The sequence below is a fragment of the Malaclemys terrapin genome, chromosome 17, assembly GCF_027887155.1.
Source record: "Malaclemys terrapin pileata isolate rMalTer1 chromosome 17, rMalTer1.hap1, whole genome shotgun sequence".
Classification (NCBI taxonomy): Eukaryota; Metazoa; Chordata; order Testudines; family Emydidae; genus Malaclemys; species Malaclemys terrapin.
Window position 1 is genome coordinate 2,895,010 of NC_071521.1, and position 103,720 is coordinate 2,998,729.

At 48.3% G+C, this 103,720-nt stretch overlaps 1 protein-coding gene across 1 annotated transcript; it reads right to left on the bottom strand.

Moving 5' to 3' along the window:
- Window positions 1–5,947: 5,947 nt before the first annotated feature.
- ADGRD2 (adhesion G protein-coupled receptor D2) lies at window positions 5,948–103,059 on the bottom strand. Its single transcript, XM_054007095.1, has 50 exons — window positions 101,996–103,059; window positions 100,598–100,852; window positions 100,004–100,091; window positions 99,177–99,275; window positions 97,842–97,894; window positions 95,034–95,064; window positions 90,939–91,046; window positions 90,548–90,664; window positions 89,166–89,284; window positions 88,260–88,432; window positions 87,475–87,622; window positions 86,819–86,882; window positions 85,926–86,110; window positions 84,697–84,799; window positions 83,030–83,190; window positions 81,357–81,492; window positions 79,564–79,702; window positions 79,368–79,461; window positions 78,471–78,606; window positions 77,018–77,103; window positions 73,065–73,114; window positions 71,664–71,864; window positions 71,361–71,533; window positions 70,117–70,251; window positions 69,004–69,129; window positions 59,243–59,317; window positions 58,326–58,389; window positions 57,198–57,437; window positions 55,550–56,203; window positions 54,264–54,362; window positions 53,554–53,639; window positions 52,683–52,961; window positions 50,761–50,872; window positions 48,568–48,702; window positions 47,180–47,294; window positions 45,728–45,833; window positions 45,322–45,377; window positions 43,144–43,270; window positions 42,926–43,029; window positions 42,053–42,155; window positions 40,983–41,136; window positions 40,077–40,210; window positions 39,198–39,313; window positions 36,124–36,244; window positions 23,577–23,618; window positions 23,301–23,354; window positions 22,296–22,440; window positions 19,758–19,816; window positions 15,367–15,397; window positions 5,948–7,424 (listed from the first exon to the last, which is right to left on the bottom strand). The coding sequence occupies exons 1-50, from the start codon at window positions 103,057–103,059 to the stop codon at window positions 7,417–7,419; spliced, it is 7,263 nt and encodes a 2,420-aa protein (XP_053863070.1). The 3' UTR covers window positions 5,948–7,416.
- Window positions 103,060–103,720: the final 661 nt, after the last annotated feature.

The window sequence follows — 103,720 nt, forward strand, 5'->3', positions numbered from 1 at the left end:
CCATAGTACCCAAGTGCTGAGTCATTCAGTCATTCATCCCTGCGTCTCCTAGCCTGTGCCCTGCAGCCCCTCTGGCCTGGAAGCTGCTGGCGGGCTGGCCAGGTGAGTGTGCCCCTAGGACGGGGTTGTCTGGGCTGATGGACTCCTGCAGTTACATGAATCGGGAGGCTGTTACAGGAAGTGGACAGTAGAAAGCCATCCCTTTCCCCACGAGCTGCCCCCATCTGGGGACCCCACGCCCCGTGGAGTAAAGAGCAGGTGCAGACTCTGGCTGAGGGATGCAGGTGCAGTGGAACGTACCATTACAAGCAGGGTGGAGAGCAGGGTTGCTGGGACAAATTCCTCGCTGGTGTAACCGCACTGGGCTGTCACTGAGCTGAACATGGCCGGTTGTGTGTGCAGGGGTGGGTGGCAAAGGCTCTTTTCGGAATAAGCAGCTTCCTGACTGGCTAAAGTGCTGTTTGTTCAAGTTTTGTGGCTGTGTAACAGGGAGGGCCAGCACTCACCCCGCCCCCACCCCCAGTCCAGCACAGCAGCGATTACAAGCTCTGCCTCATCCTGCTAACGAGTGTCCGGGGGCTGCCTGCAGCGGGTGGGGAGCAGGGCACCAGGGAGGGGATTTCATCCTGGAGTTTCAAACTGTGCTTTATGTCTTCAGTGCCCAGCCCTTAGCCTCAGGTAGGCCCCTGCACGCTGCCCTGCTACGCCCAGGCATGCCAGTGACCATGCAGAGCAGCTCCATTCCAACCGCTTCAGTGACCCCCGGGTCACACCACGGAGGGGGGAGCAGAGTCTGGCCTGACACTGACGTTTCAGCAGGGAAGCTTGTGACTCCATCGAGCTCTGGCCCCATCTCTTGGCTCAGCCTCTGTCTCCAGGACGGTTTTCTCCCGCCTCCAGACCTGTCTCACTCTCTTTGGAAGGTTTCCAGCTCCAGCTTCCCTTGCTTTTCTGCATCACGACATTCCCCATTCAGCAGTCAGGTGCTTTCTCATCCTGGGGCCAGGCCCTCCTGTTTCTTTAGCCAGCAGGACTGCAGTTAATGACTTGCTGAAAGATTCTGTATCTTACGTGAAGGCGGGTGAACCCTGGCCGTTGAAGTTGGACAGGATGGCCTCATCTCATAGCAGCTTGTTCTGCTAGCCCCCCGAAATGTCCCCTTTCAGCCGTTCCTTGCTGGCAGTGCTACAACTGGCCCAGCGGCCGAGAGTTTTTGAAATCTAGGGAACAAAGCAATTGGGGATGCAGTCCCCCATTCGGAGAGTCAATCAAGAAGCACAGTCTCCTGAACCCACGTACTGGATTTCTCCATATAATGCCTGGGATGTGTGGCAATGGCAGAATTAGCAGGAATGAGCAGGGCTGAGATGTGCCCCAGGAAATGGCGTAGGGGGCAAGATCTAACCATCAAAGGACTTTTTTTCTCACCATCTCTAACTGCGACATCTCACCAGCTGCTCTGTGTGTGCTCTCGGGAATGCTTCCCATGGGATGGAGCTGGGGGAACCTTTGGCAGTAGCCTAGCACCAAATACAGCCACTCATCTGAACACTTTCTTAGCGGAATCAGTCCCTTTTGACCATTTTCTCGGTTTATTCTATTCTATTCAGGTTCTTTTACACTGTGCCCATCTGCACCATATTGTAGCCTTTCCACTGCGCCTCTCCTGGCTCACTTATGTTTTTATTTAGTGTCCCCTCCATTTTTGGACACTGAAGTCAAAGCTAAGCACGTGACCCTGATGGATGACTATAGGACCAGGTGGTCCAAAGACCCGGTCCAGGGGTTCTGCAGCTGGGTAATGAAATGGCGACAGCACTTCTGCACATCATGCTGTTCAAGCCATTGCAGAATGTCTAGCCTCCAGAGAGACTGAGAAGAAAGGGATTTCCTTCTGCTCTCTGGTTCTTCTGTGTGTGCATCTGAATTAGAGGCCATAGTGCAAATGTTCCACAGGTACCTCGCATGCCGGCCATGGGCATAAAGGCTGCCCTGGGGTTCCTGAGCTGGTGAGTAGGGTTTCTACTCCACTCCCCATTTCCCTGCTTCCTCTGGCTGGGAGTAATTAAACCTGCGCCATAACCTACAACCCAACGGTGAGACGTCCCAGCTCCACTGCTTGGTGAGATTCACCCTGGCCACCCAGCAGTGTGTTGCTTCAAGCCCCGGTGTTAGCTTCTGTCAGATGGCAGCATGTTCATGTGTCAGTTAATAGAGCTTTCCCACCCAGGGAAGTGAGACCTGCTGACGCTACAAGACAGCGAGTCCCTTTGACCTTGGGTGCATCTCCCTCCCCACTTAGTTAGCAGTGGAAGGTAAAACCAGACGGTGCTTTATTCTTGCTGCCACGTTGGCTTACTTCAGCTCTACTGTCCTTTTCTATTCCCCGAGCACTGGACCTTCCCCAGGCTCCAGTAGAGGCCAGGCTGAAATGACACTGCTGTGTGCTCCCTGTTCTGTAGCTCCCTGTCAACACAGGTCATATTATTGGCGAATAACGGCCCTTTGTAACAAGTGGGTTCCGATATATTTTCCATTCCAGGTGCTTGTTTCTTGTTTAGAGTGGACTTTTGTACCCAGAGAAATGTGGCTTCTGAAGTTTGGCGCTTTACAGGCCTTGTGCGCTGCTGCGTACCGTCTTGGCAGACTTTTGTGACTATAAGCAGGTCATTTTCTGGAAGCTTATTAGATGCAGATGAGCATGTTTGTTTCTGCATTTCGACATGTTAATGCGTTTTCCTCTCCATGTCTGTGGTTCAGTTTCACTTTGTATTTTGTGGATTTAAAGAGCTGGGGAATATGGTTTGGGCGTTAAAAGATGTTTTATTTTCAGAAAATGAGAAGTGTCCTTAAGTGTCTCTCTCCCCTGCTTCACCCTCTCCATTCCATCTATGGCAGGAGATTGTTAGCAATGTTCTTGTCAGGATCAAACCACTGTAATAAATTTTGCAATTCACTTAAAAATTCTGGATTCTGCGGGTTTTTTTTAATGTATTTCTAACTCTGGGTTGCTGTTGCTGTCACATCTCGTTCCATTGCTGCTTTCTGCAGCGGAGCAAAGAACTTTCCTGGGTTTCAACCCCATGCAAACGGAAGGGCGGATGACGACGTTAAACAGTGCTCAGCCCTGATGATACTGGCCTGGGGCTCCTCTGCAGGGTAACTGAGCTGGCATCCTTAGGAAGAATAAATTCGAGACGAGGGTTGAATTGGTTCCAAGGAGCCACGCAGGTCCCGGCTCTCAGTTTGCCTGAACCTTGGGGCTATTGTGTGGGAGCTGCACATTAAAGCCAGTTGCTCTGCTGCAGCTCATGCCCGACCGTGGTGGCGATAGGCATTGCAGACTGTAGCCCTCTTCATTAGCAGGCAGGCAGGACTGTGACACTTGTACTCACGTGGGGAATATGGCTCCTGATTTGATTAGACTTTGCTGACTTCATGTCTATTCATAGGTGCGTCTGTGGCGCTTCTCCCCAGAGGATCAGAATGGCTTTGCCAAGTGACCCTAACAAGTGAGCTTGAGAGCAGCAGGGTTTAGGGGAGGGTTAACTTAGGTACTACCACTTGACATGGCCCTTAGTTATAATGATCAGGCTGTGCTAGGCACAGCAAGCAAGCAAAAATCCCTTCTCATACAACTGTAAGAGCTTTTAATATCACACATCCCTAGGGAGCAAACTCACAGCTAGGAGACAGCAAAGCCCAAATAACTGACTCAGTGTGCGCCTGTATTTGTACACACAAACCCTGCAGCCGTGCCTGTGGGTCAGCACCATGCGAGCACAACCAGCTGGCTGGGCAATTGCTGACATTGTCCTAGAACGGTAACTATGCCTAACACATTGCCACAGGGTCTTCAGTCACCTGGTTTGAAAATTTGGGCTCCACGGTCATGCAGTGGAGTGTAATTAACCAGGAGGCTTTCAAGGCCCTGAGCCAAAACCCAACTGAAATCAGTCGCCACACGCCCATTAGCTCCAATGGGAGCTGGATCAGCCTGCAAGAGGGGAGCCAGCAGGAACAGAACAGCCTCCCTGCCTCACTAAACCATCACTCGCCTCAAAGCTGACAGAAGTCGCACAGGCAAGGTGCAGTGTTGCTGAGCTCTTACAAGCAGCTGCCAAGTTCTAGCCCCAGAAGACTAGCAGACGACGTGATGCCTGATGCGATTTGTAAAGTGCTGCGGGACGAACGCTGTGGCAGGAGTATACTCAGCTCCTGATGGGCCAGCCGCCAGCAGAACCAGGTAGATGCTTTAGCGCTACCCTGGGGACTACAGTGGCACTGGGATTATCCGGGTACCAGCTGAATGAATTAGGTAATACTGCCTCTATGGGCCTGATTCCGGAACACAACTAAGCATATGCTTAAAGCCCTGCTTTGCTGAGTGGGGGTGGGGCAAAGCCCATGCTTAACGTGCCTTGCTGAATCAGGGCCTATAAAGGACAGTGTAGTTGCCCCTCTGTACCCTAGTCTGCTGGGAAGGAGGTGGCCATTAGCCGGAAAGGCCTGCGTCCTACACAAAGCGCTCGTTAATGCTCAGTGTGACCCCTGCGTGGGGCAAGTTTTTGGTTACTTTGAAAGGGTTCTGAAAAGCGGGGCCCACGGCTCGGCCGGCCTTTGGGGCGGGATGTTCGTCCCGCTCCAGCGCTGATGCGACAGCTCCATTCCGTGCTGGGCAATGTGCTCAACGATGTTACTGAGCAGAGATAAATCGCTTCAGCGAACAACTGTTCAGCTGCCGGCTCGCGTAGCACATGAACCAGCCTGTAACAGCCACTACGGGGGCTGGATGGGCCCGAAGTGTCACGGCTACTTGGCCGTTGGCCATGCAAAATGAGCCAGGTCCACAGGAGTCAGCCACAGCATGAAGGCAGCTTGTCCTTGGCGATAAAGCTAGAGGGGGCCGAATGCCTGCCTAGCCACTCATTAACCCATGACACATGAACATGCAGTAATGATTCTTAGCCTTCAGGAGGCTAAACAATGACAAACCACAGAGCCCGGTGTCTTTAAAGTCAGCATTTACTCAGCCATAATACTCAGCAAACCTGCTACCGAGCGCACGTGTGCTCTACACCTAGGCACATCGGAGCAGAAACCCTCTGCTGCAAAACCCAGCCAGGGCAGGATAACACCCTCTGCCTCTGAGCAGTGCTACACCAGACAGCTGCTAAGCCCCTTTAGGGCTGGCGTGAGAATAGTTCATCAAGCTAGCATAATCAGCTGGTTTAAAAATGAAAAAAAAAAACAAAAAAACCCAAACCCTAAAATACAACCCAGCTACCGTCTGGCTCAGCGTGCCTGTTTCCCAGGCACACCGCGTCTAACCTGTGCAGGAAGGGGGATGGAAACATTACAGGTGCCTGGCAGTGCACCAGCCTCCTTTGCTGGGGGCAGTGGCGGGCAGCCAAACGGTCCTTTACAATGCAGCACTTCGGCTGGTCTGGCTGTGCACACCCCTTGCACATCCCGGTCTGCAGTTCATGGTATTGTTGGCCACTCATGGATGCCAGCCATGCAAGGAGATTAAAGCATGTGCAGGTTTGGTTTGTTGTTTTTCCTCTACAAGGCCCTGGCTTTTAGCCTGGAAGAGCAGGAAAGGACCCTGCTAGTCTCCAACAGCCTACAAACCTCTGACGCGAGGCACGAGGATGTCTTGCCAAACACATTCACCGGCTCTCCACTAACCTTCTCTCACTAATACAGGTCGGGGGAGGGCACTTAGGCCTTTGCTCCCACACACCTGGCGGTCAGCCTCTCGGGCTGGTAGCTGATAGCAGGAGAGGTTTATCCGCTGAGGGGCTAAGCACACTGTCATGTAGCAATGTTAGGAAGGGGATATAAGAGGCAGGTGGGGGGGACATAAAGCCCCCTGTGATTAGTGCAAAATAGGAGCTGCCTGAGGGAGACACCCCCCCGGCTTCAATGCTGCTGTTTGTTTGGTCCATGCATTGGTGAGCGAAGTGGCAGCCTTCTAGAGATGGGCTGGTCTAGCAAACCAACCTGGGGAACATACAGCAAGCCAGGAACGCACTATTACAGCCCCTCGACTGCAGCACATCCTTTACTGCGTTCCTGAACCATGATCTGGAGAAACAGTGCTGAGCTGAGGGGGGTGACGCTGCCCTGAGAGGTGTGGTCAATACAGTCCCTTCATAGCCGTTAAGGCCAGGGGGGCCCATGGTGAACATTTTGTTTGACCTTCTGCAAGGCACGGGCCAGAGAATCTCACAAAGCGATTCCTGCATCAAGCCCAGAACATCTGGTTGAGCAGCAGCGTCACTAATAGAAAGCCGGCTAATGCGAGACTAATGTACAAGCATTGCAGTTAAGGGGAGGGAACGTTTTATTGTGTGTACAGAACACGAGGGGGCTAGTGCATTGCGAGGGCTACTTTGTGTGCTGCCTTTTAACAGGCCGTGCTCAGGCAGGAGATGAGTGAGTGGGAAGGGGGACACATTACCTTTTCCTTCACTTTGCCTCCAGCCCAGCTAGCGCACGAAGGACAGAACTAACATGAAAGGACTGGGTCTTGCCTTGGCTAGTGAGCCAGAAACAACACTATTCTAGCTAGACACACCTAGTTCTGCCCTGATGTTACACCCCCCATTTCACGATGGTGCCACGTCCCACTGACAGTGTCTCATGTTGAGCCTTCAGCCTCTCCAGAGCCCTGCATGGTCTTTTCATGGAATGAGTCATTTAAGCTTTTGCGCCTGTATGGAAAGCCCCTGAGCTTTAGCTGCTCTATCAGGCAAGAGTTGGGGGGCAGGGAAAGCTGGCAGAGCCCTCAGCTGGCTGGGAAGTGGGGCAGCTAGGTTGACGTAGTCTTGTTTCAGTGCAGGGGGCTGGACTTGGTGACTTCTCAAGGCCCTTTCAGCCTTACATGTCTCTGATTACTCAGCGGGCCTGCACCAAGTGAGGACATGGGGCTGCAATCCCCACCTCTCCTTGGGGGACAGGAACCGGCCGGGGGCTGGAGAGTAGCTTTGCTTACTAGCCTCACCAGTTTTCTGGGGGGTGTTTTAGCTGAACCTTTCAAAGTTTGTCCCTCCCACTTTAATGGCAGACTAGCAAAGCAGCGTGGGGCTACCTAACCAAGGCCCAGGGAGGAGCGGCTGCTGCCCGTTACAGTAGGGCTAACGCCAGCGGCAAGGGAAGCAGGTCACGTGTGAATGGTCAGCGAGGAGCAGGTCAGGGAAGTCCTCCTGCCTGCCCGGATGCCCCAGGCGTGCCTTGGTTTTAGCTGCATGTGCCGGAAGTAAAAAACACAAGTTCAATGGCGTGGGACGTTGTGGGTCTCCAGGAGGAAATCAAGATGGCCGCTGTGCCCGGCTTCCACGGACCTGCCTTCTGTTTGGAGAGCCCGGGGGAGAAGGGGGCAGGGCTGGGCATCACCTGGAAAAGCGCCTCTCAGAACCCTAAATCCAAGGAGAGAGTGCATTAATCAGTGTGCAGAGAGCCTCCGCATCCCACCCAAGACATGCCTGGCTTGACCCTCTGCTAGAGACGGGGCTTGGGCTACTCACATACCGCGGTTGGGGGGAGGGGGCATCAGCTGCTGCAACAGCAGGGGCATTTAGCCTTTATTTGGTGCACAAATGTAGCCCTGAAAACCCAAAGCTTCCAGATTATGGATCCAGGAGCCTAGACTCTCACTGCATAGCCAGTTCCCCTGGCTTGGTCAGTTGCTAATGCTCCTGTCTCTCCCCAACACCCTCCCTCCCCGGCCACTGCCACTGCCCCTCCCCATCACCTCCACCCCAGGTAGACTCTATGGCTAAGGAGGGTTTCATAACAGACTAGAGGTCACTAAAATAACAGTTTAGAGAAAACCAGTTGGGAGCTATTGTTATTTACTTTTTTGCATAACAATGAAGTTAAAAGGCAACAATTTTTAACTGATAGAAAGGACTATTAAAAAAACCCACCACAGCAAATACCTCTTGGCAGTGAGTTCCACAGGTTATCACAGAGGCCAAGTGTTCAGCAGGATTTGCAGAAAGAGCCTTACACAGTTATAGGAATGAGAACTGCCACAATTACAGTGGCGATGATGTTGCTTTGTGACGGCTATAAACCCGCCTGCCTTGGGCCATAAAGCAACCTCTGAATGACAGTGGGTGGGAAGAACTTTCTCCCACAGGCTTGTCCTTAGCTGGCCAGCACGGGCCTTCTTACACCCCAATCTAAAGCATCTGGTGCCAGGCTGGCTGAACCCTGCGGCAGTTCTGAGGGCCGTATTAGTCAGTATTTATTCCCACTGGGTGTTTTCCTGACCAGCTAGGAATCAGTCAGATGTCCAGTCAGCTTTTGAGACCTCCGATTAATAGATTATGATTTTTTAAAGGCTATTTAATGAGATATTGTGATTTGTTAGCGCTGCTTAATATTGATCACAGAAGGAGTGGGTCATGGAGACAAGCAGACACTTGTTGCTATGTGTGGCTTAGCAACATACACAATGTATTCAAAGGGAATAATGAAATTATCACAGGGAAACAATGAAGCCATCACTTGACAAGATGGAGGATGTGGAGCTCTTGTTTGCCAAGACAAGACAGACACTACTTATTGTTTGCACAAATCTGTGAACTGCCTGGCCCACCCCTCCCTACGTAATGGGGTGTAATGAATCGCTGTAGACTATTCAGTTTAATGTGTAGCTTTGTACAGCTGGGCAGGAGCTCATTACTGGGGAAAACGTGTGGTCTCTCAGCATGAACTGTGTCCTTAGCAGGGGAATAGCCTGTTGTGAGGCGTCTTAGTATCAGGTGGAGGTGTGGGGGAGGGAGTGGGGCAGGACGAGAGAATGTCGAGCGGGACTGGAGAGTTGTAGCTGACAGCTGGGTCCCACTCTAAAGGAAGAGAATTTTAGCTCCTCACATGTTGCAATAATCTTGCTTTAAATATTTTTGTAAAAGTTGGCCATAATATTTCCATTTTAATTGTCTGACTCTTACCTGGTGCTGTAGCTTTGCTTAGAAACTGTATCTGCCACTAATAATTTTAAAGAGCTAATTTAATTGATTTCCCTAGGCAGTTTGAGCAAAATAGGTGGCTACTAAAAGATCATGGTTATGAGTGGCTTTGATTATGCCGCCATATATAACCACAGAGAAGCCAGAAATAGGATGGAGGCTTGAGGGGAAGGCTGTTTTTGTGGCTAAAGTCCCTGGCTCTGGTATTGATTTCCGGCGTGAGTTTAGGCAAGGCAATAATTGGTTTGGGCCTCAGATCCCGCTCTGCAAAATAAGCTAATGGCAGTGCTTTTCTCGGCCCGCTTGTCCCGTGAGCGTGTGAGCGTTACGGGCAGACCCTGGCTCTCACTGTGTGGTTCAGGGTGGGCCTGAAGGTGCTACCATCAGATGGCTAATAATCATTACAGCTTGTTGAAATTTTCAAACAAGCAAACTAACAGCCCCTTTTCGTCATGAATATATTCTGCACAGAAGCTGTTTGGCAAGGTTTGGGTTGAAACTTTATCATTTATCATTTTAAAAGTAAGAAAATGCCAAAAAAAAAAAATCTAAATAAATGGGGGAGCGAGACTAAACTGACCAAAAACTTAATTTTAAAATCTCTCTTATTTCAGCCATGGAAGACAAACACAAACATTCAAATACAAATTTCAAAAAATGAAACAAATTATTTCAAATTTTTGTGTGTGATGTTTTGCATTGTGTTGTTTTGACCATTGCTAATAGATTTCTAAGTCATTAGCCTCCTGGCTTGTCGTCGGTAGAATTTATGATGAGCTTTAGGTCTGGCTGGCACAGAAGTTGGAGCTGGGGTGACTCTGTTGTCGCGCCCCCTAGGGGCCAGGGCAGGATTGTTGCTCCTTGGACACTCACCAGCACCAGGCCAAGTCTAGGCTGAAATGTAAGGGCTGCTGGCGCTGGAGCTGGCTTTACGCAACGCCTAATGAGTCGGACTCAGGATAGCTTCTTGCCTCACTTGGCCTCAATTTGCTTCCGCTGACATCAGCCAGCCCCCAGAAGTTACGTACAGCTGAACATTACCCTTCGCTGACTAGGCCATGTACCAGGAGCTGCGCTGTGTCAGAGCGGCCCTGGGGTCGGCCAGGCAGTATAGAGCTAGGGCATTATTGTATGTCTTGTGTGGCGGAAAGCACTTGACTTTGTGGCAGTGCTTCACAGCACTGCTGCCGCACTACCAGGCCAGCTGCAGTGGGCTGCCTGTTGGGCCGGAGGTAGTTGCGGGGGCGTGGAAGAGGGCTTGTCAGGCTGGAAGGGGGCTTCCTCATTCACGCTCAGCCTGGGAGAATTGCAAAGCTGAGTTGTGCAGGCACCTGAAGGATGCTACAGGAACTGCTCTTGGCACTTGCAATCTTAGCAATGCACAGAAGGTGCTGGGCTGTGGATTTCAGGTGACCGCTTGGGACAGGCGTGCGTCTGTGCATGCGCGCGCATTTCTACTAGCTTTAAAGGACTCCAGGGTTCTAATCCCAGCGTTGCTGCAGGCTTTCTAGATAAGTCACTTAACCTGCCTATAAAATACAACTAATTCCTCCCTTTCCGGTGGGTGTGATCCCTACCCAGCCTCTGAAACACCTGCAGCACCTTGAGGAGCTTGTACCAGGGTCCTTCTCCCTCGCTCAAGCCTGGATAATGCACCCAGCATTGCAGACTCTGGTGCCAGGCAGTTGCATTGACCCAGATCATCCCTTACAGGTGTAACACTTAAAGGGAAGAAATGAGAGCAGAGGCCCAGCTCCCCGACCAGCTCCCAGCATTGCAAGTTCCCTAGACTTGTCTCTGGGGCCCTTTCCTCAAGGGCTCCATGGAAGAGATAACAGAAAGCCTCTGAAGCAGGTCAAGGGTCAGTGCATAGATGAGGGGACCAGAGAGGCTTTGTGGGTTCCCCCAGCGGCAGAGTCAGGACTCGAACTCAGACGCCCAGGCTGCCGCCCGCAGCCCAAGCTGCTTCCCAACCCACCTAGCTGAGCAGCAGAAGGGGGCACCAGGACGAGCAGCCATTCTGCTCTTGCTCCACCAGGTCCTGGTCTCTAATCCCCCCTGGGAAAACAGCAGTGATATAGCCAGAGCGTGCTGGACCCTGGTTCTGGGCATTGCACAAGCCCTCAGCAGGGCAGACCATTCTCAGCGTGACTGGGTAGCAAAGCCTGAGCCATTTATCGCTACTGATGCTACCATGAGAAAGGCCCCATCCAGCCTGGGGCCTGCGGCTGTCTGGCAGGGACAGTGAACCCTCCTCTCGTGACAGCAGCAGGAGCTGAGGCTACGCAGAGCCATGCCAGACTGTGCTGTTCAAGCAGAGCGTGGAAATCAGTGGTGTCTCAGGAGGATGCCGTGCTGAATGGTGCTCAGATACTGGGGGCTGGGGGCCAGACCCGTACCTAGATCAACTGGGCAAAGCTATCAAGCCACACGAGGAGGAGCGCAGGCAGCCTGCTGTTTTCTGCGCTACCAGCCAAATGGAGGCATCAGGTAGTGGGAGCATCGCTGTGCACAGGCTGTAAAGGGCTAACTTCCTAAAAGAGACAGGCTCTCCCCCCCTCCCCACACTGGGCACCGAGACATGGAGCAGCTCCCCAGTCTGCAGAGAACTCACTGCCTGGGCTCAAGCGCTGTAAGAAGACTCAGGAGGAGGGGGTGGGAGGGGAGGGAAAACCCGAAAAGGTGGCTAAGTGGCTTTTGTAGCAGAGAGGCACAATTCTCAGAGCGCTCGGTGCCTTGTGCATGTCAGGCTGGTGCAGGTGGATGTGCAAAGCTTCCCAGCTGAAGAGGTGTTGCTAAGCAATTCAAGGGGCAATGCACATTTTAAGGAGCTGTTCGGTTTCACGCACTCGCTCCTCACTGGGGTCAAGCAACGCCTCTTACAGGTACAGCCTGCAGGCCTGACAAAAGCGTGAGTTCTTGTTTGCACCATGGCAGCGGAGGCTGCATCAGAGGTTCCCCGCAGAAAAAATACTGCACCTGCCTAGGGGTCAGTTTGACTGTTAATATGCAGGTTAGTCTGAAAGGGGGTGAGTGTGACAGAGGGACAATACATGCACATTTATACATCTGCTGCACGGGCTTCTGTGACCCGAACTCCTATATTTCCTTCCTCAAGGGGATTGAGGGAGCGGATCCATAGAGTGCAAGATTCCCCTGACTCGACCCTCCCTGCATACACTGCACCGGGAAGCACTGCCCCTGGAAGTGCAGCAGGTGGTGACCTCTGCCCAGCGGTGCTGCACGGTACCAGAGAATCACTCCTCCTGGGCTCAGGCACTTACCCAGAACTGCACAGGGGCACCCAAGAAGGTTAAGGCAAATTAACAAATGTGAAGCCCATGCACATAAATGAAAGCACATTAAACCCCATCTGGATGTGCTAAGACGGGAGTAAAATTGCCTTAGTTCACTGGTACATTAGAAAGTTTTTCTGGTATAGCTATGTCAGGTAGGAGAGTGGAAAAAAAAAAAATCACCCCCCTCCACTCAGCACAGCTCTGCTGGAAAAAGCCCCCGTGGAGTCTTTGGCTGGCAGGGCTTAGTCTAGTTGGGCCCTAGCAATCCCAGCAAAGCTCGCTTTTGCCACTTAAGCTGCATTTCCCTAAGGAGGATCCCCTATATAGCTCAACTGATCTAGCTATACCAGAAAAACACTTTTCAGGGTAAACACGGCTTACGGTCACTTTACTTGGGGTTTAACCAGATTTAACTTATGCACATGGACGTCACCTCTTTAGCTGATTGCCTTAGTTTTCCTGAGTGTCGCCAAGCCGATATGGCCCTAGGTTCATTAGAGCAGGGAGGAGAAGCATCAGGATTAGATGGGGAGGGAGTCAGAGCTGGCCCAAAGGAAAGCATTTGAGCAGCAGATGCCCTGTGCCTCGCTATCCTGCTATATTCTGATACACGTTAAGGTTTATGTTTTACTACCTAATATGCTTCTTCAGGTTAACTATTTCATGTGCACAGTGGTTTATTATTTCTGCCTTGCCAATCTGTCCAGAGATGTGGGAAAACTGTGATATTTCTAGATGACACCTTTTTTAAAATAAAAGATTCAATGTACCCTGCACAACTTCCTCCCCATGGAGAGAAACCATCCGCCAGAGACCAACAGCTGCTAGAGTCCTGCTAATGCAAGGTATGCCCCAGATCAACTTTTACAGCCATCACAGTGAATCTTACATAACCTCATCCCAGAAAAGCTTCATCAAATTTAACAATGCAAAAATAACATCCATCTATCCATCCGTCCCAGGCATTTCTACAGTCCCAATCCCAGTAGTATCTGCGGTAGGTGCTAATATCCTGAATCTAGTCTAAGGAGTTCTCAGAAGAACCAAAGACACCATAAAAAATTAAAACTGAGCTACTCCATGGCACTGGACCATTTTAAATAGTGGGGGTGCTAAAAGCCAGTCCCCTGACCCCTGTCCGTCCACTCCCCGAGAGCTAGGACCAGCTGCGGGGGGTGGGGGTGGACCTGGACAAGGGTAAAGGGGCTAAGGCTGGGGCCAAGTGCGGGGTTGGCAGCTGGGACCCCTTGGCTGCGTATGGGGCCAGAGTGGAGGTGCGGGGCCGGTGGCCGGGACCCCTAGGTGTAGGGCCTGAAGCGGAGGCACAGGGCCGGGACCCAGCATGCAGGGCTGGAAGTGGAGCCCCACCTAAAATTTAGGGTGTTGGGGGTGCTGCAGCACCCCTACGTTCCCACGCCTCTGGAGTTAATGTATGCAGATGGGCCTTGGTGAAGGCACGGTGCCTTTCATTAACACAGTCTCTGCCGGTTTCCCCTTTTAATCTTCTTTAAGAGGAATAAAAACAGCACTGCACAAAACAATCCCCACTAGACAATATCTTCCTGGAGGAACTGTCATCAGGGCATTTGAGAACTGAATGTTTGACTGTGAGATAGAAAGGGACACAAATTATCTTAGGATACAAAGTACATTGTGCAGAGGCTTTTGTGTTCACTGAATATTTAAACCAGAAAGGAAATTTTATTTTACTCTGATACATTTTGTCTCCCTCAATGACAGAGGCAGACAAAAGGAGGGCTTTGTGCTAACTGCTGGCTTCAGAAGTCCTCAAACGCATCCGAACAGTCTGAGGTGTGCATTAGTGGGGCTTGCTAATGCACCGGGGGTAAGAAGTCTCTCACATGCTGAGCTGAACAGGATGCCTTGGCCACACTGCAAGCCCAGCAAGACAAGGCTCAGTCTCACCCAAGGCTCAGGTAAGCAAGATTCACAGGTTGGACAGCTCCATTGATCACCATTGAAGTTAGGAGCCTAAACATGTGCAAGACTCTGGGCTTCTGCCATCAGCGGTGAAGAAACGTCAGCGCTCCCTGGGTGCAGCTATGTTGTCGCATTCGGGGAGCACTGCTTACTGGCCTGGCAACAGCCCAGCTCTGGCACTAACGGATTGCGTTACCTCGGGCAAGTCATTTACCTAGTGAGGGTAATTACCCACGGGAACAATTTACCAAGGGGTGTGGTAGATTCTCCATCCTGGACCACTATTAAATCAAAATGAGAAGTTTGTCTAAACGATGTGCCCTAGGAAGGATTTTGGGGTGGTTCTGGCCCGTGTCATACAGCAGGTCAGACCAGATGATCACAGTGGCCCCTTCCGGCCTTGGAATCTATGAAAAGTCTCGGTCCATTTGCCCAGGTGTAAAATAGAGGGAACAGTCCTGACTTACCTCCCTGGGGTGCCGTGAGCCTTAACTCCTGCAGGGGTGTAAAGTGCTTTGTAATTTCCAGTTGACCATTCCTCTAGTTCTTTTTTGAACCCTGTTACAGTCTTGGCCTTCACACCATCCTCTGGCAAGGAGTTCCACAGGCTGACTGTGCGTTGTGTGAAGAAATACTTCCGTTTGTTTTAAATTTGCTGCCTATTAATTTCATTTGATGACCCCTAGTTCTTGTGTTATGAAAATGAGTAAATAACACTTCCTTATTTACTGTCTCCACATCAGTTATGATTTTACAGACCTCTGTCATATCCCCCCTTAGTCATCTCTTTTCCAAGCTGAAAAGTCCCAGTCTTATTAATCTCTACTCATACGGAAGCCATTCCATGCCCCTAATCATTTTTTTTGCCCTTTTTGGAACCTTTTCCAGTTCCAATAGGCCTCCCCGGTATTTCAAGAAACACCTGAGCTGAGATTGTTTGAATGTTGCAATCTCGACAAAACACCGTCTTTTGAAATTAAAAACAGAATAAGGAGAACATTTCTGCCTGTGTGCATGGATCTCCCTTTCTGCGACCAGCCCTCCTCAGCACAGAAGCAGGGGTGCAATCTGATTTTTAATACACTCATCAAGACATTATCCCAAGCACAAAGAGAAGCAGAAATGATGGAGGGAGAAGTTACCTGAGGATTTGAACGCTGTCAGCTCTACAGCCTGAAAGAGGGGAGAACACTCGTTAATTGAGATTTGCTCAGGGAGGGAGTTTCCAAGCCCCAAGGAGCCCAGATCTGTTCACAGCCACATTCCCCAGGTCACAGCAGGGCTTTTTTCCTGCCACCAATGCAGCCAAGAAGTGCTTTGCTGCGTGCACTCTCCTTTCCCATCACTCCCTGCAGCTCTGCTGCTTCACAAGTAGGGGAACTGCCCTGCCTCTCGTGTTCACGGAGCTTTGGTGAACTCACCCACGGGTGCCAGCTGGGCATTCTCCCCAGCGCCCAGCACGCATTCTTAGGGAGAGTGCCCCAAAAGCGGGTTTGTGGCGTAAGAGACCTGTCCCGGCAGCACGCTCTGCTGAAAGTGGGGCTCCCGTCCTTGCTTGGGGCAATGCAGCAGACGGGGCACAGTGCTAGGACATACAGAACAATCCAACACAAGAGGGGACCAGACCAGCTAACCTAAGTCAGCTTTTCCATCTCTCACTGCACTGGATGGAACATAGGGCCCCCCAAAGCCAGCCGTGGGACCTAGCCAGGCCCTAGTAAAGACCACCTGCACCATAAGGCACCCTGGGGCCACCTCCTCCACCCTCTCTTCCACAAAAGATTTACTAATCCTGGCAATGGCTTCCCAGCATCACCAGCCCCAAGCATTCACAGATCAGGCAGGCTCCGAACAACCACAGGATTGGCTTAAAAATCACAAGGTTTGTTTAAATGATAAACTTTAGACAGGAATAGCAGAGTTGTTTCTGTCCCCTAAGCGCTGTTGACAGGGTGGAAAGGATTCACATTCAGATATTTTGATACAAAACAGGAGGCCAACCTGATCTCTTTTGAAGAAAAACAGTATCAGCCTCAACTTCTAGGTCAGTGGTTCTCAAACTGGGGTTCGTGAAATGTTACAGGGGGTTCTTGGGAAAAAATTCTCTAATGGCGGACAGAACTGTCCCTAGGGACCCCGGCATGGGGCCAGCAGCCCGGAGCCCCTGGACTTCCAAGAGCTGAGCAGATCAAAGCAAGCGTATCTATCACACTGAGGAGATTTCAACTTCAAGACTCCTTATAAGCAATGGAAAGGGAGGTGGATATTTTTTGCTGTTTTTAAAATTAAATAGGCAGCTAGTATTGTTTTTAAAGTTAGTATGAAGAACAAGTTTAAGCTTTGTTGTAACATGCGTTGTTTGCCTGGACTCCTCAAGACCTGATTGCTTGTGGAGGAGGAACTCTGAGTTGGTTTCTTAAATACTTTCATGCTGTTTCACATCTGATACTCCTTGATGAAACCTAGGAATCTTGTCTTATAACAGGCTTATTCAAAGTGATACAAGCTACGAAAGTGAGATCTTGGAGGAGTGTTTAGTTTTCATAATGTAATAAAAATACTGTAATGATAAATAATAATTAATAATGAATAGTATGTAATAAGCATGTCATAAAAACAAATTTTATATTTCCCAAGATCACTGCTTTTATAATTTATACTCAGGTAAAAGGAGAAAATCCCTGGAAATATTCATTTTTAGGAGGGGGTTCGCGAGACTTGACATTTTAGTGAAAGGGGTTCACCGGCTGTTAAAGTTTGGGAACCACTGCTCTAGGTTCTACTGTTCTTCATTGTAACATCATCAATTTTACTTCCAATGGGGACTGTCCTGGCTGCCCTGCTCAGTGAACGGCGAGGATTGCTGTTCAGCTGCAGCGTTTGCACAGTCCACACAACAAGGGGCACAATGAGCCAGCACCATGAGGCTAGGGGGGGTTAACGCATTGGGAGGTGCCAAATCCCCAAAACCTTTCACCAAAAAATGTGTCAAGTAAAACGTGGATGAAATGCAGTGAAAAATCACTCTGATGTTTGCACCTAACGGAGCACAGCATTTCGTCATTTTAAGTGTTTTCAGACTTATTGTAAAAAATGGCTTCTTAATCAGAACAAGGCTACATTCAACGGTACCATTCTGAATTCACAGCTCACGCCGTCACTTACATAAGGGATTCAGTCAGGGAGCTGAAACAATACCAGTGACTTATGTAACTAACCTGCACCGCAGGCTCTAGGTAGTCAATTGCAAGCTGCGTTGACACACACAGCACAAGCTGCAACAACGCACAAATCTTACATTCAAAACATGCTTACAGCAAATATATCAGCTTCAACATTCACGTTTCCTGAGCATTCGCTTGTGGAGCTCAAACGTTCATGATGAGAGAACATGAAAGACTTGCAAAAAAGAGTCACTTGTGAAGACAAACGAATATTTAAACAAAAACTGGCTCAGCCGTGCTTCCTCCCACACTGGCTCCTGGGGTACCAGGGAATTTTGTATTTTGATTGTTGTTGAATTTGTATTGTTTAGAAAAGGAAAATAAAACATTTTAAATAAAAATATTTAAGTAACAAACAAAAAGAGAAGCTCTGAGTGACCCCAGCATGGACTCAAGCTAATTCTCTCTTTGCCCCAGTCTACCAGCTAGGAAGTGCTGTGGCCTTGGCATTTAGGAAATCGACAGGCTCCTCTATTAATGCCCTGTGCATTAGAAAACTCAAGCCTCCTGGTTAATCTCTTTAGCCCATGTCTCATATTTTGTGCCAAGTAGCTTAGCAATGGTTCTAATTTACAGAGCCAGCACCTGCCTGGGTCAGAAAAGCACCTATTGGAAAACCTGCCAGGTATTTATCACCCGGAAGAATAGCAACATTAAACAAAAATAAACCATGAGAGACAACAAATACTGGTTTTACTAAGTTGCCTTGAAATAGAACAGAATGTTATCTGTAAGATAAGGAAGATAGCACTTCAAAAGCAATAAAGGGGACGACAGAGAGAAAGAGAAATGTTGGTGTATATCTAGACCCGTTGGTAAATTCCTCACATGAAAGTAGCATTATGTTTTTTTCTGAGGAAACTACAGTTAACTTCTATGTCAAGTGCACAGAACACTGCACGATCATTTCAGTGGTGGGAATGGAAGTGGTGTCAGAGTAGTCACATTTAAATTGTTCTCCACTTTATGGCATGCCTTGTTGAACTTGGCAGAAGATTAGTTGCTGCCTGGGGAATGAAATGGGCCAACTGAACAGACTGTAACTTGGGTGTTGAAACACACAACAAGCCCTTTTCTAACTTGCTTCATTTTGGGGAGACTTATAGCCATGACCTCATTTCTGTCTTGGCATTCTGATTGCTCAGTTCCATTCGTGCTTTTATGGATGCCCCTTTTTATAAGTAGGCCTGGGAGTTGATTCCCATCTGATCCAGAATGGAGAAAAGAGACCACAAATGTTACCAACAAAACCAGGAATCAACATGCAGCAGAGAGACTCCCCCACCGTTCATGTGTCAAACCAACCCCCATCTCTCCCTCCCCTCTGTAGTCCAGGAGTTAGCACATATGGGTCTAACAGCACAGAGGCCCTTTATATCCAGGAGCTGGACAGCTGGGCATCCTCCAAATGCACAGAGAGTTGATTCTCTTTCTACTATTTATCTTCCAAGGGCAGAGATAGACAGATGTCTCCTTACTCTTTCGCACGGGCGGCAGGTGCACTGATTGCTTTCGAGTAAGCCCAGTACGATGGCGGTCGAGCTAGCCCGTCACCATGAAGGATGGCGATGTCTGTAAAGGGGCTACATGGGCCCGTTTACGCCAGGGAGTGAGATTCCCCCCCAGTCTGAGTCCACAGCTCACCCTTGCCTGAGGAGCCCTCCTGGGGCGGTCTGAGAATCCTAGACGTGAAGACATTAGGCTGTTTGGTGCCACTCCTAGTGCAGGACTGTTCCATTCTGTATGTTGGTAGGGTCTTTTGTCCAGCCTAGTTCGGGGTGCCCTGAGCCACAGGGCTTCCACCCGTCCCTTGGCCAACTTCCTGTCAATAAACTGTTCAGTCTAATAGACTGGATTTTCTTATCATAATTTCACCCCATTATTGGTTTGTCACACCTGCTGCACCACCCTCCATTGGCCAGTGATTTGCAGCCTTCAGATACTTCATTACAGGGTCCTTTGACTGGGGGAAATTCCTTCAGCTTCCCAACCCAATCAATGCTTAGGAGGAGGCACATACATGCAGCGCTCCTAACACGGCTCACAAAGTCCACTACCACCACTGATGAACCTTCCCAACTGCCCCAGGAGGGAGGTGACAGAGATGAACCCCATCTTACCAGAGGGGCACCTGAGCCACAGACAAGTAAAGTGATTCACCCACGATAAGACAAGACACCTGGGACAGAGCTGGGAATAGCACCCAGGAGTCCTGAGTCCTCGCCCCTTGCTATAACCCCTAGACAACACTCCCATCTACATAGCATTCTGCATGTGAAAGGTGGAAAATAACTCAAGACATTACGTACCGGTCTCTCTGGTGACATCACTGAGGAAATCCCCATAGGAATTTTAGCACCAAAGTTTCCTAAAGTGTGAAGAGAGACAATGAATGTGGATACGCCTGAAGAATGGAAATGTGCATTTCTTTCCAAGGGCTTTATCGTTTATTCCCCCAAAGTATCTCCCAAGGAAGTAAAGGGCCCAGCCAGGCTGTCTGAAGAATTGCAAGCTAGTTTTCAGAGCTGCCAATTGGTTTGAGTGTGTGAACTTTTCTTTCTCTAGTTTAACACTGACTTCCTGCCCCCTCCCCCATGTAAATCGATGTTAAAGTACCAACATGCTTCTCTGCCTAGAGGGAAGGCCATGCTGTTCAGGGCCAGCTGCAGGTGATCATGGCAGAAGCCCTGGGCACCAACTTCCAGGAGCTCCATGCTGCTGTGCCCCTCAACTCCCCCCCCTCCCCTCCCAGGCACTGGGGTGGAGACACCGAAAACATTTTCCGCCCTAGCTGGCAAAACGGCTCAGGTCACTCCTGGATTGAAGATTCCCTACATCCACTCATCTCGAATGCACGGATGACCCATATACACTACAGGGACTGATCCCACTGAAATCAATTGGCCTTCTACCACTGTCTTCTTTGGGAGCCAGTCAGCCCCTCAGGGCTGTATTTGTACTTTCATCAGAGCTTCTCTCGCACTCCAAGGAACACAAACCTAATAACATTCATGTCCACTATGGCGCGGGCAGGCCAGGTGCCAGCTCACGCTAAGGTGCCCACGTCTGAAATGGACACTGAAGGGGGCAGTTAATAGTGACAGACGAGGTATTAGAATGATAAGAAAGTGGTTAGAGACTGTTGAATGCTTGTGAACTGCTCCCTGCATTAATCTCACTTCTAATATCTGTGCTCCGTATTGTAAGGTTCTGTGACTATGAATGGCCATGCAGGAGAGGGACATTAATCAGTGCAAAGAGCAGGAACTGGTATGCCCCTGCCCCCCAAAGAGGTGACACGTTGAGAGCAGACGGGCTCTGGGTGGATTTTACAAGTGGAAACGCCCTACATCAGGATCGAGAAAACTTCAACAAAAGGGCTAAAGACTCTTAGGCCTAGTCTACAGTGGGAAAGCAGGTTGGTATGATGTGAAAATCCACACCCTTGAGCAATGCAGTTACATTAACCTAACCCCCAGTGTAGACAGCACTATGTTGATTGGAGAATTCTCCTGTCAACCTAGCTACCGCTTCTCAAGGAGATGGATTATCTACACTAATGGGAGAACCCCTCCCATCTTCATTGAAGCCCTACAGTGGCACCAGGGGCGGCTCCAGACACCAGCGCAGCAAATGCGTGCCTGGGGCGGCAAGCTGCAGGGGCAGCCTGCCGGTCGCTGTGAGGGCGGCAGTCAGGCAGCCTTTGGCAGCATGCCTGCAGGAGGTCCGCCGGTCCCACGGATTCGGCGGCATTTCTGCGGGAGGTCTGCCAGTCCCGTGGTTTCGGTGGTAATTCGGCGGCAGGTATGCCGAAGTCGCAGGATCGGCAGATCACCCGCAGAAACTCCGCCGAATCCGTGGGACCGGCGGACCTCCCGCAGGCGTGCAATAGACTGCCGTGCTTGGGGCGGCAAAAAACAGAGCCGCCCCCGAGTGGCGCAGTGGTGCCACTGTAACTGTTTATATGTAGACACACCCTTGTTATTTAACTGTGAAGATGAGTCATGCAAGTGAACTCCTGAGTTTGCAGCTCAGAGCACATGGCAGGAGTGTGATTAAAAACCTCAAACAAAAGGAGTTAAGGATCTCTCTGCTGCTTGGACTCCAGGGGGAGCAAGATGTTTCTAGACATATGCAAGAGATCCCCAGTTGCTTAGCCTGGGTTAGCCCTAAAGGTCAAATAGAGCTTGCTGATTATAGAAGCCTATATTACCTTTTGAAACCTAAGGCTGTAACTCTTTTATGGTCTATATTCACTTGCTTTAACCTTATAAATAACTCTCGGTTTTCCTTTTCCTATTTAATAAATCTTCATATAGTTTGCTATAGGATCACCGACAAGTGTGGTCTTTGGTGTGAGCCCTAAAGCACAATTGACCTTGGGTAAGTGACTGGACCTTTGGGATTGGGAGTAACCTGAATATTGCTGTTATCCTTGGTGTATGGGGCCAATAATCAGAGAGGGACACTCCCATCACCTGGATGGCAAGACAGACCAGAGTACCCTAGGGGACAGTCTGTGACTCCATGCTAAGACTGTTCAAGTGCCGGGGGGGGGGGGGGGGGGGGGGTTGCACATGGTGCAGTTGGTTGGTGAAATCTAAGTCTAGACCTCCTGGCCCATTAGGGTATGCGCCCTGGTTTGGACGTTGGCACTCATGCGGAACTTCAGAACCGAGTCAAACTTTCCAACCCTGTGGTGTTTAAGAGGGTTCAAAACTATGCAAGGGATGACACTGCATGAAAATTGGACCCTCTGGAAAGGTCAGCCCCGTGCTCTGAATCTGTGCCAGCAGCACAGAATACAACCGGAATACAAAGCTGAGGCCCCAGAAGGGGCTCTTTACCTTTGTTGGTAATGTTCTTCAGTGGAGGATCTTTCTGCACAGGGCTGGACATGGCGCTCTCGGGCGCAGAAGGACTCAGCTTCCCAGTCTCCCAGGAGGTTGTATTTCTTGGACTCGACAGATAATTGATCGGATGAGAACAGTTCTGCAATAACAGAGAAGCAGGACAGAGCCCTCAGGAATCCACGACACATCAGCCTTTAAAGGATTTTGATACCGTGCATCATTTTAAAAATCTGCTGCAGCTGTTTTCTTAATGATCACCTCCTTGCCGATAAGGCCAGTCTGCAGCAACCGCCCAAACTGCAGAACCAGTGGCACGTCTTCCTCCACCCTCCCCAGCGCTGTTCAGGAGGAAAATGACCTCCCCCGACTCCATGTTCCTGAATATGCCAGGTCCATTCAAAAGACATTCCCAGGGCCAAGTTTTGTCCTACAGTGCATGCCCAGGACATCAGGGAGAGCCCCAATGTATCGTGGCGGGCAGACTTTGGCTGCAAACCTGGATTTAAAGGGGCACTGTGGAATCTGATAACCCCGGGTTTTAAAGATCAAGGTCTCACATCAACCGGAGCAAGGAGAGAGGCCTTTTGCCTGGCCTTGGAGTCAGTCACATCCTACAAACTGCTCTGTTTTGTGGATCAAAAATGGGTCCACACCCACCTCACTCACACAACACACAGCAATCCACAGCTGAGGCATGATGGGAAATTTCAATGTTTGGGCCTTTCTTTAGAGGTTAGTCTGAGGGTGTTTAGACTGAAATCCCTGGAGAGACTGTGGAGGGCTGAGAAGCAGAAATCAGCATGCCCTATAGGATACACGGCTATCAGACGGGGTTGATAATCCCGGTTGGTAGTGAGGGATGGCCAGTAGATGCTACGCTGTAGATTTGTGGGAGGGGACACAAACTGGGTTTCCCAGAAATCCACCATTCTAAAAAACATCCTCTGAAACCAGCTTGTGTTTAATGAAACCGGAGTAGCATCTCTGCCTCACACTTACTGTGAACGAGAGAGCTTTCTTCTTCTCCTTCATCCTCTGTATGGCGTTCCTCACCTGAAAGTTGAGCAGGGTCGTGAGACAGGGCCAGTGCTGTTCTGATAAAACAACCACCTCCTCCAAACACGTCAAGGGGGCAAAAGCAACAGCTGTCATGGGAGTGAAGGGCCAGGACAGAATATCAACCTTTGCATTTGCTAAGATTCTGGTTACCGGTTTCATTTCTAATATAGGACTGTTCCGAATATGGATCAAAACCCAGACAGAGCTTTCTCTTACCTCACTGTTATAGATTGCATAGACCAGGAAGATGTACAAGCCCTGAAAAGGAGAGAAAATACAAAATATTACGGGCTTGCAATAGACTGACAAAATATGGGACCATTTTGAAACAGGGGAAGTAAGTGGGTCCCGGCCTTTGATGGATGCTAGGGCTCTGCCCACACTGGGTCAGAGTCTGCTGCTTTGGGCCACAAAACATTTGCAGAGCACCCCCACTAGGTCTCCAGCAGCTGCCTGGCTTTGCCAACCTCCATCTGTGACTCAGGGCATCGGTAACTCTTACCATCACTGAGCGGCACAAAGCCCCCGTGATTAGCCTTTGCAGTCCGACTGCAGTTTCAGAGGAGGAGCCGTGCCCTTTGTCCCTGGAGTCTCCTTCTTCTAACACATCATCATCTTCAAGAAGTGGAAGAGAACTACTGAGACGGACTCACAATACGGAACGATGCCCTATAGACACTGCTATTGTGCCTAGCACAGACGTAGCTCCTGTTACTGTTCCTCGTGATGTCACCGGAACACACATGCTTCCGAAATCTCAGCACTCAGACCTGCTAGGGTTCATCACCAAGCCAGTATTGTACTCTGCTCACAGCCGGCTGGATCTCCAAACTGATTCCACCCCAAACCTCAATCTCTGCTGCTCAACACTTGCGCCGCGCACTGCTCGGATTCTGACACAGACGACCCCCGTCAGGTTTGTCCCTGGGATCTCATTCTTCTAACACGCCCCCTTCAAGAAGTGGAAGAGAACGATGGGAAAGGACTCACGATACGGAATGATGCCCTATAGACACTGGCGGCTACTGTGTGTATGGACAGTCCCTAGCACAAGGGGGCCCTGTGCTTGGTGGGTCCCCTAGCACTACGTTAATAAACGTGATCCACGGCAAGAGACAGAGCTCAGATGACTTCATTCAAGAGAGTTTAAAAGGAGAAAGATTCTTTTCATTCCTCCCCACCCCTTCCTTCCGCTACTATCGCAACATCCACACACACTCGGTTTTGCAGGGATAATGGCACAACCTCTGGCAGGCCGGCAAATGTGCACCGAGCACCTTCCACGCCCCGTGGCTGCTCTGTTGCTCTGGGATGGAGCTGGAGAGCAATGGCAGCCATCACCCCACTGACTCCATCAGGCCTCCCTGCCATTCCCAAGCCCAGGATTCCCCACGTCAGTCAGTGGGGAGCGGGAAAATCCCTCCGGAAGTTACTGGGTGGAGCTCCACCCCCCTCAAAAATTAAACGCGGGGAGATGACCCCGGCGTGGGAATGGCTGAAATTCAGGAACTAGACAACCCTTCCTGACAACTGAAGTAGCCATGGGCAGAGCCCGGATGGATGCAGCCTGTGTGTGGGCGGAGCAGAGCAAGGCGACAGGGCCTTTTCCTTTTCAGTGTGATCGTCTATTTGTGACAGACCACGGCAGCTGACTGATTCCAGTTCCCCATAAGCCAGGCCTGCTCGGGGGGGCCTCTGTCCTCCTCTAGAGGTGGCTAGGCCAACAAGAGAGTGAGGAGCACACAGCCGTGGCTAACCCAGAGGCCTCTTAGCTCACGCAATAGTGGCTCATGCGCTAAGAGTAAGAGGTGCTGGGTTCGAGCCCCACTGAGCCATGTCAGTATTACAGCCCATGCTAGGGAGATTCAAGGGAAAACGGGAGGCAGATCCAAACCCTCTTACCAAGGAGGAATTGTGAAACCCAAACCCACCACGCTTGTCCTCCCTCCCCACTCAGAGAGGGCTAGAGAGCGGAGGGCAAACCTCAGGCTGTCAACTCCACACAAGCTCAGCCACCACCAGCGACTCCAAAATACAGAGCACCAGTCCGAAACCTCGTCCCCGGCCTGCTGCACAGCATATAAACAGCTGTAACTGGACACAGGCCTAGAAAGAGCACCACGTAGGGGTCGAAACCGGGCAAAGCACCAGGGACTAATTACAGCTTTACACAAAAGAGTTTGCCCTTAAAGGCAGTCCTATCTGGCCCACCAGATTTATGTTATATCTGCAGGGTGTTTGTTATCGCAGCTAGATAAATCAGCGGCAGTAAGAAAAGTAATTCATCTTGTCTTCAATGAGTCTTGCTCTTCATCTGAAAACTCTTGGCAAGCGCAGTGGTAGCAATACCCTGGCATGGTGCCATGACCTGTCCTTCAAACAGCGAAGTTGGTCACTCCTACAGACCAGATTTCTGGTGCGGCTGCCAAGACAGGTCTTCCTTGAAATAATCCTTTTGTATAGAACTGGGAGGAGAGGTGGTGATGTCGGCTGGGAGGGGAGCCCAGGAGAAAGAAGGCCCAGCTGCAGAGAGACTGAATGTGGCTAAAATATGGGAGAGAGTTAAACTGGCACAAAACAAATCACAAATCCAGCCCCAGAGGCCACTTTGCAGATTCTCAAAGCACTTTGCAAACATAGCTAGGTGTGTACAGCGCCTAACACACTGGGGCCCTGACTCCTGACAGGTACAACCACAACAGAACTACTCAATAGTGAGACAACAATCACTAAAGCCTCAAACTTCAATGGTGAGTGGGTCACAATGGTCCAGGGCACTCATGTTTCCTACTCCCTTAAACATTCTCATGGCTCTTCTTGGAACCCTCTCCAATTTATCACCATCCTTTTCCATCTAGTAATGGACTCATAGAATCCCATGCACTGCTACAGACTAGGGACCGAGTGGCTAGGCAGCAGTACTGCAGAAAATGACGAAGGGGTTACAGTGGATGAGAAGCTGGATATGAGTCAACAGTGTGCCCTTGTTGCCAAGAAGGCTAACAGCATTTTGGGCTGTATAAGTAGGGGCATTGCCAGCAGAACGAGGGACGTGATCACTCCCCTCTATTTGACATTAGTGAGGCCTCATCTGGAGTACTGTGTCCAGTTTGGGGCCCCACACTACAAGAAGGATGTGGAAAAATTGAAAGAGGCCAGTGGAGGACAACAAAAATGATTAGAGGTCTGGAGCATATGACTTCTGAGGAGAGGCTGAGGAAACTGGGATTGTTTAGTCTGCAAAAGAGAAGAATGAGGCGGGATTTGAGGCTGCTTTCAACTACCTGAAAGGGGAGGGGAGTTCCAAAGAGGATGGATCTAGACTGTTCTCAGTGGTACCAGATGACAGAACAAGGAGTAACGGTCTCAAGTTGCACTGGGGGAGGTTTAGGTTGGATATTAGGAAAAACTTTTTCCACTTGGAGGGTGGTGAAGCACTGGAATGGGTTACCTAGGGAGGTGGTGGAATCTCCTTCCTTAGAGGTTTTTAAGGTCAGGCTTGACAAAGCCCTGGCTGGCGTGATTTAGTTGGGGATTGGTCCTGCTTTGAGCAGGGGGTTGGACTTGATGACCTCCTGAGGTCTCTTCCAACCCTAATCTTCTATGATTGTTTGCTTCTGACCAGCTTAACAAGTGATCCAGACTGCTCTGTATCTGTGACCTGTCCTCTTCATTATTTTCCACTCCCCATTTTATGTCATCACCGGCTAACTTTATCGGTGATGATTTTATGTTTTTTCCAGGACCTTGATAAAAGTGTTAAATAGCATAGGGCCAAGAGCTGGGGGGACCTGACTAGAAACACACCCAATCAATGATGATTTACAATTACATTTTGAGAGATATCAGTTAGCCAGTTTTTAATCCATTTAATGTGTGCCATGTCCATTTTATATCATTCTAGTTTTTTAATCAAAATATCAGCATGATACCACGTCAAATGCCGTATAGAAGTCCAAAAATATTTCATCAACACACTCACCATTATCAACCAAACTTGTAATCTCATCAAAAAAAGATATCAAATTAATCTGACAGGATCTATTTAACAAAAGTCATTAATGATATACCCTCCTTTAATTCTTTATTAATTGAGTCTCATATCAGCCACTCCATTACCTTGCCTGGAATCAATGTCAGACTGACAGGCCTGTAAATACCAGGTCATCCTGTTTATCCTTTTTAAAAATTAGTACAACATTCGCTTTCTTCCAGTCTTGTGGAACTTCCCCAGTGTTCCAAGACTTATTGAAAATCAGCATTAACAGTCCAGTGAGCTCCTCAGCCAGCTCTTTTAAAACTCCTGGATCCAAGTAATCGAGACGTACTGATTTTAAAATGTCTATCTTCAGTCGCAGCTGTTTAACATCCTCCTCAGATACTAGTGGAATGGAAACAGTGTTATCATATGATGTGACTACATCATTTGTTTTTTCCCCAAATGCAGAATAGAAATATTTATTGAACACGTCTGCCTTTTTTGTATTATTACTGATAATTCTATCTTTTGCATCTAGTAATGGACTAATACCATTGTTAGAATTCTTTTTTTCCTAAGATACTTTAAAAATTCCTTATTGGCCTTAACTCTGCTGGCCATTTCTCCTGGTGTCCCTTTGCTTCCCTTATCAATTTACTATAATTCCTAGAGCTTCTGATTTATATTAAAAACGATCATCTGCCCTTTTCTTCCATTCATTATATATAATGTTTCTATTTTTTATAGCTGCTTTCACTTCCCCTCTAATTTTTAAAATCTTTACGGCCTTCTTCCTCAATTGTGGGGTATTGTGGCTTTTTGATGTTCTTAAACAATTCCCAATTATTATTCATATTTTTCTGATTAAATTCTTCCTTGGAGCTGATTTAGCTCATAATTGTTTTTAGCTTTGTGAAATTGGCCTTTTTAAAGCACCAAGTATATCTATCACCGGTCTGGACTTTATTCTGTTTGCACATTATAAATGTGATCAAGTCATGATCACTTGTACCTAAGTGACTTAATTTTTAGTTCTCTGATCAGTTCCTCTTCATCTGTCAAGATGAAGTCTAACATGGAACTCCCCTGTGTTGGATGTAACACTTTTTGAGTTAGGAAATTATCATCTCTACTATTTAGAAATTCCAAGGATGTTTTACTACTGGTAGCATGAGACAGTTGTTTGATATTTAGGGATGCCTCTGTGTGCGCGCACCACCACTACTAGTACATTTATAGACTGTCATAGTAATAATATAGTGCTCTCCAGTCAAGCATCTCAAAGCGTTCAACATCAGTGAATTTAGCCTCAATCCCCCCATCCCCACTGAAGTATTATTGTTAGTAATCCTATTTTACAGATGGGGAAACTGAGGTATAGAAAGGTGAAGAGACTATTCAGCATCACAAAGGAGTCTGGGATAGTAATGTCAATGGAAGCCACGTCACATGACTCCCAGGCCTGGACCAACCACAGGACTATCCTTCCTACCTCCTAGGTCAATAAAAACAGAGACTGCTACTTGGTGTTATATAAAAACACTCCCTCATAAGGCAGCCACCTTTACCCACCGTTCTGGCATTTACCGTCTTTGACCATTTTTGAAACCATGAGTGAGCATGGAAGCCATTGTCGACGGCCAGCCGGTCTTCTAAGTACCAAACTAAGGGGTAGCAATTAGCCGTTAACACAGCATGGAATACTGCTCTTCAGTGGGTCGTTTTCTTCCCCCACTGACTGGTTAGGAGAACGATTAGTCGGATTTGGCATTGACGTGCGGAGTAACCTTGAAGACAGATCTGAATTTCCGCAGACAACCAGAACACAAATCAACAACAACAAAAAGTTGTCTGCTACCACATTGCTACATGAATAAACAAATGCACTTTAAACACAAGTCAAAGGTGATCTGCTGAAGAAATCTTTTTGAATAGGCCGAGCTGCAGAGAGATTGAAAAGTGATGTTATTATCTCTGCTTTCCCTTTACTCTGAAGCCTTCCGGTCAGGATCCCAACTCCTCCTCCTGGGTAATCTTCTAATTAGAATGACCTTACTTGGCAAAGGGGAGAAGGCAAATGAAGACAATAGATTCATGAGCTAAACTCCCCTGGCCCCACTGTTTGACTATACTGCAAGCAAGGGCGCCTCTGCTGTGATTTATGACAAAGTGATTACAAAGATTGTTTTTTAAGACGACGACAAAGAAAGAAAAAACGAAAGGGGAAAAAAGTAGCAGCAGCTTGAATGGAGAGAAAAAAACAGCGCTGAACTAATATGAATCTTTCCCCTTCAAACACCATTCAGCGCAGCACGCAGCTTCTCCTCAGTGGTGGAGTTTAATGTGACTCACGATAGATGAACTCTCAAGAACTGTGTCATCCTGAGGATGGCATTTAAAAATGCAGGGATTATCCCCTTCATCCCTGAACTCTCTGCCGCCACCTGAAAATTGTGACCTAAATGTGGCTCACAACAATGGACTACAGCACAGTAGCTAGTGTGAAAAGAGGATGGGGGATGGCAGACCAGTTCCCAGTGTCCACAGCTAGGCAGCCTTGTTTCTGGTGTAACCAGAGAAGCCCAAGGCTGAATGGGCCATGGAAAGTAAAGTCCTCTGGCACCAGCGGAGGTGAGCCCTTCCAGCCAGGGGAGAGGTACATTAGCAGCGCAGAATAAGGAAGCGGGTGCTGCAAGTCCTGGGGACAAATAGAGGAGGGCGACCCCGAGGGCTGTCAGATCAGGCCACGTTCATGAGAGCTAAAATGAACACGAGAGCAGAACCTGCACCCCCTGTGCCCAGAGAGAGACAACGAGGAACCTGGAGGGGGAGCAGCGGAAATGCTATCCACAGAACAAGGCTGGGGGGAGGCAGGACAAAGGGAGATTCCCCACCAAGCCCAGGTTCTCCACACTGGGATCCAGGAATGAACAGAAAATTACCACAAGCTCTTCCATGGTGCAGACCAAGAACAGGGGGTTGGAAGAGGTTAAAATGCACATAACTGGGAAGGACAGCAGGACTCCAGGGCTCAGCATGGGACCAGAAGCGGGACTCCGTGTTTTAATCCGCTTCCCTCCATTTGCTTACACACAGACCTTGCTCTTTAATTCTGACCATTCTGAAGGGTTTTGTCCCAGTTGGTAAATAGGTTTGTTTTAATCTTAAATCTAATGCGGATTTAAAGAGTGCTGGTGCTGGTCTCTGTTCATCTCCAAGTTACACCTTTACAGCAGTGAGGTTGGAAAGAGGCAAGAAGCATTGACACTATATTTAATTACAGATGACAGGCCTCCTGTCAGCCTCTCGACATCCTTAATAGCAGAAACATGGAGAGGTGGCCTTTGGCCGGCCTTGGGCCTTCACCATCTGACAGCAAACGGATGTGCCCGTTAGCAGCACCTCACAGCTGGACAAGCTCCAGCAACAGGCAGAAAATTCATTCAAGCAACTATCCATCTTGTACACGTGGCAATAATGGCTTCATTTCAGCTACTGGAAACTTGGAGTCATTATTAAAGTGAAACCTGCCAAATATGCCACAGTTGGGGGCCACAGGCCTCTCCCATCCCACCTCACAAAGATGCCATCAGGACCATTTTCTATTTTAAAGCAGGAAAAAATTAAATAGACACCGAAAGTCTTTGAATCCCTGTCATCCAAATTTTGGATGCACGGTACATGAGTCAGCCAGGCTGCTCTCTTGGTTTCGAGTGCCTCTGATTTCGGAGTCATCACAGAGCGTTTGTGAAGGAGTTTGTCAAGTGCATATGTGAATGTGCAGTGCAGAAAGATGGGAACTGCCATCTGGGGCCATCTCATTGTTGTTATTGTAGAGCTGGGTGACATTTTTCATCAAAACTTGCTTGGGCAAAAAAATGCAGATTCTGTGAAACCAAAACATTTCACTAATTTATAAAAAGCGACAAAGAGTCGATGAAGTGGGTATTCACCCACGAAAGCTTATGCTCCAATACGTCTGTTAGTCTATAAGGTGCCACAGGAGACTCTGTTGCTTTTTACAGATCCAGACTAACACGACTACCCCTCTGATACTTGTCACTAATTTATGTTGATTTTGCCAAATTGTTTCAGTTAAAAAAAAAAAAAAAAAAAAACACAAAAACACAAACACAAACACACAAGAATTCTTTTAAACAAATCAAGACATTGTGTTTGGACATTTTCAGAATGAAATGTTTTGATTTTTCTATTCAAATTGACTTTTCATTTAGAAATTTCCTTTTATTATTATTATTTTTTTAAAATTTCAACATTAAAAACTACTCAGAATTGGAACAAAATGTTTAATTTCAGATCATTCAACCTGAAATGAGGGGATTTATTCTGATTTTTTGATTTGCCCAAAAATTTGTTTTCAGTTCAAACTTAAACTGTTTTAAATATTATTCCTTTCCCCTTCCCCCACACATCATTGAGCTGATCCAATGCCAATCCATTGAAGTCAATGGGAATCTTTTTACCAATTTCAGAGGGCTCAGTGTCCGCCCCTGCATCCAATTTAATTGGGCCCAGCTTCAGGTAAGTATCACTATTTGGCACAGCACTGTGTGTTTAAAGTTAGGCACATGCTCAAATATCTTCCTGAACTGGAGGTCTTAGCAGGGCTGCCCAGAGGATTCAGGGGGCCTGGGGCAAAGCAATTTCAGGGGCCCCTTCCATAAAAAAAAGTTGAAATACTATAGAATACTATATTCTGAAGGGGGCCACTGCGGGGCCCAGGGCCTGGGGAAAATTGCCCCACTTGCCTCCCCCCTCCCCCCGGGCAGCCCTGGGTCTTAGGACCTGAAGAAAGCCCATTAAAATCAGTGGGGATCTTTCCATTGACCTCAGTGAGGTTTGTATTAGGCCTCCGGTTTGCAAGCTCCCCAGGCTAGAGATCCTGTCTTGTCTCCATTCGGGAAGGGCCTCTCATCTCATCTAATAACAATTAACAAATGCAGTCTCTTAATAAAAAATTCCACCCTTTACCCATCCATAATTCTCTCTCCACCAGCGTCAGGACCAACTGTGCTTCTCTAGCTCCATCTACAGCTGCTTTCTCTCCAGGTTTAGCAAGCTTTTCACACGCCATGTGGCTGAGGCTTTGAGACACATTGTGGGCCTGCTGTGACACTTTACTCCGCTCATGATCTGGGGACCTGCTTTGATGCCAGGGTCGTGTGAATGGCTATTTCTCAGCTAGACTGCATCCAGGATTGCAGAGAGCCGCTGGCGGTTACATTTCTAACAGGACTTGGTACCATTTTCTTTCCCAAATGGGGGCTAGGAACGGCCTTAAATTCCCTTAAGGAAACCAACAAACTTGTGACCCCAAGAAACAAAATTAAATATTGTTTTCAAATAGAGTTCGTGGTATGGTTCCATTCTCTCTTGGGGGATTACTATTATTATTAGTTATTTGTACTGCGGTAGTGTTTGGGAGCCCTGGTCCAGGACCGGGAGCCCTGGTCCAGGACCAGGACCCCGTTGTCCACGGTGCTGTACAAGCACAGAGCAAAGAGTCAGTCCCTGTGGTCTGCAGACCAAGTCTGATCTGTGGCATCCCAGAGCCAATGCCCTAGACACTACGGTGCCAGCATACAATGCTCCACTCTGAGCACAGTGGGGGCTGCCATTTCCAGACTAGAGGCGATGGCAGCTGTGATCTATTTGTGCTACAGGGGAACCTCCGAGGTGCCAACAAAGATCTGGGCCCATTGCACACAGGCATTGTACAAACCCATCTTGAGACATGGGCACTGCCCTGCAGAGCCTACAGACACAGCACGAGAAGGGAAAGCAGCACCATAGGCAGGCGACACAACATACACAAGGTCACACAGCAAGTTAACGGTAGAGTTAGGAATAGAACCGAGGTCTCCTGACTCCCAGCCCAGTGCCGCAGCCACTAGACTGCAATGTCTCTCAGTTACTCCATGTTATGCAAATCAGGCCCAGCCCTTGTGTTCCTAATGCAGCCCTACTTGGACAAAGTGTGGGCATCTTTGGGATCAGTTGCAGGGCCCCTCAGATAAGGATTTTAAGGATGAAGTGTTTTAGTCCAGAAATGTACTTGATTCTTAATAACCTGGAACGCGAGACATTCAGGAATAATGTCTGTTTAGCCACAATTAGATACCAGGTAGAGAAGTGCTGGGCCAGACATCTCAGAGGGTTGTACGTGGACCATCCCTGATGAGCACTATTCAGCACTGACATCAAGGAGTTCATAGTGTGTGTAGGAGTTGGGCTTGTTTCACTGAGGCAAGCTGCAATTAGAATGTCTGCCTCGGAGCTTCATTAAAATGAAACGTTACACAGTAGTAAATTCTCCAGTAAATGACCAAAACAAAGCTCAGCTGAGATATTTTATGAGGATATAAATTTAGAAGTGTCATTCCAAAACCATGATTTAATATCAGGAAATCTAATTATGAGAGAGAAGATTTAAACGGCAAAACTGTGACACCAGTCAGCCAGTCCAGAGATTCAGGGAGGGGGCTGCCGGGAGCATTAAATAATCACTCTGCTCAGGGCTGCATTTCACACCTCATTATTATTTACTTAGGTTCCTCAGATGCTGAACGACAGCTTGGAAAAGACCATTGGTTCTCCAGAGGTGAGATATGCCTCCGGACATTAGAACGCTCTCACACTGGAAAAGCGATGGGACCACTGGGCTTACCCTGAAAACACCTCCCGTTCTGGAGGAAACAGCTAGCTAGCCTAGCTTGAAGAATTCCCTGTGTACTGTCTCTCTAGCACAGTCACCCTACCAGTCTGACAGCACGAGACCTGGGCTGGAACAGTCGGTGCCCAGCACTAGCTGGCTGCGCACAGTCTTCCTGCGTGATCCCAAGTCTCTCACAGAACAACGGGAATCACAGCGCTTCCCTATTTCATGGGGTTAGAGCAGGGGTGGGCAACCTATGGCACGTGTGCCGAAGGCGGCACGCGAGCTGATTTTCAGTGGCACTCACACTGCCCAGGTCCTGGCCACCGGTCCAGGGGCTCTGCATTTTAATTTAATTTTAAATGAAGCGTCTTAAACATTTTAAAAACCTTATTTACTTTACATACAACAATAGTTTAGTTCTATATTATAGACTTGTAGAAAGAGACCTTCTAAAAACGTTAAAATGTATGACTGGCATGCGAAACCTTAAATTAGAGTGAATAAATGAAGACTTGGCACGTCACTTCTGAAAGGTTGCTGACCCTTGGGTTAGAGGCTCAGATTCCATGGCAATGGAAACCATATAATTACCTAGATAAAGGACCTTAAATAATTTCATTTCACTAAAGCTGTATTTTGCCAGGACTTTAAAACAAACACAAGGCAGTTGTTCTTCACACAACGCACTGTCCAGAAGCTGGGAGTGGATGACAAGGGACGGATCACTCAATGACTGCCCTGTTCTGTTCATTCCCTCTGAAGCATCTGGCATTGGCCCCTGTCGGAAGACAGGATACTGGGCTAGGTGGACCATTGGTCTGACCCAGTATGGCCGTTCTTATGTTCTTAAGCTGATGGTCTATTACATGGATGATGAGAAACCACCACAGTAGTTTAAAAGCTGGCCATAAAGGGTCAGATCTCCAAACCTGGCTTCCATTTTTTGCAGGTGCAATTTTGCAAATGCAACAGATTTTGAGGAAAAGCACAAATAAATTATGGATGAAAAAGTGTGCTCCCAAATCCAGGTGCCTGGTTTGAAAATTAGGCCTTAATAATGACTTAATCAGTCTTCCTTCTGCAGGTTTTCTGATGACTGGAATTCAAATGCATAGAACAGGTTAATGGAGATGGGTACTTCTGATTATAATTTAATGCACCATACGACAAAGGCACTGAGAGCCTTGGATCAGCCCCTTTTTAGTGAAATTGTGAGAGTCATACAAGGTAAATAGGTAAAACTGTTGCTTTGGAACAATACAATTATGTGCAGCAAGGACTATAAAACGTTGTTCAACTCCAGTTCAAGCTTTTATCAAAATGCAAAGTGCAAAATGCACCAGGCTCTTATGGATTTTACCAGAACTCGAGTACTCTGGTGATAAGCCTGGGTGTAAGAACCTGAAGAGAACAGAACTGAAACCACCCGATACAACAGAACTCTAGGTGAGGTGGGTGAAGGCCTTGCACCAGCCAGGGTGCGGGTGGGTTTCTGCTTTCTGCAAGAAATCGGCTGCTCATTGCACCTGGCGAGTCCCCGTGCCCCCTATAACAGGGCAATGGCCTCATTTCACAGCTGTCTGTTTAGAACAGTTTCATCCTGCAGCAATGTGCTTGGGGGATGCACACACCTCTCAGCTGTGAACCCCATTAATGTATTTCTAATGTCAAGACACTGCAGAGGAAACATCAGATGGAAATTTATGCTAACCACATTTAGTTTTAATCCCCACCCGCCGAGCCAAGGAACCTCAGGACATTGGGGTGTTTCTGTCTCCAGGCAGGAAGGGAGAGTCCTTTACTCTCTGATGGTGTCTTTACCTGCACAGTGCGGAGACATAATCCTGAGGATACCGACCTAGAGTTTTAACCTTGCTTACCAAGGGACTAAGTTCCTCAGGCTTTTCCTTGCCCCTGGTGCCTCCCTCTCCCCCTTCTGCTCAGCATGCCAGTTGTTAGATGGGAGTGAAGGAGCCGGGTAGTTCATTCAGTGCCTGATTAGCTCTAGTGTCTCAGACACACTAGTAACTCAGCCGGGGGGGGGGGGGGGGGGGGCTCTGTCTCTTGGTGCTCCAAGCTTCCCAGTCACCTGGGCAGGGACTTACCTGGAGGGAGTTCAACACGATGAAGACATGAGCCCAGATGATGCTGAGGTGAACCAGGACCCCACACACCCACGTCAGGCCCAGGACTGGCAGCAGCACCAAGATGGGCTTGGCTGTGGCCCTGTTAGAAAAAGAAACTCAATGTGACTTGGACTCATGGCAAACCTCCCTCATTCGGGGCCGGGGGAAACGTAGGGGAGCAGGAGAAGCAGAGGCCCTGCCAGTCCCATCTCTGCCCTGCCTCTTAGCAGCATCCATCTGCCACTTCTCTGGCTGCATCGCCATCCTGCTCTGCATCCTTGGGTTACACTGCTCCCTGCTATCGTCTCTGCAGGCTGCACCTCCCTCCAGGGACCTGGGAGCAAAGCCCTCCCCAGCATCCAGCCTTGCCCGCTCCCTGGCTTCACTTCGGGGCATGACTAGAGGGTTTTGCCCTTGTCCTGCAAAATTAAACAGCTTTTCGCTTTGAGCTGGTTGCTGGGCCTTTCTGAGGTTACAGGCAATGTGAGAGACAACAGCCCTGGAAGACACCTTAGTTGGAGGGGACATTGGCTGATGCTCTGATGTTTAGATTCTCCCATTTCGTTGCTGGAAGTGCCTCCTGCAAGGCAGCACAAATGGCTCCCCCAGTAGCTAAGCTGTGTGCAGCGATCGGACATGGCAAGAGGGAGGGACCGGAGAAGGGGTTGCGAAATGCTTTGAAAACATAATGTAACCACCCCAGAAAGCCAGAGGAGAAATGCCACATGCTTTATCTCCCAACCCCCACTCAGCCACCCCTGCTCTTTATTTATAATTACAAGTGAGCTATAAGGGAACTCTTTGACATCATTAGACACAAGAAAGCAGCCAATCTCCCCCTGCTCGCCGTTGCCAAGAGGGCTTCTGTATTTGTTTTATTAGCATGTGTGTGTCATCCTGCCCTCCAACATCACCCTATCTCTGTGCTTCTGTAAATTTAGTAAAATTTATTTATGCAACTGGAGGAACAATGTGTGTCTAGCAATGGTGACTGGCGCCGGCAAACAACAATAAAGATTCATAAGGAGTGATAAAGTAACATCTCGAACAGCAGTTTTAAAAATCTCTTTGAATTAACTGATGACTGGAATCCATGTTCCATTTCCTTCCCCATGCATGTCACCAAAACCAAAGCCAGCTCTCCAGACAGGCACTTATATGGACTCAGTGCTATGATATTTGAGAGCCTCCCAAGTCCTTAGGGATTTATTTGAACAATCCCCCTGTATTATCCCTATTTAGCATATGGGGAAACTGAGGCACAGAACAAGAAAGCTATGTGCCCAAACTCACTCTGGAGGACTGTGGAGGAGCTAAACAGAAACCCAGATCTCCCAAATCTCAGTCCAGTTTTTTTTTAACCACAGCACCTTCTTCCCTGCCATTCCAGGTTTCTGGTATTCCATAGGGTTTATGCAGTGCACACAACTCAGGAGCAGAACAGCCATGGCTGCTGACTGTGCCCATATATATTTCGTGCTCCTGAGGATTGACAAATAGATTACAGGGCACCCAGGAGAAAATCAGGAGGCGTTTGCCAGAGCAAAGGCAGGCCGGTTTCACTCCTGCCCCGGCCTGATTTCCCTTCCTAATTTTTGGGTACCAAACTGAACCTCAAAGTTTTTGAGTTTCATCCATCAGCAAAATAAGACATCACATAAATCTCACTGAAATCCATGAAGACCTAAATGGCTGGAAGGAACTTTGTTTTGAGGTAAATATCTGCAGAATAGCAGTGCTTTCCAAGCCCTAAAACCATTATGCAGGGTGTGAATTCAAATGCTGCGTGATGAATGTGACTGAAACACAGGACTTCAGGACTCCAGACTGACCCTACCATCAAAGTGCTGGAATCTGGTGGGGAATCTTCAGCGGCTAATCCTCAGGGGTGAGAAATGTTTAAAACCCAAAGAAAAAGATAGGCTGGGAGAGTCAATGATGCCCAAATCCCATGAAATTGGATGTCTAATGCCCTCAGAGTCCTTGGGAATCCCAGACAGAGCTGCCATTGCTGCCTGGATTCAGGCTGGACCAGGTGTTTATGTTCCAGCAGCTGAGCCAGTCTGACACTGGGAGAAGAACTTGTTTAAGGAACACTGGGCTCAGTCCTGCTAGCACTGGCACCGGTGTCCGTCAGAATTGAACTCGGTTGAAGTCAACAAATTACAATCCAACCCGTTGTTCCCATCTGTGATGCTAGCAGCCAGGCATACCATAAAGCACAAAGTGACTGGTGTGGAGCAAGTGAATCAGGAAATGTTATTTACACCTTCACAGAACACAAGAACCAGGAGTCACCCAATAAAATGAAGACAGCAAGTTTAAAACAAACATAAGAAAGTACTTCTTCACCCCATGCACAGTCAACTTGTGGAACTCATTGCTAGGAGATATTATGAAGGCCAAAAGTACAAGTGGGTTCGAAAACAATTAGGCAAATTCATAGGTCCATCAATGGCTATTAGCCAAGACAGTCAGGGATTCAACCCCCATGCTCTGTGTCTCCCTAAATATCTGACTGCCAGAAACTGGGACTGCACAACAGGGGATGAATCACTTGATAATTTCCCTGTTCTGTTCATTCCCTCTGAAGCATCTGACACCAGCCACCATCAGATGGCAGGATACTGGGCTATATGGACCATTGCTGTGACCCACTATGGCTGCTCTTATGTTCTTACCCTTTGATTTCAATGGGAACTGCAGATGCTCCCCACCTGAATCACTGATTTAGGAGACTAAGTGTCAGCACCTGAGTGTGACAGTGTTGGTCCTATTTCCTGGTGTCCCATTCATCAGGGCACAGATCGCTGAGCATAGACTGTTGCACTGCTTCTGAAATACTATACAGATGAAATGCATAATTACTCTGGAGGAGAAAAATCTGGATCGTGTTCCTGCCTTTAGAAGCTGCCATTACACACAGCATGTGGCCGTACGCCAGATCCTTCAGGGACAGGATTCTATCCAAGCCCAATAAAGACTTCACAATGATATCCAAGCACAACCCAATGCAACCATCAGCATGGAAGTCAACTGCTCCCCTGACTCACCATATCTGGATTCCAATCTGTTTCTCCAGGCTGCTGCTGGGGGTCAGCATCTTTGACCTCCTCCGTGCACTGGACACTGTGACCATCACCACTCGGAACAGTACAAAGGTATTTACCTGCGAGTCAGAAAAGAGCCACTAGCTTTGTGCACCAGAACAGGCTATTGCATTTTTAAGTGAGCTCTAATGGGGCAGGTGTGTCTGCTGGGTCTTCCATGCAGTTAAGTTTGCATCTTGTAGAACGATCAGCTTGTGGGATTCTTGAGGCCAGTAAAGAGCTCAGTTCGCACAAGCAAAGGTATCTGTACAGACCCCGGTCCAACTGGTTCATTATTAGATGTCTACTGGCTCTGTTGCCTTTAAACATTTCACCTTCCTCTAGCATCGCTTTGTTGTATTATGATGGTGGAGTCATTAAAAGGACACAGGTTTTACCATGCTGAATTGGACCTTTGGACCATCGAGTCCAGCATCCTGGCAGACAGTGGCCAATACTTGATTTACTTCTCCAGCTTTGTAATGTAACCTCAACATAGTAACTAGTATCTTCTGCTGAGGTATTAGATGGTAGGACTCTCTCCAAATACAATAATGTACCTGCCTATCTAACTGTACAGTGCTTCGTGCATAACTGCAAACGTTCCTTTAGTCATTTACAGAGCTCCTGCCAGGAATTCATCCCATGTACAGGGAAATATTTGGACCATAACAAGAATAAATCTCAGACACTCTAAATGCCACCATCGTCCTAGATTAGAAAAGATCTTTGTGTAGGATCGTGGATCCCTTTGGCTCTGACTGACAAAGCTCAGTGCTGCTTTCCTAAAACGAAAAGTAGAAATTGCTTCTATCCAGAATTATACAAAAGGGTGATGCTTACCGTCAGAACAAAGAGAACTGGCCCAACAAACGCCCAGATGATATCGGTCTGAACATTCAGCCAGCAATGATTGTCTGCCACGTACTTGTTAAATGAAGTTGCCAGAGTCACACTAACAATAACGACTGGCAGGCCTGAAAAAAACAGGAAAACTGAGGACAGCAAATGCCAGGTCTTCTGTTGGCTGGTTAGTTGTTTTAAACATACAGGGCCAGATCCCCAGCTGGCCTAAATCAGTGTAACCACATTGACCCCAACAGAGCTGCACTGATTTACTCTAACTGGGAATCTGGCCCATGCTGTGTAACTAGACTACGTTTTATATCCTATGCACTTTATTCTCTCATTCATAAAACATTCCAAAGCTGTGTCACAAGACATGAGCAACGTACTCCTAACAAGCAGTACAATCAAAGACAAACAGTGCCAATTTGGTGTCTGTCTCTCAGCATAGTCACATGAACCCCAGACACTCTTACCTGAACCCCAATATAGTCACATAAATCCCATGGCCCTGATCCATTCATTCCGATAAATGCATCTCTTTCCAGCCAGAACTATTGTCAGGTTTCTAGACCCAGCCCCACTGTTCAGGGACACTCTCTGATAGCAGTCAACCAGCAGAGTCTCCCTCTGAAAATACTGTGTGTGTTAATAAAACAAAGGGTTACAAAATCAACGAGACACTTGGCTAAAATTCTAGCATCCGCTAGTTGACATTTAAAGATGGGAGAGAATCTGTGGGTGAGGCTGGTCCCCAGTAAACCCCCCAGGTCAATGCAAGCTCTTGTTAGACTTGTGACTCAATATCAGTTACACTGAAATCTTTTCTACAAGGATTTGTCGTTCGAGAGAAATTGATGCACGGTGTTCCTGAGAGTAAGACACAGATGGGTTTCCATTTACCCCAGCCAGTCACATAGTAAAACTTCATTCTCCTGTCTTCACTCATGTTGACGGCAACCACTTTGCTCCACAGGAGAAGCCCTTCTACCAGCATCCAAGAAAAGGCCGCCATGAAGAAGAGGTGGAGGAAAGCTGTGACAGCAAAGCACAGTACCTGGGGGACGAGAAATTTCAGACAGCTCAGTGAGGGGGAGGCAGGAATCTTCTGCCAAACTGTGCGTAGTGCAGGGTGAGGAACGACTCCTGAACATGCTGCCGAATATTTGCCCATTCGGGCATTTAAATACAAATGGTACCAGGACGATTGCATACAACTATAAAACAAGGACATCCAGACTGTGCTTTGCCCAGCTGAGAGTTAGAGAGCACCTTGCACTGACAAACTGATTTACAAAACATCCACAAGGATCACTTCACCCACCATGGAAATGCAACCAGCTCTTAGGTCAAAGGCAGGTCTTGAACAGCTCACAGCAATGCTGTGTAACAGAAGGGAAGGAGAACACTGTAGCTCACTGACCGTACTGGGACAATTTAAGCAGAGAGGATGGGCCAAACTCATCCCTGGTGTAATTGCCCAGGTCACGAAGTCCAAGAAGCCACCTGAAGGAGAAGATACCGAGGTAGCTTAGAACGGGCCCAGCGCCTCTAGCAGCCCCATGCTCCCCAGTGCTAGAACACCGGTCCAATGCATTCCAGGGGAGGGAATCAGCACCACTTCCTACAGCATCTGGATTGTCCTCGGAAGTCTCTCCTGCAAGTACCGACCAATGCAGTCCCTGCTTAGCCTACGAGGTCACGGGAGGTGGCGTGATCCCAGGCTGGTATTTTATGCCACTTTACATGGCAGACTCTTCCTGCAGGATTCTCTGGGTTAAAAATAAATATATTGCCACGAGCGGGGAATGGAACTGTTCCTACATATGGTGCAAAGCATGTTCCCCAGGACAGTGTGATCCTGTTTATTCCTCAGCACAGATTACAGGCAATCATTAATAAACTAGACTTCGCTTTTGTGTTAGGGGCTGTAGCCATGCTGTCACAGCAAACAAGAGTCCTAGCCTTCTTACCTGGTTGGTTTTGGCCAATTCACTAAACATGAGCAGAGCTTCAGCTGCAGCTAAAGCAAAGATCAGATTCTTGTGCACGGTTGTTCGTTCGCTCTTCGGAACGCTGAGGAAGGGGAAATGGAAAACCTTGGTCATTCAAAAGCATGGCTGGATTCGTTAGGAGCTGTGCGCGATTTTCTTACTAGCCACTTGTCAGATCATGTGGATTCCACCGTGTTGCCTTTGACCTCTTTGCTGCTCATCACAGAGGTGCAATTCCAAAGGGAGTGGAAAGCATCAGTGAAGAGAGGAAAAATACTTGATACTCTTGGCAGTGCAGTTACTCTGCCACTCAGGGCTTATTCAGTGCCCACTGGCTGTGGTCAGTGGCACTGTCAGGGCCCCCAAAGAACTGGGAGTTTTATTCCTTATAAACCTTCTTGGTGATCTGTCTCCCCGATGGTCTGTGGAAATGGTTTTTCCTTTCACTGCAATTGCAGCAGTGATCTTTCTACAGTCATATTTTAAACAATGAATTCCAGCAGCCCTGCATTCACGAGCACCCGTACACTAACAGTGTGTGCAGCCCTCAGCTCACAGCGACGCCCACGACAAGCAGTCAGTGTGTGCACCCAGCCTTGGAAACAACCCTGTGTACACAGCTCTGGGCTTCTGGACTACCCCATTAAAAACAAACAAACCCAGCACTGGTGAGCAAGCCTGCAACAACAAACCCGCTCCCCCTACACACAGCTTTCAGACAGACAGAGCCCACTGGGATGAAATGGCTACAGCTAGTTGTATCTAATGTGCATTCTCAACTAAAGGCATTAAATATCATTCCCCCCGCCCCCAATCTATAATGAATGCTACAGAAGTCTAGATTCTTCTTACCCAACTGCCAGGAATAAAATGAATGTAACAATCAGGGCACAGAAAGAAACTCCACATCCAATAAACGTCAGGGTCTTCAGAGTCAGCTCCTCCTCTGAGCTCCTCTGTTCCAAAACACACAAAACAGGTACTGTTTGCAGCGGCGGGACCATCACCATGTTCAGACACTAATGGCTGCGGAGTGTGCCTGATCATTTAATGAGATTTTGCTCATTTACCTGCACTTCATACACCTGCAGCAGCACTGCAAAGTTGGTGGTGTGGTTGCAAAAGCAGGCGGTGGATTCCAGGTGAGACATTATGATGGAGCAGCCTACAGTGGACCACATTCCCCCGGTGTCTGGGCTAACACGGAGCAAGAGAGAGAGAGAAAAAATATAAGGAAATTATCAGTCATCCCAAAGGGAAGTCAAAGCTCCCAGGAGAAATTCACACTTCCAGAGGAAGCAGAATTGTGCTGAGGCGTGATGGGGCATTGAGGACATATCTCAAGAAGTGGAGTTAGCACAACATAAACACCCTGCTGGCCAGGATTCCTAAGAGATCCAGCAGAAACGGAGACAAGCCGTGTCTAGATGAGGAAAAGAGGCTGTGTTTGAGTGCGTGTTAACAGGACTTTGCATCTCGTGTGCACTGGGCAGGTGGTGTTTAGAAACATGTTAGTTGGGCTGGGTATTGCTGAGAAGAGATGAGAACACCCACAACCAGCTAACACATTTATAACCATGACTTGCCCGGTCTACACTAGGCACAAATTCTGCTTAAAACTATATAAACTAACCCATGTTAATTACAATTTTTCCAAACACATCCTACATTCCTGCCTGGACAGGGCCTGAGCCACCCAGCGGTCCCACACGCCCATGTGCTTAATGGATCCACAAACTTGTGAGCTGTATTCACAATTTGTCAGATTTGTCCTCCATCAGTAGCACCACATTTTCACACGCCTGGCCCTGCTCCCCAGGAAAGGTAAAACTCCCATCGACATCCACAGAATCAGTTCTGTGCATCAGCCACAACACATTGAGCCTGTGGCTTGGGGATTCAAATGATTGAATTACAGATCCATAAAACTTCATTGTCCCACTGCCATCACCCCAGTGATGTATAGTAAAATACACAACCCGGTGCCAGACAGTATTCATGAAGTGTTCGCACCCTGCATTCCTGCTGTGCTATAACTCTCAGCCCAGCCCTTCTTTGCCACAGGCAGGAGCCGTAATTAACCAGAGTTTTATGTTTTAGTCTCTCATACTCCATGAAAGGTCACTTGCTTGGGAGTAACTTTTCCAAAGTAAATCATCCCAGGAGAGAACTCAACTGCAGCAGGTCTGGATGTCAGAGCACAGAGAGACCTGGGATTTCTAATGCAGCAGAGGACAGAAACCGATTTAACTAAAGGCTTGCTTCACCCACAGGTTGGGTTTTCAATCATTTTGCTTCCGGGGGCCGGTGCTCTCATTGTCATATCTCTATCTTCGCTGCATCCCTGGTGGCAAAGGCAAAGGGGCTTGGAGAACTCTGTCTGTGCCAGGCCACTCCCCCGGTGAGTGTGTTCTGTACAGCACAAGCAGTGCGAGAAATGCACGAGAGCTGACAGACTGTGCACCATCCAGGCTACTGGGGTTTAAGGAGTAATTCACACACCGCCGGATCTGCCCTGGATTTAAGAGCATGGAGGGAGCTGGGCATGCCGAATCCCAGTTGTCTAAGGTGTGAAGTTAGTCAGAAAAGCCAGCGCCCTCATTTTTTGATGACTCCAGACATGTTTCAGTCTTGCGTAGGACCTGACCAGCCTGAACTCTTACCCCCAAAGATGCCAATCCCCAGCCCTCCCTCACTGACCCGACAAGCAGTGGACGCTCCTAGCCCGCGAGTAGGATGGGGAGAGGGGAACTTCCAGTTCCAGCTATGTCACTTGGGGGGCTGACAGCTTTGCCCAGGTCAGTCACATGCTGGGCCTCAGTTTCTCCATTTTTAAACTGGCCGTAATAACGGTTCGTTACTTCCCGACAGCAGCAGTGGGGAAGAGCTGCGCGAGTTCATCGCTGAGTGTTTAGGAAACACCCAAATAAAACCAACATGACCCAGGAGGTTTCCAGTCCCACCCCCTTGGGAAGAGTGGGAGGACCAAGCCTTTGGCCAACATGTTCCCTTGAGACACCTTGAAACGTAGGGGGAGCTGGGACAGCCTTTGCCTAAGCCGTAAGGAGCCACTGAGCTGTCCACAGTGATGCTAGCGACTGTGCCAGCATATTTTCTTTGCAAGACAGGTCTGCTTTTGCCCAGTCCCCACCCAACTCTGCAGGGAGAAGCGAACTCACCCACCAGGTTATTTTTTCGGGTGGGGGGGGGGGACTCAGAAATTGCGAGTTTTAACTGGAAAAAGGCACCTGATGCTGAAGTTCCAGAAAGCGCAGATCGGTTCCACAAGCTTCTCAGGCGGGTCCTGCAGGTGGAGACAGAGAAGAGGCGATCAGACACTCCAGGGTGTGCTGTAACTCGACCAATGCGCTAACCCAGGCCTGTTCCCCACATTTGGTTTCTAGCTGTGCACAATCAGCCAGCCCCAGTCTCACCCCTGCCCCCGGAAGCTGGCTTGGGTCTGAGACGAGTCAGAGGCAAACTTGGGAATTTTTAAATTCAAAAAGGAATTTGATTCCTAGGAGACAGGCTTGGCTCACGGTCTCTCCGGGTCGCAGGGCAGTCCCTGTCTCTGGGCTAGGACTCTGCAATGCAGTCTCTGTTTGCTCTTGCACTCTTCCATCATTGACAGAGGAGGAGCATCGCCCCGGGTACCTGGGTGCGGTGCTGCAGGCGATAGCGTACAGATGTGCTGATCTCCTGGTAGTCGCTACGTAGAGTGGATGAAATAATGGCGGAGCCCACCCGTGTGCTCAGATACCTGGGGACAGAGAGAACCTTCACAGACACAGGAGAGCTGAGCAGCAGGGTCATTTCTTAAACCGATGAATAAAATCTTTGCGGAGAACACTGACAAGGAAACAATCATCCCAGGGTACAATCAACAGGAGGGGCCCCCGATGCTGGAACAAAGGCGGCCAGTGGCTTATCTAGCCTAGTGTCCTGTCACCAATGCAAACGCTTCCAGGAAGGCATCGCCTTTCCATAGTGGACTCCCCCGCCATGGGGAAGATGCCCTTCTGCCCCAGCTGATGAAACTGTGTCGATGTACCTTAGCTAATGTACCAGTAGATGCTTTTCTTGCTCATATTAACATGCAGGGCTGTGACGGCCAGAGAAAGAGGCGACTTTTCCCAGCTCTTCTAAACCCTAACTCCAGGCTACCTCCCAGGGGCATGCGCCATAGGTCAGTTCTACCCTGGTGATGTGAGACACAGCTGGGCTGGCAGCCCAGGCAAGGGGAGCTCAGGGTCTCGGTCTACCAAGCAGTGACCCATTCTGGCTGCACCTGGGGCTGGAGTGATCAGAGCCACTTGCCCTTTGCTTAGGGCGAGCTGTTCAGATGCAGGCACAGGGATCTTTAGGACAGAACAGATTGGGAGTTAGCAGGCAAACAAAAACCAGGCAGCCCCTCCCCCATGGCTATCGTAAATGAGGCTTCAGGTTAAATCATCCCAAGCCGGAGCAGCACCAGTAAAAGAGCGAAAGGCAGGAGGCGAGAGTGAGCAGCTGGCCTGTTGGAGGTGACAGGCTGCTGTCCCCACCTAGTGCTCCCAGAGCTCCCAGGCGAACAGCCAGTCGCACGGCGGCTGCAGCCTGAGACGTCTAGTGCTTTGCCCAAGCCACTTTCCGGCCTGATGCCCCTCCAGTGTCTGCACTGCCCCAGCCCCAGGAACCTCTGTTTCAAATTCAGCCACCGAACTGAGGTGGGGACTGGGCCAGTTCTTTCTGGACACTGTTAAATCACCACAGTGAGAGGAGATCTCTGCAGGCTCGTCCACATCCTTCTGCAGCGGTAACCCTGCCCAGGAGAGGACCCCCTCTGGGTCCCTCGGCAGGGTCTTAGCTGCCAGCCACCACAGAACGGACTAGCCCTTTCCCCTCTTTAGTGCAAGCCCATGCGCCCTGGGGCCAGAGTCTAGCCTGGCCCCTGGTTCTGGGAGACATTTTCTGTGACGAACGATTGGCTGCATGTGGCTGCGGCAGTGGGAGGACACCCAAAGCACTGACACTGCTGCGGACTCCCAGGGCCTGGCCAGGTCTGACTGGCGCATCCCCATTTGTCTGGGGGTGAGCAGTGCGACGACAAGGCGAACGCGCACTCACCGCCGTCCTCCGTCAGACGCGGCCACGTCCTGGAACACGGCACTGCTCCCCGGGAGGAAGCACTGGAGGGAGGAGTGGCCGTACCATGTGTTGATCGCAGTGACTCTGCTGAGACCTGAACAGAGACAATGGAGCGGGAGAAGTGAAAAAGCCTCCGCTTGGTACCCCTGATGACGACGCTCGGCCTGCTGCAAGTGTCAGTGGTCTCCTTTTGGTGGGCCAGCCCGGGGGTGGGGGCAGAGCTGACAGAAACTCACCCGGGTCGATGTGAGCCACAGTCCCCCGTGCAAACAGCCATGTCCAGGGTTACGGCTTCTGGGTTCGCCCCCTTGCAACTCCCTTTGAGGTTTAGTTTCAAACAAGCCCAAAACTTTGAGGCAATGGCAGTTTCACTTCTGTGACGGTCCCTAGTTCCACACCTGTGCAATGGGAATCCCAGAACATCCCTCCCCCGCAGGGCTATGGCCAGGACAAAGTCACTAAAGACTGAGCAGCTCAGACCCTGCGGCGATGGGAGCCAGCCAAGTACCTACGAAAAACAGGCCACATCTCAGCTGGCCTTACGATGTCCCAGAAAAATCCTCGTATGCAACGGCTCTTCCCCCTCCTCCATTTCCCTTCCAGCAACTGCCTCGCGAGAGACAACAGTGCCGGGAGCAAAGGACGGTCCGTCTCTGGTGCTTGTGGCAGAGTTTGTGTTGGGGAACTGGCTGGCCTAGGAGATGGGCAATGAAGCCATGGCCAGTGCCACCAGCCAGCGCTGTCCCCAAGGGGGTGCGGGGCCCGGGGTGGACGTGATGAATCTGTCACGTCCAGGACCGACAACGCTGGCCAATCGTGCTGGCCCGGGGGGCCCCCCAAAGCATGGAGCCGGAGCGATCACCCCGATTCACTGTACCTAGGGACGGCTCTGCCACCAGCTTTGACCCAACCCCAAGTTGGCCATGACCGAAAGTCATTCGCCCAGATAAGGCTGTTGGGTGGGTTGTGTGACAGGAGCTGGTGGGTCTCAGCGCTGAGCAGTCTCACTCCCTATCACACAGCCATGCCCCCAGGCTGTCCATCACAGCAGTGAGAAGCCAGGCAGTACAAGGGCCAGGAGCCAAGCCCAGTCTCTCCAGGTCCGAGTGGAGGCACTCGGGTGGCGTGTTTGCACACACTGCTGCAGTCTCTGAAGTACCTGTTCGTGGAGAGCTCTGCGACCCAGACCCATTTCCCTCTCCCTGAGAACAGCCCCCGTACAGCCGCTTGCCACACGGAATTTGGGCAGAATATGTTAATTCAGGTATTACCGCCAGCCCCTTACGAAGCTGCTGCATGAAGCTTCCCTCCTCTAAGTGGAGTCAGGGAGGGTCCGTCCAGGATGCAGAACCCAGCCCTCACCCTACCTTTGGCTTTAAGTCTTTCTACTTCTTCAGGGGGAACTTCTATGAGGTCAGGCCCGCCTGCCTCCTGGCTTTGGACCAGATACACGTCACTGCTGGGCTCCTGCCGGCTGAGCTCCATCTTCCTGACTTCGATCCCTGGGGAAACCACCCTGTCAGTATTTCCTCCAAAGCCGCTACTCAAAATGCCATGGCCTGAGGCCCCGAGCAGAATATTCAGGATAGACCCCGGATTCCTCTGGAAATCAGCCAGCCATATTCAGGCTCAGTTCACTGCCCACCTTAACCCCAGCTGAGCAGTGTAATATTTGCCCTGGGGGGTTGTCATGCAATAATGACCCGGCTCCACAGAGGGAACAGGCTGAGCTAGAGGACAGCATGTGCGCGCGCACACACCCACCCACCCCTCTACCTTTCCAATAAGGGCAAAGCAGACACACAACAGTCCAGTGTCAGCCAGTGCCCTATCAGATCCACGTATTGAACACAACAGAGCTGGGTGTTCTCAAACCCTAGAGAATCTCGCCCGAGGCCCTTCCAGCCACTTGGAGCATAGCAGCCCCCCAAGTACCCCTAGGACCAAGGAGAGGACATAGCAAAAGAACCTGTGGGGGAGGTTCCCCCCCATACCCAGCCTCCTGGTGAGACTCTTCAGACGGTGACATCGTTGGCCAAAGGAAATGGTGGCAACTCCGAGATCTGCAAACTGAGCTGAGTCCCAGAGAACAGCCTGCCGGGCTCACTCCTGCTTTGTGTGGGTGAGAGCATGGGGGGAGGGATGGGACAAACTGACCTACTAGGGGTGTCCCATGTCTAGGATTCAGTGGGGTGTCTGCGTGATCCCTTCCCCCCGCTACCCCCACCTCCCCTGACACCCCAGCCCTCACTTCAGACCCGTGATACCACCCGAGTCCTTGGAGTGTTTTACACAACCACGCCCAGCCCAGTCGTTTGCTCAGAAGATGCTGCTGCCTAGCCCCTCAGCTTCTCGGCCAGCGCCTGTGCCCCTGGCGCCTGGACTAAAGTTTGTGGAAGCCCCTTGTTAAAATATTGGGAGCTCTGAGCTTGCCTGTGTACCTAGCTGTGAGGCGCCATGTGCGTGGGCACATCACCCTCTTGTGGAGGCCTTGGGGAATGTCACTCTGACTGGAGCATTCCTCAGTGCTACTGCATGGAAAAGATTTCTTGTAATTACGCTTCCTGGTTTGCAGTTTAAAATGAAATTACAGGGTGATGTTAAGTGATCAGGAAGGAAGGAAATACAGCCACAGCCTCGCCTCAAGCATCCCCTCCCACCCTTAAAATAGCAAGTTAACTCTCTGCAGCCAGATTTCCAAAGGAGGCCTCCAAGTGCCCAATGTTAGACACCCCAGGCCTGATTTTCCAAAGAGTCAGCAGGAGCTATCGGCTCCCCACACCTGCAGCTGAGTGCCCACAAACCAGGGTGCCTCAAATCAGCAGACGTAGCTGAAATCATTGCTTAGCCCCTGTATACCCAGTGTTATGTGACCTCGTGGGAGCTAGCAGAGGCAGGCCTGTTCCCCCAGTAATGACGTAGACACGGGATCAGTGAACAACAGAACCACCTCCATTTCTCCCAGGGCAGTTCCCCTCCCGCTGCTGGAGCTGCCAAAACCAGTTTCCCTTTCTCCCAGAGACAGGACATGCACACGCTGCCAAGAATTTCCTCCCAAGATTACTTTCTGAGATGGGGTCCCCCCAGGAGCAGCCACCCTCTTGATGGGCTGCATGTGGGTGTGCAGAGAACCAGGGCCGGCTCCAGGCACCAGCTTACCAAGCAGGTGCTTGGGGCGGCCACTTCGGAGAGGGGCGGCACGTCCAGCTGTTCGGCGGCAATTTGGCGGACGGTCCCTCACTCCTGCTCGGAGCGAAGGACCTCCTGCCGAATTGCCACCGCAGATCGCGATCGCAGCTTTTTGTTTTTGTTTGGCTGCTTGGGCCAGTCAAACCCTGGAGCCGGCCCTGCAGAGAACACCCACTCCCCCAGCCAGGACAGTAACCCTGTTACACTACTTTCACCTTCAAAGTGCTGGGAGACACCCCCCCCCTACCCCACCACCATCCCAGGCCAAACGACCACCGCCACCCCCTGAAGGCTGCTCAGGTTTGCCCCTTTCAAGTGCAAGGTGGCTCAAGCTTTCGTGGCTGCCCGGAGCCCGGCTCGTTCATACTCACCGATGTTCCTGTACTGGATCGCTATCCTTGTCCTTTCCGCAGTCAGAAGTTGGTCTAGGTTTGAAGCCATTCTGTCCATGTTCTCTACAACAGTCATAGGCCCTCTGATAATCTAAGAAACACACAGTCATTTGTGAGATCTCCCTCTATCAAATGGTGCAGCTTACAACCAGGGTTGCCAACTCTCGTGTCTCATAATGTTCGGTGTTTTCAAAGCCTCAGCTCCAGGAGTCAGGTGATTACATGAAAATCTCAGTTTTCTATTTTCTTTTCCCTTTTTTTAAAATAAGTCTCTTGCCCCACTGGCAGCAAAGAAAAGCTTGAAAATGTGAAACCTATTGGCTCAAAAAACCAACAGGCAAATAAACAGGATCTAACTTGCTTTTGGGGGGTCTGTCTCCTGAGTTTTGAACACTTGGGTTGTCTGTGCTGTAGAACACACACTCACATCCCCTGAAACCTACTCACAAGGGAAAGAGCTGCCCGCAAGAAACTGAGCCATTACTTGAAAAGCTACAAATTCACGGCCTGCTCCCAAGAGGTGTGAAGCGTGTGGACCATCCTGCATATCACAAGTGTGACAATGCTACATAACGTGGGCACTTGGAGCCTCGTGGCAACAGAACTCACACCTTCCCTGCAGAGGTCGCTTCCGCTCAAGCTAAAGGGGAATCTCTGGGAGTAGTAGTGGGTTTATGATGCAGCTGAGAAGTTCTCCAGGAGCAGGCTGTGCTGTGCACGTAACCCCTGGCCACTGCATGTACCCAGCCAGAGAGCTTGACGTTTGAGCTCATGCCATGATCTCTGGAGGTCCCTGGTTCAATCCCCAGTGGATTGCCACGACGGTAGCTGTTACACATACACCCAGGAGGGGCCAGGTCATTACAATATACAGAAAGGGCTGGCCCGAGAGGACAAGATAAAAGCATCCAATGGAGAAGGCCCCCGCTTGGGGGACATGATGAAAATTTCTCACACAGGCTCTACAGTGTTTTGAACAGTTTGGGGTCTGGAAACAGACGTTGTCTTGGCATCCCATCTGCAAACATTACAACAATGCACTTTTAAAAAGCTAGCGCACAATCCCTGCCAGGCACAGTGGTGGGGGGAGCAAAGTGCCAGCAATCTGCCATGGACTGCGTTCACCCCACAGGGATCAGGCCCCTGACAGACAAGTGTCCTGGCGCTAGGCCAGCCGGCTTGAACAGGACAGAAGCCGAGGGGGGCTCCCAAGGGAACTTGCAAGGAGGGGGCAGCTTGGAGTTTTAGCAATGGACAGCAGCAAACGCCCGATCGCTGGAGCAAGCAGAGACTGCTGCAGGCGGATGTTTGATGTGCTGCCCTATGCTGCTTGACAGCATCAAAGTAGGAGTCGTGGGTTTGCACCTTGAGACACAGCAGTTCCTGGCACTAGTGCTACTCTAGGGCAGGGCGAGACAGTTCAGAAATTGTCTGATCCTCTCGCTGTCCCCCAAATATTCATGCAGCTCTGGGGCCAAACTGGATCACTGCAAAGGTTCAGAGCGCCTGGTTAATTCCTCCATAGATGCCTCCACCCCTGCCCCCAATCATCTCATTTTCACGCAGTCTGTGCAATCCCAAGCTCCAGCCAGGGGCTGGACTGCAAGTGCCATGACATTGCCAGGAAGGCTGTTTGCATGAGACCCAGCGTGCCTACAATCTCTAGAGAGAGCCTTCTCTTCCTGTTCCAGCCAGCCCCAAACTCTGACCTTTGGAGGTTTGCCCCACACTAGGCCCACCCCCATGATTAGTCATCAGATCATTGTGAGCCAGTGAATCAAGGGACTGCAGACCCCAGCAGTACGGTCAGATGTGACACAAACCTAGTCTGCAGTGTCTGCAGACCACGCGGAGGCGAGGCGGGTAGCTGGGGTCATGCCTACATCACAAGCCTATTTCACCTGGCTGATTTCCGACCACTGGTCAGTATTTTGCTCCTCCAGGATCAGTCCAGTCACTTCCACATAATACTGGCTCAGCTGCTCCAGCATCTCCAGCTGTTCCTGCTCCTGGACTTCGACATCTGAAACTTGCTTTAGAAACTGGACCACGCCAAGCAGGTCAGCTGGCTTCACCGGGGTCTCCTCCTCCCGCAGGACGGTTGTCAGAGAATGGAGAACATTGACAGCTGCTGAGATGTTCACGTCTCTAACATCGCCCAAGAAAACATTCTCAGGAATCTGCCAAGGAAAAGCCTTTTACCCCAGAGCAGACCCCACCTCTGCCCAAAGACGAACGATGTGGAGTTAATTAAGGGCTCTGGGTGATGCTCTGTGCCCACCCTCCAATACACAAGGAGGCTGCCCTGCCAGCCACCCATAAGCTATTAACCCGCAAGCTGGTGACTAGTGGGAAATGCCCCATGTGCAGGGAAGGGAGATCTGCCCCTGCTCTGCCACACGGGAGCATACGGGCGTTTGCTGAACTCAGCGTGCGAACGAGGCCGAGAATCACGGCTGGAAACAGCTCCCCTGCTCACAGTAACGGGTCCCCCAGATCAGGCCCTGTGCTGTGAAATGGACTCAGCTCATCAAAATGATACAAAGGTAAATATTTTAAAAGCCAGAAAAAGGTGGCGGGTCTATTCGTAAGGTTCCTCCCACTCCTGGAGTGCAGCACCAGAGGGGCCAAGGGCACACGGCTTCAGGCCGGGAGGACAAGAAACACGCACACGAATGAACGATGGCAGATCAAGTCGGCTCTGGCCTGCTCTCAGCATTAGGAACTCCCAGCAATGGAAGGTCCCGAGGGTCTGGGCTCTCCCGCACTCACCACGGTAGCATTTGCGAGGGTATTAACCCGACTGATCAGTGGTGGGCTGGATTCTGACTGGGTTTTCTTCAAGAGTAAATACACATCTGAGAATAACACAAAGACACAAGTGTTGCCGCGATCCCCAGTAAAGTCCCATTTTCAAGTGCCTGGACAGTAGCTCCTTGGGACTCACTGATGTGCTGGGAGGACAATCAGGACAAGCTGCCAGGACTTGGGGAGGTAATTTGTGCCTTTTGCCTTTGCTGCAAAGACACCCACTGGGGGACACCAAGAGCTGACATCTCAGCTGCTCAGCCAAACTTTTGATCTCTGTGACCTCCCCTCCCGCAGCCCATCTCCCCACCCAGAGATGCTTGGAGTTGATCTTACCCTACAGTGCTGTCACTGTAAGGGGACAATACCCAGGAGTCCTGCAATGTGCAGTGCAGACAACAGACAACTGAATAAACTGAAGATAAAAAAATTAAAATCTGTAAGAGCAGCAAGCGGGAGCATTCGGCCAGGACACACTTGGCCTGAGGCTGTGGCTACAGCACATTTTGACATTTATTTAATTTAGAAAGTTGAAAATGTTAGAGATTGTAGAAGATTAGACTGTAAACTCTTCAGGGCAGAGACTGTCTTCCTGGGTGTCTGTCTAGGGCCCGATCCTGGCCAGGACCCCTGGGAGCTACCACAATGGAAATAATAAATCAATCACGCTGTACCCTTCTTGTAGTGGCAGACAAAAGGCAAGGAATGCAAACAAGAAGTGTCACTGACTCCACCACTGCCAAAGTCCAGAACCCTGCATTGCTCCACAGGCCCTGGGGAGACACAAACAAGGCCCAGAATGCTGAGACACGCTAGGGTGACCAGATGTCCCAATTTTATAGGGACAGTCCCGATATTTGGGTCTTTCTTATATAGGCTCCTATTATCCCCCACCCCCGTCCCAATTTTTCACACTTGCTATCTGGTCACCCGTCTGCGCTGTCCCCCACCAGACGGGGGATTTTCACAAATGAGCCACAAACTTTGTCGAAGGCTGAAAACCACCAGTTGCTCCTTAAACAGCCCCACTGTTCTCCCATGCACAGCCTGAAGCATGCATTCCTTGTGCTGCTCCGTAACGTAGCTTCTCGGATGCCCACCCCAGACACACCACAAGGAGACAGAAATGCCAGGGCTTGAGTTCTGGGTTTGATTAGGAATTGTCAAGCCAGTTGGTGCTAAACAGCGCCGTTCGCTCAGGAGGATCCCGAAGCACTAGGAAGGTGATATACAGGGTCCAACAACAGTAATCAACTGATAACAGGGGAGCAAGCGTAGCCTGAGGCTATTTCGACACTACGCCGCTTTTAGCGACACAGCCGTACCTCTACAGCCGTGCCGCTAAAAGGCGCGCAGCGTAGCTGCTGTTTTGTCGGCAGGAGAGAGCTCTGCTGCCAACAAAAAACTTCCACCCCCCATCGAGCGGTGTTAGCATTGTCGGCAGAGCGTGCTGTTCACACGTTTATTTTTGGGGGTTGGGGGGGGGGGGGCGTTAACAGCGCTCTGAACGACAAAAGTTTTGTCTTTCACTCTTGCCAGTGGAGACAAAGCCTAAGTTCTCCAACTGAAACTAGCAGGGAAACATGGAGGAGGAAGAGTATCATTAGCCCAGTGGGAATTTGCCCAGGACACTGGCGTTCATGACGGAAAGTGCCATGGAATCTTTAAAGACCACAGATGAACAGGACCTCGGTCTCAGGTCTTATCTGGATGGTGACCACCCCCCTTCCCCCAGCACTCAAACCAACCCTCCTTTCCCTCCCCAAAACATTCCCAGCTATCCATCCTCCTGGTGCAAACCTCTCTTCCTGTGGGTGATGCTTACACCCACATGGAGGCCTGTCGTCCTCGGTACAGCTGCACCCGGCAGAACGGCGCTGCCTTTTGCTGATCTGCAGCTCAGAACCTAAGCTTGGAAAGCAAAGTTCACCAGGCACCTGATGCCGGGAATGAGTCTCACCTGGGCAAAGGAACTGTGCTGTTACTTCTTGTACAGCGGGCTCGATCTCCAGAGTGTAGCTGCCCCACCCGAAGATAAGCTCATGGTCTATCAGGCAGCACGACCGGACTCTCTCTATCTGCTCTTCGCTAAGGACTCTACGCCACACGTTCAGGTCAGTGATGTTCCCACTGAAGGACTCTTTCTCCTTGAAGGTGCCTCCTAGTGAATCCTGGTCTTGCCCAATAATAAAAGTTCCATGATCGTAAATAGCCTGGCTGGCCGGCGGCCCTGCAGCACACAGTCCAGCGGCAGAGGCCTTCTTCTTCCCATCGGCGTAGATGGCCCACGTCCCGTTCTGCTGCTGCCAGGTGACACAGAAGTGATGCCACTGCCCATCGCTGCGGAACACGGGCAGGTACGGGGAGTGGTGTCCGTGGACGATGATGGCAAATCGTACAAACCCTTCCTCGTCAACGAAGCCGCGCAGCTGGAACTCGTTAATGAAAGCAGGGACGGCATAGGAGAAGATGGTGGAAATCTCCTGGGTCTTGTTGTCCCACTGGATGTGGGCACAGGCGGTGACAGCAGGCATCACGGGGAAGTTGGCCAGCACCTTCACGTACTTAGTGTCTGTTTTGTTTCTGAACACCAGGATTGGTGCTGTGTGAATTCCTGGAAGGGGAACATTCAAAACTTCAGCCAAGACAGGGCAGGAACCTGGACCAAACCCTGCTCCCTCTCTCTTAGAGGCAACAATTTATTTTGTTTCATCCCCAAAAAGGCTAAAGACCGTTGACCCCAGCATACCACAATACCATAAATACATTCTTGAGGGTTCTCAGCTACTTCTAAAGGGGATGGTGCTGGCTACAGTGATGCCTGGAGAGGGAAGGGGAGTTTGACGCTAGAGCATTTCGGCAAATGCCACTTCTGGAAAGTGACACTTCCAGCAGCCAGGATGGTAAATAATGAATTTGGGATTAACTGCTCATCACCAATGGCATGTCTTCTGGAGGCAGAGCCTAGAGAAGACCTCCCCGATCACCCTACCCATGCTCAGCACAGTTGTGATACATGACTACCCAGCGCTGGATTGCTGCAGCCTACGCCCCCAGTCATATTACTTTTAGGATTACTTCTGCAGATATGTTCCAGGGGATACATCCAGCAAAACCATCTTTGTCTTGATGCTGAGGTGGATCAGACAGTATTAGTCCATGACACCCCAGGGCATGAGATCCCCCCTTAAAAACTCTCCTTTGCCAGGACACCTACAAATAATTGGATACCGGTGAGACATCTGATGTTCCACAGCCTGGCCTGCTGACCAATACTCTCTCATTGTTTCCTTGTACTCCCCCTTCTCTGTGTGTCCATCTGTTGGGTCTTGTCTTATACTTAGATCGTAAGCTCCCTGGGGCAGGTTCGGTCCTTTTGGCTTGTGTCTGTACAGCACCTCGCGCAATGCGGCCCTGGTCCGTGCTAGGGCTCCTAGGCCCTACCACAACACAAATCACAAGAATAATTTTTCCAGACTAATAACTTCCCCTCACAATATCCAGACACACGTGTTTTGTAAAAGAAGGATCTGACCTTTGGGCCTTCCTAGGTTTCTTTGTCCCTGGCTAGGCCAGGCTAGCTGCCCCAATGCCCATCTTATACTCACGTCTCTGTTTGTGTTTTCGCAGGAATGCCTCCCTCTCGTCTAACCAGACAGAGCTTTGCCCTTGGTGGGGGCGCAGCAGTTTGCTGACTGAAGCCAGCTCATTGTTCGGGAGCTCAAAGAGCAGCTGCGCAAAGCGTTGTTCGCAGTGTCTGTTCGCATGCCACCAGTCCAAGGGGATGTCCACGTATTCATAAACATCTCCCGAGGTCGCAACGGTGGCGGCAGCAGCAGCACCAAAATCTGAAAGGCAGACATGCAAGCTGGACCATTGCTACCCCATGCAGCACAAGAGCCAGTAGGACACATGCCGGTTTGCAGAAAGCACCAGAGCTGTGTCCTCATTCCCTGCCCATTCGCCCCTGGACGCAGGCGGCCTTCACATCAACAGCCTCAGTAATACGAACTACACGCTACACACCCGCTCCTGCCACCTGGGGTCAGCCTCGCGCAGCAGATCAGACATGCACTTGCAAACATGGGGTTTGCGCAGCCCTCGGAAAGTCAGAAGCAAAATCTGGCACCCGCACGCAGCACAAAGGGACATTGGCGAACAGGGACAGACTTTAGCGGGTTGCCTCGGGCCTAAGATGAGAGAGAGCTGAGAGCTGCGCTTTAGCACATGTGCCTGGAAGGGTTGGCTTTCCCCAGGCCCAGCCCTCAGACCTGATTCATCCGTAGGAAATACCCAAAACAGTGGCAATGTCAGGACAAAACAAAACACACTGCCGTTCACCGGAGGGATACACTTTAAGACATCTTACTCAAACTCACTCAGGGACTTAAGGACAGAGCTTAGGCCCCGTTTTTCAGCTCCCCGCCCTTTCCATATTTGCAAGTGGCAATTTGCACTCACAAAATTGCTCCCACATTGTTTGCACACACAAGTGCATCACAGGCACAAATATGAGCAGTTGGACAGCACTTACCTGATTTTCACCTGCTAATCTGGTAGTTAGCTGTACAAATACTGATATTTACACCTGCAATCAAATTTGGGTCCAACAAACATTGGTCGCAATTTACAACCATATAAAAGGTGTGTGGGGGGGAGAGGAAACGTTAGCTCTTACAGTCCCAAACGTATTTTCATAGATTCTCTAAGACTCAAGTGCTGATTAGGACACTAACCTTTTGAAGTGTGATTATCAGCAAGGGCAGTAAAGTCTAAGAGTTCTCTGGACAGGCTACCAATCTGCAAGAAATAACACCAAACTGTGGGAGCAAGGTTTAGAGCAGTGGTCCCCAACCTTTTCGTGTGGCGGCTGCCGGACGACTAGCCGCCAAGGAGCACGGTCACCGGACAAGCAGCCGCCAAGAAGCAGCAACGCCAGGAAGCACTGCACTGTTCACACTGCACTGTTCTAGCAAGTTTTCCTTGTTATATACACATGTATATAAAGAATCTCTGAAAGTAAACGTTTCATAGCGAAATATCTCCTCCACACAGCTACATGGAATAATCAGGAAACTAGAAATATAACAATATCCATTGCTGAGGCTCTAAAAGAGAAGTCCTATTATTAAAGTACCTGAATCTGCCAAGTGAAATCTACCTCTTACTGAAACACTGGAAGATGGAACCTACCAGAGCATGACCAATAGGGACAGATAGCTCAGTGGTTTGAGCATTGGCCTGCTAAACCCAGGGTTGTGAGTTCAATCCTTAAGGGGGCCACTTAGGGATCTGGGGCAGAAATCAGTACTTGGTCCTGCTGGTGAAGGCAGGGGGCTGGACTTGATGACCTTTCAAGGACCCTTCCAGTTCTAGGAGATAGGATATCTCCATTAACTTATCTCTGGATTGCGCCATCGGTAACAAGCCAATGACTAAATACATTGAACTATCAGAAAAGGTGTAGAAGGATTCATTCATTTTATTTTAGGAGATTTATTCCAGTGTCACTCAGAATGACCTCACCTAGGACTCAGACCCCGTGTTCCAACATCCTGACTGTTCGGGAAATGTCTTTGGACAATTCCTAGCTGTTTTCAGCATTCAAATTATCCAGCTACTCAAAGCAATTAAGTCCTTGTAAAAAACTTACCAGAAAGCTGAGGAACCAGTACTCAGGTCTCTGGTGCCGTCGGACCATGTCGACTGGTTGGAAATCTTTCCCTCTCTGCTGGAATGGACAAAGCAGTGCTAGATAACGATGTCCTGCAGCTGTATAGCTAACTCTTGCATACAGAAACGGGGGGAAAGAGACTCAACAGAAAATATCCATCCTAGGTAGCCTGCTACAGATGAGATACCAGAAGCCGATAACTCTGCAGAACTTGTATCATTAGTTCATAAGTCAGATGGTTAGTGAACCCGCCTTACCTGCTTTTAACCAAATCAAGTCAGAGGCATAAATTACATTTCTGAGCAGTGTCAAACGAGATCTTTGACAACGTTTCCAGGTAGGTGTGCTGGCCAGACAATGGGATCTTGTAAAGGTTCTGTTAAGATGTAGCATAGGGACTAACCATCACAAATTGGTATAACCCTTACATTTTACAGGTGGGTAAACTGAGGTGCAGAGAGACTAAAGTGACTTGCTCACAACCACACAACAAATCAGCATTACAGTTAAGAGGAGAGAAGCCAAGAGCACTCTCAATCCCCTGCTTTTAACCACTAACCCTGTGGTGGTCCTGCACATACAAAATCTATTTCTCAATAGCCAATCCTTGGCACCTAGAGTCCCATGACAATGATACCACATGGAAATTTCGAAAGCTAGCTTTTCGAAAAGCAAGGGGGGGGGGGGTGACATTGCCCAAAGAGGAAGTGCTGATCCATTTGGCAGTCAGAATTTAAAATACAAGCACTTTGGAGACCACGTGAAAGACTCTGTTTCTAACCGAGCAGCCTGCAGGTCAGGAGGAACCAGACATTGTTAGCTGGCCAGGGGTGGAACACCCTCCTCCCCCTCCCGGCCCCCAGAAAGAAGGAAAAAGCACATTGACTGAGATGCTAAATGCTGGGAAGACGAACAAAAGAACATTCAACGTGACCAGAGTCAAGGGACTCTCATGGGACTGCACAGAAGCAGTAGTGGATTTGGCACCATGGCGCCCGGCCCGCTCTTCTCCGCCCCCAACCCTCTCCTGCGGGGGCAGGAGCTTGGTGCTGCCAGCTCCTGGGGTTTGGGCTGCGGCCGGGCAGGCTCCGCCCCAGGCAAGCGCCTCAGATTTTTTGTTTGTTTGTTTAAATTGGATTTTTGGAGGGAAAAAAACCTATCTAAAGATAGTTTTAATTAAAATACATTGTTTCTCATCATGGAATAGGGATTACAAAGTCTAATTCTATAGTATGAGAATATATTCATGTAATGTTTAAGAAGAGTTTTGTAAGTGAGTTCTAATAGTTCATGGATTAGGGACCCAATCTTATAGGGTTCCAGGGGCTTCTGTATAGATTAACCTAAATAATCTTTCTATCTACCCAATGGGACTCAGTGCTCAGTCTAGAAGATACCATCAGAGATGCTTAGTTTTGCAGTTCTCAAACTGTTGATTTGTCTCCCCAGAGGTAACATGCTTGTTAACAGCAAAAATGTTTTAAAATAAATAAATATATAGAGGTGAGAAATAACAGACCAACTCTATTGTCCCTCTGCAAATTTGTGTACACAGAGTCAATCCCTTACCTCTCTCTAAAAGTGCAAAGTTTCAAAAAGTTCAATGAATAGAAGATTGTTGGGGGCGGAATAGATCTGGACAAGGAGAAGAAGTCTGGAGATAGATGTGAGAAGCGAGGGACATATGCTTTTTTGTTAAAATATTATGTTTGCTATTGAAGAAAAAAATCCAGAATACTTAACATTGTTGTTTTAGTTAAATAAAACAATTTAAAATGTCTTTCTGGTGATGGTCTCCTCCTAATACAGCCTGGCAAGAAAATCCTCCAAATATTAATGATTAACCTGTTGAATTGGAGATAGATATTTATGAAGTCATTGGGAGGTGAACTGCTTCAATTATCTTTGGTAAATGAAATTACCAAACAATCATTCATTTTCTGATATAGCTGTAAAACTCATCTGAAAAGTTTTCAAAATAAATCACTGTTTAAAAATGTATAGTGTGTACCTTCTAAAAAATAAAACTTACATCTATCTCTGAGTTGTGAAGAATATGTATTCAGGTTATAACAACCAACAAGAATGCACTTTTATGGAGAAAACCATGATTAAATCGGGTCTTCCTGACTCGTGATTTAAATAAAATCCACCCTGCCCCCAGTGCTCTTGCCCCTGACCCCTTCATTCCCTGGGGAGGGAGGGGCACAAATATGTTTGGCGCCAGGCCCACAAAAAGTTAATCCAGACTTGCACAGAAGAAAGAACTAGAGAAGATGACCATGTAGCAATGGGATGACTGACTATAATAAGCATTATGTCCACACGCCTTGCAAATATCACCAGCCCCCTGTGGCAAAGCAAATGAATACAAGGGAAAGCTAAGAGATGTCGATTGCACATTAGGACAGCGATGCTTTGCTTTAGTTTTATATTAACTTGTATCACAGACAAAGTAGGGTGACCAGACAGCAAATGTGAAAAATCAGGACAGGGGGTGGGGGGGTAATAGGAGCCTATATAAGAAAAAGACCCCAAAATCGGGACTGTCCCTATAAAATTGGGACATCTGGTCACCCTACAGACAAAGACAGATCTGAACATTTAAAAATCTGACGGACAAGAAGATCGTTTTTCAATTGGAAGGGAAAGTACAATAATATTATTTTACCTTCTCTAGTGCCTTTCACCCTAGCGTCACAAGGCCTTTTATCGGCAATGGATTGAACCTCCCAGCACATCCCTTAGGTAGGTGTTGGCTTCCCCAGGTGTAAAGCAGGAGGTGAAGAGTCAGAACCCAGGGTGGATCACGCCACACTTACTTCTAAGACCATTTTCAATCTATGAAGAACAGGGCAGCTGTGCTCCTGGGACTGTGCATATCCTAAAGCCCAGGACGCAGCATGTGAGAACTGGGGATAAAGTGTTCTTGGTCGAAGGGATCCAGCAGCAGAACAATCTTCCAGAGGAAATCAGGCCAATCCAGAGAGTCTGGTCATCTCTAGGAAACATTCCAAAGCCTTCCTCCTTGAGAAAACCTTTCTAGCATAAGGAATGAACACCCCGTCTATTCCCAAACCCCTCCTGCCCCACAAATAAACAACAAATGCCCTAGCACAGACTCCATTTAGTCTGCTAGTGACCGCCCCGTTTCTACGGAATTTATGCTACAGCGATGGGTGGCGTGGATAATAAACCCCCTAGGTAGACAGTCGGGGCAGAGCCAGGAATGAAACCCAGACCTTCTGTTGCCTAGTGCTGTGCTTTAGCCTCCAGACTAAACTCCCTTCCTATAATAAAATGTGGCTGTTAAAGGAAGACTTCATGCTCCAAACCCAAACCAGCAAGATACCTGGTATTTTCCACCATCAACCCTTCGGGGGCCTAGAGGTTTAAATAATCTATTCTTCCCCCAACACTGTAACTAAGAACCAATTATTCTATCCCCTTCATGCAATAGTAATTCTTTCAGACCTAAACCGCACTGACACCGGTCACACACTTACTCTCTTCTTGCGTCAGGATTTCTTCATTTCACTGTAAATTATGTACAATCCATACCTGTCTGGTGGGTGATTCTGGCTGAGAGAGGTCTGGGGGCAGAATGATTCTGGGGTGCAAGGTTGGGGGAAGGGAATTGCTTCCACGGGAGGGGTGTTGTGTGCAGGTTCAGCAGCTGGAAGGCTGATGTTGTATAAACACAATATCCGAGACCCGCAGGATGAATCTGTTAATTCTCACTCCAGAGAGAACTTTCATAACCTCCTCTCCCCACAAGGAGCCAGCCACGCACCCAAGCGACACAAACAAGAGACAAAGCACTGAGCAGCTGGACTGTCAGCTGGTGGTTATGCTGAGACCACCTAACTCCCAGCAGGTCTCTGACGGGACTGGAGCCAATGCAGACCTGAGAATGAAGGCAATGGGCTGAATGACTGTTATAAAAGTTGGGGGAAGTTTTGCCTGCACAGGCCTCCTGTCCCACTGCCCATGTGGATATTACACATCCACTTGCAACGTTTTAAAAATCGTTTACTCAAATCAAACTCATCTTGTTTTGAGAGAAACTGGCCGATGCTGAAGAGATATTAGTCTGTTGAAACTGGACTTCGCACCAGACGCAAAAATAAGCAGCAACGCACTTAAAAGGGTTTGATTTTAAAAAGCAGCACCGGTCCTTTGTGGCAGGAAGCAGATGGATAATCTTCCCCGGGTGCTACTTGGTGGCGTGTTATTCTGAAGAGTTTAATCATTTAACGTTGTATTTGAGTGGGTAAAACCCACAATTGTTGTGACTGGTTTTGTAAATCCACCCCCCCCCCCAAAAAAAAACCCCAACTCCTCAAAGACACAGCCCAGGGCAACCAGCTCCTCAACCGCATCAAATAACCGGCCAGACAACTCCGGGGGTACCCGGCTCCACACCACTGCCCCCATTTCAGGAGTCGGATTGGTCTCGCGTTCCCCCAAGTTCCACCTCACCACAAACCGTCTTGCTTTCCCCATCAGCCCAACATACCGCTGGGTCACAGCCACAATGACCGAAAATTTGCTCTCTCATTTGACCAGCTCGTTAAGTCAACTGGACTATAAACGCTGGACCTGCCGGTCAGCCTGCGGCGCACAGAGCGGGATAACCCGGCCACTGATGAACTTCTAGCCCGTCCGCACTTCGCGGGCGCTTTGTGCGCAGCCTAATGGGAGACGGGGCCGATCTGCAGATGAGCTGGTGTCCCCGGGCTGGGAACCTGCCCCAGGGGCCGCAGGCGGCTCACCCCGGCGGGGCTTTCAGCTCAGCCCAGCCCGCCCGGCTCGGACCCGGGCAGCGGCTCCAGCGCGCCGGTCCCGTCCCCGGAAAGCTGCCGCCTCCCTGCGCGCCCACCTCCACCGCCACCGCCCGGCCCCGGCAGCGCCCCGCGCCCGGCTCCTACCGTCCGACGGCGCCGGGCTCACGCCGGCCCCGGGGCGCGGGGCGCTGCTGTCCGCATGGCCTGGGCTGGAGGGGACGCGCCGGCCCCGAGCCCGCGGCAGAGGCGGCTCCGGACGGGCCATTCACATGCAAATCGCAGCCGGGTGCGTAACCACCGCCCCACTCGGCCCCTTGGCGAGCTGCCGTCGGGGGAGGGGGCCGCTGGCCCCTGCTCCAGCCCAGGCGAGTAACCTGACCGCTCCCCCGGCTGCCAGCTCCAGCTCCGCGCCCCTCCTCGGGCTGGTCACTCCCCTCTTACCTCCTTGGAGCCCCCGGCTGGACCCCAGCTGCTGGAGGAAGGAGCAACAGCAGGAGTGGGCCCCAGGCACGGGGGGCTGGCTCCAAGGCACGGGGGGCTGGCTCCAAGGCACGGGGGGCTGGCCCCAGCCAGCTCCTGCCTGCAGCAGGAGTGGGCCCCAAGGACAGCTGGCTAGGAGGGGGCTGCTAGCCTTCCACCTCAGCCCAGGGCCTGGGGGCTAGCTGCTGGGGTGGTGGTAAGGGAGAGGGTCAGTGTTTCTCAAGGACCGATCTGTAGACCAGCATCAGGCCCTCAGTGCTCCCTGAGAATTTAGGAAGGCACCAAGCCTTCTGGTAGCAGAGAGGTTGAGAAACAGGGATCAATGCTTCTCCAAAACTAGCCTAGAGAGGCCTGTACCTCCCCACAAGGCTGGGCCCAATAGTACATCCCACCCTGTGGCACCCACCTGTCTAACCCACTTTGCCCTTCTACATCCTACTAAAGACTTCCAGGCCTCCAGTGTTTTCACCCCACACCCAGCACCACAGGAGCAAACTAAACGCAGCCGTCACAGCCCAGGGGAGTTTCTCCAAATCTGTTTATTTTACATTAGAGCAGAATACAAAGCAGCGGCTTTTTAGTATTAAACGTTTGGGAAGCACGGACAAGTCAATTTGAAACCTTTTGGACAGCAACAGTAGAGGGACATGATTTGGCCAAACAAACTATGCTCTAACAAAACTAATTAAATTCTTTTTAACAAGAAACAAAAAGGAGAGAGAGATACAAGTAGTGTTGCTAATGTACATCAACATATTCAGGCCTCTCTACCTAATACCTTACAAGCAGTTTATGCCACCACAGACACCCATGAAAGAGGGGAGATCATTAAGGTAATTACATGCCTGAATGTAAACACTTTTTTTAAAAAAAATTAAAGCTGGGCTGTGAGTGTGCTCCCAAAATACACACGTTATTTAATTTCAGTTATAACTATTAGCGTTTCACCACTCTGTAATCAAATGAGTAGAACAGATATTGAATGCCTAGGGCCTTACAGATCAGAACAAGGCTTATAAAGGTTCCCAGGTAGGACAACATATGAAGTGCTGTTGTGATTTTCAAAGCCACATTCCCACAACGGTCCCTGGAGCAGGGAACCTGGAGGCAGGATTTTAAGACTAGAGTATTTGGGCCACCTCCACAGTGCCCCAGCATTCTTAGCTTCAAGGGAGAGGTTCTCTTTTGATTAATGCTTGATTCAGCTTTGCTACAGCAACACGCACATAGTTCCCACTCCTCCCCCGTAAGTGAATGCTTGAGTCAGGCCCTGGATTCATGGGCAACTGCCTTTTGTTCTTCAGGGCCTCCAGCCCCGAACGAAGGCAATTATCAGACCCCAGTCTCTGCGCTAGTTGCAATAAATCTCTAGCAGAAGAATGGATCTGGGAGGCAGCTGCTTCGGTCTGCTTAGTCACCACTGCCAGTTGGTAAACTGACTGATGAGGAGATTTGGCATGAGCAGCGCTGCACAAAACATCAAAAGTCTTGGCAAGCAGCACAGCAGTTTTGGAGAAGGTCTCTGTGGCTTGCTTCAGCTTTGCTAGGTCTGGGTCCTGGTCCGCTGTGAGGAGCAGGGGAGGTGGTCAGAGCCAAAACCAAAAAAAGTTCAGATTGCATCTTTCATCAAGTATTTAACAGTGTGCTTTCCTACTTACAATGAGGCCATTAGGACTTCCACAGCACTTCACTAGCTAGAGAACTTTGCAAAACCATTAAATAGTTCTAACACCCAACTCAGGAGGTAAGTGTTCCCTATATACCCAGGTGTAAAATGAGGTTAAACAAATTTTCCTAAAAGCAGAGTGCTAGACACTGGTACAGCCAGCATTGAGAGGCAGGTGTCCTGACTTTGTGCTGGCCTGAGTTGTGCTGGTTATAATATGAAACTATATCCATATTTCAACCCCCTCATGAGATATGGATATAGTACCCGCCTTTTACAGATGGGGAAAGAGGGGGAAAAAGCAGTCCTCGATGAGTACTACCCTCCACCCACCTACATGAATTTACAGTGGTGCAGTTTAAAGAACCAAAACAAAGATGTGTAACAGAACAACACGCAAGGTTTCCTGAACACACTTGGCTCTTTGAAGACAGTTTAGCTGTGGAATCAGTTAACTCTTGGGCTGAAAATCTTTCAGAGTTGTGTGCCAACATGTTTCACTCTAAATATTTTAAACAGTAGCTGGTCCTAGTGAGGATCAAAGAAAGATCCAATTACTTATGTTCAGAAGCTGCATTTGCCTGAAGCATACAGTTACAACTGCAGGCACGACCACCCAGCAATTTGAAGACCATCTCCAAACAGACCAGACAAGAGTAAGATGAGTAAATATGCATTACCTTTCAGACACTGCAAAGCAATTGTAGAGGCCTGTTTCCAAGCCACCTGGAGAGCATTCAAGTCACAGCTTAAAGTTTTATAACAAGAAAGATGCTCTTGGAAACTCAGACTTGGAGGTTTTTCTGACTTCTGTTTTTTGAGAGATTCAAATTCCCTCTAAGTAAAAAAATAAAAAAAAAGACTTATTAGCTAGACTAGAAACCTGTTCTCACCCCTTCCCTGCTATTTAGCAATTTCCCTGAATTCTGGGCTATTCTTGCTTATATTCCAAGAGGCATCTCCGCAGAGGCTGGGGAGGAGCAATCACTTGGAGTGTAAGTTAGTGAAGCAGGCGTATGTCTTCCCATGAGGCAGGCTCCTCAACAAAGCAGCAACTCCACAGAGTGCCTTGGACACAACAAAAGAGGTACTTTATAAAACACCTTGTCTGAATGTCAGTCTGGCAAGCTAGACAAGTGTCAGTGCCACAAGAGTTCTCAGCCAGAGAAGTTACCATGGGACTTCAGTGAACAACCCTTCTTTTACCATGCCCAACCGATGGAGATTATACCAAGAACTGCACAGCCCCTGCCCTTCCCACATACACTCACCCAGAATATTTTGCATTTCTCCATAAAACACTGCAGAGAGCTTCCAACTGAGAGGAGCTGTCTTCTGACTTCTTCTGCCAGCTAAAAAGGAGAAAAGATAAGCAAGCACAGGAAGTGTCTCTTGGGGCACCAAGCAGTAGGCATCATTGAGAGTGAAAGCATGCACCGCTGTATGGGAGATGGTGGGCACTGGCTCAGAGTCAAGGTCTTAGTCTGGTACGCTGGACACCCTGCTGTAGAGACAGACCGACTGGTGAAGAGAACATGGGGAGCAATATCAGGGCAGGCTGTAGGATTTGAGACCTCTATCTCCCCACTTCATGGGGGCAGGGGGAGGAGAGAATAAACGTGAGCAGATTCCTCTATCCCCAGATAACCAAGAGCAAAGTCAGCAAGGGGAGACTGCACTGATTGGTGCGTCCTGTAGGTTTGCCTTAAACTAGAGCACCAGTCAGTGCAGGGTCAGACTCTCTGCCACAGTAAGCATTGGATGGTCCCAGAACTGTGCCCTTATCCACCACCTTGTAAGCCAACTCTGCACGTGAATTCCCCTCTCCCCAATTAAAATGGAACACTGCAGTCCATTTCCCATGCAGGGAGCAGCAGAATCCCGGCCAGCCATTCAGGGACACCTGAGAAGAGGGATGAGTGTCTACACAAATGATGAACCTACGTGTAAACAGTAGTCAAGCCATCAGTACATCTTCTCTCATGAGGCAGTTATAAGTTCAGGAGGCATTCTGAGGCATTCTAAGGCACCCACTGTCTCCCAATGGTCTTATTCCTACTTACACAGTCAGCTGTGATACAGACACAGCCTGATGACTCAAAATGTTGTGTGACACCTGACGGTTTGCAGTTAATGGTGGAATGATGGAGCAAGCTGTGCTGGGGACTCTGGGGGAGTAACCAACCTTGGGTTTGCTTCTATTTAAGTATTTTCAAGCCAGCTAAACATCGGATTACATGGAATCAATTTAAAAAGCCGATATTAGTTTTCGGAGGAATTATACCATATTATAGCAAGAGTTCTTGATCGCACACCATCACCACAGCTTGCAAATCTTTACACCGCTTCAGAGCGGAGCTTCTCATTTACAGGGCAGTGACATCTGTATGCTCAACACACTCAGCAAATATTTGCCAGATCAAGTAGGAAGCAGTGTTTGTAAATGAGATGCAGAGGTGAACACACTCCCTTGCTTTGTTGCATTAGGTCACTTTGCAGCTCACTGCCTCGTAAAGTTAGTTTCCCCCAACCCAGTAGGGGGTGTTATTCCACTGCAGTATTTGTTTTTGCCCCGCCTCCTACTGCGCCTGGCTGACCTCCACTGCGTTTCCCCTCAAGTTTTGTTTGAAAGCTTTGCACAGATAACGAGAGTGTCTACCAAGTCTTCCCTTAGAGGGCATTCGCAATTACTGCGGTTAAAACTGCAACCCTTCCAACACACCCCGACAACAGAGCACTTTGCTCACCAGCTTTATTGCCGCAGCAGCTATTCTACAATAGCCTCCACACCTGGAAAGTTACATTACCTGCTTTCCTGAAGACAAGTTCTGGTGCTGCAGGTCCAGGACTTCCTCTGTGTTCTTATCAATCTGCATACCAATATAGCTCTCTGCCCCTCCAGTGACTGCCTCAGTCACATTGGTTGGGAGGAACTGAAACCACAAACATTCCATCCTAGTGAAATGTCATCGGACTGTGAGCATTGCCTATTTCACAAAGCATTCTGGGAGGGACAACTCAGAGCTGGATTTATTCACTGCTGTGGAATCCGTTGATGGATACTGGGGCAGGGGCTGTTGGGGTGGCTGGTTGCCAGGATGCAAGAATAGGAATTGAAGCCTACATTTCCCTCAAGCTCAGTCACTTCCCTCCCATCCCCATTGCAAGCCACAAGAGGAGACAGATCAACTCCTCAGGACCAAAATTCTCAGCCATTCCTGCCCCCCACCAGGCCCCACTCAGCAGTCAAAGCCTCCAGAGCTGCCATCAACACAACTCTTACAATGCAGATATGCATTGACAATCTGCCCATTAACGTCACCAGCACACTGAAAAATTGAGCATTTTGGGTACAGCATAAGCTGGATTTCAGATCTTGCTATGAGCAGGAATACTGGGCTACTCATAGTATTGTTAACCTGGGCATTTAATTCTATTAAAAAAAGCCCATCACCGTCACTTGTGAGATCAATCCATTGCAGAGATTCCACTTTGCCACAGAAACCGGGGAGCTTACTGCAGAGTTCAGCTCCAGCCAGCTAGAAGGTACACCAGGCCTGGTTTCTATCCCAGCTGAACCCCCGGTCTGAGTAGGCATGTGTGGCAGAGAAGCTTTCGAAGATGAGAGTTCATCAGTATTCAAAGAGTGTTTGGCAAATATTTGGACTTGGACAGCTTTTTTTTTTGGTAGTGTAGCGAACTGTTTGTCAAGCAGTAGAATGCCCAGCTCCCAAGGAGGTTCCCACAATCCCAGGGAGCAATTAGAGAGCATAGGAGGCTCTGAACTATCAGCCCTGGATGGGGCTCTCATCAACCAGCCTCTCACAGACAGGGAGCAGCGTCAGCATCTGTGGAAGCAGCGTTTTGATTGACAACTGGACAGTCATCCCCACCTCCCCCCGGCAAAGGTTCAGCCTCACCTCAGTTCGTTCAAGATTGGCTTCTGGCCCCACAGCAACCATTAGCCGGCCAAACCAGCTAGCAACAGTGATCACTGACTGCTCAATTTGCTCCTTGGATTCCAGGATCATGGATGTAATTTCACATTCACAGCCCTGCAGAAGGGAGGCAAGGCGGCCAGCAGCACATGTTCAAGTTGACTCTCTCTAGATTTCATTACAAGCATCATCTTTACAGTGCATGCTTAGCGCAGCGAGGCTTTTACAGACAGACACTAGATCAGTTGAGCCTCAGGTTTACATGCATTTTCTAGGCAGAGCCATTCTTGCAGGCTGCTTGTGTTGCCAGATAGAGTGGGGACAGTTCTGATATTCTCGCCCATCCCCCATTTCAGCTCTCATTAGACAGATTATTTCTTAGCAGCACAACGCACACATAGGCGATGCCTCACCCCTGAGGACAACTGGAGCAAGGATTGAGGCACATTATAGCCTTAAGTAACAAGCCAGAAAAGGACTAATCAGCAGATCAGCAACTCTGAGTCAGGGCCACCCCTATAGCCTGGTTCTCTGCGCTCTGCACAGGTCCAGGATTCTGTGGACCTGGTTCCAGTCAAATCAGGCACTACGGAGGCTGTGTGCTTTGACTCAGCTCCTGGCAAGGAGGAGGGGGATACAAGGAATCAGAGAGAGATGCCTCTCTGGTCAGATCAGGAGCAGCATTAAGAGCTCCCAGAAGGGAGGCTGGACTGAGTAGGTCTGAAGTTGTCAGGTGTCCTGGCACCTCTCCAGCCTTCCCCTGTACAATCCTCAGGCTGAGAATTCAGAATGCAGAAGTTCAGGACTTCCTGCCTGGTTCTCTGCACCATAGTACAGGCTCTGTCACAGGCTCCTGCCTCCAATGGATGGCAAGAGCTAGGGAGGTGAACAGGTCCAGCAGAGATGTACAGAATCCAGGGTCACCACCACTTAAGTCTATCCTCCCATGGGAGCCAAGCTCCCAACTACCAAAAGGACAGGACAAAGTTATTAAGCAAGTAGTGATGGCAACATTAAGAGTTTCTGCAGTCACCTTGCTGGTATTTGAGGCCCCACATCCTGTGAAGCAAGTGGTTCAGTTAAACATAATGCAAGAGGACTTCTCATGCAACAGCTGCTGCCCGTTCACCAGCTTCTCCTCCTCATTACACGGGTTAGGAAAGTCCATCACCATGGTCAGGCAATGGAATGGCCTTTCACAGGAGTTCAAAGGGACAGCTACTTACGTTCAGCAGGAAGGCAACATTCCCACTAAGCTTCTTCACTTCAGCCTCTAGATGGTCCTTCAGAGGACCAGATCCAGGAACACAGGTCTCCAAAAGCCTGACACAGATTGCTAGCTGATCTATTGCGGAGGAAACCTTGATGCAGTGGGGCTGGATGCTGCGATCATCAGACACTGGAAAGGGTGGAAAAGAAGGAAGGGGGATCCCTATGTTAAAGGGTGAGAAAAGCCTGGGAGGGGTTCTGGAGTGACCAGGCAGACACCATCCAGCTGCTGGTGTAAACATGACCCAGCCAGCACTTACCCATAGCAGTGTTGTAGACACACTGTTCGCAGGCTTGAGCAATGGCTGCACTGGAGTCTAGTACTGCTTTCAGATCCAGCAGCATCTTTAAGAGGAGGCTGCCAGATTCCTCCTCCTTTCCAAGAGCCTCCATTGCTGAATCGATCAGCATTTTGCAGACAGCAGCACAGCTGGCATTTTGAACGGGAGCGTCCAGAGGCACTGGGGCGTTAGGCAAAAGAGGAAAAAACCCTCAACATGCTGTTTTGTACATGCACTAGGTAGCTGGACGAAACCTGGAGAGCAGTCTAACAGACATGTTCTTCGTTGAGGGGGACTGAAAAAAAGTCACCCCAAGGAGAGAACTGAAGGGTTTGAACCTCCCCCACCCCAAATAAGCAATTGAATCAACTGATTGTCAATGTTGTTGTGTATAAAAGTATAGGGCTGAGGGCATGCTGGGAAGCTGGTCAGGGGCAGTAGGAAATTGAATTTAGCCAACAGAAGAGTGCAAACTCAGGCGTTATGCCTTTATATTTATTTTCTGTGTAACTTGTGTTTGCTTTCCCTCACTATTTCATCTTTGAAGCTATGATTTTTCTATTAAATAAACTGTTTTTACCTCAAGCAGGTCTGTTGTACAAGCTGCGTGGAGGGTTTGCACCAGTGAACTGACAATTGAGGGCAGGTTTCCCACTTTTGGGGTGACAAACCAGAGGGGAAGTCTGAGTGATATCCAAGAACTTGAGGAGACAGATTTGGGGGGCCCTCATGACCAGAAGGGATTTTGAGGTCACCCTGAAAGTAGTAACTAGGCTAATGGAAGCCAGGGAGGGACCTTATGTCAGCTGGCTACTGGTGTCAGAGCACTGAACCGTAGCATGAAGACACCCAAAGTTACACGGCAGGCAGTGACAGATCCGCCCCCCCCCCCACCCCCATTGGTCTGGGCGCTCCCAGAAACATATAGGAACTATAGCTGGCATTTCTCTCTATTTTTTAAGTTTAGTATCCTAACTTCAGAATGACTCAGTCTGGGGTAGGGGGGGAAAATAGAGCAGCACGCCTCACCTAGCCAAGATAGTTCTTTCAGCCAACGTCTGAAAATAATCACCCCCTACTTCAGACTCCAAAGTGGGTGACAGGCTCCATGTGTAGCCAGTGGGAAGCATGGGTTACTTGTGCAGTTACTGCCCAGCGCCATTTTCATTAATAGGAACCAAATCTTTTCCTTCTGTTGGAGAAGGAATAAGGAGCAGTTTGATCTGATTGCCCTAATTTTTTTTAACCCTATTTTGATAAGCGCAAAAAACAGAACCAGACCCTGCTAGTTCATCATTACATCTAGTACTGCTGGGTTATTGATTTTAAGCAGCATTAGCACAGAAGAGGTAGCCAGTGGTGTATAACAAGCCTACTTACCTTTCCCCAGTAGCTTTCCTGATGTCTGACGGCTGAGAGGACTCCTGCCCCTGACAGAAAACAAGGAATTTGAGATTAGCTGGCCAAGCTGCCTGCATCCTTGTGGGGGTCCCCCCCTGCAAAGAAAGAGATCCACTCCACAAGGGTTAAAGCATAGATGGGATGCTGATCCCATTACATCGAAAAGAGGTATTACACCCAGTGGCTCAGGGGGCCACCCCCTGGCCTATGGGGCTTTAAGCAGCATGAAGATAGATTCACATATGCTTCTCCCCAGCCCTTCCTTACCGTTTTGTTTCCTAGGAGGGCCATTAGGAGCTATTCTGCACCACTTGCAGAAAGATGGGAAACTGGACTTGGCTCCAAAGAATTTAAGCCCCATTCTTTGGCAGCACAAAGAGCAGAGAAAAGGTTTTTAGATTTCTTACCTGAGAACTTCAGGCTTGTGACTTAAACCCAGAAGGTAACTGGGCCCAGTGCCAGGTGCATTAGCTTGAGTCTACAAAGTCTTAAAATTCTTTGAGTTACCAAGTAGCTCAGAGACCTTCCTTTATGCTGTAAGCCCATGGCAGTGGAGCTCAGACAGGCTGCTCAAGCGAACTGCACTGCACTGTAGAGGTCAGGAAGGGTGAGACACCTGGGGAAGTTGCCCCCCCACCCCCCACTTGGTTCGCCAGGGAGAGACATTTGTTAACGTTCAAGTCAAGCTGCGAGCTCTATTTGTTCTGTGAAGTTCTTTCTAGGAGTCAGGGTGAGCTGAGTGCCCAGAACTGGGTCACGGGAAATTCGGTGCTTGCAGGAGAAGGGGGGGGGGTGGTTGGAGTGCAGGAGGGTTTATGTGCTGGTTCACTTTGAAGTTCAGCCATCCATTTAGAGCACTGGGGCAGCACATTTTAAACAGAATTGTGCAAATGTTAATTCCATGGGCTATCTGCATATCGTGTCTAGTTCCCAGACCTTCACATTAGTAAATGTGTTGTGTTTTGTAACTAAACTCACACAGAGACTTTAAATGCTGAATAGTGTTCCCCCCCATCCCCTTGATGCGTTCAGAGCACCGTAGAAAGATTTTTATACATTTAAGTCTCGCTGCAGGTTGTATTTAGACACTGACTGAGGGCAGTAGTTGGAGGAACTATAACCAAAGTTACATTTGATACAAATCCTATTTGATGTATATTTTGGATGAGCCACATTGCACCCAGCTGACTGCTCAGTTGAGGAGACATTCCTTCCTTTCCCAGGTGCAGATTCAGTGTTGCTGGTTCTATTCCAATGCTAGCCTGTGTCCTAGGCTCATTTGAAGAGTCAACTTTGACCATTTTTTTTTCTGAATGCCTAAAACAAACCTTGCTGAGACTGTTTAACAAGCTCCTGTAGACATGCCAGGCTTAATCTTGCTCTTCCAGACTCTTCGTATTGTCCAGACTGAAAGCTCAACACAGAGCCTCTTCCATTAATTGCCAGTTTTATATTTTCCAGTGACAGGCATATTGTCTGCAGGAACAGACTCAATTGTGTCCCTGCGCAGTAGGACACCAGCTGCTGATATTACAGAGCCTTTCGAGGGAGTCTGGGCAAGGCTCCTATTTAGTGCTATCGTCTATAACAAATCAGAGTAACCTAGGAACTTTTAGTAGAAAAAAATAGGAGCCGGAGCCATTATTCTTCTTATTCAGTGACTCTCACATCACTGACTATTCCTGTCTACCATCCACCCAGCACTCAGAGGGGCCATTTGGTTCTATTCCCGGACACCCCTCCTTCCTCCACCTTCACTCCATGCAGACAAGTCCCTCCCACACACCCTATCCCTTTTCTCTTCCCCCACCAGTTTCTCCTAAAAGGATTTGGCTGGCTTAGCCAGTCACCCACATCACATCCAGACTGGCTGTTGAACAGAGTTGGGAAAGGTGGTTTAAAGCTGGATATCATGGTTCTCACTAAGCCCATTGCTGGTCCAGGGCTAGCCAGTGCAAGGATTAGACAGGCCTCAAGAGCCCAAAGCTGAGCACTCCCTGCACTTCAACAGGATTTCAAGCCCCTTTAAGCTGGATTCTGCAAGCACAGTGTCCACTAGCCCCGAGGTAGTTGTCCAAGGGGCACTGTGGTGACTGAGGGCTGGTCAGCACAGATCTCAGCCATGTCCTTCAGTTGTTGGTTTTCGGAATAATGTTTCCAACAGAGTTTGACCCAGGCAATGCTATGCTAAAAGTTGGTTTAGCTGCAGCCGAGTTTACGTATGGTCCTTGATTCCAGCCCCACATGGATGGGGCCACATTTGCTACATCTTCCTTACTACCCCAGGAACAGTGGACTGTGCAGACCATTCCTTCTGGCTTGTAAGGATGTATAACAGAGGCTGACCAGGTTCCCAACAGCAGGCAGTGTCCAGATTATCTAGACAGTCAGAGTTCCCTCTGATGCACTGGATCACACCTAGGTGTAGAGTAGAACCCCCCCCCCCAACAAAAGGGTTCAGAAAATCCCAGCTCTTCCATTTGGGTCAGCTATGAAATTCTAGCTTTTGTCCTAATCACCATGCTATGAAGTGCTATCAGAGCCATAGGTCTTGATCGGTTTGAAAAGCTGACACCAGTGGTTCCCTCTCGCCCAATGTCTGGAGGCAGCTCAGCATCTTGTGACTGTCCTGGAACAGCGAGGAGTTCCTGCCATGGACTGTCTAGCCATTCCCTAAGGCGTTGTGGGAAACCCACCTGCAGGAGGATACACACCTATTAATTCTAACGGCGGCAAATGAAGTAGCTAGAGTTGGTTGCTATTTGTGCAAGGCAGACATTTGCTTGCCATCAAGCACTGGTTACAGGCAGGGATGCAAACAACCCCCCCATAGTGAGTGCCATCTTAAAGGGACACAGTCAGATAGTTTTTTAAACCAAAGTGTTGGGCTTCAACCAACCAGTCCCAATGTGCCAGATGGTTCTGTCACTGTGAGCAGTTTCACGGTTCAAGGACTGGTCAGCTTCCTGGGACAGAGAGAGAGGAGTGTGGTACATTTTGGGAAGCCTGAACCAGCACAGGACTCCAGGGCGGAGTCAGTGACAGCTGGCCATGCCTCCCCTTCAGCTCCCAGCCACAGTCAAGGCAGACAATGGACATTAGGTAAGCAAAGCCCGGGATGCAATATCCAGAACCCTAAGTGGCTCTGTTAGCCTTCGTTGGGAAATGAGAGGGGCCCTTGTGCCCACTGAAGGGGAGAAGGCAAGAGAAAGCTGGACTGGAGCAGACCATTCTCATCACCAAGATATCAGACAGCTTCTGCTCCTGTCCTTTGGGCCACTTGGTCGAAGGTCGAATAGGCCTCGCCCACCGGTGCGGTTAGCGAACGAGAACCAGGAGGCGAAGCCTGCCAAGCCAGCTGAACTACTGCACGTGCAAGAGTAAAAGGTGCATTAATGGTGAAGACCAGAATCCAGTTACTGGCACAGGGGAGGCATCTGCGATTGGAATATTAACCGTGTAGAGAAACACTGCTGATCGGGCCCATTTCTATTGTTTTGGCCAGTAGCAAGTAGATTCATTCCAGCAGTACTGGGAGTTAGCGACTAACTGTTAGAGTCTTTTTTAAATACCCAGTCTTGAACTTCAAAAGAAATCTTATACATTAAGTGTTTTCCTGCTCCCCTGCTGATGTTCACAAGAGTCTTTTCAACAAGGGGAAAAAAGTAGCCAGCAACCCAGGGGAAGAGTGAAATTGGCTACACACGAGTGCTGTCAAATGCCAAAGTGAACTAAATAGGAAAAGAATGCGTCTTTAATTTATCTTTTCAATTTCACTCACCCTGCATTACTTGTAACTAGAGCAGCCACAACATTCAGACAGAATTTGATGTGCCACTTTCATCTTTGTTTCATAGAGACAGTAAACCTGGGCAGGTCTCACTACAGGCCTAAAGCACTAATGCTGTGGGACTCCTCCTGTCTGCCTGTACCTGCTAGGTGATGGAGGTTTCACAACTGCTTCCCAGGTACCAGTCAGATCATAAAAGAGGCTATCTCCGTTGCCATCATAGGATCCCTGAGGAGGAGATGGGAAGCATTTAATACATTTGAAACCTCAATAAAATACACCTAAAATTGGAGAGAGAGAGAGAGAGAGAGAGAAACAACTTTGAATGAACAAAAAATACTGGAAGATGTGCCCTCTGTTCTGCAGGGTAAGCACTTGCCAATAGGTAGCATTTTCCTCTGCAAAATAGTCACATTAGGAAATAAGGGGGAAAATGGAGGCCAGACCTGTTGAAGCACTAGACACGAACCTGGGGAGACCAGTGATGCTTCAGCCTTTGGTCATCAAGGGGGGAGAACATGAGCAGGGTAGATCTGCCCCCACCCTGAGCATAGCCAGGTGCACCAAGGTATGACACTAGTTTGAACTCTTGGTTTTCCTCATGTCATTATTAGCCAGAGGGGTAATTTTGCCTTATTTATTGGGATCAGAACATACATTATTTTCCCCTTAATCTCACATTCTGGTGGCTTTTAGCAGCTTTCCTGGGCTCAGACCAGCTATTGCAGGAGCACTGCTTAGGAAAAACGTTTGGCTTTGACAGCCATTTTTAGAGAAGGGGATTCTTGTTCATCTGAGTCTGGGCTTTCAGTCTCCACAAAATTGCTCTCCTTTTATTGCATCTCCAGCAGCTTGTAAGGTAGATGTGCCAGACATGGCACTTTTACATCTCCTAGGACCTTTGGGAGTGCCTACGAGAGCCGGGATTGGATATCGAAGCACTCATTACACAGGTGCGACAATCGCGTGAAGTGTCTGCACCAACTTTTAGTGACAAAGTTTAAACAATAATTGTAGGGAAACATTGAGAGTTTCCTCTCCTCCCTGCCCATTTCCCCCTTTTATTCAAGCAGTCACAGTGTCCACTGAGATTCCTCACAGTGCATGGGCAGAGCTCCAGCAACAGTAGCATTACTAATTTAACAGGAGTTCCCTCATTAACAAAACAAAGTAGTCCAGGTAAAATTTAGCTTGGTCTCAATGCTGAGGCTTTTTGATTTGCCAGTCCTGCAGAAGGGATAGTTAGTCTGCCGTCTCCACGAACAGCTCTACATCCCTCTTAGGGGACAGACTAGCAGTAGTACTGAAGAGTAGGAAGGATGCAGACCCAGAAGATCTGCAGAAGACTCAGTTTCAACACTAACATCTCAGGCTGGCCATGTTACAACATTTTGCAGTCTCTATTGCCCTGGGTGGGATGGCTGCAGACCATGAGAGCACAAAGCCACATTTCCCGATGCTTGCTTGTGCCATGGCACAAGAGAGTCTGGAGTTGAAGTGAGTTTTTTTTCAGAATCCTCAAGTTACCTGGCTTCCTTCAATGGCTTATCCTGCCCAAGTAGCACAGAAGTAGCAGCTAAAGCAGGAGACTGTACCTGATACATTTCTCTCATTGAGACAAGCCTCTCCTCAAATTTTTCTAGATTCCACAGAGTGCAGATTCCCAATTTTGTGTTGGTGACTCGGATGCACACAGTTGTGGGTTCTCCATTCATAGCTGGTAGGTCATACCTAGGAAACCATGCACTGTTTTATCATTTGGAAGTGTGACTATTGGCCTACTGTTAATCTAAGCCCAGTAGCCCCAGCAGTGACTGTAGTTAGACGGGTGGAGAAGAAGAGGTTGCAGGTGTTAACGTTTCTCCCCAATGAGCAAGCTGAACTTTCCACCACATGCCATGGTAACTAGATGCATTCTTAAATTCCCAGGAAAGCTTACAGCAAGTACATGCAAACTCTTGTTAAAGACATACCCCTCAAATACATTCACCAGCCACCCAGAGTAGTGCAGGACAGGCCCTGCTGGCATGTGGAGCCTGGCCCAAACCCCTATTACTACTCTGCTATTTTCTCCTAAAACAGCCTTAGTGATGTTCTCTGAGCCACCCACTTCCCCAATAGCCAAGTTTGCTCCCACTTAAGCCATTATAAAAATCATAGTGGAAGTTTCAGGACAATAGTTAACCGATTCTCATAATTCTGGTTCAGACATTTGTCCACAGTTACCACACACCCTTTTCCATTTTGTGCCCCACAAGACTGGTGTGGTGAAGGGTACTGGGTTCCATCCACCCTGGTTGAGTTGAACAAGTTGGAGTTCCTTAAAGAAGCACATTCAAGTTGCACTTGACATTGGACTATGTAGCTGTAGGACCAACATCTAACAGAATTCAGAAAGGTCACACCTAGCTTCATTTGAGAGGTTTAGACCCCTCTGCCTTTTATAAATTTCTTTAGGGGGATTGAGACTTAACTCCAGCAAACAGGGCTACCTGCTGAAGAGCGTGTGCTTGTTTAAGCTCTTGCTAATGACATTGACTTCTTGCAGCATTATGGAAAGCTGGAGGGCTGTCCACTGAGCTTGGTCTAGAAATGGAAATATTCCAGTAAGTTTACCAGACAAGACAAGCCTGAAGTTTAGTTTACGGAGGATTTAAAAAAACCAAACCCACACACCCAACCACTTACTCTCAGCAGACACAATCTTCCTTTCCCGTTCTTTGGCGGCACGCGTCTGCTGTAGCAGCTCCATCTCCCGAGCCAGCTTCTCTTTTTCCTGCTCAAGGAGGTCCAGGAACTTGCTGCGTTTTTGCTGGGTATCCTGAGCCTTCAAGAGACATGAGCCACAATTCTTTCAGCACATCACTACCAGCTAAGGACACCTGGGCTCTCCATCCCCAGACTCTTCCCTGGGGCCATAACTCCTTGAAACACTAATCCCCAGCTCTTGTGCCAGACCAGCCATTCCATCTTAATGCTTGTAGTCACGTGTTAGCCATTTAAAGAACATGGCTCTTATTCATCAGATGCAGAAGAGTGCTAGACTCCTCACAGACAAGTCTAAGCCCCAAGAGTTTATAATCTAAATGATGCACAAGATGAGATAGCACCCCCGGGAGGGGAAATCCAAGGACAAATGTAGTTAGAGACAGAATCCAGAGTTGCCCACATTTAGCATCTAGTACATACTGGTGACGCGCACAATTTTAGGGTGGGCTATTCAGAAGTGCTCAGCATTGCCAGACTGTATTCCCAATGAAATCGGATTACTGCTGAGTTCAACAGGAGTAGACTTAAGCCAAACACTGAATGCTTTGAAAGCCATTTAAATTATCAACATTTATTTCTGGCAGTGCTGCAGAAGGGAGGTTTTAGGAATAGGTCTTGATGCTCCAAACTAAGGGATAGTTTGAACGGTGTAGAGGGATCTGTGAGAGGAGACAAAAGGGGTATCCAGGCAAGAATCACTGTTAATGGAGAGGATGAGGCAGGAGAATGATAAAAGGAGAAGGAGGGGGAAAAAAAAAAATAGTAGGATGACGTGTTATGTAGTTTTCTCTCACTGCAATTTCATTCCCTTGCACCTGCTGACATTGTAAAGTCAAGTCCGCCAACAGTCGTGTATGGGAAAGGAAGCACTAGTGACGTTGGGTTCATAGTTTTTGTTTAAAGCAAAGCCATTGGCCCTGCAGGAGCAGAATCTGCGACACCTCCAAGGACAGTCACACACTGACATTCTCTCTTCTATAAACTACTTTAGAGCTTGTTCTTCTGCACCACAGCACGAAGCACCTTTTACTTCCTGGCCTAAGCGAGGGCAGGCAAGCGCACAAGTAGCTCTTCAGCCACCTTCCTTGTACTCAGGAGTTTCTTGTTCATTTCGTCTTCCTGAGGCAGGCAGAAGTGCGAATTAAAGCCATTCCCCTCCCCTCTGCCCCACCCGGACAGTTACCAGCTCCCATGGAAATATCTGCCAGGGGCTCAGTGAGTACGCCAACCCCCTGGAAGCTTGAAAGCAAAGCCTCAGGAATGGACATTTCCTCTCCACCACACGGGCTAGTGCGGTGCCGCTCATGTAGGTGCATGGGCTACACACTGTACATCCTGCAAGGCTGCTTCTGAATTACTGCCTTGCTTCCTTCCCAAATCCACCTAGCGAACAGAAGGTTGGAATTTTAACTTCCTGCTATAAGGCGAGGGTGGAAGAGAATCGCTTGTTACAGGATTTCAGGTGGGTCAGAAATCTCAAGACAGATTTTCCTCGAGTTCAGAGGTGCTTCGATCAGGCACATTTAATTCAGAACCTCCTACCCTTTGATAAATGTAGGCGGAGGTAAAGGCTATTCCTGAGACACATCAGCGTCAAGCTGGACCATTAACATAATGGGCAGTTTCTCATTGACGCAGTTTGAATGGCTGAAGAGTGGGGGGTGGTTTCTTGCTGTTGCTTTGAAATGGGGGAGGCACTCTAAGAAACTTACCAGCTGTTTGATGCGATCCTCATAAAGTCGCCTTTGAGCCCATAGCTCCTGCTGAGCCAGCTCCTTGGCCATCTGAAGCTCTTCCATCATTTCCTTCTGTGCCTGCAGTCTGGCTTCCTCTACCTCCATTTCAATTCTGGAAGCAGAAGAAGAGCGAAAGCAGAAGTGGCCACAGTCTGGGCCTACCTTACTGCTTCCTCAAGTTATGGAATGGGGCTTTCCATGAACTGTTACAGCTGGCCCCAAACTCTGCCCACGAGCAGAGCTACATGCAAAGGGAACCCAGAAAGACACCAGTTTTGCAGAGGGATCAGCAGGTTTGCTTCAGAACACCAGGGACATGGAAGTCCATTCTCCTAGGATCTAGTCAAATCCAGTGAAAATAAGAGGGGAGGGGGGGGAAGAGAACCACCACCCTACAAAACCCACCATGCAGTGGTATTTGGTGCAGCACCACTTGGCATGAACATGCTCTGAAATGCATGCTTTTACGTTCCCTCTACTGGCTCCTTCCGCGTCACTGTTAAGTATTTTACACGGATACATCATTAGAAGTTTAAAATTATTTTATGGTTTATATCTACAAACTGGAAGTATTTTGAAACTGAAGAAAGTCTAATGGAAAACTCTAAGTTAACAGTTTCAGTACAAGTTGTTTGACAATCAAATTAGAAGAGATGCAGGGAGAAAAGATGTGTTGAGTCCTAGCCCATCCCTGCCTGGTATACCTCCAGGCTAACCAACATTCTTGCCACTCATTTCAGAAGGATCAAAACCAGTCTATTCGGATTGGGGGTGCGGCAGGGAGTCAGGGTTCCTGTCTATTCCCAGGAATCTGATAGTTACTGGTTCAATAAGGATGGAGTTCGAGAGAGGTACTTGACAGCATGATGGCCCAGTCAGCTATGCTCCCTTTGAGATCAGAATCTCTTCCGACTCTCACATGCATTCAAGTTTCCACACACTCAGTCTGACATGGGCAGGCATGCCACATTTACACTAATCCTGCTATAGAGGAAGAGGAAGTGCAAGCAGACAAGCAGAGAGTTTCTAATGGAGTCTGATGCAACATTGCCATGTTGAAATATTGATTTTGCCCTCCACACGTAGCCATGAGCAAGTAGCACTGTCTGAGGCAGTCTAGGAGCTACAGTCAAGGCAGAACCAGCCCTAATGAACACTACTTATTTCAGGTTGTATTTTTGAAGCAAGTCTATAGTGCTTGAGAAAGATGCCAGATTAGAGTAGCGTAGTCATTTAGCTATTTTATGCTACCCCTCCCCCTGGCCACACCTGCCCACCCCCTACCAACTGCAGGACATTTCCCTTATTCCCCCTACCCAGACTAACATGCCAGCATAATTAGCAGAGTCCATTGGAGAACAACATGATCATTCTCGTGCAGTGTTCTATGAAGCCCAGCATCATCCCTTAATTATACAGCAAATGGCGTATCCTCAGCACAAAGCCGTTAAGACAGAACTGGAAGTGCTCAAATTGCTCACAAAATGCTTTAACCCTAGAACACATGGGGCATTTTCCAAGGCTGCCAGACAAGTTAATACACAGAACAATCTGCCTAGGTCTGCAGTTTCCAGAGTGCCTATGACTGCAGATCAAATACTTTTGCTCAAAGCAGATATTAGGGAAGGTCACGGAACACATCCAGTTACCTCTGCTTCTGAGCTTCAACTAGCTCATTTTTAGCAAATTCAAAGTCCCTCAGCCCATCAGCTCCCTCTGCTGGCATCAAAGAGGCACGACGCCCATTCTTGACCTCCATTGGGTGATTGAATCTGAAGTAATGGTTCCCACCAAGAATCACTCTGTCCCCCTAACAAGGATAAATAGGAGAATCACAAGGTATCAAAGCAGTGATCTGAAACAGGAGCACCATCCACTCCCACAAAAAGCCATCTTATTTCAGTTTATCTAGTAAGTGAGTTATTAACTTCACACACTGAAGTTATGCCTTAAATATCACAACAAAGGGTATCCTCACATCTTAGAGTTAATGTTACAGGAGACATTCCCAGGCCCAGCCCCCAAGGCCCAGAACAAGCCTGTTTAAGGGAACCACTCCTCTAACAGGATAGCTTCCTATTGTAATTTAGCCTCAAATGTGCCAGAGTTCACTATTAACCAGTTATTGGTTTTAAGAGTGTTTTTCCCTGTATAATAAGATTGCCCTTGAAAAGGGCTTGAGTGAACCTCAGGGTCATGGAGGTGGTATTACAATAGAGATTCACACACAGCAAGGTAGTCACTGGTAAAGTGGGTTTGCCCCGCACACAACCCCCTTTAGATACCATGAAGGTATTGCTAAGAACTCTCTCTTTTCAAGGCTTGTAAAGATCAGTAATAAGAACAGCAGCTATGGTTTTAATAGTTTAGGTCCCCACCTATCTCATACACACTTTACACAAAATCACGGGGAATGGGATGTTCGCTACTGACTGTACATAGGAACGTAAGAACAGCCAGACTGGGTCAGACTAATGGTCCATCTAGCCCAGTATCTTGTCTCGGACAGTGGCCGGTACCAAATGCTTCAGAGAGAACAAGTAGAACAGATCGATTTTAACTGATCCATCCCATTGTCCAGTCTTAGCTTCTGGCAATTGGGGGCTTGGAGACACCAGGAGGATGGGGTTGCATCACTGACCATCTTAGCTAATAGCTTCACAGACCTATCCTCTGAACTTGTCTAAATTCTTTTTGAACCCAGTTATACTTTTTGCCTTCACATCTCATGGCAATGAATTCCACATATTGACTGTGCATTGTATGAAGAATTTTTTTTTTTTAAACCTGCTGCTTACTAATTTCATCAGGCGAACCCTGGTTCTTGTGTTATGTGAAGAGGTAAAACACTTCTCCATTCACTTTCTCCAAACCATTCATGATTTTATAGACTTCTAACATCTCTCTTTTCTAAGTTGACCAGTCCCAGTCTTATTAGTCTCTTTATATGGCAGCTGTTCCATACCCCTAATCATTTTCATTGCCTCTCTTCTGCACCTTTTTGAATATACATCTTTTTCAAGATGAGGCAACCAGAACTGCACACAATATTCAAGGTGTGGGTGTACCATGGATTTATACAGTAGAATTATATATTCTGTTTTATCATCTATCCCTTTCCTAACAGTTCCTATCATTGTTAGCTTTTTTGACTGCCACTGCACATTGAACAAAAGTTTTCAGAGAACTGTGCACGATGACTCCAAGTGTTAACAGCTAATTTAGACCCCATCATTTTGTATGTATACTTGGGATTGTTTTCCAACGTGCATTACTTTACATTTATCAACACTGAACAGTAGACTAGGATCCCTACATGGTGTAGGGTGACTGCCTCAACTAGGAGGTTTCCATTCACAAAGGTCCTGGCATCTGGGATAGGACTTAAGGTGACCACTCCTTGCACATTGGTGATGACACTGGGAGGAAAGAAGAGAAAAACCAGCAGAGTTAGGCCTAACTTCCACTAGAGACAGAGTACAGCTTTTTGCAGAGCAAGATCATAGAATATTAGGGTTGGAAGAGACCTCAGGAGGTCATCTAGTCCAATCCCCTGCTCAAAGCAGGACCAACACCAACTAAATCATCATCAGTCCCTCAGTTACACAACAGGTAAGCATGTGAGAAATTGAGAAATCCAGTCTTTGAGAGGATACAATAAGGCTAGTGTTATGGTTCCTTTTGGGGTTAGCTTTGAAATAAGATGACAGAAGTGGACATATTTAGAGGTTTTTAAGGTCAGGCTTGACAAAGCCCTGGCTCGGCTGATTTAGTTGGGGATTGGTCCTGCTTTGAGCAGGGGGTTGGACTAGATGGCCACCTTTTGGGATCCAAAATCATAGAATATCAGGGTTGGAAGGGACCTCAGGAGAAGTGCAGTTCTATTCTGAAAAGAGACTGCAAATGGCACTATGGCATTCCCTGATCATGGTCTCAGTCCCTCCATCAAATGTTTACAAGTAAAGAACTTTTTTTCTTTTTTAATGTCAGCCCTGTAAACTCAGCCTGGGACCACAGCATCTTTCACCCTCAGTAATAAGGGTTCTGTGGGCTAAAACACTCAGCCATTAGGGTTTTACTACTATCACCCTATCGACTTCAAATTGTGCTCCGAGGCAGCGGGTGGCTATAACTGGAGCTCCACAGGCCATTCTGATGCCCAAGTCAGAGAATCCATCTCTTTCACAGCTGTGATGGCTCTGCCAGGCCAGCTGGAGAATAAAGCAATAGTAACCGACATCACCAGCGAGGTCCGACTACCCACAGGGAGCAGGACCTGCTGAGTAAGAAGCAGTAAGTCATTTTTCAGACTAGAACCCAGCTATAGTCTGATATGTACGTCTGCCACCAGCATGGACAGCTCCCCTGGCTCAAGCAGAGCGGCACGTGACTGAGAAGCTAGCAACCTTGGGGAAGAAAGTCCACGTTCAGGAGTTCAGCGGGGGAATTCAGCAGTTTCGACTCGGGCTAGAAGGCCTGCTTGGAGCTCAGGGAGCTCTCTCCTGTGGGAGGTTTTAAAATGGTGTGGACTTTAAGAGGACTTACCAGTGGTCCACTGAAATGAGTGCTCCTGTCAGCTGGATGTCATGCTCAGAGTCTGGATGAAGACTCCCCACTCTGGTTTCTCCCTCTTTGAGGATATAGAGAAGCATCTCCGAGAGCTGTGGATCTTCGTTTAGATTTACCAGGTTTGGCAGACAGTTGTCAACTTTGAAGCACACTCCTGCTTTCTAGGAGGCGGCAGCAGATAGAGCAGGATTTTAGTCATGAGCAGCTAGTGGGTTATGGCTAACAGACGAGAACCTAGCCCTCCCTGCTCACAGTCAAGGGATTTTGTATTTAAAAGGTGGCCTCAGAAACAGAACGCCTGTCCTTCTGATCTTCAGTCCCACTACCGGGCATTAACTTCAGCAGACAGATGTCAAAGCTGGGTTGGCCACTAGAGGGCACCCGTGTTCTCAAATACAATAGAAGTACACTGAAAATTTAAAGCTGTATATTGTGCTCTGATACATACAGATACCCAATGGAATAGCAGCCTCTGCTGTAAGCTGGAAAGATAGTGTTATGGCAACAAGTTGCCTCACCTATTTTTGTGCCATCAGTTTCTCCAGCTAGAACTCTTACTGGAAAGGGATTTTGCATGAGAACCCGCCTTCCCACTCAGACCAGCCAGTTTGCTCCTGTACAGAGGATAGCAAGTTTAATATTCCCCCTCCACCCTGTCTTACTGGTAGTTTTTCAGGACCGCTGGGAAATCGCTTGGCTTCCCATAATGTGAGTTACACACTAGGATCTTTTCCTGCTGCTGGAAGCTCACTCTGACCTCACCTGTATCACTCCTATCCACACATTTAGAGAGAGGTCACCAGCCTCTGCTGCTTAGGAGTGCCTCCCCTCACTCTGGCTCTGTAGGATATAGGCTTCACTCTCCATACCTGCAGTTCTTGCTCCTCTTCCCTCTTGTGTTGTTCTGCTAAAGCCAGTTTCTCCTGCCAGGACCTAGAAGAAGTCTTCATCCTTACCATGAAATCAATTCTCCACCTCCACCCCCCCACACACCCCCTACCACACTCACCACCAGGGCCGGCTCCAGGCACCAGCCCAGCAAGCAGGTGATTGGGGCGGCCAACGGAGAGGGGCAGCACGTCCGGCTCTTCGACGGCGGGTCCCTCAGTCCCTCTCCGATCGAAGGACCTGCTGTCGAAGACTGAAGCGGCAGTGGTGGAGGTGCCGCAGATCGCGACTTTCTTTTTTTTTTTTGCGCTGCTTGGGGCTGCAAAAACCCTGGAGCCGGCCCTGCTCACCACACCCACACACCCTTTTGTATACTAGTGATTGGCAACATTAGTTAACAGGAAACCAAAAATCCAGGCCTTAGTCCTAGATGAGTGACATGTGATGGACCACAGCCCAATGATAGGATATAAGCATTGTAACACTAGACAATGGAGTGTTTAAGTTGTAGAAGATCAGAACAGTAAGCTCTGAAGTATTTGCTTCTAGCACACTAGAACATTTAACTAAGACGACCCACATGGCCCATCAAAACCTTGTTCCTTACATTGGGGGGAGGGGGGGGGAGATTTCTTACTTCTGTGATTCTGCCAGTTCTCTTTCCCGTTCAGCAAGTTGTTCTTTCAGATACTGGATTTCTCGGAGACTAGCTTCATATTTCAGCACATCAATCACTTGACTGCACTGCTGGGCAGCTCTCAGCTTCTCAATCTCAGCTTTCAGCTCTTAAGGAGATGGAAAACACCTCTTTAAACTAGTTACATTACTAGTTGCATTGGATTCAAACAGCTCAAGCCCTCCCCTTTCAGAAGTGACAGCTTTGGCAGTATGGACCTCCATGGGAAACATCCCTAGGAAAGAAGGAGATCTCAGTCTGGGAAAACTTATTTGATTAAGTTTTTGCCTTGACTTGTTCTTGACTATATCCATCTGTGGATATCTAGATCTGATAGTGACAGCTACAGGAACATTCTGCTAGTGAAGGTGTTCGCTGGAGTAGTCACAGCACGTAGGGACACTAGGGGTACAGGAACAATTGCAGCAAACATTGTTTTTGGACAATGCGTGTCACCTTTGGCCACCTGGTACACATTGACCAAGTGCACAATACCCTAGTATAGGAGATCTCAGGCAAATATTAAATACAAGAAAAAAAAAAAAGCAGCTAGTCACAGTATTAGTCTTGGCTTCATACAGCAGAGGTAGAAGACAGCTACTCGCAGCTTCGGGAAATATTTCCTTTAGGCCCCTCTAACTTACTGCCCTCTCGGGTCAGTGTCATTTGCCTCCCATCATTTTGTACTGTTGGAGGCATCAATCCCAGAACCACAGGCTGCTAAGAGCTGCTTCTCAGCTCCATACCTCTGATCAGCACTGCATTGGAATCCTCATTGACCTTGGCCACATTAACAATGCTGCGAGCTTGACTGGCGTAGCGCAGCGTGCTCAAGGTTTCCTCAACGTGTGCAGCGGTTGGGCTGATGGTGGCTATCATGGCTGTCTTAGAGTTACCACCCAGGCTCTCCTTCAAAAGCCTCAAAGCAGATTTAGGAGACAAGTTAGCAGAGTGACCATGAATCATGGGTAAATGGCAACAAGATCCAGTTTGCAAATCCACCCATCCTCTATCCCACCCTTAATTAAAGGGACAGTGCCACGTGGAATACTAGTTCCTGCAATAGCCTCTAGGGTTAAGGCTTTACGAAGCCCAGAAGTTTTGCATTAACTTCTGTACCTCACTTACATTGACCAGAAAAGTCCACTTCTGCTTCTGGCTCCTATGTGAGAACATAATGGGGGAGGTACAAGATTCACTAGTCAGAAAAGACACTTTTGCTAGTTTATAAAGACTTTGCATAGTTCTGGTTTAACCAAAACATCCCTTTAACATTAGGCCCATCTACAAGGTTGTTAGGCACCCAGATACTATAGTATTGGGCAGATTATAAAATGTCCACGATATTTTAGTATCTTGTTTCATTCTATTTTATTAAAGGTCAGGCTTCTCATACAATCGGTGCCTAAAAGTGGTAGCATGCAAAGCTTTAAGGAGCAGTATCAAGAGACCAGCTGAACTAAGGCTTTGGTGAAGAATCCCTTACTATTTTTTCCAAAATCTGAATTTGCAGTCCAGCTCCAAGAGCTCCACCAGTCGTCCTGTAGGACAACTCTGTTTCAGTTACAAAGCCGTGATGTTTAACAAGCATGCCCAGAATCGGATTTTAATGGGAGAGCTGTGTGAAGGTGCCAGTAGTTTCCTTGCCGTACCAGGTTAAGACAGAGTCTCTGTAAGGGATGAAGCACTTTCTCTTGAACTGGGACATTTCAGATAGTGCAGAGATCACCTTCCCGAGGGTGAGCAGGGACTTGTTGATACTAGCACCTTCCTGGAAAGAGACATTACCAAATTTACAAAGGTAACTGCAACAGCCAGAAGGGGATTTTGATACAGAAGCTAACTGAATTAACTTAGTTTTTCCCTTTCAGATCCCAGCTATGGCATCCCATCATTATATGGTTACAAAAATGAGAACTGGATCCAAAGACTTGTTTCTCCTAATAGCTTCCAGATCCAGTTTGCAAATCAGAAGCAATTTTACATGCCGCTAGAAGTGTGGCTATCAGCTGGATTCTCACATCAGCCCTAGTCAAATTCAGCAACTGGAACCAAGCTGCCAGCTAAAGTCACAATGTAGGTGGCATGCAGAATCCAGCTCAGTCGTCCAGAACTGCATTAGCGCTGCTGGATTACCTGTAGCGGGAGACGTCATTTGTCAGTAGAGTAAGCAGATATGGCACAGGGGAAACATACTACATATGGAGGAAGGTGTGCCAGTTCGATACAGTTACTTTTGAAGGCTGGGACTATAACAGCGTTTAAAAGAGAACTGGATACATTCATGGTGGTTAAGTCCATTAATGGCTATTAGCCAGGATGGGTAAGGAATGGTGCCCCAAGTCTCTGTTTGTCAGAGGGTGGAGATGGATGGCAGGAGAGAGATCAATTGATCATTGCCTGTTAGGTTCACTCCCTCTGGAGCACCTGGCATTGGCCACTGTTGGTAGACAGAATACTGGGCTAGATGGACCTTTGGTCTGACCCGGTACGGCCTTTCTTATGTTCTTTTCCCAACGTGTTATTCTATAGAGATCCAGATATTTCAAAGGGTATCCATGTTCTCAGAGTTAAAATAATCCAGCTTGCTTAAGTGTGGGGTTTTCCTTGGAGGCTCACATTTTGGGATTCGTTCACCATCATGCTTTAGAGACACCTACTTGGCTGAGAAAAGTCAGTTAAAAATTCTAATCAATAGCAGAATGCCAGGACTGGGGATTTTCAGATCAAGGAGAGACTAACATCAATACTTTGCACTTCTACAGCACTTTTCAGCCAAGAATTGGTTATCCAAGCACTATGAGGTAGGTATCAGATAGGGACTCTGATAAGTAGAGGATCAGGGTCATACTTAATTGACTTTCCTCTTGGACAGGCAGAACCCCGATCTCCCAGTTCTGGGTCTAATGGTTCCTCCAAGGTCGCTACTATTCCCTGTCATTTTCATAGACATCATACCAACTCAGTGGAAGATTTTGCATTTGGATTTAGTTTCCCCTCCTCTCCCACCCCAAAGTAAGCAGCATCACCCAACCTGCGTTCTCAGCCCACTGGTTTGTGCCAGATTGCAGCGCTCACTTCCCGAGAGGTCCACCAAATTCACGTGGCTCACCAGCATGTGGTCATGTGCTTCTCCCTCCAGGTGTTCCCTCTGCAAGGCCACACAAGAGATTAGATTTGTTGCCAACGAGCTTAGCGTATGAACATTCAGCATCTTCCTTGCCTCCAGCCTTCAAATCAGTGGACAAGGCTACGTCATCCCATGGCTAGGCAGCACAGTCTGCACACTGGTCCGGTCACTTTAATAGCTCCAAATCTTACCCCACAGGCATGAAAGCCAAGTACAGGAAGACTCAAGGGGCAGTTCCAGAACAGTCTGGTGACTCGGGATAGGTCTGGGATTGGAGGGAATGGGGTCCACTTGCCTTCGTCTGAGCCACGACCAGTTTGAACACAGAGTGAGAGCGGGAGCTTCTCTCATTCACGCTAGTGGCTGCTGTAGCTCGCTGCTTGTTTCCAAGTTCCAGCCAGGTCTAGAATAGAAGCAACAATTAGTTTCCACATTGATCCCGCTCACATTCCCTCCCTGGCTCCTCTCCACCCTGCTCCATGGCCTGGACCCCGGTCTGAGGATTGCTGTTGACACTCTGCTCCACAGACACAGTGGAGCGGGAAAGGGTAAAGCTAGTCTGTGCAGGAAACAGAGCTTTTCCAGGAGCCAGTCCCATAGTGTCAAATGAACTCCCCCAGAAGCTAAGGGCCATTACTATCCTCCCCATCCCCCATTCTGCTTTCATCAGCAGGGTGCACTTGTGTCCTGTCTTTTTCCATTGGAGAGAGAGAGACATTAAAACAAGTCCCCACACTGCACACAGTCCTGCCATTAGGGAGAAGACAAGAGAAAATGAGCCAGGAGACAGATGTTAGTCACTCTGCACACGATGGGAAGGCACTCAGACACTGCAGCAAGCAGGGAGACACAAGCACCTGTACAGAACAGAACACCAGCTCCAAGGAATGAGACTGCATTCTGAGCAATTGCGTGATGCTTCGCTGTTTAAGACTTGCCTGGCCATAGCAGCTTACCAAGAGACGGCAGGTGTTGCCGATACAGGCTTGTGTCAGGACATATTAACTGTTAGTTCTGAAATGCCCCTTCAGGGTAGTGGGCTTGCTAGGAAGCAGTTCAAGATACCCACCAGAGCAATTGAGTGTTATGGGATATGGGGAGCCACTTATTTCTCTGCCTTATGAAATACCCATTACAAACTCCAGGCTACCACATGTTAGCAGCAAATCTGGAGAGCAGCTGCAGCAGACAAGGACAGTCAGCCCCTAAGTTGTGGTCTCTCTGCTCACATGGGATTTTCCCCTCCTCCCCTTCCCCCACCCCACCCAAATTCTGGATTCAGCCAGCTCCTAAAGTGCCCTGCAAATCTGAGCAGTTTTGCATGGCAGTGCCATATGCAGTTTTGAAGAAAAGGGCTCAGACTTAAAAAAAAAAAAAAAAAATTCTGCTCTCTGTTGATTTTGATCGGCTTGACTATACCTAGAAGCAGCATTCTTCCCCCCAACATTCTCAGCCTGACTGGAGAAAGGAGCAATTTTGTTCCATTTAGCAGAGGATGTCACTCTCAGCATGGAGCAGGTTAATTGATTTCCATGGTCAGTTAAGAGAATTAATCAGATGAACTGTGGAAACAGCCAAGGAGAAGGGAAACAATAGATGCCTGGCTTAGACATTTTTTTCTTAAAGGCTTTGAAGATAGTTGACCTGGAAACACAACTCATTAGTGAATCTTGTTCTTCCAAAAAAAGTCTCAGAGCTTATTTGCAAGCACGGTTGATGGGATAAACGGACAGTGAATCCGTGGCATTGCTTACACTGCAGTACACGGATGCTGCCTTGACAGAACATTTGCTAGTCTATTTTATAGTTACAGCCAGCGGCTCAGCTGGTAGGGGTCTCTCTCTCGGATGTTAGATAGGAACAACTGGAGGACCTCAGCTCTTTGGGCCAATATAACAGGAAAGAACTTGGTGGACATTAGAACACAAGCCCTGGGATTGGAAGGTGAGACAAGTGTAGATCAGATAGCTCAAAATCAAGAGCAGAAGTAGAGACAGATGAGATCAAGCATGCCCATTTCATTAGGCCTTGAGTATACCATAAAAATTCAAATTAGGAAACAGAATATTTTTTACTGGATCAACTTGGTCCACCCTTGTGTGTCTAATATCCTGGGCCCAACATAGCTACAACACTGCTTACAGATTAGGAGAGTGAGCTAGAGAGACAGGAACCCTCTACATTTGCAGAGGAGAATGTTATGTGCCTTGCTGTAAGATTTAACCGGGGAGGTTCATCCATCAAACAACTGCACTGAAGTTGCTGGAAGAGGGCATAAAGTTACTGTTATGGAATGAAAGAGCCAGAAAGGCATGCCACATGAAGTGTTCCAGAAGCCCGGAAAGAGACCAGGCAAAGCTGCAAGGCATGGACAGCTAATGGCATCATCCATAGGAGAGCCAGGAGAAGAGGTTCACTCTTTAGGGATTGTAGAGGGAAAAAAAAAAAAAAAACAAAAACACACAGAAGCGGAAAAAGTATGCGTCAGACCACAGGAGATGAACAAGAACATTAAATTTACACTTGCCCACAGGGAACGGACAGTTTGCTGAAATGGCAGGAGCCAAAATTATTCAGCGAGTTAGATACATCAGCAGGCATTTGGCAGATTCTCTAGGACAAAGAGTACACCAAGATTTGCACTTTCAGTACCCGGTTTGATAGCTACGACCAGCGCCTGGAATGCTTTCAGCACCAGAGCACCTCACCAGCGAGAAGGGACTGCAGGAGTGAGTAGACACTAACAGTGTCACCACACATCTTGTAGGATACTATGCAGTGCCATGCTTCCTGGGCAAATCTGTCAGCAGGAAGAACCACCAAGCCCCGAGAGCACAAACACAGCCAGGCTAGATTACAGCAGCAATACTGCAGCTACTGCCTAAGTTATCGTTTCTTGTTCCCCTATGAGCTGCCATAGTCATTACTGAAAGATAAGCAACAACTAAAAGATTAAATATTGATGCTACCCAGGATTCAGGTACAGTAGATTCTTCAGTAAGTTAAGGCCACTGACATGCTCCACAGCCTTTCAAACATAGGTGGGCAGACAGGTTCAGCCATAGTTTCAATTTTACTGAAATCCCCTTTTGCATACAGATCTTTTCCCTTGGGAAAGGGCTTGTGCAGGTGAACTGAATGACTGAGCAATAGAACATCAGAGCATTTTTACATTTAGTAGCCTGGTACCTTAAACTTTCATTTTACTTGGCACTCTTTCCCCAGAGGCAGCTATGAGAGTTGGCAGAATCACCAGGTTACCAGAGAAAACACAGGAATACAATAGAAGAACAGACGGCCTACATTTTGTTTAAACAAACACACACACGATCAAGCAAGTCACTGGCAAGAAATCTGACTTGGGACAGAGCCACCCAGTGCTTCAGACCCAGAAGTTGTCCCTCTTTACCTAGTTCATCCTCATTGTGAAGCAGAGAGCATTGTGGGAAAGCAGTTGAGTTTTGTTGTACATGGATGTCTGTTCACACTGTACTGAAGGACCAAGCTCAGTCTCACATCCCAAGTCAATATTTGTATAGCATTTGGCAGTATAAAGTACAATTTCTAAGCCATTCCAGTCTGTGATTAGATTTATTCAGTGGCCTTAGGAAGTACTGCATGACCACAACCTCCTTTTTAGAGGTGCAACCCCAAAGTTTTGCCTACATATGCTGATCTGCCCCTCTCCTCCCCATCCCCTGCACACTGAGGAAAATGGTTCCCATTCCACTCAGAGGTAGCATGGTCCAGTGGACAGGACACTAGACAGTCTGGAGATGTAGGTTCTATTCACAATTCTGCCACGCAGCCTTGAGCCAATCAGTTCACTTCGTGCTCAGTTGTCTCTCCCCTTCCCCTGCCCCCCCCCCAAAAAAAATCACGTGAGCTGCTTTATAGTAGTTCAGTTGTAAGCTCTTCAAGGCAGGCACTGTCTTATGTCTGTACAGCACCTACTATAAAGGGGACTTGATCTCAGGTATTGCCATTAGGCAAATAATGCCCATCCCCCACGTATTTCCCCAACCTGAAAAATAACTAAGCTCTTAATATTTTGCATTTCCGTACAGTCTTCCCTCCATACAAGGTGCTGTACAGCACGGTGGGATCTCCAATAGGACACAGCCCCTTACAAGTAAAAGGCAGCTGGCACCGAGGGGAGGAGGAAAAGGTGTCTGGCTAAGGACAGTAGGCAAACTCCTGGCATATTTAGTGTCCATACACAACAGGATGGACACTTATTTCCAGCCATAAAGGTGACTGGAGAGAAGCAGAAATAGCTAGTTTAGATTCCAATGAGCCACTTTCAGGAATAAAGATGCAGGGAAGAAGACAGCAGTAGATGGAGCTAGTGATGCATCATTAACAGAGCTTTGAACTAAGGCAGACTTACCTGCACATCTGCAAAAGAGCCAACCACATACCTGGGAGGATAGGGAAGAGGCACTATATTACTAGAAGGTAAAATAATAATTGTAGGACATCTGCTTCGTTGTCGAGGACCATGAGGGAAATAAAGCTGTTGTCCCCTCTAGCTAAAGCCTGCTGTTTCTTTTTCCCCAGACTCCCAACCACCAACTGCTCCACAATTTGGATGCCAATCCAATTTTGACGCCTCTAATTCACCCAAGAGACTGTTTATTTTAACTTTATCAAGAGAAGAGAAAAACAACTGTGTTAGACTAAAAAGAGAGCATCTGGCAGCACGATGTTCTCCTTCCGCTACCAGGTACCAGCGCAGGCCGGGAAATTAGCTGAATGAGTCAAGAGCACAATACACACCACGTGTTGAAGTGCAGGTTCCATGGAGCCCCACAACAGGGTCACCCTGATCTGGAAACACGGAGGCATAGCCTGTAGAGCGCACAGCTCCCAATAGGCAGCCCTCCCTCTTGGGCCACATGAGGGATCTGCAATATTTTCTGTATTAGAAAAGGAGGCCACAATGAGGTGCAGCCTGCTGGATTTTACCATCTGACTAACACAGCCCTTAGCTGTGCAAGCAGTGGGTGCCCAGGACTGCAGGGGCTTGTTTGGCAGTTAATGTTAACTACAGGATCAGTTAAGAGATGCAGACAGAGTGGTTAGGTTGTTCCAGTGTTTCCAGATCTCAGGCTTCCTTTCTCCCTTTCCCCATAAGAGTCATGCTGCCTTGCAACAATGGCAATATATTCCTCAGAATCCAGCTGATGAGATGCTACCATCCAGAACTAGCAACACTTAGGAGTTCTCAGTTTCCACCCCCTAAAGCAAGCCACTCCCTTCACATCTTTGAGAGCCATGTACAGGAGTTTCATTTTGATTTTAAGAAGCTAGTTCTAGGCTGTCTGGATACAGTCAGTCTGAACACTGCACAACTTGTGTGCCATGAGGTTGCATTCTCTGTTTTGTGCGAGTCACATACACCCTCAAAAGCAGGATCCGCAATAGTTCTGAAGAGACTTCTTGCAGTATGAGAAACAATCGTTTACTGATTAAGCGAGAGAACATGGTCCAGACCTTGAGTTCTAGTCTCAAGGGTACCATCAATTTGTTGCAGGTTTTTGATCAAATCACACCACCCGTATGCCTCAGTTTTGCTAACTTGTCGGGATAATTCTTAACTATATTCACACAGCGCTTTGAAGACAAAGCACAATGCAAGTGCTACGTATTTATCTGTTTCACTTGGAAAGAAACTTTCCAGTTAATTCTAAGAGGAGAACCGTAGCAGCAGAATCAATAAGATGCTTCATGTTGATTGGAGCGCAGTTCAACTACATGGCACACACAGCACCGAGCTGAGCGAACCCAGTTTTTCATCTAGGGCTGGAGAGATTAGAATTGTTTATACTAGTTCCTTGAAATTAATGCAGCCTCTGCTTAAACCTTCAGGAGTTGTCAAGTGCGATGCTTCCCATTTGACTAGATCAGTATCAAGGAGTTTGGTCTCATGTGCAGATACTCGTCTGGAGTCCCTATAATTAGGCCCATCTTTGTGTCCAGAGCTCTAAGCCTTTGGGCTAAGAGCTATAATTCAGTGGACAGCCTGCTGTTAATACCAAGTGTCAGTTTTCCAGGATGGCTTAGCTGAAAGGCACTTGTTAAACCATTACATACATTGCTTGTCACTTGAAACAATGAAGATTCTCTCCACCAGGACACTCCGCTAGTGACAACACTACGCAGGACCTGGCGCCCTGAAGGCTTTACAAGCTTGAGCCAACTACGTAAGAAGCTCTTTGGACAGGCTTCTCTGCTGTGCACCCCAGAGTTACCCCAGGTATTGGGAGCATCTCCTCATGCACCCCTACTCTATTGATTCCCCAGTGGGAGAGCAAGGCAACCTTCTGTATCCTACAGGACACAATTGAACTGCTCACTGGTCCGACCACAAAGGGGAAGAGTTTTGGAGGTCGTTTAGAGCTGGATTAGATAGAGGCTACCGTGCAAATAAGACCTCATCAGGATAAGGGGTCAGCTGAACTTCTGCTCAGACTTCAGCTCTGAGTAGCAGCAGTCACAGAAGCTCAGATCCAACACCAGTTCCAGGCTGGAAACAAGCCTGTGGGGGCAGGTCTGCATCCAAGTTTCCAGACGCCTTCCCATCACCAAGAGGGAAGCCTGAAGGACCTTAGATTCAGGAAGATTCTCATTTTAACGGAAAGTTAAAGAGTAAGGGACAAACTGTTATACCTGCGAGCCACTCACTGACTTCAGTGCAGAAGTCTCTGGGTATGCCTACACTGGAAAAAAAAACAAAACAAAAAAACCCACCCCCTTTCCCCCCCCCCGACCTCCACTGCACATACACAGCAACAAGTCTCACAGCCTGGCCTAACTGACTCAGGATAGTAGTGGAGACATTCCAGCTTTGGCCAGAGCTTGGGCTCAGAAACCAAGCAAGAGGGGCAGGTCTCAGAGCCTGGGCTCCAGCCCGAGCAGGAACGTTAACACGGATATTTTTAGCCCTATAGGGTGAGCCTAAGTCTTAACCTGGACGCCAAGACTCACTGCCATGGGGCTATTTTTGTAGTTTAGATGTAGAGTCAGTCTTCATTTTTTTTACAACTGAGTATGCAATAAACTTGGAGTTTGTTGCCTAATCAGAAGTGTTTCTTTAAAAGTAAGACAATCGTACCAGATACATTCTGGAGGCAGGAGGATGGTGACTGATGTGCCATTTCACCATCTAAAAAAAAAATTAACAGACCATACTTACGTAGAAAGGCCAGTTACATAAGGACCAAGGATTGGATGTTCTCGTACTTTCAGCTATATCGGGGTGTGGGGGAGGGGGGGGAAGGGGAGAGAGAGATGGATTACATTAGGGTTACTTCTTTAACACAAGCAATAGCAAGGCATGAAAGGTGGACACCTTGGGAATTTAGATGCATCATGCTAGAAAATGCCAAGCAAAGATTGAAGGAGAGATCTTAATAGTCTTGCCTTCTCCCACACTGGATTCGCTCTCCAGCAATGAAGCCTGTAGTGTCTGCTCTGACTACAATGGACTCTTCCAGATTCTTACCCCATCCCCATATTAACTGTCCCAGGTGGGGCCTCTGCTTCAGCATGCAGCAGTAAGACCACCATCAGGATCGAGGGAGTGATTCTCCCATGCAGGTGCTTGAGTACCACCACTCACAACCCTTTGAACTCCCAAGCATGTTTCTCCACCCCCATCCCTCCCACCCCCCATTAAGGGCCACAGGGATAACTTTTGCTGCAATGAGAAGAATGCCAGGGATCTGCCAAGAAGGGACACTCATCCCAAGCTGAATTTTAGTGATTACTCAGATAGAGTCCAGGAGGAAGACCCTCCTGGGGTCACCTGACTAGTCTAGGAAACTGGAACAACGGAGACAGATGGAACCAACAAGCTAGAAGCATGGTCTCTGGCAAGCTCTTGCCAAGTGGCCCAGAGTTACTATCAGCTCATCAAAACATGGATACACTTTGCTACTAAACCAGTCACCCTCAATTAGCAGGACAGGCTTGTTGTTTGGGACCATTGCCTTTACCCCCACCCCTGCCCAGAAGTTAAGGGTGGGACTCTGGGACACCTCCAGGAGGCACGGGGCAGGTGGAAGATGATAAAGGTTTAAGCCACCTTGAGCCCTCAGGATTCTGGAAGATTGGTGGCTGAAATAACCCCTAGTGTAACTTAGGGAGCACAGAATGTTGTTGTATGTCATGGCAGCTCTACCTCATGCTGGGCCTGCCCCAACCTGGTCCTGCCCCAGATTCTCCATAGCCCAGAGAACTATGGTCCCACCTCACACTGAGCTTTGAGGGGACCTGTGTAGGACAGCCTATGGCGGCCTGATGCAGTGCTCACACCAGGGGGATTCTCCCTTGGCTGGCTAAGGGACCCTAACAGAAGGGAGAATTCCTCCCGAGAGCTCTAGGGCAAAGCTTGCCCAATATGGCCCAGGCCACATACAATCAATGAAGTTACATCAGGGAAGAATCAAGCCCCCAGTTTTGTAGCAAGGAGGGGCATACACCTGGGGTTCAGTACTGCAGGTAAATATGTAACATTTTCCAAACTCACAGCTTTCTTCTTGGCATTAGCATCTTTGGAGGATGTTAAGAGATCATGTATCCGTTCATTGTATACCTCAAAGTAACTCAGCTCAATGCGATGTTTCACCTGTTGGAATAAGGGAGAAGAATGCACTTGCAAGCACTGGGGTTGGCAGTGGGAAGGGATTCAAAAATCCATTTTAGCCTTCAAACACAGGGCATTCTGAATGGAGCAGCTCATTTTACGTAGTTGGCCATCTCGAGGTTACATTATATGTGTTGCCAGGCCCTAATACCATATAGCCTAGTGCACATTTACAGGGTTACATAAGCTTAAAGCTTACAATGGTCACTAGTGCAGACGCAAACACTATCTTCAATTCAGCTAATAGGAAGAACTATTACAGCTAAGACAAGCCTTCACAACAGTATTAGTATAGACCTACCTACAATATACCTGAAACATGGCCTATTAGAAACAGTCTTTTTTAAATGGAAGGATTAAAATTAGCATAAGGCAGAAAACTGTTTTTTGATGCATTTTGTCTTCATCCAAGCCTCAGCAGGGAGAAGCGGATACTAAAAATAGAACAGTTTTATAGGCGTGATAGCATTTCATCCAGATTAATGGAGAGAGGTTTCAGAGTAGCAGCCGTGTTAGTCTGTATCCGCAAAAAGAACAGGAGTACTTGGGGCACCTTAGAGACTAACAAATTTATTAGAGCATAAGCTTTCGTGGGCTACTGCCCACTTCTTCGGAGGGGCAATCCCATAAGGTGCCCTGGCCAATTTTTGGCCAGCTCTAATGGAGAGACTGGGGACTTTCCTACTACAAAATATTACGCAAAGTGTTACCTCCTCTTGTTGAGTCAGATTTACTTTCCAGAATATTTCCTTGCAAAATCGTGGAATTATGCCCACCTCATCAGCATAGCCTGTCATTCTGTTGAAGAGGAGACCCATGTTTAGTTGTGCTGAAAACCCTAGTCAGAAGAGGACACTCAATTTTGCTCTAGTCCTTAATATAGCAAAATGATTTCATCTGGCCAAGTCACAAGTCCTCCCCCACAGATGAGAAAAAGCCATCGTGTTTCACTTTGAGACAGGAAACAGATGCAACATACTTATTAAATTCCATTCTGACTGCCCTCACTATTCTATGGGCTAAAGAGTTGTTAGAAAATCTAGTTTAGAAAGATGTTATTTATGACAGTTACTATCTGTCTTTACAAGAGATTAGTTTAGGATTTTGCTTCATTCTAAAACAGTTTTTGACTCTTTGGTTGAGTTATAGGAGTTTCACCACTTAAGGTTTTGAAAATTAAACTTTTCTAGGAAAGGATTACTTAGTGGCAGATTCTGATCAAGTGGCTGGATTTAGTTTGTTGCCTAAAATAAGCCTCGGATGGCTGGAGATAGCAGTTACAACATTTATAGTAGAGTTCTTACGTGTAAGATTTCCCAGATCCAGTTTGTCCATAAGCAAATAAACAAGTATTGTAACCTTCAAAGACTTTGTCTAGGAGTGGCTGGGCCAACAGACAGTACACTACTTCTTGACTGGCATATCCCTTATCCTCTGGATTCTGAGACCCAAAGCAATAGTCATAGGAGAAAGTCAGCTGCCTGTTTGTATGAGGATGATGTATCAGTATTTCCTTTCCAGAAAGGGACACAACACATTTTGTTCCAATTTGCTGTTCTCTGTGAAGTCAGAAAAAGAACATTTTTATTTTAGAGACAATTACTTTGAATGGCCACAGCTGGAACCCAACTGCTTGTTTGAGTCTGCTGTATTTCAAATGCAATAATCGATGCTAAACTCTGCATCTCCTATCAGTGCAACAAATTGTGTTTAGTTAGGTGAAGTACCCACCCTGCTCCTAGCACAATGCCTACATTGGCTATGGTTCCAGTGTACCACCTTCTCAGGCTTTGCCTTTACTGACATGTGAGAATTAATATTCTGAACCCAAACTTTATCTTGTGCTTGGCTATACCTGGGCTACGACTCTGCTCCTGCCCCCAGCTCTCTCTGCCTCAGTAGAATACTCAAACAGTTTTATACTCTTGAGTTGGAGCTAGTAGGACCCACCTAGTCTGGTATCAAGTTGAGTCAGAAAGCTGTAGACAGGATCCTATAACTTCTACGTACCTTTACTCAGTACACACTGACAGCACACCAACTGGTCTAGTTCGAGTATACAGCACAAGGAACAGAATCCAGGCTGCTCCTCTTGTTGATGGCCTCCAGAAAGGTCATCAGAAAAAGTGTTAAGTCTGATTCCAAACAGAAGGCCACTCTCAGTCAACTGCCCCCTCAAAATTTAGAGGCATTTGAAATCTAAGCCAGATTCTGAAATTGTAAAGATAAGTAACTCTTTGCTATTGGGCTGAACAAAAATCCTAGGCATTCAAAATTCAGCTCTGGAATATGCTACTTGAGCCCATCGGCATTTCAAGAGTACAGTTGTGGATTAAAACAAAAATAAACTGAGAGATGGAAATTGTAAAGATACCAGGAGAAGATGATGGAAGGAGGAAGAGGATTAGCAGCACATCTGCAGTCTGATCATACTGTCTTCAATAGGAGCTACTGATGAGCACAGCTGAGCCAATAACTAGGCCCCTGTTTATTGAGAGTCTGAGGTGGTTTCAAGTTCTACTGCTCAGTTTTTATCTGGGGAGCTGAACCAATAGGCAGGACACTGGATGTTCATACTGGAGGCAGGCTGGGGAAGAAGATGGGGCAAGGGCAAAGGAAAGGGCAATTCTAGCTGTATGCTGGAACTCAGTATATGACTCTTCGCTCTCATGGCTTAGATCACTGCACTGTTAGAAAGTTACCTTTGGGTCAGTGGCCTAACCCTGACTGCTACACTGATGGCACTGCTCTCTCCAGAAGAGCCTCCTTTGGAAGAGGTCCTCCACTGTTCTTTCACATGGCCACGGCTCCCCCTGTTTTCACAGCAGAGATCCATGGTTGAAGAACCATCAGACATTGGCCTCACATTGCCAGAAGGTTGAACCACTTGGCTTTCACTGAATGTCCCCCACAACTCTTTCAGGTTCTCATCATGGCCATCCATAGATGAGTAGCTAGTATCCCTAACAGGAGTTCCATGAGGGTGTACAGGGCTTTGTACATTTGCAGTGTTCTTAACAGCTTCCTTTCCAGGGACATCAGAACCTTTTGAAGGCTTTGCAGTTTTGCTGCCTAATGTTTCAGTTATCTGGTCACTGTTGAGAGGAGAAGGACCAAAGTATTTGACAGAGAGGGGTAACCTGCTCTTTGCCACCTTTGGCCCATTTTCCAAAATACACATCTGGCCAGGAGAGCGCCTGAGATGTTTGCTGGTCTCTGGTTTCATCATCAGAGGAGGATCATCAGACATACTAGTTTGGAAGCTGCACCTCTTTGAAACAGGCACTTTAATAGACACAGTTTTTTCCTGTTCACTTTGTTCTGTCCCATCTACAAGTACTTTCCTTTTCAGTGGCGGAAACAGAGATTGTGTGACAGTTTTGCTCATCCATTCCATTCTTGGTTGCACATTTTCATCTAAAAAACGGGTTGGTGCTCTATCATTCTTTTCAAGAGAAATAGGAGAGAGATTAGAGACATGCAAGCTTCGTTCAGACACCTGAGATGTTGCATTCATTCTTGGGCTATCTGTGATTTGAGTACTGTTCAGCAGGAGTCTGCAAGATGTTTGGCTGGCTTCTGGCGTAAAAGGCATCGTATCTTCAGGATTCAAACCAAGGCTGCTCATTTCAGCATTAGTAAGGACCTTGATACTGTTGTGTCCTGGAGATTGAGTACCTAGGGTAGAATGAAGTTTCACTGGGGAAAGAACCTGGGGTAGGCTTCCTTTAGACTTCAGTTGAGAAGGAGCTGCTGCGCTGCTCATTTTTCCAATTCTGTTCTGCAAGAAGAAGAGTCATAGCATATTAGAAAGCCACCTGTAACCCTGGCAACGCCATATGATTCCCTAGACACTTTTTTTTTTAAAGTTACTTGTAAGTTTGACAAAGACTACTGAGTAGGGGTGAAAGAACAGTTTTTGCTTTACAGTTCAGAACCTGAGTTGGCAACTATATGCTGGCAAACAAGGCATCTTCTATTAATCTCACACACACAAAATACTGCTTCAGGGGGTGCAGAATTTTAAAAAAGTTCTCCCTCCCCACCACGAACAGATGTGCGTTGGCAAGCCCTAGAGTGCCAAGTATTAACAAGCACTTCAGTGAGTTTTGAAGTCTCAAATTCTTATTGGTGTCAATGGCAGTTAGGTGCCTAAGCAGTTCTGAAAATCTCTACAGGCCCATTCTCCACACAGTCCTTTCTTGAAACCTACGGAGTTTCATTCCTTTTATCAATCAGTGGGCTGGAAGAGTAGATAGACTGGAGGATTCATTATAGTTCATATGGACCAGCCTCCACTACCTCATGTTATGCAGACATCGTTCGTCACTGCATCTTTGCTCACCCAAGAGTGTGGCCTGGAGACTACTAGCCAGATAACACACTCATCTCCTAGGGCAATATTTATAAGAAGGGTCTCTCTTGTA

What these genes read in the sequence shown, in the direction of transcription:
- ADGRD2 (XM_054007095.1), bottom strand. Translation starts at nt 103,059, where the DNA reads ATGAGCAGCGCAGCAGCTCCTTCTCAACTGAAGTCTAAAGGAAGCCTA. An exon ending in AAGCACACGCTCTTCAGCAG is followed by an intron (nt 78,607 to 79,367) that starts GTAGCCCTGTTT and finishes ATGGTTTCCTAG; the next exon opens with GTATGACCTACCAGCTATGA. An exon ending in TGTCTACAACACTGCTATGG is followed by an intron (nt 71,534 to 71,663) that starts GTAAGTGCTGGC and finishes CACCCTTTCCAG; the next exon opens with TGTCTGATGATCGCAGCATC.